This window comes from Elaeis guineensis, chromosome 8, assembly GCF_000442705.2.
Source record: "Elaeis guineensis isolate ETL-2024a chromosome 8, EG11, whole genome shotgun sequence".
Classification (NCBI taxonomy): Eukaryota; Viridiplantae; Streptophyta; class Magnoliopsida; order Arecales; family Arecaceae; genus Elaeis; species Elaeis guineensis.
In genome coordinates, this window is record NC_026000.2 from 18,958,141 (window position 1) to 19,090,867 (window position 132,727).

At 36.6% G+C, this 132,727-nt stretch overlaps 5 protein-coding genes across 9 annotated transcripts; all 5 read left to right on the plus strand.

The window, feature by feature from the left end:
• Positions 1-36,163: 36,163 nt before the first annotated feature.
• LOC105049950 (nucleotide-sugar uncharacterized transporter 2) lies at positions 36,164-39,390 on the plus strand. Its single transcript, XM_010929762.4, has 6 exons — positions 36,164-36,678; positions 36,822-37,030; positions 37,167-37,260; positions 37,474-37,640; positions 37,716-37,886; positions 38,738-39,390. The coding sequence occupies exons 1-6, from the start codon at positions 36,397-36,399 to the stop codon at positions 39,093-39,095; spliced, it is 1,281 nt and encodes a 426-aa protein (XP_010928064.2). The 5' UTR covers positions 36,164-36,396; the 3' UTR covers positions 39,096-39,390.
• Positions 39,391-50,459: 11,069 nt separating this feature from the next.
• LOC105049952 (uncharacterized) lies at positions 50,460-61,873 on the plus strand. The gene is made up of 6 exons (XM_010929763.3): positions 50,460-50,648; positions 50,788-50,828; positions 53,073-53,236; positions 60,301-60,400; positions 60,508-60,677; positions 60,955-61,873. Exons 1-6 carry the CDS (start codon positions 50,596-50,598, stop codon positions 61,465-61,467), a joined length of 1,041 nt encoding a protein of 346 aa, XP_010928065.1. The 5' UTR covers positions 50,460-50,595; the 3' UTR covers positions 61,468-61,873.
• A 9,379-nt stretch (positions 61,874-71,252) lies between these two features.
• Positions 71,253-81,010, plus strand: LOC105049953 (26S rRNA (cytosine-C(5))-methyltransferase NOP2B). Its single transcript, XM_010929764.4, has 17 exons — positions 71,253-71,622; positions 71,724-71,884; positions 71,977-72,040; positions 72,149-72,282; positions 72,376-72,459; positions 72,652-72,726; positions 72,813-72,884; positions 72,991-73,064; positions 74,352-74,404; positions 75,093-75,202; positions 75,766-75,834; positions 75,933-76,010; positions 76,879-76,971; positions 77,061-77,140; positions 77,233-77,332; positions 80,333-80,610; positions 80,788-81,010. The coding sequence occupies exons 1-17, from the start codon at positions 71,346-71,348 to the stop codon at positions 80,858-80,860; spliced, it is 1,875 nt and encodes a 624-aa protein (XP_010928066.1). The 5' UTR covers positions 71,253-71,345; the 3' UTR covers positions 80,861-81,010.
• A 5,001-nt stretch (positions 81,011-86,011) lies between these two features.
• LOC105049954 (pentatricopeptide repeat-containing protein At5g66520) lies at positions 86,012-88,244 on the plus strand. Its single transcript, XM_010929765.4, has one exon. It carries the CDS (start codon positions 86,139-86,141, stop codon positions 88,044-88,046), a length of 1,908 nt encoding a protein of 635 aa, XP_010928067.1. The 5' UTR covers positions 86,012-86,138; the 3' UTR covers positions 88,047-88,244.
• Positions 88,245-112,669: 24,425 nt separating this feature from the next.
• LOC105049955 (serine/threonine-protein kinase D6PKL1) lies at positions 112,670-119,657 on the plus strand. 5 transcript variants are annotated; one of them, XM_019852529.3, is made up of 4 exons: positions 112,670-112,878; positions 113,264-113,383; positions 113,837-115,048; positions 118,564-119,657. In XM_019852529.3, the coding sequence occupies exons 3-4, from the start codon at positions 114,045-114,047 to the stop codon at positions 119,426-119,428; spliced, it is 1,869 nt and encodes a 622-aa protein (XP_019708088.1). In that variant the 5' UTR covers positions 112,670-112,878; positions 113,264-113,383; positions 113,837-114,044; the 3' UTR covers positions 119,429-119,657. The 5 variants fall into 5 exon arrangements, with proteins under 5 accessions (XP_019708088.1, XP_073117876.1, XP_010928069.1 ...); XM_073261775.1 differs by having other exon boundaries at positions 113,919-115,048; XM_010929767.4 differs by lacking the exon at positions 113,264-113,383 and having other exon boundaries at positions 112,677-112,878.
• The last annotated feature ends 13,070 nt before the right edge of the window (positions 119,658-132,727 follow it).

The following is a 132,727-nucleotide window of genomic DNA, read 5'->3' on the forward strand; positions in this document are numbered from 1 at the left end:
GAGTGGCAGCAACGATGAGGAGGAGGGCTAATGCTAGAGGTGAGGGAGAAGGGGTTGGCGATGATGCGGGAAGCGGCACGGCAGTAACTGCACGAGGGGCCAAAAGGGGCGTGGGGAGATTTATAATTGCGGATCACGTTGTTCTTCCCCGTAAAGGAGTCAAGATAGGGACAGTGACTGCAACCACCTCCACGCCTTTAAGCTTCTTTTCTTTTCCATGAAGACCAAAGCGACGAATACCGAACTGACCTAAATCGGATGATGGTTCGGTCCGTATGGAACCGAACCAACATCAGGTTTGGCTGCATGGGTCAGTTTGATCAAATTATCCCTAGATGCTTGTCTCAAAGATTCGACAGTCTTTTCGTGCTCTGCCTTCGCTCGAAGATCTTTCAAAACCTAGCTCTGGCTTTCTCTCTTTCAATGTTGGCTGCCATCGAGGAGGCGGGTTGCTCTCTCTCTCTCTCTCCCCTCCTTCCCATCTACGCCAACTATCGAAATCCTTCAACTGCAATTCTCTATCTCCTTCTCTACTTCCTTCCCTTCCTGCCTCTCACCTCTCTCCGGCAACAATCGACTACCCTCAACTTTCTCTCTCTCTCTTCTCCCTCTCCCCCCTCTCTAGTAGCTGTCGACTCCCTTTGACTGCCCTTCTATATCCCTCCCTCTCCTTGTCCCTCTGCCCCTCACCATGATCGCCTCTTTCCCTCTCCCTCTCTTGGTTCGATATGTATCGGATGGATATGATACAGGCTTATACTGTATTGAACTAGTCGTTGGTGGGTATACACGCCAATATCAAGTTAGCAAACCATGTGAGAAGCCTTTTTTTAAAAAACCCTTGAGATGTTGTAGCTCGACCTACAACTATTTTAGTTATGGATTAAGCTGCAAGCTAATGTACAAATAGGCTATGCCCCAAGCTATGGTTTATATTTCACAAGCTTCCAAACAATGATGTTAGGTTGCATTGTAACTCATTTATATAGTCATTATCATCACCTTCACAATACTATCATCAACACTAGCAATATCTTCACTATCTCTATCATTATTATCATCATTTTTACCACCATCATCATATTTTTTTATAAAATATTTATAATTTTAATTTTTTTTTAAATAATTTTTTTAATAAATAAAAAAGGTAATCTAAATTGCATCTCAACCTATACTCAGGTTATAATAAGTTGTCAAGACACCATAGATTGGACAGATGAAATTGATCAACAAAAGTTAAGCAACTTCAAGAGCCTCTAAGTATAAGATGCACCCAAAAAAAAAAAAACCATTTTATGCAAACAAGACCTCCATAAAAGGATTTGGAGAAAGCACAGAGATTTGGAGAAATTGATCTCTGATTTCGTGGGGATGGAGAGGGAGAGGATTAAAGGATGGTTTTGGGGATCCTCCACCCGATTGAAATGGGAGTGCTGGATTCCATCATTAGTTAGGATGCTCAGAAGTTTATCCAGCACAAGAGCAGCGATGTAGGGAACTTGGATGGGCTCTTCTCTTTGGAGCATATGGAGTTCTTATTTTATAATTTTTTTAGATTTTTTGTCATTTCTTTCATTTTCTTTTTTTATATGATCTTTCATTTTCAATTGAAGCATGGGGCTTATCGGCCTGTCAAACTTGATTTTGTATGTATTTGATTTAGGTGTCATTTCTTATCAATATATTTTTTTTTATTTTTAAGAATAGAAAATAAATTTTTTTTTATTTTTTTAAATTTTCAAAAAATATGAATATATTTAATATAGATAATTATTTTTGAAATAATGGTGATAGCGATAGTGGGAATGGGGATGCAAGCCATATGATGATGGTGATGGTGGAAAAAACTGCCGAATGGTTATGTCGATGATAATGGTAATGATGATATAGCAAAGGTTATGGTAATGGCAATAATATAACATAGGTGGTAGAGATGATGGTCATGACTTTTGTAGTGGTAATGATGATGATGGAGAAGATAGAACTAGGGCGGCAATGATAGTGGTAGAGATAGAGCAATGGTAAGATGATGCCATTGGTGGTAAAAGGCATGGATTTCTTATTTTTGAAAATAGTAATTTTTTTTATTTTTATAAAATAATAAAAATAGTATTTTAAAAATAATAAGTAAAAGCAATAATGCTAAATATGTTTTAGACTTTTATGATTTTAAAATAAATAATAGGCTTATTTATGTAAAAAATCTTGAATTTTTGGAGGATTTTTAATTTCATCTCAAACTTTTATTTAGTATAATCAGATCATCAAACTTTTAAATTTTTTAATTTTAATCTTGGCTTTAATTTCAATCTATCTATCATGACTAAGTTGTCACTTGATATTATATGACCCACTTATGTGGACTCTTTTTACTAATGTGAGAAAAGATTTCAAAAGTCCTCTACCTTTTCTATTATCTTTTTTTATTCAAGGTTTCTATTAATGGAAAGACTAAAAAAATCTTCACTCCTAGATCTCTATCCTCTCTCCTTTCCACTTTCTTGGAATAAAAAAAAAGAGATTCTATTTTTGGATTGATAGACATCAAAACTAATGCAATTTTATCTCCTCCAACCTCCTTTCATCCGAACTTCACCATTCTACTCATCTCTCATCAACAGGAGGAACCTTCTCTTTCACTCATCCAAGATCCTCTTCCTCCCTTTTGGTCAGCAACCCCACGCTTCTTAAAGGTGGTTTTTTAGGCCACCTCCCCATGGCTAAAATGGGAAGGTCACCTCCTCCTTTCATTTTGTTTATTTTTTGTGTTTAATTTAGTTTTTGGTTATTCTCTATTAGTGTATCATCCATAGCCCATCTCATCATTTATGTTATTGTCATGTTTATTTGGTAGAGGAGGGCAATGATGGTATTAATTTGGGATTTTTCAAGTGGATTGAGAGCTTGCAAGGGTGACCAAGTTTGTAGGCTTTTCACTTTTTTTTTTTTATTGATGTAAGGCTTGTTGAAAAATTCATTATCGGACCTGATTAATCCTTTTTGTTGTTCAAAATGAAAGGTTTCATTTTTGTAATTTTTTAATAGTTCCAAAGTGTCACAAGTAGTATTAATTAAATTTTTTTTTCTCGTTCTATCTCAGAGTATCCATTCATTCGATACTCATGTGCTTCTATTTCTACTTATCATAAGTGAGTCCTCACTTTTTTGAGCCGCTCGATTGCCCCTGTACGTAATTCTTTCAAATTTTGAATAGTACTCAAAATCCTCTGTTTTTTATTATATAATAAATCATTTAATAAAAATAGATTATTTTATCATTAATTTCACAACTTCCATAATCTCTTTTTGAACCCACGATTAGTTACAAAAGTTTTTTGACAAGCACTTGTGGCAATCGATCGTGTGAACCAAAATCCTATTAACAAATAGGAACACATTCCCACTAGTTCCCAAAGAATATCTTGTCACATAAGCAACTTGATGCCATATAAGCAAGCCACATGATAACTTCGTTACAGTAGAATAATGATAATTAGAGCCTGGGTCTAAATCAAAATAGTCTAAAAATTTGATGATTTAATTGTATTAAATAAAAATTTAGAATAAAATTAAAAATCTCCAAAAAGCTTAGGATTTTTCATATAATTAAGTCCAAATAATAAAAGCAACACCAAACAAACCCTTTGTATATGGGCTTTTATTTTCTTTTTCATTTTCTTTTTCTTAATAAAAATCACCGAAGGTTTGAAATTTTTTGTGGTTTTAGCGAGTGTTCTCTAAGTTAGATCTTATCAGTAAGGTTACATGCCACGTTGGGTTTTTGTTAATTTCTATAGAGAAGGTATGCTTTTCATGTTAAACGTAGATCAAAACATGAGTTTTAGTAGCTCAGTTTGTGTTTGTTATTAAAACGATTTTAGATGTCATATAGTTATTGAGGACTTTACCTACCCATTTCTTGTTAAGTCTTCTAGTACCTTACATTCTGTTACGGTCAATCCTCTGTTGCACCAGTCACTGGAGAAGAGCACCTGCAAAAGAAGTCCTCACTGATTGAAATTATGTCCAACGGAGACTCTCCGATACTTAAGTCAGTGGAGAGTGGTGAACAGTAGATAAAAATTTTTAATAGCAGAGTCTCAGTCTAGAAGTATCTTATCAATGCTATTCATTTATCTCCCTTTTATAGATGATTTAGATGTAACTATCGAGCACGTGATCCCATTTTTTATGACACTAAATTATCCGACTATAATTATGGAGTTAATAGATTGTTTATGTCCATTAATGACCATGATACGTAGTTGATAACTATTTATAATGGTTAGATATGTAGGTTCTGCATATTCCGACCTTATGTGATCATGGAAAGATAAGCCGACTATATGTCGGTAGTTGTGAAGATCCGAATGAGCATTGATCAGTAACTTTAATATGTCGATGGTCATCAGTCGGATATTAACTGAGTCATCGTGGCTGTCCATTGATGGTTGAGAACAGCCAACTATCGATCGGTCAACTGATTGTGAGTCAATGTACTGTATTTATGAAGTTGATCTATAATCAGAATCGGAGGTTGGTTGAATTGTCCTAACAGTTGCCCTTCACTTTCAAGTCCAAGGTGGCCTGACGTGCACATTGTCACATGGCCTGTCACATTGGACAAAGAGAGTTGTTACATCACGTGCTGCTTTGAGCTCCGATTTGATTGTTGGCATTAATGATTTTTTGAAATGCGAGGGGTCTTCAGCTATTTTATTATTTCGATAATTATGAGATCATCATTGGACTATCATTTTGGAAAGATAATTCGACGTCTAAAAAATTTGAATGATTTAATTTTGACTAATAGATCTTGGCCATGTGTCTAAATACCATTGGCCTTGAGCTATTCACGTGGATAATACTGAGATGGCGTGATCTGTGAATAGGTGCATTGAATCGTCCGATCAATAGTCGGTCTCGATGTCGTCACATGTCAACATCTGAAGAGATCTTAATTTCATCTGGACCATTAGAGAATCTTATATATATAAAGTCGCTTTCATCCAGGCTTTACTTTTGCATTTGTCGCCTTTCTACCATAGAAGGTTCTGCTGCCCCAGTACTGGGAGCTTTTCGGGTTGTCCTGTACTTTTACATCATCTTTGGCTCCAAGTTGAGTTCTCCTTCCCTCTTTTAGGATTTTTTTTCTTTTAGGATTTCATTTTTCCTTCATTAGTTCTCCATTTTAAATGACAAGTAAGAAGGCTTTATCTTCTCGGGGCAGTCGGTCAAGGAATCCGACCGACGAATCCCCCTCAGGTCCGAAAACAGAAGCTTCTTCCTTATTCGGGCTCAATGTTGAACGGTTCCAAAAATAATATTGTATTCTAGAGCAGTATCAGCTTTTCACTCCCGGTGCGGATGGTTGGGTGAACTCCTCTCCTCCAAGTCAAGTTGCATTTTATGTCGACGACCTTCAGATCGGTCTTCAATTTTCGATTTCGAAGTTCGTCCGAAATCTTCTTGATTACTATAGTCTCTGTCCTGCTCAACTGGCTCCGAACTCCATCCGATTGATCATTAGTTTTGCTTTATTGTGTTGGCTTATCCCGACTGATCCTTCTCCCTCTTTGTTTTGGACTTTCTTTGTTCTGTGTCCTCATCCTAAGGCCAAGGATTGGTAGTTTTTCAACCTGAAGAAAGGTCTTTCTTTTATTTTTGATCTTTTTTTCTTAGTGCGCCAACCTGTTGCGGCCAATCCCCTATTGCGTCCATCGTCGGAGAAGAGCACCTGCAAAAGAAGTCCTCATTGACTGAAATTGTGTCCGATGGAGACCATCTGATGCTTAAGTCAGTGAGGAGTGGTAAACAGTAGATAAGAATTTTTAATAGCAGAGTCTCAATCCAGAAGTATCTTGCCAATGCTATTCATTTACCTTCCTTTTATAAATGATTCAGATGTAACCATCGAGCACGTGGTCTCGCTTTTTATGACACTAAATTATCGGACCATAATCATAGAGTTAATGGATTGTTTATGCCTACTAATGATCATGACACGTAGTTGATAACCGTTTATAATGGTTAGATATGTAGGTTCCGTATATTCCGATCTTATGTGATCGTGGGAAGATAAGCTGACTATATATTGGTAGTTGTGAAGATTCGAATGAGCATCGATCGGTAACTCTGATATACCGATTATCATCAGTCGGATATTAATCGAGTCATCGTAGTTGTCCATTAATGATTGAGAACAACCGACTGTCGGTCGGTCAACTAATTGTGAGTCGGTGTACTGTATTTGTGAAGATGATCTATAGTCAGAATAGGAGGTCGATTGAATTGCACAGACGACCCATCATCGATCGAAGTCACCGGTGCCTTTCCTCAATCTTCAGTCGATAGTTGCGCACTTGAAACTACCAAAAAATCAGTACTTGACTGCGTCCGAGATCGTTCCACTGGAGGAACAGCCGGCGTCACCGCAGACTGCTGATGTTTGACCATGACCGCTCCTACCCGAACTTCTACAGATGAAGCCGTCGATGGTTCTGCCGCAGCTCGTTCATCTCTCGCCATCCCAGCTTCTGCAGATGGTGTCTCGATCGGAAGAAGCGTTGTCGAGGCCGACAACACAAGGACCAGCTTAGGAATTATCTCCGACAGAATGTCAGATTCCCTCATCGATATCGATGGAGTAGTGATCCGACTCTTCTTCGACGATTAGGAAGGTCCAGCTTCAGTTGCTGCCTTCTTCTTGGCAGTATGTGTGCAGATGTCGGTGGCTAATACTCGCGCCCTTGTCCGCATAGCTGCAATCAAAATAAAAAGATCAATACAAAACTCAAAAATAAATAAAAAAAAAGTAAACTGACCAACTATGTTATACGTAAAAAAGTTATCGAACTAAGTCCGACATCGTAGAGAGCTTATTCGGTCATCAGCTCTCACCGCGGTGGAACTTCCATATCCTTTAATCGAAAGAAGTTTTCTCGATCAGCAGGCTCCACCTGACTATTCTCATTGGAGCCAGTTCTTGGATCGTCCCAACAAGAAGGAAAGTCCCACGGAGTAGAAAAAGAAGTAAAGAAAAATTGGTTCTTCCATCGTCCATTCACGGATGGAAGAATCAACTTTTTTTTGCTTCTTCTTCTACTCCTTGGGGTTTTCTTCATGTTGGGGTGATCCAAGAACTGGCCCCAATGAGAATAGTCGGGTAGAGCTTGTTGATTGAGAAGATTTCTTTCGATTAAAGGATATGAAAGTTCCACCGCAGCGAGAGCTGCTGACCGAACAAGCTCTCTACGATGTCGGACTTAGTTCGATAATTTTCTTAGGTATAACATAGTCGGTCATTTCACTTTTTCTTTTTGTTTAATTCTGAGTTTTATACTGATCTTTTTATTTTGATTGCAGCTATGCGGACAAGGATGCGAGTATCAGCCACCGACATCCGCATACATGCTATCAAGAAGAAGGCAATAGCTGAAGCCGGACCTTTCCAACCGTCGAAGAAGAGTCGGGTCGCTACTCTATCGGTACTGGCGAGAAAATCCGACATTCCATCAGAAACAGTTTTCGAGCCAATCCTTGCATTGTCGGCCCCAATAATGCTTCTTCCGACTGAGGCACTGTCTACAGAAGCTGGGATGGTGAGAGATAAAGGAGCTACAGCAGAACCATCGACAGCTCCATCTATAGAGGTTTGGGCTGGAGCGGTCACGGCTGAACCTCAGCAATCCATGACTGTGCCAGCTGTTCCTCCAACGGAACAGTCTCAGGCACAATCAAGTACTGATTTTTTTATGGTTTCAAGCACGCGACCATCGACTAGAGATCGAGGGAAGACGTCGGCGACTTCGATCGATGATGGATCATCTGCGGGCCTCCCCACACTCTTTGACATCCGGATCTCCAAAGGTGAGTCAGCCTTGGCCAATTCGGCATTGGCCAAGCAGCTCATTGAAGTTTCTCTTCTCCCAACTGATAGGGAGAATAGGAAGAGTAGGACAGTGGCTGAGATATTTTCTTCCTTCTATCCGATGATACTTGGGGTAATCTTCTAACATTCTTCTTTTTTTTATCTGACTTGACTTGACTTCTATTTTTAGTGGGTGCATGATATGCACGCTCTAGAGAGTGGGTATCGAAAGATCGCCGATTTTCATCGATCTTGGATGGACAAAGTGTCGGCTACCAATGCTGAGAAGACTACTGCCCTCGAACAACTTTAGGCAGCAACCGAACGGAAGGCAAAGCTTAAGGAAGAAGTCTCCCGTCTGACAGCCGACCTTCAGTCCTCCAAAGCCGAACTTGAGTCGGCTCGTCAAAACATCACATCTCTAGAATCCCGAATCAAGAGTAAGAAGCATTCCATCCATCAGCTCTGGAAAGAAAGGGATGGATGCATTGATGAGCTTGAAGCAAAGCGCGAAAGGCATCGGGCTACCTTAGAAAGGCTGGCACTGGCCGATGCTGAGTTGGCCTCCGCACAAGTTGAAGCAGAGTCAGTGAAGGACGTCTTGAGTCTGGCCGTCGAGAACTTCAAAAATTCGAAGGAATTCAAGGAAGAAATTCTTGAAGGTGGATTTGCTTCCTACTGCGTCGGATACAAGAACAGTTGAGATGCGGTCAATAAATTGTATACGGACTTGGACTTAAGCAGCATCATTCCTCCAGACTCAGAAGAAGAAGCTGCTGAAAAGGGTGCCGCACCAACTGAAGATGACGCACCGACTACACCAGGACCTACTCCAGCTATCGAAGCTATGCCGGAGCAAGAGGACGAAGAAAATGACTGGTGATTGGTGTAGTATTTTTACTTTTTTTTTATACTTAGATAAATTTTGTAATCAGATTTTGATCCAATTTTTATAACTTTTTCTTCAATAAATGAAAAGAAAAAATTTTTGAAGTATAAATTCTCTTTCTTTTTGTGTACTTTCAATATCGTAGAATCATAATCGGATAATTGAATATTAATTGGTAAATCAAATATTCAATAATAATTATTGTAGAATTTATTTGTTAGTCGAATGTCGATCGACATACGTCACCTTTTTGGATATTTGAATAGACGGTCATAAGCCGAATATCCTTCAACTGACCGTAGTTAAGTCGGTATGTCTAGTTATTTGATAGACGGTGATAAGCCGAATATTCTTCGACTGATCGTAGTCAAGTCGGTATATTTTTTATTCGATCGAAGTTGAATCGATATAATATTCTGCTTAGTTAAAACTAAGTTGGTATAAGTAGTTACTTGACTAGAGTTAATTTTTATAGTGAAAATCGAAATATAGTCGGCATGTCGATTTTTACGGTGAAAAATTGAAATACGGTCGATAAGAATTGATCGTTCATTTATCAGTCTACTGTCATTTTGTAGTTGGCTGAAGTTTTCGTGATTCTAAAATTCAATATTTCATTCTGAATATTATACATATGAATAACTTTATTGATAATACATCTTCAAATTATCAGCATTCTAGGTCCGAAAAATAACTATTCCATCAAGAGTTTCTAATCGATATGCATCCGATCGAAGTGTCTCGATTATTCTGTAGGGTCCTTCCCAATTTGGAGATAATTTTTTTGGTCTAAAGGTTTTGAGACTTCTGTCTTTCTTAAGATCAGATCTTCTGGATGGAAGACCTTCAGTTTAACTTTTACATTATAATACCAGACTACTCTTTGTCGATATGCTGCCATCTGAACTTGAGCTTGCTGTCAGACTTCTAGAAGTAAGTCTAGATCGACCCTCTGATATTTTAAATTGCTCGGCTCATTGTATTGTTCCATCTTTGTCGATAGTAATCCGATCTCAAGTGGAATCATCGCTTCTGTTCCGTAGGCCAGATTGAATGATGATTCTCCCATTGATATGTGAGGAGTTATTCGATATGCCTATAGGACCAGATACTGTTCTTCCATCTAGAGGTCTTTAGCTTCATTCAGCCTGATTTTGAAACCATGCAGGATTGTTCGGTTGGTTACCTCCACCTCATCATTAGATTATAGATGACCAACTGATGTGTGCTTGTGCGTAATGTAAAATTTCACACAAAATTCTTTGAAGTTTTAATTATCAAATTATCGATCATTATCAGTGATGATGGTGTGTGGTAGACCGAATCTATATATGATCGATTTTTTAATAAAGTTTTTCATCTTACTTTCAGTGATCTGTACTAGAGGTTCAGCTTTCAACTATTTGATGAAGTAATCAATGACAACCACTATGAACTTTCTCCAACCAGATACCGGAGGGAAAGGACCAAGTATGTCAATTCTCCATTATGCGAAGGACCATGGTGTAATAATTGATATTAACTGACTAACCGGTTGATGTTGTATATTTGCATACTTCTAACACAGTTCACATCTTTGAACAAGTTTGTTGCCCAGCTATGCAACCCAAGAGGGGGGGTGAATTGGGTTTCTAAAAATTTTAAGCTTAACTTATGACTTATGAAAAATATTTGACAATAGCTAAATAAATAGGGAGAGTAAAGTTAATTCAAGGCTAATGGCTAAAAGCAAGAATGCAAGAGAATAATGAAGAGTTAAAGAAGAGCAATTAAGCACACCACAAACAAAAAAATTTATAGTGGTTCGGTGCCAACCTTGCACCTACATCCACTCTCCAAGCTCCTCCTTGGAAATTTCAATCCACTAACTTGTATTCAACCCGAATACAAACGTCAGAAACTTTGACTCTAGCTATCCCAAGCTAGTCCACTTATTTTTCAGGTACAAACCAACCTAATACACTCTGATTCAAAGTTCGGATCAACCTTCCCTTGTTTTGGAACCCTTCCAAAATAAAAATAATAACTCAAACAAAATATAACAATGAATAGCACAAGTAAGTACAAAGAAAGCTCCTTTAATGAGCGAATGAGACTTTAAATACACTTTACTCAAAGAAAAAAAGGCTCTTTTTGATTTTCTCAAGGTGGTTGGTGACTTGAATGTGCACTTGAGGAGTTGGTGAGCTTGGATTAAAGGCTTCTTGAATGCTTTGAGTGAGCTCTGCTTAGGGCTGAAAAGTTTGCTTGAAATTCCTTTTTCAAAATCTCTCTTCTTGATTCTACTTGATGATTCCCATATTTTTGTCCCTTTTATAGCTTTAAGAAATGATGGAGAATAATCTGGACTGAAATAGAGCCGTTAGATCACATTAAATGAGCATTAAAAGCACTTAAAACTGGTTAAAAACTAGCCGTTGCGGAACAATCCCGTCACAGGGGTCGACTCATGGGTTGACTCATGCTCATGGGGGTCGACTCATTGGTCGACTCACAGGGTGTGCCAAATTTGTGCCGGCCAAGAATTCAGCGTGTCAATCATCTCATGTGCCATGAGTCGACTCATGGGTCGACTCATATTTTTTAAACATGCATATCTTTCAAAATACAAGTCCAAAAATAATAAAATTTTTATCCATGGATCACAAATCTTTTGTTCTATCACTTAATGCTTTCAAATCAGGATTTGATAAAATTATGATTTTGCCCCTGAAGAGCAATAAGTCTTTTTCAAGTGAAAATCATTAGTACCCCTTCAAATGCTTTGTAATCATCAAAATCAATCCAAAGAGCAACAATCTCTTCCTTTTTGATGATGACAAAATACTTGAACAAAAGCATATATATGAATCAATGAGCATAAATTTCAAAGGAATGAAATGCATTATAGGTAGTTTGAAGATAAATAAAAAATTTACTACCAATTTGAAAATTACTTATAAGTGCATTTGCTTGAAAAGAAGATTGATTCTTTTGGCATGTGATACATGTGCCCATTTGCTTGTGTTGCTCATTTGCATAAACAATTTGCCTATTGCTTAATGATTTAAAAATTTTCTCATTTGATTATGTGATTTTGGTATCGGAGCAAAATTTATTTTTATTATCAGAGCAAAATAGAATTTGCCTAAGAATTTGAAAATTGCTCATTTGAAAATATCTCATTTACTTATTTGCTTGTTTTTCAAATTGCTTAGCATCTTAAAAATTTACTCATTCTAATTTGATTATTTAATTTTGATACCAGAACATGTCTAAGAATTAATTTTAAAGTTTGTTCATTTGCTTTTGCTTAACAATTTACTCATTTTGCTTTTAATTCTTTTATTAATCTTGCTTTTGATTCTTTAATTTCTTCTCCTTTTTGACATCATCAAAAATTGTTTACTCTCCCTTTTTCTTTGAATACATTTTCTCTTTTTATTTCTTTTGATGAAAATAATTTTACTAATGTTACTTCTTGAGCTTCTTGTACTAATCATTAATTTTACTAACATTAATGTTTACTCCCCCTGAATACAGCAATCATAAAAAAATATACCATTGAGTATCATAGATATGAAATAGCAATTCATAGTATTTTAGGCACGCACATAATTGAAAGGAACTCAATTTAAAGGACATACATTAAAAGTTAAAGAGTAGATATATAATCAAAAAGTGACTGATACCATAGTTGTTCCAATACATATACCAAAATATAAAAGTCAATTAATCAACATCATTACATGGCCCAAAAGATAGATCCTAGAAAGAAGCAAAAGTCAAGACTAACTACAAGGATCTAGTAGAGCTCATGACTGGATGGATCAGAATCAGATGTATCGGAGATAGGGTGGGGAGATGAAGGATCACGACCAAGGACTCGTCCTCTACCCTGTCTGCCTCTCCCACGAGTGAAGGTGCTGGCACGAGTAGGTGGGCGAGATGATCCTGATGGCTGAGAAGCAACAGACTGAACTGCAAGAGAGAGCCTGATGGTGTCCAGAAGGTTCAGAGCTCTCGAAACAGACTGAAGCAGTGCAGTGAACTGTGTGGATGCATGCTCACTAGAGCCTCTGATCTCTCTCCTCAAGAAATCAAATTCACTCTCCAATACTTCTCTAAGTCTGGCTGCCTCCATAGATAGGTCTGAGACCTCAGTAGTGCACTCCTATGGCTGTGGATGTGCCAGAGCTAACACTTGCCCCTGCAAGTCAAGTACCCTCCCAGTCAGTCTCAAAATATAACTCTCGAGCTGCTGAATCTGAACTGACTGATCTGAGATCATCTGAAATACAGTGGAGATGTGGGGGATCAAAGTCTGATCAGATGCATCTAAAGATGTGGATCCCGGTGCAAAAGCTGAAGTGCCCCACTGTCGAGAAAGCAAGGAAGCCACACGCTGAGAAATCATCTCAATCTGATCATCAGCCAATCTGATCTCTGAGGGAGGTGCTCTGCTGTCTGGCTGCTGAACTGAAGTGTGCCTCCTGGTGGACTCTGAAGGGCCAGCCTCTGGATCTGAAACAAACTGGATGTCTGAAGATGCTGCTCTGATGTCATGGAGAGGTGATGAAGGACCTTCTTCCTCAGCTCTGTCCTCAACTCTTTCTTCTACACCCTTAATCCAACCACCATCAGTCCTAGTAAATCCCATGTAGTGCAAAGTATGTTGGTTGATGGTGTCAGAGTGAGAAAGCCTAGCTGATGCCTCTCCCTCAAAACTAACTCCAAACCTCCTGAAAACTAATGTGAGGGCCATACCGAAAGGCAGATGTGCCTTGGATCTATTCAGGGTTTCCCTCATGGCTTCTATCATTAATGCAGGAAGATTTAAGGGGGTTTGGGTAATCACATGAAACATGATGTAGATGTCTCGACCTGAAAGGAGGTCATGTCTACCACTTCTTGAAAAGAAAAGCTTTGTCATCAATTGATGTAGAATTCTCATTTCAATGGACAGGATCTTGGCTTCTAGTTTATTTAGACTTTCCGAGTAGGTTCCTCCTAAAATCACATTAATTCTTTCTTCCTTCACTGGGAGTTCCATGTTTGAGTATCCCTCACAGGGCAAATGAAGAATCTCTCCCAAAATAACAGGATCTAAACAGATATCAATACCCTTAACAGTGGATGTTACTGTTCCATTGCCATAGTACAGATTCAGATAAAACTCTCTAACCAAATTCACATATGTAACTTCTTTAAGTGAACAGTAAAATCTCCAACCTTGATTTTTAATTTTTGAACCAATGGAGAACCCCTCTTTTTCAAAAAATCTGAAATCAATATTTTTTCCGGGTTCTACCTTTCTGACAGATAGAGGAATTTTACTAGGGCTTAGAGGAGCAGATGCCGAAGCAGGAATGGAAGCAGAAGAGATCTGAGAAGCTTGTCTTTTCCTGCGCACGCCCTCTTCCAACTCACGGACCGATTTTCTTCTTTGAGGGAGTTTCATTTTTGGAGCCATTCTCACCACCAGAACAAGCAAGGAGACTTGGAAGATCAAATGTGTGAGGAGATAGAGGGTTATTAGGGAATGGAAAGAGATTTTTGGAGGAGAGAAATCCCAATTTGGAGGAGAATGGTGGAAGCTAGGGCACGCTCCAACCGCTCCAATCAAGGAAGAAAAATGGGAATAGCTCCTTTTCCAAGGGGCGATTTGAGGTGGAGAGGTGATGAGAGAAAGATCTTGGGCTTAGACCTTGGATTTGGAGAGGAAGAAGAAGAGGACTATGGGTTTTGGAGGGAGGAAGATGAAGATGGAGAGGGTCGGCTCATGAACGGGGTTTTTAATCAAAAAGAGATGAACCCGTGGGATGTTGGCCGAAAATTACAAGTATGCCATTGGGTCGACCCTAGGGGGTCGACTCATGATTCACAAAATTTCAAAAAAATTATGAATAAATTTTGAAAAAATTTAGAACTCTGGAAGAAGAATTTTTGCTCTATGAAAAGTTGTGAGAATGATAATCTTAAGCTTTTAGGTCCAAGAGAAATGATAAAAATTGAGCTCAAAGAATTTTTGACATTGATTCCTTGAAATTAGAGAGATATTTAAGCAGATGGATCAAGAATTCCTAGTTCTCTCCTAATTTCACAGAATCTGTCTTCACTTAGGGCCTTTGTAAAGATGTCGGCTAATTATTTTTCAGTACAAATATAGTCAAGAATTATATCTTTATTTTGAACATGTTCTTTTATAAAATGATGTCTGATTTCAATATGTTTAGACCTAGAATGCTGAATTGGATTTTTAGTAAGATTTATGGCACTGGTGTTATCACATCTTATGGATGTTTCAATAAGTTTAATACCAAAATCTTCAAGTTGTTGCTTAATCCACAAGATTTGAGCACAATAACTTTCAGCTGTAATGTATTCGGCCTCAGCCGTAGACAGTGCCACCAAATTTTATTTCTTGCTAAACCAGGAGATTAGGTTAACTTTAAGAAATTGGCAAGTTCCACTAGTACTTTTTCTATCTAATCTATATCCAGCAAAATCAGCATCTGAATATCCTATTAAATCAATTAATGAGTCCTTAGAGTACCATAATCCTAGAGTTTGAGTACCATTCAAATATCTAAGGATTCTTTTAACAGCATTCAAGTGAGATTCTTTAGGATTAGATTGAAATCTAGCACACAGACAAATACTTAACATGATATCAGGTCTACTTACAGTTAAATATAATAGAGAGCCAATCATACCTCTATAATATTTTAAGTCTATACTTTTACCTTCTTCATCCTTGTCAAGCTTACATGAAGGGCTCATGGGTGTGTCAATTGCTTTGGAGTTCTCCATTCCAAATCTTTTGAGTAATTTCCTTGTGTACTTGCTTTGGGTGATGGAGATTCTTTCCTTTGTTTGTTTGATTTGGAGTCCGAGGAAGAATGTAAGTTCTCCCATCATGCTCATCTCGAACTCCCCCTGCATGAGCTTAGCAAAGTCTTGACAAAGAGATTCATTAGTAGACCCAAAAATAATGTCACCAACATATATTTGTATAATTAATATCTCATTTTGATTTCTTTTAATAAAAAGGGTTGTGTCTACATTACCTCTTGAAAAATTATTATTTAGTAAAAATTTGCTTACCCTATCATACCAAGCCCTGGGTGCTTGTTTCAAACCATATAGAGCTTTATTTAATTTAAAAACATGATTAGAAAAGGCATGATTTTCAAAACCTGGGGGTTGTTCTACATAGACTTCTTCAGCAATATATCCATTCAAAAATATACTTTTGACATCCATTTGAAATAATTTAAATTTCATAAAGCAAGCATATGCAAATAGAAGTCTAATGGCCTCTAATCTAGCAACAGGTGCAAAGGTCTCATCAAAATCAATTCCTTCTTCTTGATTATAACCTTTAGCAACCAATCTTGCTTTATTTCTTATTACATTTCCATGTTCATCTAATTTGTTCCTAAAGACCCATTTTGTGCCAATTATTGAATAATTTTTAAGTCTTGATACTAAAGTCCATACATTATTTCTTTCAAATTGATTAAGTTCCTCTTGCATTGCATTAATCCAATTATAATCATTTTCAGCTTCTTCAATAGTTTTTGGTTCAAGATGAGAGACAAAAGCACAATGATTAAATACATCTTTAAGTGAAGAACGAGTTCTTACCCCATGCATAGGATCATCAATAATTAGCTCCTTAGGGTGATTGTGAACATACCTCCATTCTTTGGGTAGATCATTTGTACCTTGAGGTTGTTCTTAATGTTCTTCACCTTCCTCATCCTGTTTGTCTTCATGTTCCTCATCATCTTGAATTGTAGAGTCTTTCAGAGTGATCTCCCTCATTCCTTCTATAAGAGGATCTGCATCATCAACACCTTCATTCTTCCTTGAAGGAAGATCATTAGATTCATTAAAGACAACATGTATTGACTCCTCTACTACTAAGGTTCTTTTGTTAAAAACTCTAAAAGCTTTACTAGTGGAGGAGTAACCAAGAAAAATTGCTTCATCTGATTTTGCATCAAATTTTTTAAGTCTTTCTTTACCATTATTTAATACAAAATATCGGCAACCAAAAATATGAAAATAAGCAATATTAGGTTTTCTTCCTTTCCAAAGCTCATAGGGGGTTTTCTTTAAAATTTGTCTAATCAAAGCACGATTTAAGATGTAACATGCTGTGTTAATTACTTCCATCCAAAAATATCTTGGAAGGTTGCTTTCACATAGCATGGTACGGGTCATTTCTTCTAAGGTTCTATTTTTTTTTCTACTACTCCGTTTTGTTGAGGTGTCTCAGGTACAGAAAAATTATGACCTATTCCTTTTTCATCACAAAATTTTTCAAAGTCTTGATTTTCAAATTCAGTTCCATGATCACTTCGAATATTTTGAATTGAAAAACCTTTCTCATTAGTGACTTTTTGGTAAAATTTAGTAAAAACTTGAAAAGTTTCATCCTTGTGTGCCAGAAAGAAAACTCAAGTAAAACAAGAGTAATCATCTATAATTACAAAACCATATCATTTTTCTCCTAGACTAGTGGTTCTAGTAGGTCCAAATAAGTCCATATGCAAAAGCTCTAAAGGTCTAGAGGTTGAAACAATATTTTTGGATTTAAATGAAACTCTTGTTTGTTTACCTAGTTGGCATGCATCACAGATTCTATCCTTTTCAAAATTCAATTTTGGTAAACCAAGAACCAATTCTTTCTTAATTAATTTTGAAAGTGAATGCATGCTAATATGTGCAAGCCTACGATGCCAAAGCCAACAAGTCTCATTAATTTTAGCATTCAAGGATACTAGGCATTGCATGTTTATTTTGGATAGATCATTTAAATCTACCATATAAACATTACCATGTCTATGTCCAATAAATTTAATGCCATCATTAATAGGACTAGTTACAATGCAAACAGAAGATTCAAAAATAACTTTATATCCTTTATCACAAAATTGACTAATGCTTAATAAATTATGCTTTAAACCATCTACTAACAAAATATTTTCAATATATTTGGAGGGAGTGATACCAATGTTATCTATACCGATGATCTTTTCTTTGCCATTGTCTCCAAAGGTGACCATCCCTCCATTCTTAGCATCAAGAGTGATGAATTAAAATTCATCACCAGTCATGTGTCTCGAGCATCCGCTGTCAAGATATCATTTTCTGTTTCCTCTTTGGGATGCTAGACACACCTGCAAGCAAAAGTCAAGTTTTTGTTTTAGGTACCCAAGCTTTCTTGGGTCCTTTTTGGTTAGTCATAATGGTTCCTTTTGGAATCCATATTTTCTTTATATTTGAGTTTGCAGATTTGTTAGAGAAGCAAGTGTATGACTTATGTCCTACTCTACCATATTTGAAGCAAGTAATATTAGAAGACTTGTTACTTAAAGAGTTTACATAGATATTTTTCAGATACTTTTGTTTCTTCAAGGGGTTATAGCCAAGTCCAGCCTTATCATACTCGGCCTTTTGATTTTCACGAATCATATTAAGTTTATTTAAACTCAAGGTGAATTTTTCAACTAATGATTTTAACTTGGCAATTTCATTCTTTAAACTTTGATTTTCTTGAAGCAGGGAGGATTTTTCAATTGAAATGCTTTCATTTTATTTCAATAAAGATTGATTTTTTGATTTTAGATCTTTGTTCTTTTTTCCTAGTTTCTTTAGTTCATCAACTAAATCACAAAAAGCTTCATGCAGTTCTTCAAATGTAAAATCACTAGGAGTTTCGAAAATTACCTCATTTTCATGTGCCATAAGGCACAGGTTGGCTTGTTCAATCGAGTCTTCCTCTTCGGAGCTTGAGTCATCACTCGCACTCCAAGTGGCCATCATGGCCTTCTTCTTGTATTTCTTGAGATCCTTCTTCAGTTATGGGCATTCAGACTTGAAGTGTCCTAGTTTCTTGCACTCATAGCAGATAAGGGGTTGGTCTTTATCCTTTTCTTTGCTCTGTTCCCCTTTTGTGAATGGCCTCTTCCTCATCTCTTATTTTTTTTTCTCAAAAATTTCTTGAATCTTCGGGTAATGAGTGCCATCTCTTCATCCTGCTCTTCATTTTCGGTGTCATCAGTTTCTTCATCTAGTGGAGCTGTGGATTTAATGGCGATTGTTCTCTTCTTTTTGACTTCTTCCTCTTGATGTTGCTTCATGCTCAGCTCATGAGTCATCAATGATCCAAGAAGCTCTTCCAAAGGTAGAATGTTTAAGTCCTTGGCTTCTTGGATGGCGGTCACTTTGGCTTCCCAAGTTCTTGGTAAGGACTTGAGAATCTTTCTTACAAGCTCACTGTTAGTATAGGACTTATCAAGACTCTTTAGATCATTTATAATATTAGTAAAGCGAGTAAACATATCAGTTATGGACTCATCATGCTCCATTTTAAATAATTCATATTTATGCACAAGCATGTTGATTTTGGACTCCTTTACTAGATTGGTTCCTTCATGGGTTACTTCTAACATATCCCATATTTCTTTAGCAGACAAGCAAGTAGAAATGCGATTAAATTCGTTAGCATCAAGAGCACAATATAGAACATTCATAGCTCTAGCATTTAATTGGGCCATTTTCTTATCAACCTCATCTCACTCTTTTTCGGGTTTGGCTGATTCCATACCATCAATAATCTTAGTGGGTGTGTGAGGACCGTTCACTATGATACTCCACATATCATAGTCTAGTGCTTGAATGAATATTTTTATCCGAGCTTTTCAATAGGTGTAATTAGACCCATTGAAAAGTGGAGGTCGGTTAGTGGACTGCCCCTCGGCTAGAGAAGTGTCGACTTGAGTTGCCATAGATCTTTAGCTCTTTGATTGGTTAGATCAAAGTAGGGCTAGAGCACCAGGTTCTGATACCACTTGTTGCCCAGCTATACAACCCAAGAGGGGGGAGTGAATTGGGTTTCTAAAAATTTTAAGCTTAACTTATGACTTATGAAAAATGTTTGACAATAGCTAAATAAATAGGGAGAGTAAAGTTAATTCAAGGCTAATGGCTAAAAGCAAGAATGCAAGAGAATAATGAAGAGTTAAAGAAGAGCAATTAGGCACACCACAAACAAAAAGATTTATAGTGGTTCGGTGCCAACCTTGCACCTACATCCACTCCCCAAGCTCCTACTTGAGAATTTCAATCCACTAACTTGTATTCAACCCGAATACAAACGTCAGAAACTCTGACTCTAGCTATCCCAAGCTAGTCCACTTATTTTTTAGATACAAGCCAACCCAATACACTCTGATTCAAAGTTCGGATCAACCTTCCCTTGTTTTGGAACCCTTCTAAAACAAAAATAATAACTCAAACAAAATATAACAATGAATAGCACAAGTAAGTATAAAGAAAGCTCCTTTAATGAGCGAATGAGACTTTAAATACACTTTACTCAAAGAGAAGAAGGTTCTTTTTGATTTTCTCAAGGTGGTTGGTGACTTGAATGTGCACTTGAGGAGTTGGTGAGCTTGGATTAAAAGCTTCTTGAATGCTTTGAGTGAGCTCTGCTTAGGGCTGAAAAGTTTGCTTGAAATCTCTTTTTCAAAATCTCTCTTTTTGATTCTACTTGATGATTCCCACCTTTTTGTCTCTTTTATAGCTTTAAAAAATGATGGAGAATAATCTGGGATGAAATAGAGCCGTTAGACCACATTAAATGAGCATTAAAAGCACTTAAAACGGGTTAAAAACTAGCCATTGCGGAACAATCCCGTCACAGGGGTCGACTCATGGGTCGACTCATGCTCATGGGGGTCGACTCATGGGTCGACTCACAGGGTGTGCCAAGTTTGTGCCGGCCAAGAATTCAGCATGCCAATCATCTCATGTGCCATTAGTCGACTCATGGGTCGACTCATATTTTTCAAACATGCATATCTTTCAAAATACAAATCCAAAAATAATAAAATTTTCACTCATAGATCACAAATCTTTTGTTCTATCACTTGATGCTTTCAAATCAGGGTTTGGTAAAATTATGATTTTGCCCCTGAAGAGCAATAAGTCTTTTTCAAGCGAAAATCATTAGTACCCCTTCAAATACTTTGTAATCATCAAAATCAATCCAAGGAACAATAAAGTTTAGCTGCATCTTTTTTCATAGTGGGCCAAGAATATCCTTATCGTAAGACTTTATAAGCCAGAGATTTGTCCCTTAACTGATTTTTATAAATCTCTTCATGAACTTCTCTGAGTGCATAGTCAGTATTTGCTGGTCTCAAACACTTCAGTAATAGAAGAGAAAATAATCTTTTATAAAGTTAGCCATTCATCAAAATATATTGCGAGGCTGTCTATCTGAGTCGTTTGGCTTCGAAGGGTCTGTTGGCAGAGTTTCAACAGTCAAGTACTGGATGATCGGGTCCATCTAGCTTGGTTCATCATTGACTTACAGTACTTCTTCGACTTTATCAATACTTGACTGTTCAAGATATTCAATGAATGTCCGACCCAACGAGTTGAATGAAGTGGTTGCAAGTCGGAAAAGTATGTCGGCTCGAGTATTTTCTGTTCTAAAGATGTGAGAGATCTCAAAATATTTTAGAGTTGATATAAGATCTTTCACCCTCTGAAGATACTTTATCATAATGGGGTCTCGAGCTTCAAATCTACCCTTAACCTGTCCGATAATCAACTGTGAGTCGGTGAAGACCTTCAAGCTGTCAATGTCAAGTTTCTTAATAATCTTCAAGCTGGCTAGAAGAGCTTCATACTCGGCTTGATTATTTGAAGCTTTAAAATTGAATCGAATGACATATTCAGTTACCATTCTTTCAAAATTAGTAAGGATGAGACCGGCTCTACTACCCTATGTGTTGGATGCTCCATCAATATGTAACACCCATATTGTTGTTGAGTCAGTCTTGGGAGTTTTGACTGGCTTTATTTTGTCACTTGATTCATCCTCAAGATTATTGTCAGGTATAGTATACTCGATGATGAAGTCGATTAAAATTTGTGCCTTTATCGATGGACATGGATAATATTGGATGTCAAACTCACTGTGTTTTATTGCCCACTTTGCCATTTGACCTAAAATATCAAGTGTTGGGATGCGTAGGTGATTTCATGCATGTATTTCGAAATATTTTTTGAATAAATTATAGTGAAAGATAATTAGATTAATCAAATTAATCTAACATGCATATTATCTAATCATCAAATCAATCTACTCTAGGATCTTGACATAATATGTTGCATATAAAATCTAAAAAATACTGAAGATAAAATCAGCATGCATGCATGTGAGCAGTAGATCACATCTACTTCTAATCTGAGTTCAGAACTTGATACCTAAGCATGAATCAATGATCGCTGCTGTTGAGAATATGATATAGAGGATTCTTACTGGTTGCTCATAGCTGCATATGCATCCAGCCTCAACGAAAAATTCACTTGAAATTTCAATCTGATTGGTCTTTTCGGGAGTACTAGCTTATGTGAAGACCTTCTTCTTAGCTGATCTAAATCCTTTCTTCAAATCTCTGAAATCTTTTTAAAGATCAAAAATGAACTTCTGGAGGAGATGAAGAGGTTGAAGAAAGATGAAGAAGAAAATAATTTTTTTTAATTTATTCTCTTTGCCCAAATCCTTAGAACGAAAAATCTGAAATTCAGATTTTTGTGCACATCACAAGAGAGAGGACCCTCCTCTCTATTTTTCATGTCATGAATCATGTCCCAACTTTTTTCACATGAAGACCTCTCTTCTGGTATCATACATACATAAAAGAAACCACAAAAGCCCCTTTTATTAGTGTGTAAGGAGGTGGGGTGAAGAGTCCTAGTGATCTTGGACTCTTACAGGATTCTGCCTCCCATCACAATTTCACATCCCAAAATATGCCAAAAAAATATGGGACACCTCTTCTCATTTTTTTTCACAATAAATCAGTTTTTCAGCTAATCTCTCATAAAGAATATCCTCAAAATGTCACACATATAAGGAGAAAAAAATTTAATGGTGTGGAGAGGTTAAACTAGATGAGAACAGATTCTCCTGATAAGGAATATTTTGAAATCTAATTTTAGAACCTTCTTTTTGTCAAAACTAAATCATATAGAGACGTGAGATAGAAAAGAGAAAGGACTCTTTGGTGTAAAAAAATCTCATATAAAATAATTTTATACGTAGAGATATATGGTGTGCAAATTGGATTGGTGCAAGGAAGAAGAGTCCTATTCCAATAAGGACTCTTAATTTTCTTATTTGGATCCAAACCAAATCACATCTAGTTTAGCTCAAATAAAATATATGAAATCCAATCTAATTAGGTTCATAAATTTTTAATCAAATCTTAATTAAATTAAAAATTGATGAAATCAAAGTCCTGATCAAATCAGGAATAATTTTTCTTTAGTGATTAGGTCATCTCATAACCTAATCAGATCAAACCTAACTGAATCTAATTCAATTAGATTTTATTTAATCCTCTTTTTTCAATCAAATTAAGCTAATCAATAATCTAATTGCTAATTAATTTTTTATTAATTTACTAACACTTAATAAATTAATTTATTACAACTTTTGTATAAGGTTAATCATCAATCGAATTGATGATTAAGCTCTTGAACGATTCTTAATCGTTGATTAGCCACATGATCAGTCAAAAATTTTTTTTGAGTGTAACCCCATAGGATCAAACCTAAGTCGGTAGCACAGAAATACATTCCTGAACCAATCAATGTAACCATCTAGTAATGATGACCTGACATCCGGATAGGTCAAATGAAGGTGAAGCAACATTCAAAAATCTATTGGCGTATGGTTACCGTATAATTTATCCCTTTGACCCTAATGCTCGAGGACAACCTAGAATTTAACTGTCAGTTTTAGATAAGTCATCCATATTATATTTTAATCTTTTTTAATCCATAACATGGATTACGTGGGCTCAGATTTTGCTAAATTGGAATACACTGATGCATATCTCCTACTAATTTGAAGGGGTCAATCCCATCTTGACTCACGCACTGACTTGTCAAGTACTTGACTGTACTCAAAAATCTTCCATCACTAAATTAAAAACTTAGTTCGTCCAACATTAAAGTATACTGAGTTGCTTGTAAGTCACCGTGGTGATCTCAGATCGGAGGGATACTTATACCCATACCCTTCGCGAGCTACCCTTGATAGCAGAGTGCTCCATAGTTGATCACGTTCAGTGACAATGTATCCCTACATCTCACCTACATGTTATACCAATATCTTCATACCATTTGATTACAAGGACAACCAACGTATATGGCACACAACGATCTACATTTGATATCGCTATTATTCTAGTAATAGCATATCGTTTGGTCGTGAACCAGTTTAAGGACTACGCGATAAATCTTTCTTTATCGATCAAAATAGTCATAAGAACTTCATCACAATATAAAAGTTTGTTAGAAAATGTATCCTCATGATGAAAAATATCAAATAACTTTTATTATTTATCAATTCATATACATTTATAATTAGCACAATCGTCAAATGATTGGCTTTAGGACACAATTCCCAATAACTCTCACTTGGATTAAAGCCAATCAGTATAGTATCATATACCCATCTTCGATTTATCATCTCAGAACTCCTAGATATCGAGATTTTAGTAAATGGATTGGTCATATTTTTCTTTCCATCAATTTTCTAAAGTTCGACGTCACCTTAACAGATTTTTTGAATAAGGTGATAGCGATGCAAAATACTTGGTAAGCTAATGGGACTTCGGCTCTTTGGCATAAGCTATGGCTCCGATGCTGTAAATATAATAGGACCATCATCAGAGGGTGCTACTTCTAGTTTACCAATGAACCTGTACAATCACATAGCTTCCTTGCAAGCATCGAATGCTGCAATACATTCTACCTCGCAATTTGAATTTGGCTATATTTTTTTACTTGAAACTTTTTCAGTAGATTGCTCTGTTATTTAAGATAAAGATGTATTCCGATACGTTCTTGCTATTATTATGTCCAACTAAAAATTGAAGTCATACTCCATAAGTTTTAAGTCAGATTCTCTATAACCGAATCACCGGTCCTTAGTATTTCTCAAATACTTAAGGATGGTCTTCTAGTGATTCTCATCCGGATCTTGCAAGCATCCACTCACCATCCTAGTGAGTATATCATATTCGATCTCATACATAGTGTACATGATAGAATAAATTCTACTCATAAACATCCTATGTATGTTGGACCGAAAAAACTTAAGCAGCCTCTTAGATCTATCTCTATAGATCTTCATCTTTAGAATGAGAGATGCTTTTTTCAAGTGCTTTATGGAAAACTATGATAATAGCGAAACTTTTATTTTCTATTATATAAGGAATGTCATTCTCAATTAAAAAAATTTTATTCATATACAAAATAAGAAATACACTCATAGAATTATTAACCTATTTATATTTGTAGGGTTCTTCTTCATTCTCAACGAAGTCATGCATTTTGATCACTTATCAAAATGCACATTCCAACTCTGAAATATTTAACATTACCATAGGAGAAAATATCTCATTATGATCAATACCATAATGTTGACAATATTCTTAGACAACCAGACGAGCTTTGTAAGTCTCCACTTTCTCATCTGCGCTCTCTGACCCTATTGAAAATCCACTTACACCCTATGGATTTAACCCCTTCAAGTGGATCAATGAGTGTCCATATATCGTTGATCTTCATGGACTTCATTTCAAACTTTATAGCTCCAAGCCATTAATCAGAGTCAAATCTCTGCATGGCATCTATGTAGATGATCAAATCTTTATTGTTCTCATCGAGTTCAACAAAATCACGTCCCAAATCTAGATACCGAAGTATCTATCCGACGGATGTGGTACTCTATCGAATCTCTTTAATGGTGCTTCTATAATGGATTTTGAATTTGATCTGAGCAAATCCGGTTCTATGGGTTTACTAGATTGTGTCGGTTCTTCTACCTATCAAATTTCATAAGTTTTATATTAAAGGCATCAGTACCTTCATCAAAGTACTCTTTTTCTTAAAAGAAATGCCAAACAATTTTTATTCTTTAGCAAGATAAAAATTATATCTCCTAGATTTTTTGAAATTATCCTGTAGAATAATATATATAGGACCGAAATTCAAGCTAATCCATCTGCAAATGCTTGACATAAAACAAACAATCTCAAATCCCAAGGTAAGAAAGTATCGGCTTATGCCTAGTCCATATCTCATATGAAGTCTTTGCAACTAATTAATTTGAAATCTAATTCAAAACATAATAAGCAGTCTTAAGAGCATAACCCTAAAAGAAGAATGACAGACTTATAAATCTCATCATAGATCGAACTATATCTAACAAAGTCAATTTCAATAAGAGAGAATCTTATTCTCTTCTAGATATGTCAAAAATTTATTGGAAGGACATTCTCCTCTTTGGTCTGGCCAAAAAACTTCAATGCTCTTCCAATTCATTTCTCTACCTTATTATGAAATTATTTGAATATTTTAAATAATCTAAATTTATGACAAATATGTTCGTAGATCCAATATATCAGTATGTATCAGATTCAAAACATCATTGGTTTGTTCACCTTTTCCAGCAAAAGTGACTTGATCATTTTACTAAGGAGATAGGATTGATAGGTTGACAATGATTCACTATCATTGACCTCAAGAATTATCATCTGTTGATCCTATTCTTATTTATATGATTGAGCCTAAATTATCAAAGGTAGGCTTTCATGATATTATCTACTTTAGAAAGTTTGTTTGATTGTGTACAATACACTAACAGACTGTAACTATTTATAAATATCATTTCTCAATTATCCACATAATTTTGATATCATTCATAATGATATCACAAAATCATTAGATAATAGTGATAATCACTAAAATGACATTCTTAGAATTAAAAATAGGCTCGACGATTCCTAAAATTAGGATTGAAACATAATTTCTATCTCCAATGTTCAGAAATCTCTGGCTGTTTCTAATCTTTTTACTAACCTAAAGTCATTGCAACAATTTATATAAACTTCTAATATTCAATACCCAGATAGTAGTGTCATAGATAGAGAAATCACAAGGTGTTATCATATAAGTACCTTGTTCAGCAACCCTTTATTGATTTTTTAGCTTGTTCGGATCAAGAGACTCTGCCAGACTAGATTAATCTTAGACTCTTTTGTCAGTTCAGACTCATTAGCCCAAGCACGACTCTTTACACCTTCTTTTTCTTTTTCTTTCTCAAAGAATTATTGTCACACTGAAGAAACATCTTCAAAGGTATGAAAGAACTCCTTCAATATTTGAAAAATTTTCTCCCATTGAGTATCATCAAATTTACAACTAAATTCGTATTCTTTGCTACTCTCAATAACACCACACGGTGATATGATCATGTGGCCACTTCTGATAAGTATCTTTGATCGCATCACATGGGTTGGATGTGGGAACTTCAGGTGCTGGATCCATAATTATATGTAGAATCCATTCATGCTTTAGAATTTTTCATAATTTTTGATATCAATTATCGAAGTTGGATCCTATAAATCAGTCACTGTCAAACAGTGAATGGAACAACGTACATCTAGCCATAACTAAAAAAAATACAAGACCTCTATGTTTATGAATTGATTAAACCTAAAGACTTGGACTTTAGTCTAAAGATTTTTTCACTATTTTAGTCGAATGGTAGCCTCTCCCTCTAATCTGAGAAATTATCTTAATTTCTTAGCAGGTACTAGAATCCACACAGATTGCATACAAGCTCGAGGATGGCTCAGTCAACCCATATGCATCTATGGGTAGGTTCTCAATCAATTATTTCTCAAAATAGTTTTTAGTAATTAATTTTATCGCAGATTTCATTTCAGTAGGCGATGGACCTCCACTGAAAGTTTTGATTAGGTTAAACCATTAACATGAACCTACTTGATATTTCTAACTAATGAATGATCAAGTCTGAGGATGGCTCGATCAACCCAACCATTATCAGATAGTACAACAGAGTCATCATATGATGAATAATAATTTCATCATTCAGAGATAACACCAGACGGATGGTGCCTACAATGTCAATCAAAAATAATAGACCCATTATCATTCACCTTAATGATAGGCTATGATCTAGTTATCCCCATAACTAACTCATTTTATGGACCTAATAATTTAGAAGATTTAAGAATCAGTTTAGAGAAGAGATGAGAAGAAATCAACCAGTAAACCACAGTCCTCCCACTGACTTTATTAAGTTATTGAATTAGATCAGGATCATACTAGTTAAAATATCACCTAAATCAGTCACACAGATCAACCTTAATGGTATGAGTCAACTCAAATCACTTAGCGATCTAATCAAGACATAATTCACCAAATTGGTCAGGTAAGTGAGATCGGTGGGAGAGTCTTCTAAGCTTGCCTTAGACACCATCAAAATGGTCAAGTAAGCCGCTCCCAACTAAAAACCACCGATCGAAATGTCAAACTTATCTTAGACATTAATTGGTTAATTAGTTTCGATTTGACCAACTTAATAATTCGGATTCAACCACTGAGCCATAATCAAGATCCATTTGGTCTAATCAAAGACATGGATTTGACCATCTACAACTATTATATTAGTTCTAGAGAAATCTTGATTTAATCTAATTAAATATTTGGTTAGATTTAATCAATTTCTCTAGTTAGTCCATTAATTTTTTGATTCTAACCTTAGGTCTAACCCAATTAAAAGGACCTGATTTGTGCTAACTCATGTCTTCATATTTTATGCGAATGACATTAGATTTTTAATTCATAATTCTGAATCTAATCAATTTTACATTTAATTCTCAATTAAGTTCAGCATCAACATGAGTTTAGGTTATAGTTTGAAACAATTTCAACCTTTCATTTTGTAAATAATTTACAATAAATATTATGTAAAAATTTTTTATTCTAAAATTAGGTCGACTCAATCAATATTGAGCCAGCTATACATAAAAACTGGGTTGACTCAGTTCAAAACTGGATCGACTTAGTAATTGTGTGAGCACAATTGAAAGAGTTTCAGATATGAAAATTCTTACATAACACTAAAATAAAATCAATCATAACACTTTTAGATCATATCTAAAATTTTTTATTATTTAAAATTTTATTTTTTTTATGATTAAAATAATTTTAATCACATAGATTAGATGTCTTATATTTCATACAACGTTGTATCACATACAACAAACCTAGAGTTTCAAGATCTAAGATTTTACAGAAAAGTAAGTTCTTCCTTTTGCGTTCTTCTTTATGAGATCTAATCACATGACACCCCTGTACGCCATAAGAGCATCCCATCGAATGAAAAGAGAGGGCCTTTAAATTTTTCTTACTCCTATGATCGGATGGTCTGGTGATCAACCCAATCCAAGTACTTGCTAATCAAATCATCTAATCTAATCGCATATCATATATGCTTGAATTTAGATCTAATCTAAATTATATTACATCTGATTATAATCTTAAATTATATCTAAATCAGAATATAAATATCACATGCATGACATAAAATTAGATTTTATCAAAGATCAGTACAAACTAGGACAACCAGTTCACTGTAAGGGGTAAACCCTACAGCAGGACAACCTTATATCAGTTTGTGCGATCTATCATTAATTAAATTCAGATCTAAATATCACATATCAAATTTAAATAAAATTAAATTTTAGATTTAATATACATATAAATCATGTCACAACGAACCTAAGCTCTGATACCACTGTTAGGATGCGTAGACGATTTCATACATGTATTTCAAAATATTTTTTGAATAAATTATAGTGAAAGATAATTAAATTAATCAAATTAATCTAACACGTATATGAGCTAATCATCAATTCAATCTACTCTAGGATCTATAATATGATATGTTGCATATAAAATCTGAAAAATACTGAAGTTAAAATCAGCATGCATGCATGTGAGCAGTAGATCACATCTACTTCTAATCTGAATTCAGAATTCGATATCTGAGTATGGGTCGATGATCGTCACTATCGAGAATATGATAGAGATGATTCTTGCTGGTTTCTTGCAGCCGCACATGCATCCAGTCTCAACGAAAAATTTACTCGAAGCTCCGATTTGATCGGTCTTCTCGAGAGTGCTTGCTCGCACGAAGACCTTCTTCTTGACTGATCTGAATCTTTTTTTTAAATCTTTAATTTTTTTTCAAAAGTTAAAGATGAACTTCTAGAAGAGATGAAGAGATAGAAGAAAGATAAAGAAGAAAATAATTTTTCTCTAATTTCTTCTCTCCTCCCAAACCCTTAGAACCAAAAATCTAAAATTCAAATTTTTACGCACACCCCAAGAGAGAGGACCCTCCTCTCTATTTTTCACATCATGAACCATGCCCAAACTTCTTTCACATGAAGATCTCTTTTCTAGTATCTTACACACACAAAAGAAACCATGAAAGCCCCTTTTATAGGCATGTAAGGAGGTGGAGTGAAGAGTCATAGTGATCTTGGACTCTTATAGGATTCCACCTCCCATCATAATTTCACATCTCAAAATATATCAAAAAAATATGGGATGCCCCTTCTCATATTTTTTGATAGTAAATAAATTCTCCAACTAATTTTTCACAAAAATTTTCTTTAAAATGTTACACATATAAGGACAAAAAAATTTATTGGCGTGGAGAGGTTGATCTGGATGAGAACAGATTCTTCTGATAAGGAATATTTTGAAATCCAATTTCAGAACCTTTCTTTTATCAAAACTAAATTAGATCTGGATGTGAGATAAAAAAGGGAAATGACTCTTTGGTGTAAAAGAATCTCATACAAAATAATTTTGTGCGTAGAGATATATGGTGTGCAAATTGGGTTAGCGCAAGGGAGAAGAGTCCTATTCCAATAAGGACTCTTAATTTTCTTATTTGGATCCAAATCAAATCACATCTGATTTAGTCCAAATAAAATATATAAAATTTAATCTAATTAGATTTATAAATTTTTAATCAAATTTTAACTAAATTAAAAATTGATTGAATTAAAGTCATGATCAAATCAGAGATAATTCTTCCTTAGCGATTAGGTCATCTCATAACCTAATTGAGTCAAATCTAATTGAATCTAATTTAATTAGATTTTATTTAATCCTCTTTACTCAATCAAATTAAGCTAATCAATAATATGATTACTAATTAATTTTTTATTAATTTATTAATACTTAGAGAATTAATTTATTACAACTTTTACATAAGATTAAGCATCAATCGAATTGATGATTAAGCTCTTGAACAATTCTCAATCGTTGATCAGCCACATGATCAGTTAGAACATCCCATAGGTTTGAATCTAAGCCAGTAGCACAGAAATACCTTCCTAAATCAATCGATGTAACCATCTAGAAATGATGATCTGATGTCCGAATAGGTCGAATGAAGGCGAAGCAACATTCAAGAATCTATTGGCGTATAGTTACCATATAATTCATCTATTTGACCCTAATGCTCGAGGACGATCTAGGATTTAACCTATTGCTCAGTATAAAAACATCTTCAACAGCTGGTCTATCAAGACGATAATGGGATGTGCTTGGAAGTATTGGCAAAGTTGCTGCGATGATATGATTAGAGCATAAACCATCTTTTCTGTCTTTGAATATTTTATTTTAGCATTATGAAGCACCTTGCTGGTATAATAAATAGGTCGTTGAATTCGGTTCTCATTCTCTTGGATGAGTATCGAACTAACTGCTTCAGTTGAAGTCACCAAATAGAGATACAAAGTTTTTTTGATCTTTGATTTTGTAAGTAGCGATGGAGATGCCAAATATCTTTTTAGGTTTTCAAAGAACTGTCAGCACTCATCTGACCATGTGAAGTCCTTTACTTGTCTCAAAGTCTTGAAGAAAGACAAATATCTTTTTGTCGACCTTGAGATGAATTGACTGAGTGCGGCGATCCTTCCATTAAGTTACTATATCTCTTTTTTGAAACTTGGATGCTACATATTGATGATAGCTTTTACTTTCTTGAGATTGGCTTCAATTTCATGACATAAAAAATTCGAAGAATTTTTCAGAAGTTACTCCGAATGCATACTTAGTCGGATTTAACTTCATCTAATGTCATCGAAGTATGCTGAAGACTTCTTTTAGATCCCGAACATGATCAGTAGTTTGAGAATTTTTCACCAGCATATCATCCATGTAAACTTTTATATTCCGTCTGATTTGTGCCTTGAATATTTTGTTGACTAGCTGTTGGTAAGTAGCTCCAATATTTTTTAAACCGAATGGCATTACTTTATAACAGTAGATGTCTTTGTTAGTTATAAAAGTTGTATGCTCCTCATTTTCAGGGGCCATCTGAATTTGATTATACCCTACAAATACATCCATGAAGCTTAAGAGTCGGTGTCCCGAAGTTGCATCAATTAGTTGATCGATCTTCAGCAAAAAAAACTGTCCTTCGAATAGACTTCGTTTAGATTTGTATAGTCGATACTGATTCTTCATTTTCTATTGGCTTTTCTCACCATCACTATATTGGTGAGCTAATCGAGATAATTAGTTTCTCTAAAGAAATTAGCCGCGAGGAGCTTGTCAATTTTTTCGTCGGTGACCTTCTATCTTTCAGGAGTAAAAGATCTTTTCTTTTGTCTCACTGGCTTAACTTTTGGATCAATATTTAGTCGATGGGTTATTACCTCTGGAGGGATGCATGGCATATCAGTAACCGATCAAGCAAAAATATCGGTGTTTGTTCTTAGTAGATTTATTAGTTGTCATCGCTCTGAATCAGACAGCTGCGATTCAATTTGGATTGTTTTTTTAGGATCTTCTTCTTTTAGCGAGATGGAAACCAGTTGTTCGATCGATTCACCCCTTTCTTCATTTTTTCTTTGGTCCAATTTATCAACAGACAAAGAGTCTTCAAATTTATTATTTTTTGTGGAGACCAGGAAGCAACATCGGCGAGTTGTTGGTCTTCACGTATCTCTTCGACTCCATTTTTTGTTGAGAATCAAATCAATAGATGATATGTTAAGACTACTGCTCTCAGAGTATTAAGTCCAGATCATCCGAGGATGGCATTATAAGCCGAGGAAACTCGGACAACCGTGAATGTTAATAGAACAGTGCTTTATTGTAGATCTGTTCCTGCGGTTAATGGGAGAGTGATTTTTTCTTCTACAGTAACTGCATCTCCAGTGAAACTGACTAATGACGTTGAGACTCTTTTAAGTCGATCAGACAATAGTCACATTCGGAAAAAAATCGAGTAAAAAAGAACATCTGTTGAGTTTTCATTATCAACTAGAATTCTTTTTACATCATAATTTGCTATCATTATCGAGATAATGACAACATCATCATGGGGAGTTTATATTTTTCGAATATCATCTTTCGAAAAAGTAATTATATTATCGAGTTATCATTTCTTCACCGACTCTTCTTCCAAAGTTGCCCCTTAGTTCTTTGGTCATCCGGAGATCATGTTGATTACTCCCACCGTTGGTCGATTGTTAATTATCTCCTCAGCTTGCGGCTGAGGTTGTTGGTCGGTGGGAGGTTGAGTCAGACGATCGCATCGAAATTTTTTGAGATAGCCTCATCTAATTAGGGCCTCTATCTCGTCCTTAAGCTGGATGCACTGTTCGGTATTGTGGCCGTAATTATGATGGAACCGACAGTACTTCTTCCCATCATGGCTCCTCGATGGCACTTTCATTGATGGAGGGTGTCGAAGATACTCCTCTCTTTCGATCTTCATCAAAATCTGCACACGAAGAGTAGAAAGAGGAGTATATGAGTCATACCTGCTATAGCTGTTTGGCTTTGGACTCCGTCATCGAGGTGAAGCTCGCTTATTGATAGTCGGCCTACTTAATTCGATCGGAGCTCCACTTTTCTTCGGCTTCTTTTACTGACCTTTTTCATCTATTTGGCATCGGTCAGAAGTAGCTTCATCCTCACGAATATACTTGTACGCGTGCTCTAAAAGTTCAACATAGGTCCGAAGGAGAGTTTTATCTAGAGAATAGGTAAATCTGGATCCCCTTAGACCCCTCTTTATGATCGATATGATCATATCTTTATTGAGATCCCTGATCTCAAGTGTGGCCACATTAAATCGAGCCATAAAATTCCTCAACGTCTCTATCTCACCTTGTTTAATAAAGAAAAGACTGTCTGATGTCCGTGACAGCTTTCAGCTAGTACTGAAGTGGGCCACGAAAGATTGTTTGAGCTGCTCAAAAGAGTTAATGCTCTCCGACTAAAGCTCAGAATATCAGACTCAAGCAGCCTTCCGAATAGTTATTAGGAAGCCGATGCATAAGAGGGCGTCAGTTGCCCCTGAATCATCATGAGAGTTTTATAGCTCTCCAAATGATCGATAAGGTCAGTGGAGATGTCGTATGGCTCTATCTGCGATATCTTAAACTGAGATGGAATTGATTCATCCAGGATGCGCTGAGAGAGAGATAGGGCAGTGTGGAAGTCGTGATCATTGGAGAACTTCTGACCTTCCACCTGAAGTCGAGCAAGTCGGCGGTCGATCTCTTTGAACTTGCATTCATAGTCGTCGAATTGCTGTTGTCAGAAAAAATCAGGGGTAGAACTCCATGAAGAGCTTAAAGATGGAGAAACAGAAGGCGTCCACAGCCTTTTCCCCTTTCCAATACTATGTGCATGAGAAGGAAAGGAAGAACGCCACAAATGATAGGTGGCATAGTGGGAGTGCCAAGAATGTGGTTGTCCATCTCGATGAGAGTGTCGAGACAGTCGCCGCTCTGGAGAAGAGGAGGGTGATCGTCGTGGTGGATGGTGGCTGTGCCTAGATGGCATTGATTGAGCTACCGACTCCTCCACCGACAGCTGCTGCTACTTAGTTTGTTGCTGCTAGAGACTTTGAGCCATCTCCATTAGTACCTTCATCTGCTATATAAGTATAGTAATTTGGACGTCCATAATGACCACAGGATGCGAAGAACTGGGCTCTATCATTGGAGGTGGGGGAGGAACATCTTTCCGGTGGGAAGATTGCCTCGCTGATCCTGTTGAATTTGAGCTCTGATTTTTGGTATAATTGCTTGCATCTTTCTCCTACCTGGCACGTCAATCTGTTGCGGCCAATCTCCTGTTATGCCCATTGCCGGAGAAGAGCACCTACAAAAGAAGTCTTCACTGATCGAAATTGTGTCCGGTGGGAACCCTCCGATGTTTAAGTCAGTGGAGAGTGATGAAAAGCAGATAAGAATTTTTAATAACAGAGTCTCAGCCCAGGAGCATCTTACCAATGCTATTCATTTACCTCTCTTTTGTAGGCGATTAAGATGTAACCATCAAGCACGTGGTCCCGTTTTTTATAACACTAAATTATCAGGCCATAATCATAGAGTTAATAGATTGTTTATGTCCATTAATAACCGTAATACGTAGTTGATAATCGTTTATAATGGTTAAATATGTAGGTTCCGTACATTTCGATCTTATGTAATCGTGGAAAGATAAGCCGACTATATGTCGGTAGTTGTGAAAATCCGAATGAGCATCGGTCGGTAACTCTGATATGCTGATGATCATCAGTCGGATATTAACTAAGTCATCGTGGTTGTCCGTTAATGGTTGAGAACAGCCGACTGTCGGTCGGTCAATTGATTGTGAGTCAGCGTACTGTGTTTATGAAGCCGATCTATAGTCAGAATCGGGGGTCGATTGAGTTGTCCCAACACATTCCAAAGGCCATTTTACTTATTAGAGGAAATGGATACCCGGTTTCCACCATTACTTCGACAGTTTCAATTCCTGCTATTGGTCACCCTTTTCTGCAATATTTATCCATCTATGTTTAATTTATTTATTTGCAATCTTAATATGTCACTTGGACTCACCTACTTTTTCCTCTTGCGAAAATTTTCTTCATGGAGCATTTGGAGTAACCATTATGCTTTGTTGTTAATGTTTACTTTCCATTCAAGTCAATTATTATATAAATTAAATAGAACTGCTGTTTTCTTGTTCTACAGATTGATGCTCTAGTTTCTGTCTTTTTGCTACTTGCTTTACATGCATAGATTTTTCAATTCTTCAACTCTATCTTTCTTCCTATCAGGTTCCATTTTTTATTTCCCTTTAAGCCTTTTCTACAGCCAAATGGACATCTACAGCCAGGTCTGCTGGGTCAGGGATTGATGCTTCTCTTGTCCTACCATGAGCTAGTTTAGTACATGTGGTTTGCTGGGTCAATAATTGATGTGCTGAGTGGAGTTGTGAACTGCGGCATTCTCAAATACCATCAAAAACCATGAGCTAGTAGAGTTTGCTTGTAGACTTAGTCTCCTTTTCTTCAAAAATAAATAAATATTGAAGTTTGAATCTATTAGAAGCCTTATCCTCTCCACTACCATCATCTTTTCGTGCTTTACTCTTCTTTCTTATTCTCATTAAACAATACAAGTATTATATATATATATATATCACTGAGTTTCTTGCTTGTTGCTTGCTGCTCTTTCACAGAGAAAAATAACGAAAAAAGAAATAGTAATTACTTAAGGTTTTCCTGCGTTGCCTCTTTCCTTGCTCTTTGAAACCAGAAGCAGAGAACCATCTTTGCATAACATTCTACGGCTTGTCCTCTTCCCACTATATCTCCGGTATTCCTGTATTTGCATCGAGTTTGCATTTTGAAAAATCCCGGATAAATAGAATGCTTCCTGTTACCAAATTCAAGACTCATCAGTCATATGATGGCAGCAAGGGAAGTAAATTTTTCCATGGAAAGACAAAAATGATTTTGTGTGGTATTCGTGTCTCGCTTTCATGGCTGCCAGCGCCAGGTCGAGTGCTGGAACAACTGCGAAGTTCTTTGCATAGCGACTTCCATACTTTTGAAGGAGCAAAATGCCAGCAGCGGAGATTCTGTGGTCCAGTTGTAGCCATGACCTTTAATTTCACAGTGGCTGTTGGAATAATCATGGCAAACAAAGTGGTTGGTACTGCACATCTTGGTTGCTCTATTTCTTATCACTTCAGTCAGTTCGTAGTATCTTTACACTAACTAGATTTCCTGTTAATTATCTTCTTCTCCTGCAAAAATTGGAATGCTTTCTTACGCAGTTTGTTCTATGATAGGTGATGGGCAAGGTTGGGTTCAATTTCCCAGTTGCGCTGTCACTAATCCACTATGCGACTGCTTGGTGTCTGATGGCCATCTTCAATGCTCTTTCACTGTTACCTGCCGCCCCTCCCTCTAAATCCACACCTTACTCTTCTTTGTTCATCTTGGGTGCTGTCATATCTCTGTCCACTGCTCTGGCTAACATCAGCTTAAAACATAACAGGTAAAATTATGCGTGCAATTGCCGAAACAACTGCAGAAACCATGAATGCTTTTTGATGCTGAACCGCCACTGTAAATTGTTTTAATGCTTCTTAACCCATTCTTCATTTTTCTGAATGTTGGTTTCCTGTATGCAGTGTGGGGTTCTATCAGATGGCTAAGATAGCTGTGACTCCAACCATTGTTTTAGCTGAGTTCATGCTTTTCAGGAAAAAGGTTTCTTTCCGGAAGGTGTGTTCAGATTCTTCGTTCTACTATTATCTCTGTTGTTTTTTGTTATTTGTCCACTAAATTGGAGTTTCCTAATTATGTTTATTCTGATACAAATTTGGGTGAATCATATGACAAAAAATGATGTTCGTTGGTTTTCTGATTTGGAAAAGTTTCATAGAATTCATGAACTTATTTGGCGAAAGAACTGAACTTTTTTCTTGGGAAGTGCAGGTTATCACACTAGCTCTTGTATCACTAGGTGTGGCTGTTGCAACCGTCACTGATCTAGAATTCAATTTTTTTGGTGCTTGCATAGCATTAGCCTGGATTGTGCCTAGTTCTGTAAATAAAATTCTCTGGTCTAATATGCAGCAAAAGGGCAAATGGACTGCTCTTGCGTAAGTTGTGCTACCATATATTTTAAGCTAATTACAGGTTTTAGTATGTCATTTAAATCAATGACTTTGGATCAGGTTGATGTGGAAGACTACCCCAATTACAATCTTCTTCTTCATGGTTCTGATGCCTTTGCTAGACCCACCGGGTATTTTGTCGTTCACTTGGAATTTAAACAACACGACTGCTATCATCATATCAGCCCTATTTGGATTTCTCCTTCAGTGGTCCGGGGCTTTGGCACTTGGGTGAGGTTTTAACTACCTTTAATTTATATATACTAATGCAAGTACTTGCTCTTCTGTGACTTGGTTTGAGAAAATTCCATTTTTGATATTTTGCGCATAAATTTGTTAGTCTCAACACAACATGATAGTTTATCTGTAAAAACTATAGAATTAGTATAAGTAGATGCACTTTATCCTGTGATTTTTGGTAGACAGCTGAGATGAAATCATTGATTGGTGAGATTCAAATAGTTGAAATGCTAGTTCGGAATATAACAATGTTTCAGTGTTTGATTTCTTATCCATAATGTAGCCTAACTGGACTTGTATCTTATCATCTGTGTGTTATTTTAAAATGTTTTTTTTTTTTTTTTGTCATTATTTGTTTAATGACTTTCATAGTCCTTATTATTATTTATTATTATTATTTCAATGAATTATAGAAGAATTGTTAGACTAAGAGGTAGAGTTAAAAGCTAGAAAGCATCCAGCTTGTTCAATAATAGAGAAAAGAAAATTAACCATAAAGTCGAGTAAAATAAACTGAATTTTAAACATAAGTCTCTTTCGACAAGCTGTAGCAGTTCATTCGATTGGCTATTTAAACTTTGGGTGAAATGACTTGTACATTCCTGCCTTTGGTTTTTGGTGCCATCTGCATTTTGTTATAATCAATTTATACATCCATCATAAAAAAATATGAGAACATGAGAAGCTGTAGATCAAATTTCATATTTATGCAAAGCATTCTATATTCTTGAATGACACATAAATAGCTTGTATCAAAAAAGAATGGCATGCAATAAGGCATTTTTGATATGTGATCATGCTATCACATATGCAACTAAGCTTACTGCCTTCATATTGTGCAGTGCCACATCTGCCCTCTCACATGTGGTTCTGGGCCAGTTCAAAACATGTGTAATTATGCTTGCTGGATATCTATTTTTCAATTCTGATCCAGGAGCCATTAGTCTATGCGGCGCTGTCACTGCTCTCTGTGGAATGTCTGTCTACACTTATCTCAACCTGCAAGGCTCCAAGGAGTCAGGAAGAGCGAGCAAGCTGCATCTTTCAAAGCAGAATACATTCGCCCCAAAACCCGAAACAGACTTCGACGGCACTACAAGCAAGCAGCCTCTTTTGAAACAGAGTTCTATTTCTCTGAAACTCAAAACCATCGCAGACAGCAAGACAACTGACGTGAGGATGGCTGTGGATTCTGTTTGAGAGAACAAACCTCTGCATGCGCCGCGTGTGCCAAGTGGCTGTTTCACTAACAATGTTAAATTTTTGTCGCTCTGTTCTTTCCTTTTGCAATTTTTTTTTTTTTTGAATTTTAACTTATTTACAGCAATAATCGGACTTTGGCAATAACCAGATTTACAGTAATTGCCAAATTTTTGTGTCTTTGCGCACGGAGATCTATGCAAAGAAACCTTCTTTGAAGTAATGAAGTGGCCCAGCATTGAGGAGCCTGTCTCAATATTGCAAGTAGATGACAAGCCAAGTTGGATCAACCCACTGGTCCACTATCTCAAAGATGGGATGTTGCCATCGGATCAGAAGGAATCTTAGAAGATACGGCACTATGCATCTCATTATGTCCTCTATGAAGATAAGTTGTACAAAAAGTTATTCTCTCTACTTCTCCTCAAGTGCTTACGTCTGTCCGAAGCTGACTATACCTTATGAGAAGTGCACAAAAGAATATACGAAAACCACTTAGGGACAAATCCTTGGCCTATAAGGTACTGTGGCAAAGGTATTATAGGCCTACTATGTAGTAGGATGTGACCGATCTAGTTAGAAGGTGTGATCGGTTCAACAAAATGTCCACACCCAATATCAATCCGCTACACCACTGACCTCCATATGCGTACCATGGCCTTTCGCGTAGTGAGGGATGTACATCCTTGGGCTGTTCCCTCAAGCGTCAGATTAACGAAAGTTCTTATTGGTCACCATTGACTATTTTACTAAATATATGGAAGCCAAACTACTAGCCTGTATCACTAAAGCCAAGGTGGAGGATTTCGTTTGGAAGTCCATATAGGACGATTTGGCCTACACCGAGTGTTGATCACAGACAACGACGGCCAATTCACTAGAGCCCGATTTGCCGAGTTTTATCGAGGATTAGGCATCTCACACCATGCTACTTCAGTAGGCCATCCCCAAGCTAATGGGGAGTCCAAGGTGACTAACCACTCTTTTACAGTATTTAAAAGTGAGGTTGGATCGTGCCCAAGGGTCTTGGACTGATGAGCTTCATCATGTACTTTGGACATACCGATCAATACAAAGAATCTCCACTGGATAAACTCCCTTCAGCCTCGCCTTCGGGACGGAGGCGGTCATCCCAGTTGAAATTAGAGTCCCCTCACCATGGGTTGAGAACTTTGATAAGCAAAACAACCCAGAATAGCTTCGGGCAAACTTTGATTTGTTTGAAGAAGTTCGAGAAAGGGCCAAGTATGGATGGAGCCTATCAGCGTAAAGTCACATGATACTACAACTCCTGCATTAGAGGCAAAATGTTTAGAATCGATGATTTAGTACTGCACTAAGCCAAAGAATCTCAGTCGGATGAGCAAAGAAAGCTATCCTCAAACTAGGAAGGCTCCTACCAAGTGGATGAGATCATTAGGTCTAGAACGTAGCACTTGAAACAATTTGATGGAACCTCATTGCCACGCCCATCGAACTCTAAAAACTTGTGGATGTACTATCAATAATGTAACGACCATTCCCTTAATGAGAAATAAATTCTCCTTTATGTCAATAGTTTTTGCGAATGGCTAGGAAATTTCATCTGCAGCCACTTTTGGAATGAAGACCTTAGATGATCAAGCAATGAGGGATAATCTAAAAGGACCATCGGATGGTCCCTTTCCGAAGGTAAGCCAAGCTGAAGAAAAATCTTGGCCATTTGAAAAGTAAGGGTTAACCTTAAAGAACCCTCAGAGCCCTCGAGCCACTCCTAGATCGAAGACTTTGGATAATTAAGAAGCAAGGGATAACCTAAAAGGACCCTCAAATGGCCCCTCGTCCGAAGGTGAGCCGAGTTAAAGAAAAATCTTGACTATTCGAGAAGCGAGAGTTAATCTTAAAGGACCCTCAGAATCTTTGAACTACTTCTAGACTAAACATCTTGGATAACTAAGAAGCGAGAGATAACCTAAAAGGACCCTCGGATGGCTTCTTGCCTAAATGCGAGTCGAGCCGAAAAAAATCTTGATTGTTCGAGAAACGAAGGCTAATCTTAAAAGGACCCTTAGAGCCTCCAAACTATGTTAAAGTCGAAGAAAAATTTTGATCGATCGAGAAGTGAAGGCTAGCCTTAAAGGATCCTTGGAGTCCCCGAACCATGTCTGGGCCACAGAACTTGGATGATCAAGAAGCAAGGGATAACCTAAAAGGACCCTCTAATGGCCTCTCATCCGAAGGTGAGCCAAGCTAAAGAAAAATTTTGACTGCTCAAGAAATGAGGGCTAACCTTAAAAGACCTTTAGAGCCCTTGAACCACTTCTAGGCCGAAGATCTTAGACGACCAAGAAGCGAGAGATAATCTAAAAAGACCCTCGGATAGCCCCTCATCCAAAGGTGAGTCGAGTCGAAGAAAAATCTTGGCTGTTTGAGATGCGAGGGCTGACTTTAAAAGGATCCTCAGAGCCCCCAAACTATTCCAAAGTTGAAGAAAAATATTGACTATTCAAGAAGCAAGGGCTAACCTTAAAGGATCCTCGGAGCTTTCGAACCATTTTCAAGCCGAAGATCTCAGACGATCAAGAAGTGAGAGATAACCTAAAAGGACTCTCGATGTCCCCTCATTCAAAGGTGAGTTGAGCTAAAGAAAAACTTTGACCGTTCAAGAAGTGAGGATTTATCTTAAAGGACCCTCGGAGCCTTCGAACTATCCTAAAGCCGAAAGAAAACCTTGGTCGTTCAAAAGACGTGGGATAATCCAGAGGACCCTTGAGGCCCACTGAGCATTAGCGCAGTTGATGCAACCTTAAGGCTAATCCAATGACTACCCTATGGGATAGATGAAACTCCTAATCCTTAGCATCGATGACGATGACCTAAAGCTACTATGATTAGTGGAATGGCATTGAGAGAAGACTTTTGGAGGGTAGAATTGATGAACATAAGCATTAGCAAGATATTTCATTAGTTTCAAAGATCAGAGTAACCGACTTCAATACTTGCTCGATGAACAACAAGCCAAAAAAAAAAGTAGATACAAAATCACTTAAGCTTTAGAAGTATCCTCAACTAGTGTATGCTCGGAGACTTCAACTCCATTGTTCGTCCCTGCTTCATCGCTCCAAAGAAAATGAGAGCCAACCTTGGTCAAGGAATAGAGCTACACGACCATATTTATGCATTCATCATAATCGAGATTGTAAGCCCATAGACAAGCATCAACAAACTCAATCACAAATTGATCCTTCTCGACTATAGCATTTCTTGCACCCGATGCTCTTTTCTTCTTCTTGATCTCTTTCACGACCAAGTCCTCAAACTCTATTGCACAATCCAGAGAGGTCATCAGTTCTATGCAAGCATTAAGCTAGTCCTACTGATTTGATTCCTCGGTCACTTCTTTCTCAGAGAAAACTTGAATGCCAATTGTCCAAACACTACTCTTTGGCAAGGATTCAATTTGGTCATAACTAACTGAGCATCCATAAAATCGGCAAAACTCGACTGTGTCAAAATGAGAGTGAAGTTGCAAAGAAATCAAACAAGAGATTCAAGACAAGAAAGGTAAACTTTTTCATTCAAGAGAGATCATTTTTACAACTCTTTCATGACATTTGACGAGCAAAAAGAAAAGCTAAAGTACAAGGGTCAGGCCTCAATTGAGGCATCGATAATGACCTCGGGTTGGGGGTCGGTTGAGGAATCTATGGGAGCATTGGCTGCAGGCTCAACGGTCTCCTCGATGGCCTCAAGCTCTAGCTAGGGCTGCTTTTTAGTAGCTATGGCCGTGGGCTCTGGTTGAAGTTGGTCTTTGTTGGCGTCATCCTCTTCATCCAAGAAAGATAAGTCTTGCTTGCGGAAGTAGCCATCCACCTTCTGATGACATACTTTTGCTTGATGATAAAGGCTTCCTCTGTGAACCTAATCTTTTCACTAGTAAACTCCTCCAACATGCAAAAGGCCTCCACTGCCTGATGGCCCACCTCGATGATTTGATCCTCAACCTTCTTTTTGGCCTTAGTGACCTTCTCTTGGATTGTCTGACATTTCTTCTTTTCCAAGGCAAACTCTACCTTAGCCTTTTTCTTGTGACGCCTCTGCTTTTTGCAGCACCTCCTTAAGGTGCTTCAATTCAGCCTCGATATTCTTTACCTCAATTAGGGCCTTTGCTGCAGCCACCTCTGCCTCTTCAACCTTTCGCTAAAGTACATCGGGCTGGAAGCGAGCGTCACCAGCTTTCACCCTTGCCGACCTTAGCGAGTTTGTAAATATTGCTATATAATGGTTGAGCTATGAAGAAAGAAAAGATGGGTTAGCTATGACTAACTCATGCAAAGGACATCGAGAAAAAAATTACTTGGATGATGGAGTCTATTGCATCCATTTGTTGGATGTTCAAACTCTAGCTTTCTAACTTTTTGGCATCTTCTAGGAGGAGGACCCCTTGGATCAGTTCGCAAGTAACCCGCCAGTTCTGTAGGATGGAGTTCAGGGGCTAAACTGAGGGAGAACCCAGCCCTTAATCGGTCAGAGTAGGAACCGACATCGGGCTAACCCATTCACTTTCGAAGTAGATTGGAGAGGCCTTCTAGCTTGGGGGTAAGGCGATGGGGTCGAGGGTAGTAATCTGGTCTCCGGCACTCGAACCTAGACCAGAGAAGCAAGAACTATTCTGGTTGGTGCGAATGAGCTTCCTCTAACCGATTGTCCTAACGACTAGCCAGCCCCGCCCACTCGTTGCTTCTTTTGAACCTTCGAGATGATCGAGATCTTCTTCCTCTTCTAGGTGTCCTTCTTCAACATTTTAATTTTTTTGGCCTCATATTTGCATCGATCCAAATTATATTAGTTCAAAAAAAAGAGAGAAAAAAATGCATTAACCCGAACCGATGCTCACCTCGAGGGTTGGATTTACTAAGCCCGACATTGAATACTATTTGCTCTGATAGTAGTTCCTTCAACAGTGGGACTTTGTACCCACTTAAAGTCTTAAAGTACCGAAAATCATCATCTCCAAGTACTGGAACCCGAAGAACATACTTCTTGGTCAACCCCAAAAAGCGAGCCCATAATTTTTGATCGAAAGGTAGAAGATAAAGAGGAAGCGCTCCTTCCAACTGTAGATAGAGGAAGGGCACCTTGGATCAGAGGAGTAAATTCTTTTCGAGGTGAGACATACTACCAGTCATCCACATAAGAATGCCTTTTGATCGTAAAAAAGGCCCTAAAAAGGAAAATAGTTGCTGAACTTAGGCAAAGAAGCGAGCAGCTATGAAGTGGCAGACAAAGTGCTTAAAGTTCGGCACAATCGAACTCAAGGACATGTCAAGGAATTTGAAAATTTGGACAATAAAAGGATGGAAAGAGAGCCTAAGCCCAGTCCGAAATGATTCCTTATACAGTCCGAATCGGCTTAGGAGAGGGTTGCAGATCCGACCACTCGGCCCTGGAATTTTCATCTCAAACTGAGCTTGGATCAGGTTCAAGTCATCCCAACTCAGTGCCGACTGAAGCGCTTGAGCACAAAGGCCTCTTCGACCCCATGCCCGATGATCGACTGATCAAGGTCGTACACCGAGTAAGCACCAGAGGACTAGCTCCCTGTCAAGTTCTCTGATTCACCCATTTCGAGGCTAAAGAAAAAGGACTAAAACAATGGAGGAGAATGAGGAAGCAAGCAAGAGGAGAAGAAAAAAGAAATAGATGCAAGGATAAGGGGAAAAGAAGCTCAAGACTGAAATGGAGGACTTGAAAATTGGAGAGTGCTCGAGGGACCGACCTGTGATCAATTGCTTGACCGAAGTTATCAAAGAAATAGCCGAAAATCATCAGAGGAGCCTTGGACCTCACTAGAAGAACGCCGCCATCACAAAGCTCAAAGGAGGAAGAAGACAAAATGTAAAAATGAAAGAGATGGACCCTATTTATAAATGGCTCGGACGATCCGGATCATGTGTCAGTTCAGTCAGGGTCATTAGATGGCTGCCACGTGGCATTGTTCGACTGGCTGAGTCGATACTTCGGATGGCTCATTTATGTGGATGTGCTAAATAGTGCATGTGATGCTTTGATTCTGATGGATCTATTAATGACCACCACCCAACGATCCCTCGAGAACTGTGATAAGTTTCGGATGTGATGTTTCCAATAGCCCGAAAGACTTAGATATGACATTTCATCTAAGAGACTGGGGACGTGACACATATCCCTGGTAATGCTAAGAGAGCCAACTTGATGTACTCCTTTCATCTGACCTAGCCCTAGTTCGGACTCAAGAGTATGGGACATATGATACGAATGAAGCATTTTATCTTGGTTGAAGTCGAGGTACTTGTCTCTATTGGTACTGAGGTAAGGATAACCTTGATCTTGCCGACGCTAGTTGCAACCGATCCAAGATACCTTCGGGGTCCAAGCCAACACAACAGGAAAGATTGACCAACAACTTCGTGCGGTTTGCTGAATTCCATGATCATCAGCAACACAGCTAACAATAAGCATATAATGCAATGGACAACCACTGAATTCCACGAAATTAAACCGGTGATGTCGGAGCGTTGCGCCTGATATGGTAGAGATGATGCCCCACGGTCCCACCTCCTTATGGCATCCGACCTCTGTCTATAAATACTGACTCATAGGGGATCCCAAGGTACGCACACAATCTTCCTCATGCTCACTCTTTTCTATTTGTTTCAAATTCTTGATTTTAGCATCGAAGAATCTCCATCAAAATTAATTCAGATCTGAGACTTGCTTTGTAGGCACTATCATCACTGTTCTATTGCCGTTGTCCACCTCCAACCAAAACTGATCCGAGCCAGAAAATTTGCAGCAACAATGACCATTTGGTTTTGTATGTAAAAGCCTTGTCTGCTTTGCCGCAAATTTGATGTTTACTTTATCTCGACCATCATGGTATGGTTTACGTTCAGGATATGGTTAAAGGTGGAGATCAATGAACTTGAATTTAATTTGAATTCAACATGTTAATTATGGATAGTACATACTAACCTGCACTGCCCACCGTCTTAACCCATCCAGAATAAATGAGTTCGAGCACAACCTTTTGCTTGTGGGCCAACACAAAATCAAACTAACTATAAATGAGCGAATTTGGATTTAGCCGACCCAATAGGTCATTGTAGATGAACCAGCTAGGAACCAACCGGCTCCCATAACTGACACAGTTTTCATTCTTTTTTCATTTAGTTTGGTCATCTATTTTTTTTTTAAAAAAATAGGTTATAGGAAGCGTTGGATATAACATACAAGTTACATGGCTTTGAGACATGGGGTTGTATTTTAATTCGCTCTATCCTTAATCAAACCATGGCTGCTATACTCCAAATTTTAAATTAATCTTAGTTATGATGATACCTAGGGATAACAATGGTCAGGTCATATTAAATGAGGACAAGATACAGAACCTTAACTTATCCTTGACTTAATTGTAAATCGTGTCATTTAAAAATCCATACCCACTCACGCGCCATTTTGGGGCACCATAGTTGATCTTAACCTAAGTTACTCTGATTCAATCCTTGACAAACAAAACCTAAACTAACAGGCCCATTCTTTTCTATTCTTACTAGTTAACCTCCAAAAAATATTTAAATAACTAGAATTAGTATCAAGGGAGAAAAAAGCCTTAATTACCTAAAAAATTTTATATTTTTTGAAAATTTTCAATTTTAACATAATCTTTTAAATTTTTCAATCAAGTATGTATACTATCTAATTTGTTGCAATATTAGTATGTCATCAATCGATATTGAAGTTTATCGTTAAGATGCATATGTGAAAATGAGATGTCAAATTTGATAAAAATATTCAAAATGAGTTAAAATTGGAGTGGGAAGGAGGATAAAAATGAAAAGATATATAATTAAATAAATCTATTATAAGCTTCAAAAGAAAAATCCATTTTACTGGAGCCGGTCAAAGGTTATAAAGCTCAGTTTTCGTTTAGTCCAGCAATTCACACAGAAATAGGGGGAGAGAGTGGAGAAGCCTTGACGTCTTGGCTCCTTCCATAGCTAACGCTTTGATTCCATCGTTGCCTTCGGTTCAATATTAGAACGACAGAATCCATTCTCCCTTGCCTCTTCAAATCCATCTTCTGTTTTTCTCCTTCTATTCCTTGCTCTCATCTTCATAAGCTTCTTTCATGGCTTCTTCTTCACCATCTCTTTGCCCTCTTCTTTTCTTCGCAGCCGTTATACTGGTGGTCTTCGGCACCACTAACAGTGCCACCTTGGATTGGACTTCCACCACCATTTCTTCGACCATGTGTGCCAGTGGGTGGAGGCCCACGACGGGCTCTCTGATGGTTGGTGGCTTGAGAAGGACTTTATCGAGTACTATGCCATCCTTACCCACCACGACTGCATCTTCCGTGGTCACGTCCTTGTCGACGGCAACGACTCCAATGAAGATCTCGGCTTCACCAATGATAACATCACCCTCAACTCCCTGAGATAGTACAGACTCTTCTCCAGCTAAGTTGTTCAGGTTTAGGGTTTCAAAGGTGGGATATTGGTCTCGACCCTCATCCTCTTTAACCCTTCTCCTCAAATTCTCTTTCTCTATCTCCAACACTTAATCTCCTTTTACCCTAAATTTCTATATCATTCTTTTGTGTTTAACGATGTAGATGATACGTCATCCATATAACATGACACATCAGTTAGCGGATTGACGCCGTGCATGATACGTCAGCATCTTTATGATAAACTTTAACATCAATTGACGGTAGACCAATATTGTAATAAATTAGATAGTACACATATTTAATTGAAAAAATTAAAATATTCTGCTAAAACTAAAATTTTTCTAAAACTAAAAATCTCTAAAAAGTATAGAATCTTTTAAGTAATTAACCCAAAAAGAATTGGTCGGAAATTCTTATCCAAAATCACAATTTGACCCAATGTCAATTATTTTCATTAAATATAACTATACATCAGTATCTGATTAAAGCGTCAACCCATATTCAACCGTAACTAAAAGTCCCTTGATCTAAATCCAACCATAAAGTGTTGGATCAGGTGAAGTTTGGGTCATGTCATTTTTTACGCACCCTCAAGGATACCTTTAAGGAATTAATTTTATTGTTAGTGATATTTGAAATTTGTATGTCGTGTTTGGCTCTATTCTTTTCTAGCCATGTGCATCATTTACAAGTGAAAACGTAAATATACCAGTGGCTACTTTGGGATTATAAAATAAATAGATTAGATATGGGTTTATATTTTTTAATTTCATTATGAATGACTCGAGATGTAAATCTAGATTCTGTTTCTCTTTAAACCCAAAAACCAGCTCAACTAGTTCTTCACCGAAAGCATTGCCATTCTTAATAGTTTTTGAGCAGGCTTGCAGTGAAAAATAGCACATTCAACATTTGACGATGATTATGACGACACTACAATTTCCAGCAATATATCGCCATAAATATATCATTAGCACATATGCTTGTAAATTATTTTATTGGTCTCAGCATCCTTTGATTTCGTGATTCATTGTAGACAAGCCTCGAGATTTTGACTATTGCATGTAATATTTTTAAATATGTTTTTAAATTTAACTCCTACCAATAATGATATAATTAATTTTATCATTACTTTATTATAGTTGATATGTTCTACTACGTGCCGAATAATGCATTACAATACTTTAAATCAAGCTATTCCCATTCATTATAATTTTTTAATTCATTTTGTTTCATAAATTGTTAATTGTTTTTCAACAACAAAGATACATAAAATAAATTTAGTTTACAAGTTATTATTATATACTTGAATAAAATTAAATTGCTATGTTTAAAAGTTATTATTTAGTATATTTTATATTCTTATAATTTTCATGTTCCTTGTACTAGTTAAACTATACAAAATCCTAAAATCCATTCACTTAGCAATGCAAACCACCACGTGGACTGACGTTCCTTGAATTCTCTTGCGAACTAGGCCATGCTACACAATACATGTTGAAGGTTTCTTGATTGTTTGAAAATGGCTTTCGGATAGCTAATACTTTTTTCCCAAAAATCATGCTTTTCTATTATTTGGATGGTGCGAAAATTCATTTAGAAGCAATCTGAACAACCACACACCCTGCATTGATGGTTATTTCATGATCATTTGTATACATGGGCCTTTTTCTTTTCTTTGCTTTTATTTATTTGTTTTTTTGCACATACTAACATAGCTATATATGTAAATTAAATAAAGCATCTCCCAAGGTGGGCATGAAGTAGTGTGATTGATAAAATCATTGGAGATTGGCAATAATTCATGTTTGATCCCATTTCATCTGATTCCGGTTAAATTTTCTCAAAGTGGTATTTTTCCTGGTACAATACATATAAAACCGTTCAACCATCATCCGTGGGGCCTGTTAGCCTTTGTATTTTTTATCCCTATGGCCTCAACCATGATTAAAAGTGGCAATGGGTTGGGTCAGTTTGGACTTGGTTAGATTGAAAGCAAAATTTTTTGTGCACCAACATTGTCCGCAGTGATTGGTTCTCATACAAAGTTCATATATTTTTTTTTTTTTGTATGTTGTATTTTGGTTTCATGCATGAATCAATTATCACGGATAGCATGCGCATTTCTGTACCATTTACGGTGCATAAAAAATTTTTCTAGATTGAAGTAGGTTGTGTCCACAAAAACCTCTTGATCGATATTTGATCCACCCTTTTATAATAATTTTGAAAAATATAAATCCATATCCAAACAGTATATTTCATACAAACTTATACAATTTTTTACTCATTAATCAACCATATGTAACTAAAAATAAATCAAAACATGGCATTCAATGATCAGAAATAATAAATCAAATTTAATTAGAAATATATCATCATAATCGCAGTATACCTAAAAATCTAGAATATAAGCAAAAATTACATAAAATGCAATTTTATATCATAAAATTCAATGGCCCACCTTGTCAATCAACATCGGATCTGTTTTTCTTGAAAGAAACATAAATTGAATCTTGTTGAAAAAAAAAAAAAAAATTAAAGAACTACCAACTTTGTTAGACCATCAAGCGTAAGCTTGATTTACATAGTGTTTCTACTTGGGTCGGACAGCGAGGTTCGTTTCCGCTTGGAGTTGGGCTGAAGTGGATAGAGATTAGTCTCTCATGAAATTTAAAAACTGTTTTTACCCAAAAAAAACAAAATTTAAGAACTGTTAAGTGCGGGAGCCTGTTGGTTCTTCACCAGATGATCCTTGATGGTTCATCCAGATAAGGGCTCAACACGTGCAGATGGGAACCATTCGATCAACACGATCAACCTCAGCAAGATGGAAGCTTCCAGAAGGAAAGTATTCCAAGGAAAATACCACACGTGACCTGATGGTTGCCATAGACGGCCCTAGCTCCTCCTACATTTGGGCGTCCCACTCCAATCCTCTCTCCCAGCCCTCGAAACCCTAGTCCTAATCTTGCTCCCCCACTTTCCAGAAACCGTAGCCTCCGCTCCGGAGATCCGGTGGCCAACATGGGTTCCAAGGACGACGCCAAGGCCAGGGAGCACGACGGAGCGAGCCCCGGGTGCGATCTCTATTCTATTCATTGTTTCTTTTTCCTTGTATTCAAGAAAGATTTCGATTCATCGTTTTATCCCCATTTTGCGGTTCGTTTAAAGGGTTTCCAACGCGTTCCTCCTCTTAATCTTTTCTTTTGGCCGCAGAAAGATCTTTGTTGGAGGGCTTCCCAAGGACACGAGCATTGGTTAGTCTCCTGTGCCGCCCCTAATTCCTCTAGGGTTTCTTCCATATGAATTTTCGATCCTTTTTATTTAACTAAAACGTGGATTCATTGCGATTATTATCATCCGGTTTTCTTGTCTTAATTACTTATTTTTTTCAAGAAAAATGAAATCTTAAAAAGGGTTGTAAGCACGTTGAGCAAGTGGTATGATTCATCGGTTTTTTTCTTAATAAATCGGATTTTTATGCCTGATTTCGGTGTGATGGATGCGTGTTGTTGTGGTCTAAACTCCGAAATGATGTTGATTTCCTTCAGTATGTGTCATTCCTCATTTGGTTGTCCTTCTTCCTTGATTGTACTTTGATATCTTCACTTTATAATTATTCACAGATCTGGCCCTTGTTCAATTCTTGTTTTCTTCTTCTGTTACTCTGGTGATATTGACCATTTTCCAGAAGGTGAAATTGTCCCTTTTCTTGACTTTGGTAATTATTCTCCTGATCAATGCTTTTATTGCCTTCGTGCAACCTTGTTTCAATATTAGTCATTTATGAAGTATTGATGAACCAAATGCAGGTTTTTCTTTTTTTCTTCCCTTCGTATCTCCAGTGCAGTTTTTGGCGGTCTTTGCGGTTGGTTATAACACCATTTAAGTTTCTTTTGCTCTAGCAAGCTACACTAGGCTATTGTGTCTATTGGTTTTCTTTGTTGCAGTTTTAAGGATCCCATCCTCCTTCCGGCCATTTTTGCTGTAATATATCTATAGTCAAGGATATGATAGCCTTAATGTCTTAAAGCATATTTCTGGGCATTGCTTTTGTTTTTATTTCTTGTTGTTTTTTTCATCAGGGGGCTGAAGCATTGGTCTCAAATGCAGTCCTTTGAAATTGTTATTTCCAGTGGTTTTAGTTATATGGTGCTTTTTGTTTGTTGATAGTCCTGCACCTGAATTTTTTTTTTTTTAATTTGATAGAAAAACCTGGTTTCTATTTCAACCCAAGGCATTTTTTTTAGGGCTGAAACCGGATTGGATACGAATCGGATATCAACATATCTATATCCATATTTGTTTTGTCTGATGAATACAAATATGGATATGGATATTATTCGGATGCAAAAATTTATATCTGTATTTGTTTTAAACGGATACGGATACAATTCGAATATTGAAAGTATGGATATAATTATGAATATTACTTAAATAATTAAATTTTATGAATATAGAATCAAAGATATTATTAAATAGATGATAAATCAAGCTAGTAACATGTTTATATGGTTGTATATTTCCCTTAAAAATTCATAAGTGCCATATAAAATTATATAGGGTTACATGTTGATTCGGATATTCAGATACAGATCAGATAGTTGTCTATCCATATGCAGATCCATTTTTTCTTTGACGGATATGGATATAGATATTAGTCGGATCCTCAAATTTCTGTTCATATCTGGATTGATTCGGATACGAAAATGGATTCGAATAGATAATATCTATACCGCTTTCACCCCTACATTTTTCACTTATTGCTGTACAGTCACAATGTATTTTCTCACTTTATCTTTCATGTCACGTGTCTTAACATCCTTGTAATGCACAATTTCTACTCTAATGTGCGCCTTACTGGGAAAGAGATTTTATGCAGGGAGAGTATTGAAGGTCTTGAACTGTAGAATGTCTAATAAACCAAACGTGTATAATGTTTATGACATGCATTAAATCTTAATACGTAAAAGAAAATGCTTGTGGTCTTATATCCCTACCATATCCTATCCCGCCCTTTTTTTTTTAAATTCAATATTTTCATTTCTTGTATGACCATGTTATTTGGAGTCCAGGTATGTGTTTCATAGAAGAATGATCCTGTTATTTGTTGCACTTGGCAAATACAAACACCCCAAAAGAATGTTGTTGCTTAATCGACATTGTAGTTTTTGTTCGAATCGTTCTGTTTTCCTCCTTTTTTTTTGTTGTACTATATATCCTTGATATGTGATCAACCACTTTATGAAAGTCCTTGGACACTGATATGTTAGGGCATAATTTCTCTATTTCTTTTCCCTATAAAGCCTATTTAAAATTTTGGGCTGATTTTATCAATATTATATGCTTTTATTTTTTGTTGGATATCGTAATTTTCTTGTGATATGATGTATTATCTATTATGTTTTGCATGGTTATTGTTGATTATCTATTTCTTGAAGAGTAGTTTTGGACATCTGTATAATATCCTGAAACTGCATTATCTTTATTTCCCATAACAGCTACATTTACAAAGCATTTTGGGAAGTATGGCGAGATTATAGATCATGTGATAATGAAAGATAAATACACATCTCAACCAAGGGGTTTTGGTTTCATCACCTATGCTGATCCTTCCGTTGTTGATAAAGTAATTGATGATACCCACATAATCAATGGAAAACAGGTAAACATCATTTTCAAGTAGAGGAGGCTATATTTAGCTTGATTAAATTATGAACTTATTCTTTGCTGTGCTTTCCAGTTGACAAATTAGTCATATGATGGAAAACATGTTTCCCCTCCTTCAAAATCTCATGTGGATCCATTGTCATTTTATATTCAAAGTTACTTGCATAATTTGAATTCTCAGATGGTTTAATGAGTCTTTATCAATTACTTCCTTCATCTATTGCTAATAGTCTTCTACTATTTGTCATCAGTGTCGTGGACATGAGAATTGGATAGGCCAAGTATCTGAATATTTGACTCAGCAAGAGGAAAAAAAAATTTGATATGGATATATGCAGAAACTATTAATAAATAAATCTTACAAATTTTTTGAATAGAAAAAAAAATAAATGTTGTCTGTTACTTTTTTTTTTAAATCTGTGTAATGTGTATTTTGTTGACAGGCTGGAACTGATTACTATGAATTATACAAGCATGATGCAGTACTTGGTAGTCTTGGAATCTTGGTTTCGACATTCAGCCATTTTTCTTAATCACACAATTACCATGTTGTTGCTTTGTATGTTGAGATGCAGAATGCTAGCTGAGAAACCTTAGAAAGCTGCACAAGATAATTTTGTTCATTTATAGTTGATTACAACCAGAAGAGAATAACATCTAGAACAACTGTAACAAACCAGTCAGATATTATCTTTTCAAAAAAACTAAAATGCTAGTGTTTATATTTTTTTGCCTTTCCAGTGGTATTTTTGTCATAATATATGTCCTTTATATCTCCAAAATTAACCAAAGCTCCACATTTTCATCAACTGAAAACCAAGATTTTCATAAAAAAAGTGCGATTACAAAAACAAAAAGTTGAAAGTTAACTTGTAAAACCTTTAGCCTGATATGAAATTTTTGCATTCTTGTGTACTAGTGCTTCAGTCTTTAATCACATGTTTGACAAAAAAACATCTTCCAATTTGAGAGAACTTGCTCCTCACATTTTGAGAATAAAAGTCCTTTCATCTCTTGCTCCTGTAGATACCAAAAGGGTTCAGAATAAGAAAAAATATAATGGCAATATTGCACCGTCATTCCCTTCACTGTATAAAACAAGAAAATAAGTTAGAATGTGAGACATCGACAACAACAACAACAAAAAAAAAAAAAAAAAGAATACTGTACTCATTCTTATGACTTATTATATTGAACATGAGAACATAAAAAGAATATCTTCTACTATAAATATTGAAATACAAGCACCATTATGATAAAGCCATCAAAGAAGTATACATACTTACATAATAATCTGTTGCCCAAAGATGACAAAATGTTTCATTCTTTGAAGTTAATTGTTCTTTCCCACCTCATGTTGGGTGAGATCCTTATATCCATCAACAGAAAAAAGCCTTTTGGTGTAGTGATAAGTTCACCCAATGAACTATTAGCTATTTCTAAACCTGTGACCTTTTCCAAAAAAACATCATCACCAATAATATCCCAAAATTTACGTGGGCCTTGTGAGTATTCTATTCTTTGTCCTTGAAAGAAGTCTTAGATTGCTATGGATGTCAACATGATCAATTGCTCACTGAGACTTCAACTTCTTGCTCTTTATATTCTCTATAATGGATTTTACCTATTCCAATTCCTTTCACAATATGAAGAAGAGGTAAGTTGACAAAGCAATCTGCATATTAAAATTCTCAAGCTTAAAACACATTCAAATAATCTAAAAGATGAAAATTAAAGCATTTTGGAGTTATTGATAGTTTAATTTTTCAAAATTATTAATTGGTAGCATTGCGTATCAGTTAATTGTGCTAATGTTGGAGCATGAGATCCATCTGTTAGCCCACCATGATTGTGGAGGAGAAGAGTATCTTTCAAGCATCACATCCTATTGTCCAATATAACCTTCGTGTTTTGCAAATTCTCCATATTCATTTTGCACTTGTGTCAAATTTTATTCAGTTGGAAAAGTTGTGCAAAAGCTGTATTTTGATCATCTGAAATCTCCGCATTTTGCTGAGGCAGCATTTGACCACGTCCTTCAAGCAACCATTTTCACCATAATACTAACGGTGCAAACAATGTGCAAGGCAATGAAGTAGATTTGTGCTTTTTGTCCATTTCTTCACTAGAATTTAGAGCTGTCAAGACGGGCCGGCCCGTCCTGACCCACCCCGACCCGCCTCTAAACAGGTTGGGGCGGGCTGGCCCGTTTAACTGAGGGGTTGGAAAAAACCCAATACGATCCGACCCGACCCGCTATAGACCACGGGTTAAATGGGCCAACCCATCAAAATTTAAAAAAAAAAAACTATAAACAGTAATATAAACTAAATTTCATATTCAATTTGAGCTCAAATTAACCTATCAAAGTCTCACATCTCAATTCTTAGAGTCATGAAATGAAATTGTCAAACTTAAACTAAATATTTAATACAACCCAAACTTAAAAGACTTTAAGTTTCAATTTTCAAACTAATTTAGAGGCAAATCAAAGTCCCAAAAAATTATCCTTCATATCATTATTATGGTCTTCATCATTCAATTCTTCATCTTCTTCCTTTTCTTCATCAATTATCTCTTCAATAACATTAGAATCCTCTTTTGAAATATATATATATATATATATATATATATATATATATATGTATGTATGTATGTATGTATGTATAAATAAAAAGAGACGGGTCAGCCTGCCTCGACCTGCCGACCCAAACGGGGCAGGTCATTTGATTCGTTTTTAAACGGGTTGCTAAAATATAAATCCAACCCGCCCCATTTACATGGCGGGGGGGGCCAACCCGACGGGTCCAATCCAAATTGACAGCTCTATTAGAATTTCATAGACCTCATCATGGAAGATAGTTTTATCACTAATTGGATTTTTTCCTCCATGTTTGTATATAGCATCAGGTGCCTCTTCTATCATTGAATCTTATTTTTCTTATATCAAGTGTAATATAGGTTCATCGATGTCAGCTTCTAACAACAAATTAACACTTGGATGAGTGGGTCAGCAATAAAAGCAAATCAACTTCTTCCTACCATTGATCATCAACATGACAACTTTTGATCTTTTGTGCCTTCTCCATGTCATATTCTTTTATGAATTTACCATTACTGTCTACAATCCTTTGAGATGATGCATCCTTCACTTTTCATACTTTTCACCATAATCATAGTAGAGGCAAATCTTGTTTCTGCAATACTCAAAAGTCTCAATGGAGCATACATGTTACAAATTGTCCGGGCTGAACTATGATTTAACAACAAATTCCTAGTTAACTTTGCCCCTGTAGCAACTTCTCTTATCCAATTGTAAAGTGGATATTTTGAAAGCTTGTTCTCTTTTTCTGGTGCACACATATTTTCCAAAGCTAAGTGTATGCACAACACATGAAGTTCAAAATATTGTTGGATATTTATTCTCAACCTTAAATCCTGCTGCGATGCAAACTGAAGCATCATCAGCAATAATGTGAACAACATTTCTAGGTCTTATTCTAGCAACCATTCCCAGAAAGATTTGTGCCATGTTTTCGGCGTTCTTTACCTCTCTGATGCATCAATTGCCTTCAAAAAGAGAGGCCCTGCTGATGATACTGCAATAAAATTTGTGAAAGTTTTTTGTGTTGGATTTATCTAACCATCACTAACATGTGGCACTCCTCTATTAAGCCATGATGCTCTGCATATCTTTGTTTTCTCAATATCAGTATTTTCATCTGCTAACAGAGTTGTTCCTGGTGCGACATAATCTTGTAGAGAATTGTCACATGCATACTCCAATTAAAAATAACCATTGCATAAAAACACCTTGCTATCAAGCTACCTGATGTGTCTCTAGCCATCATGTTAGAACCTTTTGCTAAAGCACCATCATTATTTCCTTTTTCTTCTTTTTCTTGAGCCATATTCTTCAGCGGTAGGAAGCAATATCCTGGTTCTTCTAGATGCCAAAGCAACACATAGATCATTATCATCTTTGAATTTGTGTGGCTTTTCTAACATGCTAGGATCAACAGGCTTACAAACCTGCATGCCGTGGTCTGGAATTTGTAATAAATGAGCTTTCAAATGAGTGTATGATGAAACAAAATTTAGGCCACATAGCTTGTGTTTTACCTTCACATTTTCTCCATCCTTGATGTTTCTGGACCCTTCATGAACCTCCACAAAGTATCCTCCCCATTGTGATCAAGTTTTTCCTTAAAACAGGCATTGCAGCTTTCCCTTCATACATTCGTGGTTGAAATGAAAGAAATAGAGATCATATATTATTCTTATGCTAATTGTTGCATTTTGCAAAAACCAGAAATAAACTATAAGCTTGAATGTGCATAAGTGGATGACAAATCTAAATAAGGATATGGATAGCTGAAAATGCTCAATCCCGTAGTTCTTCTTGAAGATAAATGGCATCCAATTCATGGTTGTGTGCCCTCTTGATTTCTCTAGTGAGGCCCTGGGCGGATAGCTTGGAGAAGGAAAAACAAAAAAGAATTTTTGTACTATCTGTTCTTTACTCCTGTTTCTTTGTATGCACTCTCATGGAAATAGAGTAAAGTTCTACATCAAAAGGAAAATGAGAGGAGAGGAAAGCCTAAAACATCCTTGTTATTGCATTTTGCCTGACGACCTTGATGCCCTTTCAAGAAATTCTGTGATTTGCTGCAGTCCAGATATATTGAGGGCATGATTTAATTTGCAATTGACGAAAAGTTGATTTTGTCTTGGAATAAGCAAGGGGTTTCCTTATTCATTTCCCTTCTTTTTATTTCCATAAGCTGGATAATATTTAATGCTTGTTGTACCCTGTTAGTACTATGTGATGTAAGAAAAGACTCTGGATGTATAGTCAGGGTAGAGTAATGGAGACCCATGGATGATTTATTTAACAATAATTAGAATATGATGCATAACAGTTGATAAACATTATGTCAACCAAGTGATTATGCTAGCTAACATATGTATAACCATATACTTCGGAGTATCTTCGGTATTGAGTGGGAGCAACCCTTGTTGCTTAGCTCCATGTTGTCTATGAAGCTTTCTCCAAAAGAAGAGAATGTCATTCATGTGCTTGTAAGTTATGTAATTATACTTCTTTCTGAAATGATGTTTTTTGTAGTTATGCATATAAGCTGGTAATCTGTATATATGTGATTTCATTTGGATCTATGTTTTTTCATCATTCACTTGTACATTATTTTTTCAAAAGAAATATTTACATGTATTTCAAGCTTATTTTTTAGAAAAATGCTTCTACTTTAAATGTTTGATTCCTACACTATCCTGAACTTGTCTCCCATTTTTATTTCCTCAGTTTGTTTTGATACTTGAACCTTGCCCTCTTGTTCACATCAAATAATATAAGTTAGAAGCTGGTGAAACTCTAGAAAAGGAGCTTTACATGCAATCCAAATTATTTATATAATAGAGAAGACTATAACTAACATGTTGTTGGTGTGTTTTACAAGCAGCTAGTCTCTTTCCTAAGTTGTCAACAAAGAATAGTTCATGTGTGGCAAAACTTCCACAAAAAATATTTACATAGCTGAGGTGGAGCATTTTAATTCCTCTCGTATTTGAAAGAAAGTCCTTTAAAAGCTCCATGTAAGCATAAGCAATACTTTGCGTGAAATTTGTGTGTTACTAGCAAGTCCATGTTTAAAATTGAATTGGAGTTTGACCCAGCCTTACCTAATGCATCGCCCAACTGTCTCCCCTTCTCCACCTTCCTCTTAGAGAAATTATATCATAGGCGTAATCTGTGAACATAGATGTAAACTGGGCCCATAGCCTGTGGCCATGTGGAGCTACCATGCTTAAAAAGAAAAAAAAGCAAAAAAAGGGAATCCTGAGTGATCTTGAGTGTTAGCCCGTGTTTATCTCTTCAGGCATCTCGAGCGGCCCTAAGCAGCTGGTGTCCCCTTCTTCCTTTCTTCTCATTACCTGTGTCTCTATACTTGCACTTTCCAGCAAAAGTGACAAATCCTGTGAAGTTTACTTATTCGTGGACTGTGAAGCTTAGAAACTTTAAAACCATTTTTCAAATGAGCCTGAGAATAAGAAAGAGAACTTTGACCATAAAATGTTTTTTTTTTTTTTTTTATCCATTGGAGGTTTTGCTTGCGAGATGACAGCCTGTCTTGATGAATGTTGGAAGCAAAAACTCTGCACACCTGAACTTTTTTTTTTTTTTTTGAAATAACGACCATTGGGTAATTGCTCTTGAGTAATTTCTTTGATGAAGTGCAGTTGCCTTTATATGCAGTCTTTTTATTTATGCACCAGCTAATCGAGCGTGTGTTGTTCATCCTGTTATTTTGTGGGCTTGTGTTTATTGATTTTTGGCCATGTGCAACTTATCCCCTATGTTTTTGAAATTGTGTTTTGCAGTGATTGCTTTAAGCTGTCTTTGGCCCATTGTTAATTTTGCCAAATGGTTGAATTGTGATTTATTGGTTAGTTCTCAGAAATGTGGTGCTTGTGAATTGTTTGTACAATGTGACTTTATAGGCTTTGTCTGGCCTTCTATGTTAGGAGCTGCACGCCTAAGTGGCAACAGGTCGTTTGGTTCAATTTTCCTTTAAGTAAATGTAGTACGATTGAGTGTTATTAGAAAGAGCTCATGGGTGAAGATTCAGGCTAGGTAACATCTTCAGTACGGGGGACTAGTTGCAGCTGACTAGAATGCCTGCATGTCAATCCTTTCTTCTTCTCCTCCTCTTCCTGTAATACCGTTAGGTGCACCCTTGTAGCCTATGACTTCATGCTTCTTGCACATCTGCAAAACAATAAAAAATATGCTGTACAGCTTGCTGATTGGATGTCGTACTATGTCTTTTCTTTTTCTTTTTAAATTTATTGTTAATATTTTTTCTCATTTTCTTTTTGAGTTTGCTCTAGCTTGATCATTTTCAAGTCTTTTATATGTTATACTGTTTCTTATGCATGTATTTCAGTAGCTAATGCTGGATGTTATTGTGGGAGGTAAAGTAATATTGTGGTGGTTCCAAATATTTAAACACTTGGTACCTCATGAGTTATGACCTGCAGGTTGAAATCAAAAGAACCATCCCAAAAGGCTCCGTGCAATCGAAGGATTTTAAAACAAAAAAGATATTTGTTGGTGGGATCCCATCAATGGTTACAGAAGGTAATTTTGTTCATATATATTATGTTTTTTTGAGCAAATATTGTACACTTCCTGAATGTTTTTATGGCTTGCTGCTTATTCCTTTTGGTGCTTTATGTATTGATTAGATGAATTCAAGGATTTCTTTTCAAAATATGGGAAAGTGGTTGATCACCAGATTATACGCGATCATGCAACCAACCGCCCTCGGGGCTTTGGCTTTATTATTTTTGATTCTGAACAAGTTGTAGATGATTTGTTAGCGACGGGCAATATGATTGATCTGGCTGGTTCTCAGGTGAGTTTTCTGCAATCTTATATGAAGGATATGGCACTGGACCTGATTTTTGTTTGCCCTGTCGTGCACTGTTTTTGTTTCATTTTGGTTTATCTGCAACACAAAAAACACTATAGAGCTATTATGCTTCGTATTATTTTGTGTATATCACTGGTTTTTGTTAAATTTATTATGTTCTTAGGTTAAGGTTGCTGGAGGTTCAAAGATATTCCTAAGACGAGGCTTGCTAGACAGTTTGTGTAACAGGAATTAGGTTAATGTTGTTGCTTTGTTGTAGGTGGAGATCAAGAAGGCTGAACCAAAGAAAGCCTCAAACCCACCACCTCATGCATATGGTAGTGAACCTAGGTCTCGTTCTTTTGGTGATGGCTTTGGTGATTTTGGCAACTCTTATAGCAGTTTTGGTGGTGGAGGATTTGGCCCGGCTTCCTATAGGACCCCTGGAGGTCTTGGTGGTAGGTTTGGTGGTTATGGTGGTTATGGTGCTGGTGGTGGTGAGTTTGGTGGTGGATATGGTGGTTTTGGTGGAGGATTAGGGGGTTACCGAGGAGAATCTTCTCTTGGTTACTCTGGTCGCCTTGGATCATATGGAGGGTTTGGTGGGGGATATGGTGGAGGGGGCCTAGGTGGCTATGGGCGTGGTGATGAGGGCTTTGGTGGTTATGGAAGTTCTGGCTATGGTGGTGGATATGATTCTGGCCCCGGTGCTGGTTATGGCTCTGGTGGGCTGTACGGTAGTAGGGCAGGCTATGGTGGTGGTGCTGGTCGATATCACCCATATGCAAGGTAGGAAAGAGGCCAGCTTCTTCCAGCTAAACTTTGTTATAGACATTTTTCACTACAGGTTTCACTAGTTACTGGGATGCAAGGTGCCAGGTTCGGTAGATGCTAGAAGGGTCTCTCAGACTGTTGAGCTCTGGCTTGCTAATTTGCTGATTAGGGTGCTATCATAGTCATGTAATGTTTAGAAGCCCGAACTAGATGATCTATGGATTGTGTTTTTTTGTTTGGTTATTGGTAGACTTTAGAATTTCATGTAGCTTGGTATGTACTCTGTAGAATGCTGTAGCATCAATCTTTTAGGCCTTTTAGAGTGCCCTTTGTTTCATAAGTTCTGTATGGCGCAGCAGGGCTAGATTTTTCTAGTCTGACGTTTTGACAGGTTGGGATAATACTAATTTCCGTTTCAGCTGGTAGCAACCTGAATCATTGATGCTCAACAGCAGTATTATGTTGACTGTGGCTTCTGTTGTTTCATGCTGGTTCTTTGCAGAAGGTTTTTTCTAATGCTTAAAAATTTCAAGTTTTTACTATTCGGTGCGCGTTCCAAGAAATGGCTATTCGTTGGATGGTGAACCCGCAAGGTGGTTTACTAGAGTAACTGTTTCAGTAAGGCAGTAATTTTAGGCTTTACTGCATCGTGGAAAGAAGAGTTTCCATTGGAGACTTAGAGTCGGATGCCACTCATAGTGGACCTAGAGACTTATTCTTGGCAGATGATGCATCTAAGGCCATACTGAGGTAATACAAAAGTGATCATCTGTGTTGTAGAACTCTTAGCATCCACCAAGAATGGCATCCCCCCCCAGTTAAAACTTCCTGGTTTCACTGCATATCATACCTGAATTGTACCCTTTCCAGTATATATCTGCTAGTTATTTCCATGTTACAAGGGTAGGACTTCTGTAGGTTTTTTTTTTTTTCCTTTAATGAAGTTTTGAATCTTTTTAATCTGTTTTCTTGAAGTTCTTCATCCTATTTATAATCTTTTCCTTTTCTTGCTGGCAACGGATCCCCGCCCGTGTTTGTGCATCTGATGGTTAGAGTGCGAAAATTTTGAACCCTCTGTTTACCGCCGGCACTATGGCATTTAATGATCCCTATTATAGACATCCCATGGATGTCTGCATCTCGTGCTGGTGTAACGACGATTTCCACAGCTCAAATCGTGTTTCAAATTTTTGTTAAAATATTGATCGGGCGCTGGCAAAATGACATGCTTAACATGAATGTGGAAAAGAGGCGTAATCCGAGGTCCTATGGGCTTGTTAGCTAGCAAGAATGGTTGATCTTTATATATCTAAATTGGACATCGTTCAACTTCGCTGATGATTCGTTTTTTGGCTGATGCTTTGGTTGTGATGGATATGGGCGCTGACAGTACCTCGCCATGTGTTTTGAAGGCTGCAAGTTCGATGTTTTGACTTGCCTCTCGCTCTCGTGGCATTGTAATTCACGGGTCCATTGCGTGACTCCATGTTGCTAGCTTTCTCCTCCGTGTGGGTTATTATTTTGATGGATAAATGATAAAGGGTTAACATCCATTCTCATTGTTCATTATTTGAGGTTCGCTTGTTTAGTATATTCCCTTATATATATAAAAACAAATTTATTAACGCTAGGTGCTGGGCCGGTACTTGAAAGAACTTTAGGTTGGGCGCGTCTTTTCGGAGGTGGAATGGGAAAATCAGTTGTCATTTGAAGGAGCTGAGTAAATTTGATTCGATCAAACAACGTTGGTTCGGGAGACCATGGTGGTTGCGCAGGGTGCTATCAGGCCAACAATTTTTCTTTAAAGAGATATGATGCTCCTTATGGCTATTTGTAATCGTGTATCTGTACGCTTATTACCAATATATGCCGGTTATGTGAGTCGATGGGTTGTTTCTTAGGTAATGGGGGATTCGGGGACTGTAAGGTCCGTGTCCTGCTGTTTTCGTGAAAAAAAATAGCAACAACCTAATCTTGCAAATGTGAAAATATTGGGAGTTGTGTGACATCCTGTAAATTTAAACAGGGTGAGTCTTCTACCTCCACTCCACTTCCCGGTTAAGGAGGCTAATTTTAAGTTGTATAAAGATCCATCCAGGTCCGACGTGCGTCCATTTTGCCAAGACCAGATTGGGTCGAAACCTGTTCCCTTTTGGTATGGTAAAAACGGGCCGAAAAGGGGATAACCGATGAAAACGTGCAATCTTCATTGTTTCCAAACTGTTAGCAGGGTTATCTTCTTTAAACAAGTGGAAGGAAGAAAGAGAGGAAAATTGGAAAAAACTTGCCTCCGTGTCGTGCTGTTGATGTGGTGGTTGATGGGCATTAAAACGATGCTTCGAGAACGGCTACCTTTCAAGCAACGTTTATCGACTTCATATGTTATGGCAGATCTTGGTTGAATAGGGATGAGACCGTGGCTGGCATCTTTGAATCGCTGGTTAAATGGCATGTGCGTTATCTAAACTCATGTGAGCACCGTAATGTCAAATTGTAACATTTTCGTTTATGCACAGTGAAGAACACTTGTGCTCATGGAGTACAACTATTTTGCGTCGTGGCAGTCCTTTTGTAATATCGTGATAACACCGTAACGGCACGAAGAAAGAGTTATGGCCTTATGGGCCGACCTCTCTGGTGGCATATGACTGAGTGCATAATTTAATATTAGCAATCTCTGGCTACTATGATTGCAAGTGAATCAGAGATTACCTTCTCCGGTAATTACCTTCTGGTTTGAAGTACATAATTAATCCATTTTGACTTATAATTCCCTAGCATGATTTCATCAGTTTCATTTTTTTGTACCCCCATTTCCAGCAGTCATTATATATTAAGAGTTTCATTGTTAAAATAGGATAAGCACAATTATTCATGTTCATGCTTTCATTTAACATACATCGTATAGAAATAAAATATACAATAAATTAAAGAGATATCGCTTCAATTTTAGTACAATTTCACTTTCATCCTCTCGACTTCAAAAAATATTAAAAAGCCGTTCAAATTTTTGAGACGTTCTAAATGATCCGACTATTTACTTCCAACAAATAGAATTAGCTTATTATTTTAATGGATAAAAATATCTTTTGTACATATAAGAGAGATCGTTGGCAAAAAAAGGACACAGATGAACAAGCCATTGTGGAGGGGGAGGGTGGGATCGTAGTCGCCCAAGTGGAGGGGAAGGATGTTCTTGAAGGCTTGATAGGTGGGATTGGAGGAGGATGAGGAGGGAAAGGAGGTGAGGAGGAAGGGGAGGAGGGGGGAGGAACGGTCGTCAATAAGAAAAGAATGAAGATGGAGAGAGTCGCTGTGGAGAGAGAGGGTTCATAAACGAGCTTGGAGGAGGGTAATGAGAAGGAGAAGGAAGTCAGGTGGAAAGAGGGGGGAAGGATTATCGATGAGAAGGGGTGGAGATAGAGAGAGTCGTCGTGGAGAGAAAGAGCTCATAGGTAGGTTTGGAGGAGAAAAAGAAGAAGGAGAAGTAAATAGGAGGAGGGGAGGATTAGATAGAGGTGGAGGGAGCCGCGTGGAGGGAGAGGGCTCGTGGGTGGGATTGAGAAGGAAGAGGATGAGGAAGAGAAGGAGATGAGGAGGAAGGAGATGAGGGTCATTGGTGAGGAAAAGATAGAGATGGAGGGAGCCGATATGGAGGGGGTGATCATGGATAGGCTTAGAAGAGGATGAGGAGGAGAGTGGATGAGGAGGAAGAGAAGGGGGAATGAGAAATTGTCGATGAAGAATAGATAGAGAGAGGGCTTACGGATGGATTTAAAGGAGGATAATAAGAAGGAGAAGAGGATGAGGAGAAAGGGGAGGAGGGGGAAGGAGAAAGAGAGAGGAGGGAGGAGGTGAGAAAAGGGTAGTTTGATAATTTGAAAAATGATGGTATCATGTGATTGTTATATAATATCATTCCATTAATGGAGATAAATGGTAGGATTATTTTAGAATATTTCAAAAATTTGAAAGAAGTTCGATATTTTTCAAAGTCAGAAAGATATAAGTGAAATTATACTAAAGTTGAGAGGATATTTTTATAATTTAACTTAAAACATATATATTGAAAAAAAAAAAAGACTAATCCACATCCCTCCCTACTCTTTATGTTTGTTATTATTTTGTTTTTTAAAGGACACAGAAAATTAGAAGTGTTTTAAACATAAATACCAAAAAAGGATCAATATAAGGAATATTAAATATATAATTTATTGTCCCAATGAATATACTTTTTCTTTAAGGTCTATTCTTTTGTGGATAAATATTATGAAAAAGTTGATCAACTTTTTCATTGACCAATTTATCCATGTTCTCATACTTTTCAAAATAGATTAGTTATTTTTTCATAGATAGTATTTATCCATCAAATAGAAGAAAATCTTACCCACTTAAGAGGTGGCTAAATCATTTTTTCATTAATAAAAAAAATAATTTTTTTAATTCATTCATAATATACCCTTAATCTTATAATAATAATATATTATAATACAATATATCATAATATAATATATAATGATATTTATATAATATATTATAATATATTATTATAATATAATATACTATATTATATTTTAATATAGTATATTATAATATAATATAGAATATTATATTATAATAAATTATTATAATATAATATATTATATTATTATAATATATTAAACAAAAAATACTATAATAATATAATAATATAACATATTATTATATATAATATATATTATATTAATATAAGATATTAACCTGATATAAAATAATATATTATAATATACTATACTATATCTATAATATAATATAATAATATATAAAAATATACTAATATAATATAATATATTTTATTATATTATTATATATAATAATATTATATAACATATATTATATTATATTATATTAATATAAGATATTAATATAATATAATACATTATATTATTATAGTATATTATAATATATTTAATATAATAATATAATATACTATATTATTATAATGTAATAATATATTAATATTATAATATATTATATTATATTATATTATACTATTATATATAATAAAAGGTATTATAAAAAATATGGATAGATCTTAGCAACTCATTTAGAAAACTAGCAATACAATAGAATATGAGTAACAGATTATCGAGTCATTTTTCAATATATAACAAAATATAAATAAATTATTTTTCTATCTAAATGTTGCTTGAAAAATATAGATTTTTGAATAAATTTTTTATCCTCAAATGAATGGGCTCTTAGGACTAGTTCTTTTGTGGGTAAATATTATAAAAAAATTGATCAATTTTTTTATTAACTAATTTATCCATATTTTTATGCTTTTTAAGATAGATAAGTTATTTTTTTATGAATAGTATTTATCCATCAAATGAAAAAAAATCTTATTTATTTAAAAAATAGTTAAATCAACTTTCTATCAACCAAAAAAATAATTTTTTAATTCATTTCTGATATATCCTTAACCTTATAATAATATAATATAATATTTATATAATATATTATTATAATATAATATATTATATTATAATTTAATATAGTATACTATAATATAAAATAGCATATTATTATAATATGTTATAATAATATAATACTATAATAATAATAATATAATAATATAACATATTATTATGTATAATAATATATATTATATTATATTATATTATATTATGTTAATATAAGATATTAACATAATATAATATATTTTTATATATTATTGTATTATAATATATTATAATATAATACTATATTATATTATAATATTATATATAATAATATTTATATAATACTATAATAACAATATAATTATATAGTATATTTATATATAATAATATATACTATATTATTATATATAATAATATAGTATAATATATATTATATTATATTAATATAAGATACTAATATAATATTATACAGTATTATAATATAATATATTAATATGATATAATATATTAATATATTATAATATATTATAACATAATAATATAATATTTTAATATATTATAATAGTATAATAATATTATAATATAATATATCATATTATATTATTATATATAATAATATTTATATTTTGTAAAGGATATTATGAAAAATATGGATAGATCTTAGCAACTTATCCAGAAAACTAATAATACAAAAAAAAATATGGATAATAGATTTTCGAGCCATTTTTAATATATAAAACATTATGGATAAACTATTTTTTGTCTAAATATTATCTAAAAAATACTTATCCAAAAAAATATAGATTTCTGGATAAATTTTTATTCTCAAAAGAACAAATCCTTAACTTCTAAACCTTTAATAATATTACTAACATGTATCTTATGATGCCCCACAAACCAGGGCAAGCCACAAAGTTGAGCATAAGCCTTCCTGGTATCTGTACAGTAGAAAAATAATTAGACAAGCTGACTCAACTTGGAAGCAACTCTGCCCCTATAGAACCCTTCGAGCCCTCTTAGTTCCCTTCACCAAGTCCTTGACCAGACCCTCAAATGCCAACCTTGCTGAAGCTCCCTCCTCCTCAGCCCTCTACTTTTTTTTCTCCCTCATTTTTCTTCTAGCTGCATTTTTTTCCCATCAAACATCTCGTCTCTGTCCACCTCCTCCGCTCTTACCACTCTTACTATGAAGAAATTATATCTTACACTATATGCATTACGTAACGGTGCACCATGCAATCATAGGCATTTGTTCTTCGAGCTACAAATGCTTATAATTGACCTAGTGCAGGACATAATTTCTCCCCATCACATCATAATCTTATTATATCTATTATTACTTTTGGTAGTTTTTATACTAGTGTTGAAAAGATAAAGGAATAATCCTACATGGAAAGTTACAAGAAAGGAAAGTATTTTATATACATTTGAACCAGTCTTATACTTGAAAAAATATGGTGGAAATCTTGGAGAAAAATTTGAATTTTCTTTCAATAAAATATTTTATATATATAATATTTAAGTAATTAAAGATTTGACAGTTAACTGAAACTTATTTTTAATCTACTATAATATTTTTTTATTGTGACATAATATTTTTTTATTGTGATTGTTGATTGAACAAACATACCTGTTTCCGAAGATATATGACTTTTACATTGAATAAATACGATTATTAAATTAAACAGATATAACTTTTATAGTTAATAGACACGATCTGTCATTATATATAGTGTCTTTTGCAGATGATAAAAATATGAATTAAGTTTCTATTCTTTCGTCATTCTGTTTTTCACCTAATCATACAAATATAGAAAATTGAGAAGTTTTGAAGAGAAATTTTTAGAAGTTGCTATTTGTAGATTTCTGGAGCCTTATTGTATACCAAAAGTGATTTGCCATTAACCTTGCAGCAATTATAGTGGGGATAAATATTACTTTAAGAATAATGATGAGACGTGTCTTCAAATTTTTGTTAAGATCCCCTCAATTCTTAACAAATCTCTCACCCACGTTATAAAGATAATATGTTGTAAGACCCATTATATTTATTTCATATAACATCACAGCGGATGGCCGGACTGCTGTTGCTGCAGTCTTCCCCATTCTTGAATAAGTCACGTGCATAGCACGTGCAATGTTCTCATTGCCCCCACATTTTTTTCCCTCTCTTTCCCTTCCTTTTTATCATTTTCCGTTGGAGGTCATAAAAAAAAAAAAAAAAAAAAAAAAAAAAGGCTATAACTGGGTCCGGTTGACCCCTGACTCAATCAGACCTACTAAAACATGATTGGAACCATTTTAAAAGATCCATCAGGCTGGATCGGATTTTATTGTATCTGTTCTGTATGTCGGATTGGATTTGGTTTATTGAATTCTGATTTAATCCGTTCCATTTAGTTTGTTGGATTGATTTGGATTTTATGTTCACTGGCCCAATCTAATATGACTTAAACTTGGTATAGGATCCAGACAACATATGCTAAAGTTAAATTTACATAATATTTTTTTTTGTTTTTGTCGCTGTATTATAATAGTAACTATGCTGTTGTGACAATAAAAACTGTTAGGCTAAGAAATTATGTCCATAGATTGAATATAGACTTGCATTTACGTTGACACAGGCCGATCAACATGCCTAATTTTCTATTGTTCCAGGTCTCATCATTTGCTCGAGCATGTTGGAAGTTTGAATACGTTGGATGAAGATGACACTGAAGCAAGAGGCAAAGATCCCATGGTAGCCCATGCGAGCCATTCCCACGGGTCATTTTGAGCCCTTGACTTGGATGATGGCTTGAGGTCGCGCTTGGTGTATCATTGGATAAACTTGGAAGGTAACGTGAATTATCTCAAGATAGATTGCTATCAATTAAATTATCAGTAATATTGATTACTATTTAGTACATGCATGTAATATTATAAAAAAATTATGGAGAATCTTAATTAATATATTTCGTATGACAATCAAATTATAGATAATATAAAATTAAATTTTTAAAATATTCTTAAATTACATAATTAAGTTGAACTTTTTTTTTTTTCAAAATTAAAAGCCTTCCATGGGTCACAGATGGAGGAGCTATTGGTGCCCGCCAAGAAGAGAGGGGGGGCACGAGTGCAACGGGGTGGTGTGTGGCACGTGTGGTGGTGGGATGGTGCAAAGAAGTCACGAGCAGTAGGGGCAGGGAAGGGGGTGGTACAGAGAAGCCACGGAAGAGGTGGGGAACCATAGGATCGAGGCATCGGGAATGGAGGGGTGCTGCTGAGAAATCGCTAAGGAGGTGTGGGGGGGAGGGGGTGGGGAACCACAGGACCAAGGGTGGAGGAGTAGTGCTCGAGGGGGGAGAGGGTGTGCCACTGAGAAGCCATCAGAGGGAGGGGGGTGGAGAACCGCGGGACAAAGGGCGAGAACCGATGTTGAGGGGGCGGCACAGCAGGGTGGTATGTGATGAGGAAAAGCCACGAGCGCATCAGGGGGGCAGTGGAGGGGGGTGGCATAGAGAAGTCGTGGGCAGTGGGGGATGATAGTGGTGCAGAGAAGCCACGAGAAATGTGGGAAAGTGTGGGACCAAGGCATCGAAGAGGGGGGGTGCAATAGAGAAACCGCTTGGGGAGGGGGGGGATGGAGTGGGTGGGGAACTACGAGATCGAGGGTGGAGAAGCGGGGGGGGGAGTGGGAAACTGCGGGACCGAGCGCGAGGAGCGGTGGGGGGTGGGGTGGTGCAACAAGGTGATGTGTGATCGGAAGAAGTCACGAGCACCCGGGGGGTGGCGGGGTGGCGTAGAGAAGCTGCGGGCACCGCGGGAGGCGGGGGAGGGGGTGGCACAGAGAGGTCAGAAGAGAAGTAACGAGTTTTGTATGATATTTTTAGAGATAATTTTATTCAAAATTTTTATTACAATATTATCGAAAAAGTGATAATCTGGATAGTCATCCCTCACTAAGGCTATTTAGATTGCCATATAGAAGGCAATGCAAATTACAAAGACAATTTAGATTGCCATAAAAAAAAAATATCAAATGCAGCAATCTAGTAAGTCTACTTTCAATTGCTAGTAATCTAGATAGCTTGCCAGCTACCAAACACAACCTTAGACACTTGAAAGCAAGTTTAGCTTAAATTGTTAGCAATTCATGACCCATCTCGAATTTGAATCGAATATGATTTTTTTGAGTTGGTGAAAATTTATATATATGACCTAATTTGATTTGAACGATTTATTTAGGTCAAATTTTAGATCATAAATTTATTTTGATCTGATTTAATTTTTGATTAAAATTTATTATTAAAATCTGATCTAAAAATTAGATCAGGTCGAAGTCGGTCAAGATCCGATCTCCGGCCCATTTGCACCCCCGGTAATAAACCCTAGGGTTCTTCCTTTCATCCCCGAAACTCCTCGACCGTTTCTCTCTTTTCCGCCCGCTCCTCATTCCCACCAAACGCTGATGGCTGCTCAGAAGCAGCACGTAGCCGCGAAATCCCCGAAGCCAAATTCGAAGAGGAACAAGAAGATGCCGCAGGGAAAGGACGAGGAAGAGAGAGACTTCGTCTCTTCCAAATCTTCCCAAGAGGTCGAATCCCTCGACGGCGATTCCAACCCTGAGGACGAGGAGGAAGAAAATGGCAGCCAAGCGTCTGACCTCGAAGACGAGCAACCTGGATCGGACGTCTCCTCCGATGGGGACCCCTTTACTGATGACTTCCTAGGAGGCAGCGACAGTGGTTTCATCTCTACCTCTCTATCTCTCTTTCATGTCTTCTTTTGGAGGTTTTGGGTTCGGAACTGGGATTTGTTGTGATTATTTTTTGTTGGGTTATCACAGAGGAGGGAGAGGAGTCGGGGTCAGAGTCAGACGAGTCTGATTTAGAGGCGAAGTCGAAAGCGATTGATGAGGCAAGGGCGAGAGCGGAGGCGGAGGCGGAAGAGGAATTGAGGCTCAATATTAAAGAAGAGTCGGATGAGTTCAGATTGCCGACAAAAGAGGTTATCTTTTGTAAATTTGCCACCTCTTTTGCTCATTTTCAGCATAATTTTGGATTTGTTATCTCATGTTCCTCGAAAATTTTATATTTCAGGAGCTCGAAGAAGAAGCTCGTCAACCCCCGAATCTTCCAAATCTTCAACGGAGGATAAAAGAGAGTGCGTAGGATTGATCTCCGATGCTCCGTGCCTTTTATTTCTCGTGATTATGTTTTTTTTTTTTGGATTTTGGTTGATTAAATTCTTCCGGGATTGTTTTCTGTCCAGTTGTTCGTGTTCTCACGAATTTCAAGACTCTGAGGCAGGAGGGTGCCTCTCGGAAGAATTACATCGGTCAGCTCAAGGCGGACATAATGTCTTACTATGGCTACAATGAGTTTCTTACTGATGCTTTTATTGAGGTATGAAGCTCTTCCATCTGTCTTTGTTTGTTATGTAATTCGGGATTTCCCCCCTTTTCCATGTTTTACACTTTGTTATTTCTTTATGTCTAGATGTTCCCGGCTGTCGAGCTTATTGAACTATTGGAGGCTTTTGAAAAGAATCGACCTGAATGCTTGCGTACAAACACTTTAAAGGTACTTGTGATATTTTTCTTTCATTTAATGTGTGATGATCATCGATATGCCATGATCCCCATTTATCTTGCCTTTAAATAGCTATCTTTGACCTAATGATTTCAAAGTAAATTTTAACGCTGTTTTTTAGTTTTGTGGAAATTGCTTATTTAGCTGTGTGTGCTTAATCACTCCATATTTTTTCTGGTGTAGACTCGTAGGCGGGATCTTGCTGGTGTTCTAATAAATAGAGGGGTCAATCTAGATCCAATAGGGAAGTGGTCAAAGGTACAGATGGTTGTCTGGTTGTTTAATTCAGAGATACAAATCAGTTACGTAAAGTTTAGAGAGCTATTCATGATATACAATGACAGGTTGGTCTCGTGGTATATGAGTCACAAGTGCCTACTGGTGCAACTCCTGAATATTTGGCTGGGCATTACATGGTATCTAATGTTCCAACTCTCTAATGATCTCATTGTATTCATCCATTGACATTTCTGGATTTTCTTTAGAGAGATGATTAATATTGTAAGAATAACATTTGTGCAGAAACAAGCTGCAAATTCTTTTTTACCTGTTATGGCGCTTGCTCCTCAAGAAAAGGAACGAATTGTTGATATGGCGTAAGATATTCTGGTCATATGCTTGAAGAAAGTTGTTCATTCTTATATCAAAGAACTTCATCTAGTTAACTGCTATTCATCGCAGACTACAACTCTAATTACAGAATAATTCAAAGCATGGCCACTTTAGGTCTCATCATAATTGAAAAAATAAACTAGGAAGATCACTCAGCCATGTAGGTGAATTAGACTTCACGGCATTGTCAAGGTTCAAATTGCTTTGTTATAAAAATAGCAATTTTTGATGTGTTTCTGACTATAAGAGAAGGTGTGTTAGGAAGGACAAGGCAACACAGGTACATCATTTCCCTATCTGGACCCCAACCTTGATCTAAGCTTGGATAGGTGTGGTGGATTTAACTGTAGTTGGACCCAACACAAACCGATGTCACTGCCAGGTCTTGAAGTTAAACCGCAAATCTATTGTGAGCCAGCATTCTTGGTAGGTGGTGAGACCAAAACTAAATTGTGGTCCCAAAATATAATTGTATACATCTGGGCTGCCTTCGTATCTTGCTGATCCATTTCAGTTCTACCATTGGCAGAAAGGATGGAACTTGTTACAAGATGTAACCTGGAAAAACGGGGATTTTGAATCAAATTGTGGTGGAAGTAGGTGTTGTGTCAATTTAATAGGAAACACATCTGTGTAACAGAAAGATAGTTTATCTAAAACCTTACAGGCTACACTTTGTTTTATTAAGTCAAGGGGGTGGGGCTCTTTCTCCAAATCTTACTGCTTCCAAGCTCCAAGCTCTAGTGCACTCTTATAGACAAAGAATAATCTTAAAAATTTGTATGATAAACAAAAGATGTTTGCAAGTAATAACATAGCGAGGTACTTCTATCCTATAAGCTGTGGAGTTATCAGCTGTAGCTTCCCCAAACTAGTCAGTTGCTATGAAACAAAGAAACTGACCACAGAAACATTGATTTAAGAAAGGAATAGCAACCTTTGAGACACACCCTATTTGGTGATATTCTGAAAGGTTTGTGCTTGCAATAGTATCCATAGTTACAGCTTAGGTTACTCTTATGAGTCTTGGTAGGCATCTTAAAGAGCCCTGAAGTTGTCTTCATCATGCAGTTGTTACAGCGAGAATGGCTTGATAATGGGATGCTGTTAAAGTATTTATGAATCTGGAGTTTGATGATGCAAGTCATTTAGTGTTTATCATCCAGACTGGTTGCTTTATTACCTCTTTTGAAAAATTTCAGTTTGAAAATTTCCATGTTATTTTTGTTCCACGTTTATGTGCTCATTAATATTGTTATGTGCTCCTTCAGGGCTGCACCAGGAGGTAAGACGACATACATTGCAGCTCTTGTGAAGAATACTGGTACATGCAATGTTCCTACTTAAGTGTTTGCTTGTCTAGCTTATATACATCTTCAAATTAGATTCTCCTATCTTGTTTACATTATTTTGGATGGGTTCAGGTGGGCTGGCTGGCCCAGGTCAGAAATTGCCACCCCTAGTTGTAGCTATGCATGCTGTATATGCTTCCATATTAGTATTTAAAACAATTTAATATTAACAATATAGAAGTATCTGTGATCTCCTAATCTGAGTTACCTTTCTACAAAAGGCAAAAAATAGCATGGTGGCCAAAATTTCCTAAACAAATTTCTCTGTCTGAAGAAATGTGTGAGTGGAGCAGGTGCTAACCTTGACAATTTGAAAAAGTATTTGCAATTTGTCAATCACAACTGTGGGGGATCTCATACAAACCTTCCTTATGTGTTCCTTTTCTCATCTTTCCTGTCTGTGATGCATCTGGTACTAGTAATGATCTGCCTGTCTATGCTTTGCATATTAATTGATCAATTGAATAACCAAAAATTTTACACACTAAATGACTGATTAGGTAAGCATGTTATCAAATCAACGTTTCTCTGAGCTGGCATTGGCTTTTTCATTTCTAAGCTGTTAATCTGACTATATTCTGTCATTATATATTACATTATGTATTTATCTGGTTTTTTATTTTTATTTTTATTTTTTTGAAAATTGCCTTAATCTCCCAGGAATAATTTATGCAAATGAGTACAAGGAAGCAAGGGTCAAGTCACTGCTAGCAAATATACATCGTATGGGTGTGACAAACACTGTAGTGTGCAACTATGATGGGAAGGAGGTTTGTATTTAGACAAATTTATCTTCTATTGGTACTGGATATCAGCTGTATGCTGTTATTTCTTGTCATGAATAGTTGACTGGTCTTCTCTGTTTCATGGCTTTTATGCTTTGTGCTTGTTTTCTTGACGTCTAATGAATTGAAATTTTTAATCTCTGATATTTTTAATAATACTGTCTATTGATGATTTTTGTTATAGCCCCTGCTGTGCGGACCATATTCTTATTTTCATATGTGCAGTAGATTTTTTCTTTTCAAGGAAACATCTCTTCTCATTTTTATAAGTATCTTGTGTGTTGTTTTCCTTCGTCAATGAATTTGAATTCTTTGATTTATTGTGTGAGCATACATTCTTCATCAACCTGGTAGCTTTTTGAGTGCTCTGCATTTACATGCGTTCATCTACCTTTAATGATTAAAATGATTTTTGCATACACTTTCTTGTACAGTAGAATAAAATTTTGAAATAATTACTGAGGATTGTTTTTCCTGAATGCAAGAGATAGAGCAGCGGCTCATTAGAAAATTGAAGTTATTGATGATGTGGTATCTTTTGAGTTCAGCTACCAAAGGTTCTCGGATTAAATTCTGTGGATAGAGTATTACTGGATGCTCCCTGCACTGGAATTGGGGTGAGTTTAGCTTTTCACCTTTGCTCACAGCATGGAGTTCTTGTTTCTTGTATGAACTGTTCAACTAATGAGTACCTTGGCCTTTTTGTTCTTTGAAGACTATCTGCCCAGATCAACAATCTATTAAAACATCCAAGTCCACTGAAGATGTACAAAATTGTGCTTTCCTGCAAAAGGTATATTTGCATTTTCTTTAGTACGTGATGTTTCTTTGACATTGATGCAATTATCAGATCATGGCTTCTCCATTTTGAGGAAGGAAGCTTGATTAACATATCTTTTTTCTGCATTCTTAGCAGTGGGATGTCCCTTAAAAAGCAGTGGGATGTCCCTTAAAAAGGCTTGCCATTGGTTTTTGGATTGAGTTTAGGGTATTTTTCTAATTGTATTTGTTTAAATATCGTCTGCATTTAGAAAATCTGGATTCTAGAGAGCCTAGTAGTTCTTTAGGTTCACATTATTAAAATCATGCTTGTGTCATGCATATTGTATTCTGTTTTCTCTTGTAAACTACCACCACATACACACGCACACTGAGAGTTACAAGAGTTGTAAGAGATACAATAATATATGCTAATATTTGCATAAGTGACCGAAGTTCTTCCTCTTCTAGATATTTTAGTGTCATCTCAATTAGTTAAAAGAACAATTGATTTGTCTAACCAAGTAACACATTCTTTATCATCTGTGATGTGCCTGCTGATACTGAAAAACATAAGATGCACACCCTGCTGACAAACAGTCTCCCTTACTAGGTTAAAAATTAACCTCTTTAGTGGCACTGATATTATCTCTCAGGCTACTTCATTCTCTGACAAAAGGTTTCAGCTGTTTATATTTGAGAACACTGTCTCTTGATTCATTTAGCAGGCAAGGGATTTATTTGGGACCTATTACCACCTTGCCAATCAAATCCATTTGCTTGATATCCAATTGTCTATTTATTTTTTAATGTGCATTCTCTGATTTATGTTCTTTGAATAATCAGATTCAGATGGGCCATTATATAATGGCTTCCTGAATATGTATTAATTTTTCTTGCAGCAACTGATTTTAGCAGCGATTGATTTAGTGGATGCTAATTCAAAATCAGGGGGGTACATAGTTTACTCAACTTGCTCTATGATGGTTCCTGAGGTTTGTATAAAACATGAATGCCTGCTTAAGTTAATTAAAATTCAAGATTAATGTGTTATTGTTTTAAGGTGTTCCTTTATATCTTGCAGAATGAAGCAGTTATAGACTATGCACTCAAAAAGAGAGATGTAAAGCTTGTGCCATGTGGTTTGGACTTTGGTCGCCCAGGGTATGTTAATCTATAATGACTAATTGAATTTTAACATCTTGTTGTACCCTTATAATAGCTTGAACTTTACGGCAAGTTTCTCTGCTGTCCAGATTCATTCGCTTTAGGGAGCAGCGGTTTCACCCCTCTTTAGAAAAAACAAGGCGGTTTTATCCTCATGTAAACAACATGGAAGGTTTTTTTGTGGCCAAGGTAAGTGATTTTCTAAAATATATCAAATAAAAGGGTTCATCTCAATTTTTGGTGATTTATACTAAATAGTAACTTATGCTATTTCATGTAGTGATACATACAAAGCTGACTACTTGGCTATGAACTTGAGCTGTGTTTTACCTGCATTCCTTTATCTGCAATAATATTGTTTGGTATTGACATAGACCATCTTAACACTGAGCTAATGTCAAACTTTTTTTCTTAATGTACATGCTAAGAATTACATAGCATACCTTTATAGTGCATAAGTTGTCTGTACACTTATTCCTTGGTGGTACATAGATGTTGTATCAGTATTGGTTAAATATGGTAACTTTTGAGACACATGGATAGTGTACAGCAGTTAAATTATAAAGTACAGAACAAAGGAGTTTCAATTTTTCTTGTGTAAGTAATTGCACAGATATACACCAAGATTGGATGTGATTAAAGTTGCACTCCAGCTATTTTAATTTCTTGTCTCTGCAGACCTGTAGTAAATGAATTATGGCTGCATGGTGCATGTTGTTTGTGAATAATGCTGTCAGTGGAGAAAATAAACATGTAATAGCTAAAACTAATATGATGGAAGGAAGATCAAGGGAGGTTATATATAATAAGTGAAACTGAAATATGAAGTATGTGGAGAGCCACAAAGCATAATCGATGTCAGAAACTCTGCCATAAAATTTTAGTTGTCATCTGGGATCAGTTACACCAAAGACTGCAAGGATAAAGCAGTGCTATGAAATTTTGAAGTCTTACATGAGATCTGCAAGTCACAGGAGTTTGGAAGATCCAAAACAAGAACAAGGTTGATATTATTATTGTCGTTCTAATTTCCCATGATAGGATTAATGCATATGTTTAAGGTGACACATGAAGGTGAAATAACTTATGGTTTTCAAGGATATGGTTTTAATAATTACATTAGAGAGGTGACAGAAACGTGTTGGGTTTTTCAAACATGTTAAGCTAATATCTCAGAAGGCCTTGGTTAGAGATGCATAAATTTGTGTAGTACAGCTGAACAAAAAGACTTGACATAGGACAACTTGGATGGAAATTGCAAGGAACAAGTTGGAAAGGCTTGATCTAACAAAAGGTGTGTGATTGGTAGGAAGGAATGATAGAGCTGTAATTAATATGAAAAACGGGTCTTGGTGATTTATGATATATAATTTGTTTACTGCATTGAATTGTTTGGATTGAAGTTTGAATACGAAAGAAATGGCTGATATGTTAAGGGAAAGGCAGAGCTGATTTGTTGGCTTCTTGGTTAGGAGCAGCTTTCAAATCATTGCAAAATTACTAATAGTGGCCTAGAAATGCCTGATAACTAGGCAATCATCCCTTTCTGGTCCTAGCAAATTTCAGTGGTTTTCTTGCTGTCTTTGGCTTTCTTTATAAATCAGTTTTAATTGAGTTAGGGGGAGCCACACACACACACACACATGCACGCACGCACACACACGCGCGCACACACACACACACAGTAGTCTCAGCTGTTCGTAAAAGTTGTTAATGCCAGATGTAGTAGTTGAAGTCATGCATTTTAAATTAAACTATTAGATTACTTCTTGTAAGCCTGATATGTTTATCCCTTTTCTTTTCTTTTGAACCGCAAGGCCTAGACAAAATGGTTATATTAAGAAACTGCAAGATTTTAGGCAACTCTTCCCAAATAACTGAAAGAATTTAGTCTTGCCTTTCTAGCATATTTGCTGCCTGCACGTTCTGCCTTTTCTTGCCATGCATTGAGCATTCGTATTAGATTATGAGGGAACGTGTGATGAGAGCCTTATCAAGAAGTTTTAGCAGCAGCAGATTTCTTTTGACAAGCTTCCCAGCTCCTTAGTTAACCGATGCTTTGATGCTCAAGCTTCTGTCTCCATTTGGCTAAAAAGCTCTTAAATGCCTGAGTATCTATTTCCAGCTCCCCTGGCTAAACAGTATCATATGAGCATCTCTCCTGCATGCTTTCCAGTTTCCACCTCCTCTAAGGTAATCTTACCCATGATGGGTCCACTGCCACCTGACAAAGAAGCAAAAAAAGCAGTAACTCACACACGAAGGGGGGGAAAAAAAAATCAAGCCTAAAATTTCAGTCCACATTCCCATGTGTCATTCAATATATATGATTTTTTTTTTTTCTACTTTTAACATGTGGGCATGCTTGTTTCCACCCAAAAAAAATGGAACACTTTTAGACTTGTTAATTTTCTTAATTGTAATTAATCCTGATGTTGCCCACCTGAGTATCCTCGTCCTTACTGCATTTGCCCTTTGCATGTTGATACTCTTTCCATTGTATAACTCTTTCTTAACTTTCAATGCGTGTTCTGTCACACATCACTTTGTCAAGCCTGTTTTCTTTCCCCTGATCCCTTTAGAAAAATCTCCATTTATCTTATCATTCTTTTGCGTAATAGATCCTCTTTATCATGGACAGCTTTTCCATGACTCGTGACTGATGCCTTATTTCAATTAATCTTCCGTTAAAGTTGCTTGCTCATCAATATTAAGCTTCCTAAGTAAACTGTGTTTTATATTATTAGCACTTACAAGTTCTTCCATCATTATGTATTTCATAAAATAATATAGAACTTCAACTTCAAAATATTTATCAAAACGAGAAGAAAATGATGAAGTCTTTTTAATGCTTCAATATGAAGCACCGATCTCTTTAAATTTAGATACCTTTCCATATGTCAAAACAACTTTCTTGTTTTATTCCCCATACTTTTGACATGTCTGCAAATCATATGTTGTTGGTTTATATCATTAAACTTAGTTTTTTAGGAGTATACCCTGCTTGCCTGTCTTTGCCCGTGGACTCTAGTTATGTCTAGATAGATTTGCACGTTTGTCTGCATTGCACTTGTCTGCATGGCTTGCATCTCTCTTTTTCTACGTGCAGAACAATTGGTAATATTGCTACCAAGTATTTATTGATGTAGGGTCTAACTTTTGCAATTTTGTTATAATTATTTCCTACAGTTGAAGAAGCTAAGCAATTCCAAACCAGCAGCTTCAGAAGCTCCTAAGACATTAGAAAAAACAGAAGAGGCGGCAGTTATTGATGACAATAAGGATGTACAGAAGGATGTCCCAAATGGAAAACCTGAACAGCTAAAGGTTTCGAAAAAGGATAAAGGAAAGAAAAAGAGTGGTCCTAAAAGGGGAACTCCGAAGGAAGGAAACGTATCACCTTCTTCCAAAGCCAAGCTGAGGAAAAAACGGAAATTTCCTTCTAAAGAGGAAATTTCACAAGCCAGGTAAGGCTTCAGTGGTCTGCATCGTCCTATCTTCCCAGTCATTCATGGGTATTTTGTTAGCTTTTCCATACGGTTCCCCTTTAGATTAGAGATTTTAATTATGAATCCAAGGGCATTTTCCTCTCCGTCCTGGATGGCAATTTTCTTTTTAAAATCTTACATATGAATTACTAACAGAGAGGAGAAAAGGAAAGCCTTGAAGAAGAGAAAGGTTGGAGGAGCAATGGAAGAACAAGGGAGAACAACCTGATGAATTGATGTAGGGAGAAGAGAGAACCTTCTGTTGCTCGGTTGACTGGTTGCTAGCCATCAACCAGATTTAGACCGGGGTAAAAAATTTTGATGTAATATGGATATAGTTTTGGGTCCTATACGCAGGCTTCTAATTTTTCCTAAGCCATTCATGCTATCATTTCATATTTTTACTACCACTCAACCATCGCATTATAAAAATTTAATTGATAATAATGATAATATTTTATATTAAAAATTATAATTATCAATTAATTTTATAATGAGATCAAAAGAATTTTTGAGAGTTCTTTTCAAAAATGGCTTCTCAAATTAGTGAAGGTTACTGTATTTGATAAATGTCCGGCATCTAACATCTTCATATGGTATTTAATAAAATTTTTTAATTTTTTTACTTTGCACAAATTCAAATCAGGCCTGTATAGCTAAAAGCATTTGGTATATCTCATTTTTCAATATCTTTCTTAAATTTTTTTTTTATATCGTCAAATTTTGTTTCCTTGCAGGAGCCTTTTACAACTATCCTATAAATTACAATCTTAGGGGTTGTTCTCTTTCATGCATTAATCTGAATAGCTTTATTATTTTTTGAACTAATCCATCTTTGCAAAGCTCATCAGGTATGATATTTGCATTAAGGATGAGTCTCATCTTCATCTTTTTAAAAATATCATCGATATTTTTTGATAAGATTGCGTACTATGGTGTAGGGTACCACGGAGTCAGGTTTAGATATTGTTTCGTTTGCTTTTGAGCAGTTTCCTCTATCTTTCCATTATGTTGGAATTATCGAGATTTAATTTTTTGAAAAAGATAGATGAAGAACACAAGCTTCGAAGGTGGCATTGGCAGCTAGTAAGGAGGGCAAGGGTTTTAGCTTTTGATAATTGTGGCTCTATCTGATTTTTATTTTCTTCATTTTTTAGAATAAAATTGAGTTATAATAATTTAAAATATTTTTTATTTTTATCATACTATTTATATTTATATTTTTTATTTAAAAAATAAAAAAAATAAAAAAAATAATATTTAATATATGGCATTGTGAGAAATTATCTTATAATCTTATGTGTCAACATGAAATGTCATCCCTGATACTTGTGTATCATTTTATTATTATTATATAAATGGATAGATAATAATTTAAAATATTTTTTATTTTTTATCATACTATTTGTGTTTTTATTTTTTATTTAAAAATAAAAAAATAAAATTTGACATGTGGTATTATCGAAGATTATTTTATCATCTTACGTGTCAACATGAAATGTCACTTCTATCCATGTATCACTTTACTATCATTATATAGATTTAAAATATTTTTTAATTTTTTATCATATTATTTATATTTTTATTTTTTATTTAAAAAAAATAAAAAAAATAAAAAATAAAATTTGATATATGATGTTGTGAGAGATTATCCTATAATTTTACGTGTTAATATGAAATGTTATTCTTAATATTCGTATATTATTTTATTATTATTATATAGATTCGAAGTTGTCTGTAAGGACTGTCATAATATATTATGATTTTTAATATATATTTAATTTTTTAAACTTTTTTCTTGAATATTTATTCGTAGTATGCCATAGGCCATTTTATTTAAATAATATTAAATTAAAAAATTATGAAAATAATGTTCTTTTTAAAATATTTATCAAAATACTGTTCAAAACAAAGTCATCCTATCATAGAGTGATTTTATATGTTGATTCACCATAATTCACATCGTGTGGAAAGTGGAGTCAGTAACTAGTAAGTCATCTTAAAATAGAGCGACTCTATAAGTCACCTCATCGTAGAGCGACTTATAGAGTCATCCTATGATAGAGTGATTTTGTGCTTTTTTCAACTACAAATTTCTGCAATCCAATCATCTCTGTCACCTTCCCTACTTTGCTCCTCCTCTTGTCCTTCTCTCGCCCTCCCTATCTCGATCAAGGAGGCTTCGGCGGCTTCTCTCAATGGTCCGAAGGCATAGGGACTCCTCTATGGGATAAGAAGAAGAGTAGCGTTGATTGTTAACATCAGCAATAATGAAAAGGGAGAAGAGAGAGGAGGATGAAAAAAGATTTCTTCTTTTGCTGCCGCCTTTACAATACAATGAGAAAAGATTTCTATGTTTGGATGGATTTTTTTAACAAAATGAAGAGATATAGTTGACTGAGAGGATTGCAGTTTCATTAGAACTGTTTTCTTGACACTTATAGATAAAAAAAATAATTATTTTAAAAAATTAGATATGAGATATGAGAAAATATTTGATTTAAATAGTAAATATAGAAAGTAATGTTAAGATATAAAATTCTGAAAACGTGATTAGTATATGATCGCATGCAAGGAAGAAAAATCTGTGCTAGTTGGATCATTGGGATTTGTGGTTGAGAAAAGCACAAAATCGCTCTATCATAGGGTAGGATGACTTATAAAGTTGTTCTATTTTAGAATGATTTATTAGTTGCTGACTCCATCTTTCACATGGCATGAATGATGATGAGTTAGCACATAAAGTCATTCAATCATAGGGTGATTTTGTTTTGAATAGTATTTTATTAAATATTTAAAAAAAATATTATTTTTATAATTTTTTAAATTAATATTATTTAGATAAAATTGCTCATGCCATATCATCAGTAACGGGCATGCGAGATGGTTTGACAAGGTGGTGCCTGCCAATCATTTTGTGGATGTGGTGTTGGATGGGGCTGATTTTTTTGGCAGACTGGTCGACTCTGGAAGTTTTTTTCTTCGGCTCACCTAGTGTTTGGGACGTCGATAGTGGAAGATGACCTGTTAATGGGGCTTATGAGCTGTGAAGTCCATTTGAAAGTGCAACGGCTAATTATCAGTAGAAAATTAACTGCTTTGGTACCCTATCATTGTTAGGGATGCAGATGGGTCAGATTGGATCAAATAATGAGTGACTTCGATCCGATCTAATTTTTTGATCGAATTTAGATATTGGACTCAAATCTAATCCAATAAAAGATCGGATCGGATTGGGTATATAATCAAATTTCTTGACTCAATAGGTCATTTGGATCGGATCGGATTCATGTATAACTCGATTTCGATCTATGAAATATGGGTTCGGTTTGGATCTAGATCCGGATCGATTCAGATCGGGATTATAAATAACAACGTCAATAAATAGAAAATCTATAAGCAATCTTGTTTGCACTACTATTGGATTTAACTAAAATTTTGATCTTGATGCATGAGACTATTAGAGCTTTTATGTCCTACGTTCTTCATTGAAGAATCCAAAAAATCTAATCATATTTTCATCCCATCATTGGATAAGGGAGGATAGATCAGTCCTTTATCAAATCATTGGATTCGGGTCGAATCGGGTTGGATCGGATCAAAATTCAGTAAATTCAGATCCGATCTGAAAATAGAATGGATCTAATTTTAGAATTCGATCTGATCCATGGGTTCTTTAAAATAGTTCGGATCGGATCTACACGGATTGAATTAAATCGGATCACAGGTCAACTCAACTTATTTACGGCCTTATTCGTGGTATGTTGTATTTGATGAAATCCAACATTAACCACATATACGGAAACATTATGTTTTGCGCAACTTGGCTAATTCATATATCACAACAAAGATTCTCTCTTCTGTTTATCTATTTTTTTTTCTCTGCTTAGCAAGGCTGGTCTTCGATGGTTAAACCTCATGGCATCTTTATGGTGTAGGTTTTGTTTGGGGTGTGTGTGTGTGTGTGTTTTGTGGGTTGATAATCGAGATTGTTCATGCCTAATCCAAAAGAGTTTGAAAATAAAATATTACAAAATTCAAGAGGAGTACAATTTAAGTTAGACCATAAAATTCCATTAGGATGTGTAATCCAAGAGTTTGAAAATAAAATACCATGAAATACAAGAGGAGTATGATTTAAGTTAGATTGTAAAATTTCATTAGAATGCTTCATAATGAAGAATGCCATTCAATTCACTACATTGGTTTTTCTATAAATATGATTTGCATGAAATGTCACACATTGCCTTGAAATCCTACTGACCATCATTGCCGATTCATCTTCAAGGAAGATATTAAAGGAAGTACTTAGTCGCCTCGAAATCTAGTTGATCGCCGTTGGTGAATCATCTTCAAGGAAGATATCATCGGCTTTGAAAAATAGAACAGCATTTTTGAGTCCTTCCCATGCCCCTCTTACCTTTTCCCTCGGTACTAGGATATAAAAAAAGCCGACAAAAACTACACCTTTTCTTCTGCCATCAAAAGCACTCTCATCAAATTTAATTTTGAGAAAGCAAGGGGATGGGGGCTCCTAGGTTCTGAATACCATACTGATGATGAGTCTCATGTATCCCAAGCTAACCCTGTACCTTCAATGATAGTCAAATGGATTAATTTTGCGGTTTAAATGGTTGTGTGTTCGAGAATGAATCAAGGAGACAAAACAACATTTTTGAAGATTTTGTTATTTCTTGTTAACCAAATATATGATAAACAATTTAGGCCACTTTGATGCACTAGAATCTATTTAAGGATATATTGCCATTGTTCTTCAAATACTTTTGAGAGAACTCAAGTAGAGAAGCTACCATAATAATTTCATGAGGGATGTCTGGTGCAGGATTTCCGTGCCTGCCAATTTGTATCGCGAAGTTTTTTTTTTTTTTTTGGTAAGATTGTATCGTGAAGTTGGTATGTGCAAAAAATGGGAGTGAAAGATGGATTCTTTTGTTTACCGGAAAAAAAAAAAATGATAGATTCTTTCATAACAAATGCAGGGTATAAAGATCAAATGAAAATTGATACATCAAAATACGGTTCGCTGTATTGATATGCACCATCCTAATCAGATGTGTATGCCATATTGGTATCGAATTCAGATTCATCATGGAGAATATATCCAGCCTTGGTACATCGGAACAAGCTCATATCAAACGCATTGATATAATACTAGTAATGTATCGATACAGGTCTTTGTACCAAAGAAAGTCTCTCAAAAAGCAGCCTCATTTTCAGACAAAACACCTGACTCTAGGAAATAATCTGACGGCGTGACTCAACTCAGTGCATGATCGTACACCATACAAATAATAGTTTTTTTTTAATTAAAAAAAAATCTTAGCTTCGACTACGAGAAGGGGATATTTTCTCCCAAGCATCTCACTGAAATCTACGTGGCCTCGTGCAGGTGCGTGCCGCTAACAGCAGTCAAGGGTGCCTTTTGTTGGATCTCGTCTGCTGATCCGCCGAATTCCAGCGCTGGAAGGTTCAGAGCTTCCGAAGCCATGCTGTCGCCGACCGTTTCTTCCCGCCAACTCCCCCCTCTTCAAAACACTACCCCCACCCAGAACACCCCAAAGGGTCCAAACCCGTGTCCTCCCTCCAACCTCCCCATCACCCACTTCTCCTCCCCCTCCCAACTCCAGCAGCTGCACTCCCATCTTATCAAATCGGGCCGGCCCCTCTCCACCCTTCCCCTCTCCTCCGTCGCTGCCGTCTGCGCCCTCTCCTCCCCCTCTGCCTTCTCCTACGCCCGCCAGATCTTCCACCGCGCCGCCCACCAGCCCGAGACCGTCCTGTGGAACTCCCGCCTCAACTCCCTCGCCTCTTCGGCCTCCCCCGCCGACGCCCTCGCCCTCTTCGCGCGCCTTCGCCGCTCCGATATCGCCCTCGACACCTTCACCCTCTCCTTCGTTCTTAAGGCCTGCTCCAAATTGTCCGCCCTGTCCCTCGGCCGAGCCGTTCATGGCCTTGTCGAGAAGCTCGGCTTTCATTCTGATCTCTTCCTCCTCAACACCGTCCTCCATATGTATGCTTCCTGCGGTGAGATGGATATTGCGAGGCTCTTGTTTGATAAAATGCCGATCAGAGATGTTGTCACTTGGAATATCATGATCACCCAATACACGAAGGTCGGAGAGATGGATATTGCTCGCGAGCTCTTTGATTCGATGCCCGAGAGAAGCATCCGCTCCTGGACTGCATTGATTGCTGGGTACGTCCAGTGCAGGAATCCTCGCCAGGCCATTCACCTGTTCCACGAGATGGAGGCGGCCGGGATGAGACCCAATGAGGTGACCGTGGTTGCAGTTCTCGCTGCATGCGCCGATCTGGGGGCTCTCGACTTGGGAAGGCGAGTCCACGAGTACTCAGACCAGTGCGGATTCCAGAAAAACATCCAGGTCTGCAACACGCTTATCGACATGTACATCAAATGCGGGTGTCTGGCAATCGCTCGGAGAGTATTCGATGGAATGGAGGTGCGGAGTGTGGTGTCATGGTCTGCCATGATCGGCGGGCATGCGATGCATGGGCAGGGGGAGGAGGCATTAGAGCTCTTCTCAAGGATGACTCGGGCCGGCTTCCAGCCTAATGCTGTGACCTTCGTCGGCCTCCTGCATGCTTGCAGCCACATGGGCTTGTTGGAGGAGGGGCGGCAGTTCTTTGCGAGCATGAGCAGGGACTATGGCATAACCCCGGAGATCAAGCATTATGGTTGCATGGTCGACCTCCTCAGCCGTGCGGGGCTCCTCGAGGAAGCTCATGAGTTCATAAAGAACATGCCAGTGGAACCCAATAGTGTTGTGTGGGGAGCTCTCCTTGGAGGGGCCAGAGTGCACAAGAGCATCAAGATGGGAGAAGAGGCCATTCGGCATCTTTCTCTCTTGGACCCCCTTAATGATGGATACTACGTCGTGCTATCGAACATCTATGCCAATGCCGGGCATTGGGAGAACGTGGCGCGGATGCGGCGGTTGATGAGGGACCGAGGGGTGAAGAAGACTCCAGGATGGAGCACGGTCGCTTTGGACGGTGTGGTTCATGAATTTGTAGCTGGGGAGAGTGATCACCCTCAGGTGGAGGAGATTTACAGGAGGTGGGAGGAGTTGCTGGAGAAACTGAGACAACGAGGGTACATCCCTGATACCTCGGCAGTGCTGCACGATATGGATGAGGGGGAGAAGGAGCAGGTTCTGTATCGGCATAGTGAGAAGCTGGCGGTTGTCTTTGGGCTGATGAGCACGCCACCTGGGACATCCATCAGGATCATGAAGAACCTTCGGGTCTGTAGCGATTGCCATGCAGCTCTCAAGTTGATATCTGAGATAGCCGATAGAGAGATCATTGTCCGCGATCGGAACCGGTTCCATTGTTTCAAGGGTGGCTCCTGTTCTTGTAGAGATTACTGGTAGGTTCTTATATGTTTGATTGTGGTGGATTGCAATGGTGTAAAGCCTACAGTTATGCCTGCAAGAGTGATAGCGACGTGGGAGACCTCTGCGGTCTGATCCCCTTGTATTTACACTTCCAGACCTAGGAAGCAATTGTTTAATTCCTGACTGTTTCAACTCATTTGTTCAGTAAAATTTGGCATATTTTGTTTGGTTGAAGATTTTGCCTAGGTTTGAAAAGTGAAATATTTCCTGCTCGTGCCTTAATTTTTTTTTTTTTTTGTGTTTATAAAAAATTTTAATGCCATAAAGGAATTTTCAATTGGATCCGCTCATTGTCATCTTTACTCCTCCTTGGTTCAAGGCTACTTTCAAGAGAATTTTAATATTACAAAATACAAATAGAGAGATGACAAGCTGGTTTGTAATGCACAAAGGGCTACAACAAGGGGACTCATTATCACCCTTTTTTTTTTTTCATTTTAGCAGTGGACATTTTGTCCAAGTTGTTGGAGAAAGCGGTTTCAAACAACATCATTAAAAGCATTGGGGGAAAAAAGATACGTTGGAAAAGGTGTTATGTTTACTGTATGCTGATGACACATTAATTTTCTACAAGATAAATTGGGAATATGTGAGGAAGCTTAAATATTTGCTCCATTATTTTGAGATAATAATAGGACTACAAATCAACTACGAGAAGTTATCAATGGTCAGTATTGGGCTCAGTAAGGAAGAAGAGGCGTGGTTCGTAAGACTAATGGTATCTAAGCCTCCCATTGCATTACAAAAGAACGCGAGTATCAGATTAGAACTTTCTAATTGAAAAGATCAAAAAAAATTATGCTCTTAGAAATATAAAATGCTTAATATTGATAGCCGTCTAATCCTAACCAATGTTGTGCTTGGGGCTGTGCCAATCTACTGGATGTCATCAAAAATCATACTAGTATAAGTTACCAAAAAGATAGATTTGAGGAGAAGATGCTTTCTATGGAGAGGTCACAATAAATATACAGGTGGATTTAGTCCAGTAAGTTGGGATGAAGTCTTGTAGACCAAGAAAACAAAGAGATCTTAAGGTGATAAATCTTAGATTGCGTTTAGTACATCATCAGATAATTTTGGAAGATAATCTGCATTGCCTTCAAGATAGATTGCTATCATTAAATTATCAATAATGTTGATTACTGTGTTTGGTACATGTAGATAATATTGCAGTAAAATTACTGAAAATTTTGATTGACATGCTTGGTATGACAATCAGATTATCGATAATATGAAATCAAATTCTTAAAATAACCCTTTAACCTTATAATAATAATAATATAACATAATATATTATTATATATAATATGTCCCAAAAGTCAATCGTCAATCTGTTGACGATTGAGCAACCTTGTATTATAATTGATTTGTTAATAAATTTTTTTGGCATTTTCATCATAAGTTTTCATCTTCTAATGAATTTCATTGTTGTGATGAAATCCTTAGGACTATTTAGGTTCAATAAAGAGAGGATTTATCGATTAGTCCTTAAAACTATTCACGACCAAATGATAGGCTGTTAATAAGGACGACAGCTTCCATCGAGCATAAGTTGCTGTAGGCCATATGGGTTAGTTGTCCTCTTAACCAAAGAGTGTGGAGACACTGATATGGCATACAGGTGAGATGTAAGGGTACATCGTCATAGAACGTGATCAACTCCAGAGCATTCTGCTGTCGAGAATGTCTCTGATGGGATATAGGTATAAGTGTCCCTTAGACCTGAGATCGCCTCAATGACTTGCAAGCAACTTATTGTGCTTTGGTACTGGACTAACTGAATTTCTAATTAAATGACGGAAGGCTTCTAGACACAGTCAAGTACTTGCGAAGTCGGAGTGTGATCAAGATGGGATTGACCACTCCAAGAGTTGGAGAAGAATGAGTCGCTGTATTTCAATTTAGCAAAACCTTGACCAGGATAATCCATCAGGTGGATTTGATATTTTGAAATACAATGTGGACAACCTGATCAGAGTTGATAGTTGAACTCTGAGGTGTCCTATGAGCATTTTGGTCAAGGAGATGAATTATATGGAAACTATATCCGCATGGGTTCTAAGGATGTTGTTCTACACATTCGACCTATCCGACCGTTGGGTACCATTGCTAGATGGTCACTTCGATTGGTACAGAAATTTATTTCTGTGCTACCGACTTAGGTTCGGACCTATGAGGTCACACACATTAGAGTTCACGATCCGATCAGATAGTTGATCAATGATTAAGAATCGTTCTAGGGTTAAATGATCAATACGATTGACATTTAACCTAGTGCAAGTGTTGCAGGAGGATCGATTAGCAATTCGATTGCTAATTGGCTTAATTTGATTAAGCTAATGGGCTGAGATTAAGTCTAATTGAATATGATTTAATTAGATTTGATTTGGGCTTGATTGGATCAAGTCCAATTGGTTTATTGGATAAGCCAAGTATAAGGAAAAACTAATCCTAGTTCAATTAGGACTTGGCTCAACCTAATTTCTAATTCGATTAAAAAATTAAATCAGATTTAAATCAAATTTAATCTGATTAAATTAGGTTCTTAATTGGGTTAAGACCTATTTTAATTGGGTTGATTTAGTTTTGGTTTGATTTGGTTTGAGAAATCAAATTTGAACAAGTCATAGATTGAATCCTAGTAAGACTAGGATTCCACCTTGCGCCACCTTAGCCCCCCATGCCCACTCTCTCTTATTTTGTGCGACAAAACCTTCTCTCCCAGGCCTTCATGCATGCCCAAAGCTTTCCACTCTTTCTCTCTTACATGGAATGTGGTTGTGGACCAAGACAAAGTTGGAAATAGTTTGGATTTCAAATTCTATGAGATAGAATTTTAGGAAACCAAAACTCTTTCCTTATGGCACTAATTTTATCCAGATTTTTTCTGAGATTTTCATGACTTTTATGGCACATATTGTGCGCCCTTTGCTGGTGGTCCATGGTAGAAAAAGAAAGAGGGGGCGTCCATGAGTTGGGCATCACTTGTCTTGCCCTATTTGGATTTTTCTTGACTAGGTATTTGACCTAGACAAAGATTCTTCATATCTCTTTATTTAAGATGAATTTCTTCTTGAGATTTTTGTAGATTACAGAGCATTGAGAGACCTTTGGGGTGTGTGAAAATCAGGGAGAAAGAGTGTTAGGGCATAGAGATATAATAGACATAAAACTAGGTGTCTGGGTTAGAGCAAAGAGAAGAAGAAGAGGATCTTCTTCTAGGGTTGCTGAGTTCACCTCTTTTCTTCCTCCATCTATGAGTTTTCTGAGAATGTCTCACATCTAAAACTCTTTCTCCTACTTCTCATCTTTGGAAGAGTCTAAATCAACAAGAAGGAGGTATCTGATCGACCATCTAAGAAGGATCAGCACAGTACTAGCATACTGTGCTGATTTTCTAGATCAGGACTTCTGATTATGATTTGTGGGCTCGTGTGGATGACTTCTAGAGGCCGGATATGTATGCGGCTCACAATATTATCCTCAAGCCTGGATCAATAAAGTTAGAATGTCTAACTTATAAGGTAATAGATCTGATCTATTATATTTTACATACATTAGATGTAGTATAGAAACATGTTGATATGATCAACATGTAGTTCTTGCTCTTTATATTTTAATTTCTGATTTAATGTCATATAATAATCATATAATAGGATCTTAGATCTAGAAATTTTCTAATTTTATAAGATAAATTTTGATTTATTTTAGTCTTTCACTGCCTGATCTTGAAAAAATTTTAAGATCTAACTCTGAAACCCTAGATCTGGTTCCTTCAATTGGTATCAGAGCCTAGGTTGTTTATTACATGATTATTTATACATGCTTAGATTATTTTTTAGATTAGATCTAATTTATAATCTGATTGTTAAATTTAAAATTAAAATTTTTAGATCAATCACGAACTATAGGTTGTCCTGTTGTAAGGTTTACCTCTTACAGTGCAAAGGTTGTCCTAGTTCGTGTAGGTCTATCTTTAATCATAAATTTGTTAGATGTGATCTAAATTAAATTTATGATTTATTAGATTTAAAAGATATTCAAATCTAAAATAAAATATCTTTGTTAATAATTTTCGTGTAAAGAACCATCATATATTTGTCTGAAAAATTTACGCATTTTAAAGTTGAAATTCTTTCAATTACATGAACTGGTTTAGATTAGATCTAAAGTAGTTTCATGCTTATTTCACCTGTATTTTAATTATGAATCAAACATGTAACTTGGTTGGTAGAATCATGTTATAAAAATATTTTACAAATATAAAAATTATTTTCGAAAAGTCAAACCCCAACTCTCAGCCCAAAAATTAATTGAGAATTAAGAAGTTGTTTGATTAGGTTCTAGGATTATGAATTGAAGAACCTAAGACACAAACCATAATATATTGGGTTAATGGGTTAGTGAAAATTAGGTCCATTAATTGGGTTAGACCTAAGGTTAGATTAAAGATGGACTTAATTAGAGAATTGACTAAATCTAATCAATTATTATTTTAGATTAGGTCAAAGATTCTCTAGATCAATTACAATAGTTGTAGTTGGTCAAGTCCATGTCTTTAACGAGAACCAAATGGACTTGATTCTTGGCTAAGCGGTCTAGCACGAACTGTTAGGTTGATCTAATCAAAATTAATTAAACCAGTTGATGTTTAAGATAAACCAAAACGGTGGTTTTTAATTGGCAGCCCGCTTACCTGACCATTTCTGATGGTGTCTAAGGCAAGCTTTGGCAGACCCTCCCACCGATCGAACTTACCTGGTCTCTTGGTAAAATTATATTTTGATCGGATCACTTGACTATTCGACCTGACCCATGTCAGCTAGATAAATCAGTGTGACTGATTTAGGTGCTCCTAGACTAGCCCTTTTAATGGTCTTCCTTAAGCTGACTTGGTGAAGCCAGTAGGAGGATCATGATAAGCTGGTTTATCTGACCTCCTCCTCTGAATCAATTAAATCTTCTAAAATTATTAGATCCTTAAAATGAAATAGTTATGGTGATAACTAGATCATAGCCTCCCATTAAGTAGATGATAATAGGTCTATCAATTGGATAATCATTGGAGGCCCAAAGGCCTGGTACTTATCAGCTGATGGAATTATCATTCATAATATAATTTTTTGACTGTATCTTTCTAAATAGTGGTTAAATTAGCCAACCAAAATTGGGCCTAATCATTCATTAGCTAGATAGGCTAAGTATGGTTATATTAATGGTTGGACCTAGCCAGACCTTTTCAGTGGAGGTCAAAGCCTACTGATTAGGGACTGGGGTAAAATTAAAATTACTAAAAATTATTTAGAGAAATAATTGGTTATGAACCTACCCTTAGATGTACATGGGTTGGCCAATCAAAGTTGAGCTTGTGTGCAGTCTAAGTGGATTCTAGTGCCCACTAAGGAATTAGGATAATTCTTCGAATTGGAGGTAGAGGCTACCAATTCGAATAAAATAGTGAAAAAAATCTTTTGATTAAAGTCCAAATCTTTAGATTTAATGAATGAATTACTAATTAGGTTATAATTTTTTTTTGTGCAGAAATGGCCACTTCCTTATCGCTCCGATCATTGTTGGATAATGAAATTTTGGTGGGACCCAACTTCGGTAGCTGGTATCGAAAGTTGAAGATAGTCCTGGAGCATAAATGGATCCTATATGTGATAACGGATCCTGCACCTGTGGAGCCAGCTGTCAATGCACGTGGAACAGTCAGAGATACTTACCAGAAGTGGCTCAATGATCAGACCACGATGCACTGCATCATGCTGGCTGCCATGAGCAACGAGTTCAGTCACAGATTTGAGACGGCTCAACCAAAGAATATGCTTCAAGTGTTGGAGGATGCCTTTGGCACACCCGATGATGTGGAGAGGCACAAAACTAATTGTGCCATCTTCAACGCCAAAATGTGGGATGGTGCCTCTATCATTGATCATGTATTGTACATGATCGAGCTGATGGAGCGTTTGAGCATGCTCGGCTTTTCCTTGCATGAGCAGTTTGGAAAAGATGCAATACTGAACTCGCGGTCCAGGTCTTATCTCCCATTTCTCACTCATTATAGAATGACAAAATCTGAAATAAACTACCACGGGTTACTGGGGTTGCTTCAAAACTTTGAGAAGGATCACCAACTCCACAAGGAGTTGGTGAACTTAGTGGGAGGTTCGTCTTCTGGTTCTCGATCCTTTGAGAAAGAAAAGAAGAATAAGAAGAAGAAAGTGAAGAAGGTGCAAGTTCAGGCTGGGACATCAGTGCAGGGTCAGACCAGAAAGATCAAGCCCGAAAAGAGTCAAGCTGAATGCTTCTTTTGCAAGAAACGGGGGCACTTGAAGAGGAACTGTCCTCAGTACATTGCCTTCCTAGATCCGGATAGGTAGAGAAAGAAGCAAGTTATTGCTGGGCAAAGTATTTATATGATAACTCCTTACAATTTCTCTATTTGTGATATAATTGACTAGGTATTGGATACCGGTAGCCCTTATCATATTTGCAATTCGTTGCAGGGGTTGCAGGTCAGTAGAAGATTCGAACAAGGCGAGAGGTTCCTGAACATTGGAGATGGAAGGCCAGTTCTAGCATTAGGAATCTTGAAACTTGTATTTGAGTCCCATACCGTTGTTCTTAATGATTGTCATTTCTGTCTCAGTTTTTTTTTAAATGTTATTTCTGTAGGTTTTCTGACCAAAATTGATTATGAAATTTCAATAAAGAAATAAATTTTTAATATCATTATGAATGGTGTTACTATTTTTTGTGGATATTTGAATAATGGTATGTATATATTATCACAACCTGTTAACGTAGTCTATTCTACTGGCAAGCACCCTAGATTAGATAGTGTATCAGATATCTACTTATGGCACTGTAGGCTAGGTCATATAAACAAGAACAGGATAAATATGTTGACTCAAGAGGGAATCCTCGAAGTCAGTGATTGTGAATCACTTCCAACCTGTGAGTCTTGTCTTCTTGGTAAAATGACCAAGTTATCTTTTACTAAAAAAGGTGAGAGAGCTACTGAGCTCTTAGGCCTAGTACATACTGATGTATGCGGGCCCATGAGCATAAGTGCTAGAGATGGATATTTCTACTTCATCACTTTCACAGATGATCTATCCAGATATGGATATGTTTATCTGATGAAACATAAGTCAGATTCATTTGAAATGTTCAAATGATTTCGAAGTGAAGTAGAAAAATAAACTGGAAAGAGTATTAAAACTCTTCGGTCTGACCGAGGAGGAGAATACCTTTTTGATGAGTTTCTCACATATCTAGGAGAGAATGGGATTCTCTCCTAATGGACTCCTCCAGAAATACCACAGCATAATGGTGTGTCTGAAAGGAGAAATCAGACTCTGTTAGACATGGTCCGATCCATGATGGATTTTGCCAGCTTGTCAATATCCTTCTGGAGATATGCACTCGAATTGACCTGTTATCTATTAAATAGGGTTCCAAGTAAGTTTGTAATTAAGACTTCATATGAGATATGGACAGGGCGTAAGCAAGCACTTTCATACCTTAGGGTCTGGGGGTACCCAGCCTATGTCAAACGGTTAGTTACAGATAAATTTGGACTTAGGTCTGACAAATGCACATTCATAGGGTACCCCAAAGAGATCAAAGGATATTTTTTCTACCATACTGATGAATAAAAGGTGTTCGTCAGCCTTAAGATAACCTTTTTAGAAAAGGAGTTCCTTGGTGAAGGAACCGTTGTCTCTAAGGTTGAACTTAATGAAGTTCAACAGGTAGAAAGACTGACACCAATAGTTAAACCTGAGTCAGATTTGATTAGATCAGATCTGGAGCCCAACGTACCTGCACCATTAAGACGATCCGGTAGAGTACTGCGTCAGCCGGACAGATACTACGATTTCTTGATCCAGGACAGTGATCCCATCGAACTCGATGAGAACGATGAGGATCCGATCACCTATATAGATGCAATACAGAGATCTGATTTCGAAAAATGGCTTGAAGCCATGAAATTCGAAATGGAGTCTATGAAGGTCGACGATGTATGGACATTGGTTGACCCACCTGAAGGGTTAAACCCATTGGGTGTAAATGGGTCTTCAAAAGGAAGAAGGGCGCAGACGGAAAGATGGAGACCTATAAAGCCCGTCTGGTTGTCAAGAGGTATCGTCAACATTATGGTATTGATTATAACGAGATGTTCTCCCCTATGGCAATACTCAAATCTATTCAGATAATGCTTGCAATAGCTGCCCATCTGGATTATGAGATTTGGCAAATAAATGTAAAGATAGCTTTCTTGAATGGAGAGCTGACCGAAGAGGTGTATATGATACAACCTGAGGGGTTTATATCCACAGATGAGTCCAAGGTGTGCAAGTTTCAGAGATCCATTTATGGATTGAAGCAAGCTTCTCGGAGTTGGAACATGCATTTTGATAAGGTGATCAAAATGTATGGCTTTGTTAAGAACGGAGAAGAGCCCTACATCTATAAATGGGCAAATGGTTCAGTTGTGGTATTCTTTGTCTTGTACATGGATGACATTCTTTTAATCGAAAATGACATCCTCGCACTACAGGGAATAAAAGTTTGGTTGTCATCGCAGTTCTCCATGAAGGACTTGGGTAAAGCATCCTACATCCTAGGGATGAAGATCTATAGGGATAGATCTAAAAAGATGCTTGGGTTATCCCAGTCCACGTACATAGACACTGTGCTGAAGAGATTCAGCATGAAAAATTTCAAGAAGGGCTATCTACTGATACCAATTTGATCCTGGAGAAAATCATTAGAAAGTGGTTAAAGCCATCCTTAAGTATTTGAGAAATATTAAGGACCAATGGTTGATATTTGAAAAATCTTATCACCGACTCCAGCTTTTAATCTGACCATAATGACAGCAGAAGCGTGTTGGGTTATATCTTTACTCTGAATTGTGGAGCCATCTGCTGGAAGAGTTTCAAGCAGCATACTGTGGCAGACTCTGTTTGTGAGGTGGAGTACATCACAGCATCGGATGCCGCGAAGGAAGCTGTGTGGCTGAGAAAATTTATCACCGAGTTCGGAGTAGCACCCTCCCTCGATGGTTCGATCCTGCTCTACTATGACAATATTGGTGCCATAGCTCAGGCAAAGGAATCCAAAGCACACCAGCGGACGAAGTACATTTTGCACCGCTTCCACCTGGTCTGGGAGATCGTGGATCGAGGTGACGTCGATCTTCAGAAGATTGACGGAAAGGAGAACCTGATCAACCCCTTCACTAAAGCCCTGGCGATAAAAGAGTTCGACAACCACAAGTCAAAGATGGGTATTAGATACTGTGCCGAGTGGCTTTAGGACAAGTAGGAGTTGTTGGAAAATATGTCCCAAAAGTCAATCATCAATCTGTTGACGGTTGAGCAACTTTGTATTGTAATTGATTTATTAATAAATTTTTGATATTTTCATCATAAGTTTTCATCTTCTAATAAACTCCGTTGTTGTGATCAAATCTTTAGGACTATTTAGGTTCGATAAAGAGAAAATTTATTGATTAGTCCTTAAAACTGTTCACGACCAAATGATAGGCTGTTAATAAGGACGACAGTTTCTATCAAGCATAGGTCGCTGTAGGCCATATGGGTTGGTTGTTCTCTTAACCAAGGAGTGTGGAGACACTGGTATGGCATACAGATGAGATGTAAGGGTACATCATCATTGAACGTGACCAACTCTAGAGCATTCTGCTGTCAAGAATATCTCTGATGGGATATAGGTATAAGTGTCCCTTAGATTTGAGATCGCCTCAGTGACTTGCAAGCAACTCACTATGCTTTGATACTGGACTAACTGAATTTCTAATTCAGTGGTGGAAGGCTTCTGGGCACAGTCAAGTATTTGCGAAGTCGGAGTGTGATCAAGATGGGATTGACCACTCCAAGAGTTGGAGAAGAATGAGTCCCTGTATTTCAATTTAGCAAAACCTTGGTCAGGGTAATCCATCAGATGGATTTGATATTTTGAAATACAATGTGGACAACCTGATCAGAGTTGACAGTTGAACTCTGAGGTGTCCTATGAGCATTTTGGTCAAGAGGATGAATTATATGAAAACTATATCCGCATGGGTTCTAAGGATGTTGTTCTACACATTCGACCTATTCGGTCATTGGGTACCATTACTAAATGGTCACTTCGATTGATACAGAAATTTATTCCTGTGCTACCGACTTAGGTTCGGACCTATGAGGTCACACACATTAGAGTTCACGATCCGATCGGATGGTTGATCAACGATTAAGAATCGTTCTAGGGTTAAATGATCAATACGATTGACATTTAACCTAATGCAAGTGTTGTAGGAGGATCGATTAGCAATTGGATTGCTAATTGGCTTAATTTGATTAAGTCAATGGGTTAAGATTAAGTCTAATTGAATATGATTTAATTAGATTTGGTTTGGGTTAAGATTAAGTCAATGGGTTAAGATCAAGTCCAATTGGTTTATTGGATAAGCCAAGTGTAAGGAAAAACTAGTCCTAATTCAATTAGGACTTGGGTCAACCTAATTTCTAATTCAATTAAAAAATTAAATCAGATTTAAATTTAATTTAATCTATTTAAATTAGATTCTTAATTGGGTTAAGACTTATTTTAATTGGATTGATTTGATTTTGGTTTGATTTGATTTGAGAAATCAAATTTGAACAAGTCATAGATTGAATTCTAGTAAGACTAGGATTCCACCTTGCGCCACTTTAGCCCCCCACGCCCACTCTTTCTTATTTTATGCGACAAAACCTTCTCTCCCAGGCCTTCACGCATGCCCAAAGCTTTTCACTCATTCTCTCTTACATGGAATGTGGTTGTGGACCAAGTCAAAGTAGGAATTAGTTTGGATTTCAAATTCTATGAGATAGAATTTTAGGAAATCAAAACTCTTTCCTTATGGCACTGATTTTACCTAGATTTTTTTCTGAGATTTTCATGGCTTTTATGGCACATATTGTGTGTCCTTTGCTGGTGGTCCATGGCAGAAAAAGAAAGAGGAGGCATCCATGAGTTGGGCACCACTTGTCTTGCCTCGTTTGGATTTTTTTTAACTAGGTATTTGACCTAGATAAGGATTCTTCATATCTCTTTATTTAAGATGAATTTTTTCTTGAGATTTTCATAGATTACAAAGCATTGAGAGACCTTTGGGGTGTGTGAAAATCAGAGAGAAAGAGTGTTGGGGCGTGGAGATATAATAGACATAAAACTAGATGTCTGGGTTAGAGCAAAGAGAAGAAGAAGAGGGTCTTCTTCTAGGATTGCTGAGTTCACCTCTTTTCTTCCTCTATCTGTGAGTTTTCTGAGAATGTCTTACATCTAAAACTCCTTCTCTTACTTCTCATTTTTGGAAGAGTCTAAATCAAGAAGAAGGAGGCATCTGATCGACCATCGAAGAAGGATCAGCACAGTACTAGCATACTGTGCTGATTTTCTGGACCAGAATTTCTGATCGTGATTCGTGGGCTCGTGTGGATGACTCCTAGAGGCCGGATGCATGTACGGCTCGCAACATCATCCTCAAGTCCGGATCAGTAAAATTAGAACGTCTAACTTGCAAGATAATAGATCTGATCTATTATATTTTACATACATTAGATGTAGTATAGAAACATGTTGATATGATCAACTGTAGTTTTTGTTCTTTATATTTTAATTTTTGATTTAATATCATGTAATAATCATGTAATAGGATCTTAGATCTAGGAATTCTCTGATTTTATAAGATAAATTTTGATTTATTTTACTCTTCCACTGCCTGATCTTGAAAAAGTTTCAAGATCTAACCCTGAAATCCTAGATCTGGTTCCTTCAGACTTAGTCTAGTAAGTTGGGATGAAGTCTTGTAGATCAAGAAAATAAAGAGGTCTTGAGGTGATAAATCTTAGATTGCATTTAGTGCATCGTCAGACAATTTTGGAAGGTAATCTGCATTGCCTTCAAGATAGATTGCTATCATTAAATTATTAATAATGTTGATTACTGTATTTGATACATATAGGTAATGTTGCAATAAAATTACTGAAAATTTTGATTGACATGTTTGATATGACAATCAGATTATCGATAATATGAAATCAAATTCTTAAAATAACTCCTTAACTTTATAATAATAATAATAATAATAATATATTATTATATATAATGATATTTATATATTATTATAATATAATATAATATATTTTAATATAATATATTATAATATTACATTATGATATTATGATAAACTATTATAATATAATATATTATTTTATTTTAATAATATAATAATATAATATACTATACTATATTATTATATATAATAATATTATATTATATATTATGTTATATTAATAAAAGATATTTTTATAATATATTATAATATTAACATATTAATATATTACAATATATTATAATTTAATAGTATAACAATATAGTTAATATATTGTTATATAGAATAATATTTATATAATATACATTACAATATATATCAATATATAATATTATATGATAATATAATAATGCATTAATAAAATATAATATACTATATTATTATATATAATAATATTATATCATATGCTATATTATATTAATATAAGATATTAATATAATATAATATATATTATTATAATATATAATAATAATAATATAATATATAGTAATATAATATTAATGATATTTATATAATTAATATAATATATTTTAATATAGTATATTGTAATATTATATTATAATATTGTAATAAACTATTATAATATAATATATTATATTATTTTAATATAATATATTATACTATGATATTATATATAATAATATTATATTATATATTATGTTATATTAATAAAAGATAGAATATTATATATTATGTTATATTAATAAAAGATATTATTATAATATATTATAATATTTATTTATTAATATATTACAATAAATTATAATATAAGAATGTAACAATATAATTAATATATTGTTATATAGAATAACATTTATATAATATATATTACAATATATTAATATAATATATAATAATATATGATTATATAATAATAAATAATTATAATATTATATAATATACTATATTATTATTATATATAATAATATTATATTATATACTATATTATATTAATATGAGATATTAGTATAATATTATATATATTATTATAATATATTATAATTATAATCAAATAATATATAGTAACATAATATTGTACTAATATAATAATATAATAATGATGTAATATAATATAATATAACAATATAATATAATACAATATAATTTATTGTTATATATAATAGGATTCATATAATATATATTATAATATATTATCATATACTACATTATTGTAATACAATATAGTTACTATAAAAATATAATAATAATATAATAATAGTATATTATATTATAATATATTATATCATATTATTATATATAATAAGGGGAGGGTGAGAGCCGTCGGAGAAGGGGGTGGAGGGATGGGTTTTGTATGATTTTTTTTTTGAAGAATAATTTTGTCCGAAATTTTTTTACAACGTTGCAAATAAGTGGTAATCTGAATAGCCACTTCTCCCTAAGGCAATCTAGATTACCTCCTGAGAGATAATCTGGATTGCAAAGATAATCTAGATTGTCATCCAAAAGCATATCAAACATAGTAATCTGATGGGTCTATTTTAAATTACCAGCAATCTGGATAAATTGCCAGCTACCAAACGTAATCTTAGTCATTTCAATAAGTGCTTGATATTGAAATAGTGGTGGAGGTACTTCACTGAAAAGCAGGGATTGCGGAGGAAAATCATACACAATTTATATTACAAATCAAAACCCTCCAGCATTTCTTCTACTTCCACAATCATTTAAGCCTCCGTACCTTGGTGAGATGTTATGAAAAACCAAAAGTGGTTTTTTTTCAGAGTGTGAGGTTTAGGCTAGGAAATGGAGAGCAGTAGCATTTTGGCACGATCTTTGGCATAGGTACAGCCCACTAAGCTCGTCTTTCCCCCTGGATTTTATCCTGACCAATAAACTAAATGCTTTGGTAAAAGAAGTACTGGAGCGCCTAGATAGAATCGTTGGACGGTTGACCAACAGTCTTCAATTCATCAGCGAAATCCAACTAAATGGATATGAGGACGAAGTTGTTTAGAACTGGTCTAAAGACAAGATCTTCACGACCAAAAATGATTACTTCTTTTTCTGTAACGGAGGTATCAACTCTTAGTTCGTTAAGATTAACCAGAGATTGCCACTGTCAGAAAAACTAAAGATTTTGAACTAGTTAGTTTATCAAAACAACATTTTAACGGCCGATAATCTGATCAAAAGAAAACGGGAAGCAAATTCAGATTGCATAATGTGCGGGTGTTTGGAAGAAATTGCAATACATATCTTTATAGAATATATTTTCTCTTGGATGGTGTGGAGATACTTCACAGACACATTGGCACTCTCGACAACAGCGGGCACCATTGAAGATCTCTGGTTGCGTTGCAGATATTGGATGCAAATACTAGAGTGAAGAATAGCCTGATTTTGCTTAGCTTCTGTAGTGATGCGGTGCCATGGGCGGATCGCAATGAATCCGTACTCAAAGTAAAAGGACTGTCATTAATATATTTGTCACAACTTAGTTTATTAATTATCTCTAGTCTATTTTGTTTTAAAAAAATACATCTTAGCTTGCATTTATGATATGATATTGTCCAATGTGATATATATGTTATAGCAATTTTTATGTAATGTAGGAACGCTATTTCGTAAAAGTTGAAACATATATGGCTTGAATCCAGTCCTCGGCACCTAAGGCGGGGACATTCAGGCTAAACGAAACCAAGTTGCAGCGGGATCACTCCGTCCGCTACCTCGTTCGCTTGCTCATCAATCATTGCTTCTCTCCACGTATCTTTCAGACCGCTCCTCTTCGGCGGTCGCAGCTCCGCGAGCAGCGACGGCCCTGAAACCCTTCTAAACCTTAAAATCCACCGCCCATGATAACGTGGACCTCAGCCATGACCGCCGATGAGTACACCGTCCCTCTTCTCCACCCCTCTGTCTCCTCCATCCCCCTCCACCTCCTCCGGCGACGCTTCTCTTCTCCCTCCTCCTCTTCGCCGCCGCCGCCGTCCCGGAACCCCTAACCTTAGAAACCTCAACATCGCATTCACATCTCTTCGCCCAGCTTTGCTCCATCCTCTCCTGCTGGCACTGGCGCCGGAGCCTCTCGCTAAAGGATTGGCCCCCTCCCTCACCACTCCACGTCACCGAGCTCCTCCGGACCCGCCCCCTCGACCCCCAGACCGCCCTCGCCTTCTTCCAGTGGGTTGGTCAGTGGCCTGGCTACAGCCACAGCGTAGAATCCCCTGCCTACCTCCTTGGTAACCTCCTCCGCTCCAAATTCCCCGTCGGCGCATAGGAGATCATTGTCACGCCTCTAATCCTAGATTATGAATCGAGGATCATAACAACCATCGCATATTCATACAATCGCATATTTATACAAGATATCTTATCACCATATCAATACTTCATAGTAAAATAATTAATCAATAATTTAAATCAAAAATATAACAATTCAAATTTCAATTTTAATATCTCAATAAAACCAACAAAATTTTATAGATTTTACATTAAATTTAATAAAACTTTTAATCGAAAATAAAAATATGAAAGTTCTGCTTCTAATCATTCTTCCATTTCTATCTTGTATCATCTTAATTTTTCAACACCTGTAAAAATAGTAAAATAAGAGATAATGAGCTAAACAACCCAGTAAGCAATGATTACTTTCAACAGATTTCATCAGATATTTAAGTAAATAATTATTTATAAAAAATAAGCATATAGAATCCATCAATTCGAAATCAATTTTGATTATACAACATAGTTCATGTCAAATTCATTTCTTTTCAAAAATTCAAATTTTTTTTCGAGATTTCAATTTTTTTCATTCTTAAATTTTTTTCATCAATCATGAATTATGACCATATTTTTCCTGTGGCGAGGTCATAACATCGCGTATCTTCTTGCGGTGAGCTGCGAATTATCTGGCAGCAAAATTCTTCGGAACCGCTGGTCTCTTTGACGGTTTGTCGCTGTTCTCTCTGGCGACATATCGCTGGTCTCACTGGCGACATAAATCCTCAGGACAAATCAATTACTAATGTATATATCCTCATTGGTAGGATCTTTTATATAGTCAGGTTATCAATTTATATTGTTCTTTATATCAAAATTCTTCATAAGTCATATCCCTTTTTCTAATTCGATAAAAAAATATATAATCATACGGTATCGAAATCAATCAATATAATGCATAACGAAAGCAATATATTTAATCATGCTTCATCAAAACATATCAAAATAAAATATTTTTCATAACAAAATATCATTCATCCAATTCATACATCATTCCACAAATCATGTCAGAAAAATATATTATAATTTATCGATAAATCTAGAAAAAATAAAACATTACTTATCTCGAATGCATTCCAATAATTCACATAATTCTATAAATTTTTTTCCAACATCCTTTGTTCATAGATCATATCGCGATATCCCATGATCAAACATCCACAATCCTATACATGATCAATTTCAATAATTAGAAAGGACGTGAATAATTAAGAAAAATAGAATTGATGGACACCCGTATCCTATCATCCAGATTGGTTCGATCATCTAATTTTATCTGATCAAAATCTAATTAGGACATAAACGATCCAAAGTTAAACTATCAGATCAAATCGAATTCGAAGTGATAAGACCGAGGTTCCTTCATTGGGTTCATAAATCAAGTGGAGAGAGAAAATCAGAGGAGAGAAAATTTATGAGGTACAATCCAAATTGATCAGGTGCCATAGTCCAACATCTTGATTGGTGCGATCAAAATGATCTAATCAAGTCATGGCTAAATCGAAATCATAGATAATCAAATTGAGAAATATTGAGTCTGATTAAGATGAGTGCCAACACGCTGTCCGACAATCATGGATCAAAATTTTTCATCAGATCAAAAATATTAAAAGAATTTTTTCATTGACATAACTTTTTAGAAAAAGAAATTGATCAAGAGAGAGAAATAATTTTAGAAAGAAAAAATTATAGAGAGAAAAAAATTTAGAGAGAGAAAATTCATCTTGGACTCTTCAGACGATATGATTCAACAAATCGGATCGATCAGATCAAATCAGGTTGAAATTATCATGTGGTTAATTCAATAAAATCATGAAAAATAGAATCTTAAAAAATATTAGGTCTGATCAAGATGGATGCCGGTATACCGTCCGACGATCACAGATCAAAATTCATTATTAAGATCAATTTTAATTCATCATCATTCTTCTCAAAATTCTAGAAATCTTAAGAGAAAAAAATAATCTAGAAAGAGAATTTTAGAGAGAGAAAGTAAAGAGACTAGAGAGAGAAAGAGAGATTAGAGAGAGAAGAAAAGAGGGGGAGAGAGAGAGGAGAGAGTCTCTTTATTATTTTTCTATTTTTTTTTCTTTTTCTTCTATTTCTTTTTTTTTCTTCCTTCTTCTTCTTCTCACGATTTTTTTTGGGCAAAAATAGGGGACGTGTGGTCCCTCCCTAGTTCGACGGATTAGAGGCTGCAGTCGATGCGGCGTGGCCGGCAACAGGAGGGCTACGATACCGCAGCCTGAAGGAAGTCAAACCGGCAGTCGGTGGTGACCATCGGCGTCAAAAAATCAAAGAAAAAGGTGGCGGAAACAGTTTGAAACAGGTGAGTTTTTCCCCAATAAAATCTGGCGAACTCGATCACCGGCGGTCGTGTACACAGGAAAGGAAAGGAAAGGAGAGAAGGGAGGAAGAGAAGCCGGGGCTTACCTCAAACTCCGATGATCGCTGTGGTGAGGAATTGAGGCGAGCACGGAAAAGGCATGCACGGCTTTCACGAGCAATCTTCGGTGATGAATGGTGATTGGAGCAGTGGGGGTTCCAAAAGAAAGGTCATTCTTCTTATAGAGTGCCGGGGGAGAAGTCCGAGTCCTCCCCGGCTTCCGATCTTCATCGGGAGACCACATGGAAGGGACTCCCATTAGGAGTCCTGTTTCTTTCCAACTAGCGCGTCCACAGCTCGTGCTAATTTTTTTTTTTTTTTTTGATTGGACTTTAATATCCATGCTGGATATTACAATCATCATCTCTATGGTCCCGTCATGCAGTTCTGCCAGAGAGATGCATTCCATCATAAATTCCATCGGAGCCATTCCTCGAGCAGGTGGCAGTGCCCGCTTCAGTCTCCCTCCCTGATGCTACAACATGCTATTGAGGTCCCTCGTTAGGTTCCCAGTGACTGGTGACATGAAGGATTCATACTAGCAGATTATAAAAGATTGGATTTTTCCTGATATCATTGCATGCAATACGATTATTAAAGCCTACTATAAGGAAGGAAATTTTTCTGGAGCAAAGCAGTACCTAAGCTACTTCTTGGAAGCAGGATGGGAAGCCGACACCTTTACCTACCATTCTTTGATCCTAGGCCACTGCATGTTGGGTATCTGTGATGATGCCGCAGTTGGGCTGCCAGGGAAATGCATTCTCATACACCATTCGTGTCCATGGGCTTTGAGAGTCCCGTCAGATTGACAAAGATTTTTGAAGATGGGACAATGGTGGGTGCTGCCTGAATGTCCATACTTAAGGGGCGTTTGATTCATAACCGAAATCAGAATGAAAATCGAAATCGGAATGGCTTGGAATCAGAATAGAAATAGCCAAATCCTCTGAAGCATTTGATTCACGACCAGAATCGGAATCGGAATGAAAAATTGAATCCATAAAGGAGAGTAAGGATTGACTTTTATATAGATTGAGCTATTCCTATTCCACTCCGGAATCAGAATTGAAATAGGACTCCTCCTAATCAAATGATTGGAATAGGAGTCACCCGTTCTAATTCCGATTCCAGACTCCCACTCTCTCCAACTAAACACCCCCTTGGTGATGATCAACGGTATTGAGGATGCTGAAGCATTGCTGAATGAGGTTTGTAGCCAAGATCTGGTTCCTAGCACTGTGACTTACAATGCGTTAGTTGATGGGTTCTCGGAAAGATAGAGGCTGATTTGGTGATTATGAAGCTGATGGGATCGAAGGGTTGTAAGCCTGATGCTTGGGCATACTCCATGATGATTTGTAACCTTTGTCAGGAGAATAGCCTTGAGGATGCTGAAGCCATATGTTGAATGAGGCTATTCAATGGATCATTTCCTAATGCCTTTACTGACATTGAATGCATCGATGGGTATTGCAAGCAGGGAATGTTTGGTGATGCTTGTACGGTCGTGACACTGATGGCGCCGAATGGGTGCAAATTAGATGCTTGGACTTATGCAAAGATGATCGATAGACTAAGGATAATAGGCTACATGATGTGAAAACCATGCTGAACGAGATGCTTGATAAATAAATAAGATGCTTGTGACCATTTGCTGTACGTTTATACTTACATATCTTCACCCCCTCCCAATTTTCAGCTGGAGGCTTGTTCTGGTGTCCGAAGCTTTTCGCATACAAAGGCTGCACAAGGGATCGGCTTGTGAACTATTGGAATCTCAGATACAGCGATACTAAAACAATTCAACTAGGGGTATAAAAAATTTCGATTAAACATTCTAAGCCATCCAATCCGACCCAAATCGAATCAAATATAATGGTTTGACAGTTGAACTGACTCGATTCAGTTGAATAAAATAAAAAAATCAATATTACAGTTTGATTATTGATTTATTAATTTATATCATCTGTTGGAATCGAATCGAACTGACAAATCGAAATTAAAATATCATCATTTTATATATTTATATATACACTTATATTATATATTTCACATATTTATATATACACTTATATTACATGTATATTTAAAATTAGACTATGTATTTTATATGAATTAAGAATTTAAAATATTAATTTGATCCTATTGCAATCCAACTTAAGATCAAATTTGATTTGATTATGAATCATAATAAATAAAAACCAAATCAACCAATTTACTTAAATCGAAAAGCCGTTCAAACTGTTCAAATACTTGGGAAGGCTATATGAACAAACCGAAACGATATAAAATCGAATCGAAGAAACCAATTATATTTAGTCAAATATTTAGTTTTAGAAACTTCTTAAATCGAAATGTTGGTTCGATTTTAAAAAATCACTTAAAATCAAACCAATCAAATCATTTTCAGCCCTAAATCCAACAGTAAATCTGCTTTTGCTGGAGTTGCTTCAACGAAGGACCCTCAGATACTTAAGTTAGCCAGAGCTTGAGAATAGTAGAGGAAAGAGAGTGGGAAGGAGAATGCAAGAGCATATTCGGAGTTCTCTGAAGTAAAGCTTACTTTTGGGCCCCCTTCATTATCTCTTTATGTAGAGGTGGAGCTGAACATTATTACACGAGAACTGGATATCCATTTGGTCTCTAGCCCCCTAGGTTGTCAGATAACTATATAGCAGGCCATTAGGATTAGGGGTGTAAACAAGTCGAGGTGTTCGCGAGTTACTCGAGCTTGACTTGACTCGGTCATTATCGAGCTCGAGTCGAGCTCGAGCAGCAGGATATTCGGCTCGACGGCTCGTGAGCCTACTCAGATTTATATATATATTTAATAATATTATTTATATTTATAATATATAAATTAATATATATATTATTAGTAGGTCAAAGTTTGATTTCAAACTTGAACTCGAGCTCGAGTATGGTTTGGTTGATATTCGAGTCGGGTAAAATCGATTTCAAATTTTGTGGATTTTTTATCGAGTCGAATTCGAATTTGGGATATTAAGACTTGGTCGATCTTGAGCCAACTTTCGAGCTCGAACATTTTGAGTCGAGTTGAGTTTGAGCTTCCAGCTACTTAACTCAATTTGGTTTGATTGCATCTCTAGTTAGGATAGAGAGATCCGCTCACTAGCCCATAGATGAAGTTGTTAGTCGTGAGTATCAGAGATAGATAGTGCCCACATTTCATTGGGAGACTTCAAGGATCTTTTATACGAGCAGATAGTCTGATGTCTTGAGATTGGTGCCTGAGCAGGTTGCTGGACTGTGCTTATCTTTATCGGCCGGATCCTGACCTTAGGGTCGGCAAACGTCTGATCAGGTGGTTGCACAAAAGTCCGTGACGTAGAGTTGGGCTGCCTTGGTTTCTTTGGTCCTCGAGGTTGCCCTGTTGGCAGGTAACTTCCACATCAGTGCGTATCTTTTTCATTCAGATACATGCATCTCATTAACTTACACAATCTGCTGGATGTTTACCTTGGGAGGTTCAGGTTTTGAAATGGCAATGTTAGCATGCGGTCTCCAAACTTCCACAGCGAGCTTTCATTCGTCGAGGATAAGAAGCAACTGCTAGCTGTCTCGCTGAGTCTGTTCCTTAGGGACCTTATTATGGTCCTCACGGACAAAATATTGCAATTACAAAGTAATTCTGGATGAATAAATAATAACATGAAGTCCCTATAGAAAATTACAAATTCTGGATCAGTAAATAATAACATGAAGTCCCTACAGAAAATCAAATACAACAGTCATCTTATTGGTTTTTAATGTCACTTCGAGGGTGTTTGGTCGACAAGCCCGGTAGGCTTCTGATCTTGATCTAACGATCATTATGGATTTTATTTCAGCACTACCTTGGAAGATGTAGGCAGTCAACCGCACTAATCTCCAAATATATTTGTTTAAGCTTATTTAATTTGCACCATGATCCCTCTGTTTGTAATTTATTCTAGAGCAAGTGTGCCTGAATCCAACTACATGTCTTCCCTGCAGGTCTTCTGTCAAAAGCTGCATTGTCATTTGGGCATCTTCCACAAACAATTACCGTAGATTTTCCTGCATTTCTTTAGCAGTATTCAAACTTTGAACCATGTGTGTCCCTATCCTAACGTTTAATCATTGCAATTTGATCAATGTCTGATATCCTAGTGTGCTTGATACGCACTTCTGATAAGATCACCAGTGCAATGCAATTCTTGCATGTGGCCTGTATTAGCGTTACTTGCGACCATTATCGATTGTAAGCCCATGCAGCATCATTAGCAGTCTATGAGCTTACAAATGTCAGCTACTCAGTCTCAATCTGATGCCTATAATTTGATTATCCACCACTTTATTCACTGCTTCTTAATGAGTTAAAAAGCTCACCATCTTATACCTGCAAACCATTCTCAAAAGTCCCATGCCTAGTGTATCATATAACTTGGGTCTTACATTAACGATCATCCATTTTCGGAACGCTTCCTATCTGTCATGTGCAATGAGCAAGCACCCTCCAGGTAGAACAAAGGAAAGGAGATTAATTAATGGCACAGGCTTTGGAGCTTTACGCTGATGAAGAGGTTCGGGAGATGCCTACCAAGGAGAGCTCCATGTGCTTTAGCTCATGGCACGATGCACAGGCTTCAGTGGGTTTTGCTTTGTTAATCTTAAAGAAAGGATTAGATTAATGGTGGTCCTGCCCTCATCGGATAGGGTTTGTCTTGTATCTTTCCTGTGAAAGAATGATTCCCCTCCTTTTGTGACGTCAACTATTAGATCGCACAATATCCGCTTTGAGATGTGCGCAGCTAGCTGGAAGAAAGCTATTGGACGACTTTGATATTTGTGTAAGATACAATCCAACAGTTGCTGTCGTGAAAGAAGATTGATCATTCTTTTGTGCAAGAGATACAACCCGGAACCCATTGGACAATGCTGCATTGGCTTTCTAGAAGACCTTGTTGGAGGCATCATGGGCTAATATAGCCCTTTTATTATCTCTATATTCTACTTTGAAGGATGGGGTGTCACACTTAAGCATGCTTAACTGCCTAACATTGACTTAATCCCTAAAAGATACCTTTCAGAAACCCCATGACCTTGACCTGTGAGTTAGGACCACTTTAAAGCAATGAACATGGAGGGGAAAAAGGAAAAAGAAAGAAGAGGAGTGGAGAATATAGCAGATGGGAAGTCATGGGTTGAATGCGACTGCTTTGCCATGAGGAAAACACTTGGACTGACAGAATAGACCTGAAAAATAATAGATGTTTTGTCGCAGCTAATAGTGATAATTGGTATCTAGAAGGTACTCATAATACCAAAAAGTCAAGCAAATACATGTTAGATAAATTGGAAACGTACCTCAAATGTTGATGTTTTTGTTTGCATTAGTGGAAGAAGCAATCAGGATTTCTAATGAGCTAACAAACAACATAATTAGTAGGAAGTCATATTATTGATTTCAGAGAAATATGCTAGCATACTATAGGCATATCTTTTTTTTTTTTTTTCTCTCTGTTTTCCTATTTCCACAACATCCCCCAAGCCTTACGCAAATGCTGGAATTCAAAGGCTGTGAATCCACTGTGGAATTGATGAATGGGCACCATCATTAATCAGGATCTCGTCAGTTTGGGACCATCCATGAATCTTACTGCAACATAACTACAAAAAATCCCACATGCTCCCAAGGGGGAGACTTCTGCAGAAAAAGAGGGCCCCGTTACCAAGCAAAGCACAGCAAATCTCACTCTCAAGCCCCTGTCCATGTTTGAACTTCTCCTTCCCTCTCTACTATCTGGTCCCTCCCCCACTCTCTTTTTAATGGCAATTAAGAAGCTCTAGCCAATGTGCACCAGAGCCATAGATGCTGCTGGCGGAGGTGATTTGGCTGCAGATTGTGCAGCACCAAAGTGCAGGTTTGTCGTGGTCCCACAACCATTATGTTGCATTACCATTCCTTCTAAGCATGACAATAATTTCCAAACCTTCATGCCCTGAGAAGCAATTGAAACAAATCGTCACAGTGCCTTATTAAAACATCCCAAGTCATCCCCAGACACCACCATGACTGCGAAATGAGACCATGACAAGCTCTACAGAGCTGCACCATTTAATCAAATTCAGTAGTTGTCCGGTGCTTGGGCGCCACCTCTGACAGGCTTCACGCAATGATCGGGCAGCCCGACTTAGCCTTTTGGTTTTGCCATATGATTATTATTAGCCTCTCAGCCACTTTGATTTCTTATACAAAATATAGAATGAATGGGGCCATGATGACTGAGAAGTGTCCATTTGACTAGTAGACTTTTATCCAAGAACCAAAATGCATTGGGTTGGTGGGTTGGTGGGAAGGGGAACAAGGAGGGATTGAAGAGAGTAAGGATGTTTTTATCATTTCCAAAGATCACAAATTGGCTTTTAGCGAGGGAATGAGGACATTGGGGGTTGGGGGTGGGCATGTATGCTATTTAGAAAAGTTTCTTTTTGGGGTTGAGGGGCTATGGGGAACTGAACCTAGATATTGGGGATTGGAGGGTAAGTTTGAAAGGCATCGAGACAAGTGAGGATGGAATCTTGGGAAGGAAAGGGGGACGCCCCCTTCTTGCTGTGACTTATTTTACGGCGAGAAATTATTGATTAGAACAGTTCTACCGTATACGTCTTTGGATCATCCAATAACAAATTAGCTGTGGATACAAGAGAAAAATAATAGAATAATTGCTGGGAAAATATTTAGTTTTAGCTTTGACTGCCTTATTCTTTACGCTCTGTCTGGGCGCTCCACATACAAATAACCAAATCCAACGCCCGGACACACTGCCCCAAGCCCCCAACACCTTTCTAAAACTTCTCCCTTTATTTCTTATATCCCCTCTCTCTTTATCTCTTCTTCTTTCCCCCCTTTCCCCCTCTCTTCTTTGTGGATGCTGGTAGGGGGAAGGCCTAAAGCCGGAATCACCTCCCGTCTGTCAAACTGGAGCTCTAAAGTTGTGATCTTTGGGGAGAAGGTATGCTTTTGTCCTCCCTTTATCTCACTTCTGTTTTGATTCCCCCCTCACCCCCTAGCAATCCTTTCATACTATTTTATGACTTTTTTGTTTCCCTGTTGGAGAGTTGGATCTGTGTTAGGCTTTGGATTTGCCTTCTAGATCTGTCTTGATGTTTTGGAGGTAGGTGTTGGAGATTTCAGGGGAATAACATTCCGTTGGGATCTGCATGACCCTTTCTATTTGGGTTTGCTGAAAGGTCCTTTCTTAGGTGTTCTTTTGGTTTTTTGTTGCCTTTCAGTGGAAAAGAATGCATTTTGATGTTGCTGGCATGATCCCTGGACGCCGAATCATAGTTTCACAATTTTCTAATCTTTTTCGTTGCTGGGTTTTTTGGGTTTTCCAGGAACAAAGCATTATATAAAGGTGTGGATATACTAATCCCGGCTGCATCTAGCTGTTTGTTGGAGAAGTTCTTTATTTTAAGTGCGTCATGGTCCACCTTCCTCTCTGTTGTGGAAAGATGGTATCTTGATATTGCTTTCATGTGATCTTACTTCATTTAAGCCCTTTTATTTAGTTGATTTAGGTAGATGCCTTGTGGTCTTCCTCTCAACTATTTTTGATCTGGGTACTGGTGCATTGTTGGACGTACCTTTGTTTCTTTTGTTCCCAATATCTTATATTACTAAGTGGGTACGAATTGTGTAGCACCTCTTGTTACATAAATACTTCATTCTTGTGGACGAGAGTGAAGTTATTGAGTGAATCCGTCTGCTCTGTATTTTGAATCTTAATGGATGGATCAACATGGTTTTTCCCTCTAGGAGTTAGGTTTGTTACCGGAATGAGAGTGGGCATGTTTGAACATGTAGCTTCTGCTTTCTTGATCTATTGGGAGATTTTTCAAGCCGCATTCTTCTTATGTTTGTTTTTTCCCTTTCTTTGCTACTTATATGTTGTTAATTATCATGGATAGGAAGGTTGCAAGGTCTGTCTTCTTTCTTGCACAATTCATAGTATTATGAACTTTATCTGATGGTGGAGCACCCCATACATAGATCTCTCAAAGATGGAGAACGAGCCATGTGATTCTTCAGCAGAATGCTGCATGCGTATCCTGAAATCATGGAGCGGTTCATGGGTTGGTTTAACCTGCTAAATGTCCAAATTCATCTTTTAGATCAATGGCTTCAAAAACTGTTCCTCAAACTTGCCCTGAACAACAGCTCAAAACACCTGCTAACCAGATAATAGAGCCAAATTCTTGTAAGCCTTCTCCTTTGCAGATTCCTAAGCCTAGCCAATTAGAGCCTAGCACACCCGAAAGAATGCCAAAATTTGTAAATCAGAGCATCCTAAAACAAACTGCAACAGAGGTATCCGACCAAAGACCAAATTACCCTCGAAAGGGGTCTGTTGATCCTTTACCAGATAAGGTTCCTCTGGAGACTGTTTTTTCTCCAGAATCTAAAGATATGCGTGCCTCCTCTGGTTGTCTGAAACAACCAGTACAACAAGAACATCCAGTGGGGTCGCCACAATTGAATGGGACCAAGAGCTTGGAAGGTAATGTAGATCAAGACAAGAAAATCTCAGAGCGGAGCAGTGCAAATGATAGCTTTGTTTCTGCTAAAGTCAGTGATGGGACCAGCAGTGTCACAAAGACCAGTGGAAGTGCTAAGATCAGTGACCGAGCTGACTTTGTGGAGAGTGGAAAGAGTAGTATGTGCGGGGCCAGTACTAGCAGTGATATCAGTGATGAGAGCTCATGTAGCAGCATGAGTGGTAGTGTCACAAAGCCACATAAAGCAAATGATTCAAGATGGGAAGCAATTCAAATGGTGCGGGCTAGAGATGGTGTTCTCGGTTTGAGCTATTTCAGACTACTAAAGAGGTTAGGCTGTGGTGATATTGGTAGTGTGTATCTATCAGAGTTAAGTGAAACAAAGACTTATTTTGCAATGAAGGTCATGGACAAGGCATCTCTAGCGAGTCGTAAGAAGCTGCTTAGGGCTCAGACTGAGAGGGAGATATTGCAATGTCTTGATCATCCATTTCTTCCAACATTATACACCCATTTTGAGACTGATAAATTCTCATGTCTGGTAATGGAGTTCTGCCCAGGAGGAGACTTGCACACCCTTCGACAAAGGCAGCCTGGGAAATATTTTCCAGAACAAGCTGTGAAGTATGTCCTACTACTTCTACTTTATAACAAAATCAAAATTCTGCTTTTTGAAAATTATTATGGGGTCTGATAAGTTCGCTGATTGTTTATGTTGAATACATATTTTCATATATATGTAGATATGTTTCTTGATATTTGCTTGTGCTAAAATAGATAGCACTGAAATCTTCATTTGTGTTGTGAGAAATGCTGCACAGAATTTGAATTGATTATTTTCGACATCTTGGTTTAACCATGAAAGCTTTCTTGTTTCTTTTACTTTTATCCATGTACACTTTGAGAATCATTTCATGTTTTTGGCTGCAAATGCATCTCCAGTGGTTCAGTTTGTAGCTAAACTGCTGGAGGTTTGGAGAAAGCATCATGAAGTTGGATAATCACTGAGTATTAAAACTGAAGAATAAGCTGTGACAGAGTGGACAAGCATTTTATAATCATCATGTAATCCTTCTATTGCACATGGCATCTCCTCCCTGCTTGGTATGTTTGATTATGACCAGTACATTTTGATAGTAGAGATGCTTTACTCACAATCAAGATGTTTTGCTCCCAATCTGTAGAGAGTTCGCATCAGTAGGACTTCAGAGAGTCAAAGAGCTGTTGATAAGTCTCATTAATTCGATGTCAAAGTAATGTTAAGCCATGTAATTGCCATCTGATCTTGTACATATCAAGTGTCAGAAATCACAGCCATGGTAAAATATGTAATCATCACCTACTATGACCATAATTAATTCTTTTTTATGTTCTCTTGGTGGGTTCAGAAAGAATTCATGGGTGAGAATGCATGCTATACAATTGGGTTATCAAACATAAGCTCTACAAGTCCTCCATAAAGTAAAAGTTATGTTGAAGTTACCTTTACAACATACTGAAGATTGACTGTGTTCCTGTTTGACTCAATGGCTGAAAATTTGTGCCTAAGAGATCAACAGAGTTCTCTTTATTGAACATTTGTCATCTTTCCCTTTATCAAGTTTCTTTCCATGCCTAAGGAAATTTTAGAGTTTTGCCTTCCGATAGGTTTTAAATGAAACCAATAAGGTAGATTGCCTTGCGGTTAATTGTCATTGCAAGCCATCTCTTGCTTAAAGTGTCCTTTAAAAGGAAAGGGAACCCAGCTGTAAAATCTGCTCAATCATTCTCAAATTATAAGCTTAACGGTTGACCCCATTTCAATGGTAAAGGTCCTAGATGACTATGCTGATGATTTTACTACTTTTAGAAGAAACTCTTGGATGAGCTGAGTTAGCATGTTTACTTGACACTTTCACTTTCTTATAATGTCCCCAGCAATATTACGCGGTGGTGCACTTTTGAATGGAGAGTCATGGATTACATAAAAAGAAATAGAGAGTGAAAAGAAAAGGCTTGTATATCACATGTCTTCACACTAGGAAAAAATTATATGAAACCAAAATTTTGATCCATCAACTTCACACTTCATCTTGTAGAGTTATTATACAATTGATTTTATGTCCCTGTACGGCATCTCCTCGAAGAAGCTAAGCTTATTAGTTGCAAGAACCTCCTTTTAAATGTTTCCTCTATCCGAACAGCTGCATTACCATCTTTCAGACCTTCTTCTTCACAACCTATTAAGGGTTAAGTCTTCAACCTATAACATTAAATGTTTTAACTCCTTTCATCCATGTCTTACTAGTTTCACCCATTTTCTTACAAATTTACTTCAAGTCCGAGATTCTCTACTCATCAATGCTTCCTTCACTCTTTGCTGCATATGACCATGCCATATTAAGTGGTTCTTCATTGTTTTATCTTATATTACAGCAGTTTTTATGACTTTATAGCTTTCCTAATAATTTGTTCTCTTAAATTCCTGACAAGGCCTTACCATTACATCTTCATTGAATGCTCATGTGCATCAGCAAAGGGGTTCAACTTTGGTTGGGATGAACTGTAAATGACCTTAAAAATAAAACTGGCTGTTTGCTGATGTCAATCTATTGATAACTATTACATCTAGCAATAACATTTTCCCCATTCACCTATAACTCTCTGATATGTTTCTAGTGTGCAAAAGTGCCCATTTTCTGCTACATCATCATTTTAATTAGTTCAAGCTCTTTTATTCTATAAATTGACATGTCCAACTGTTAATATTTTTCCATCCTGCATATATTTTACTGATGAATGTGGATGTTGGAACTTGTTCTATTTTCTTGTTGGTGCATGCTTAGATGTCCACTTCCATCACCTAACACAACAGACCTACATGCTGAGATGTGCTACATGTCTACATCAGATAGAGATGACCGACTGTCTACATCACTGCATTTTTACTTTCAAAATTTTGCTTGTAACCAAGTTTATGTATTTTAACCTAATTATGATAATTGATCTGAGAGATAAATATTTCTTCAAATATCTTAAGCTTGTTTATTTGACATAGAAATGTGCAGTGTTGAATGTAAATACCTTTAAAGTATTCAAAGTGCTCAAAGTTACCATCTTGGTTTGTTTTTCATCCAGTAGATCTTAAGTAGTTCTTTCAGCTATTGTGAAATTACAGAACAATGTTTGCATTTTGGTGAGAACTTTAAAGTCTAAATTAAATGTTCTGGTTTCAGCTACAACTGATATGAAAATTTTGGCATGTCAGACATGATAAGTATTCGGACCATATTAAATGTATATAAATTTAACTATTTATTCTTATCTTTTGTTTTCCTCCTTGTTTGTTGAAATATTGAATAATATTCCCCTATAAAGCTTAGATTTTATAAGTCTTGAGAAATTTTGGAAGTACTGGAACATGATTATATTGACATTAGTTTACCTGTGATAGTAAACTCTTATAGGTATTCAATTTGTCTTATGTTAGAATGTCACCAGAAAGCAATGTGATGCATTAAAATCTAAGGTATGAACGTGATCTTTTTTTTTTCCCCTCTTTTTTCTTTCTTTCTAATTTTGATTTGTTTAGCAAGAAAACCAACTAAATGCTACATCCAGAAGTTCCCAAACAACATAATGAATTTAATAAGATGTCTAATTCTTTTTCCCCGTGCTACTAATTGTTACTTTTGATTTATTTTTAATAATTTTCACCCAAAACCGTCAAAACTAGAACCAAAACCACCAAAATTGACCAAGCTACTGAAACTGAAACTCATTTTGTCCAAGCAAGACCAAAACCAAGGATACAAAGTTAAAGCCTTGATCCAAAATTATGGTGCCATGAGGATTGTTGGTTTATTCAATATGAAACTTATTATGTATGTGCATAAGTATTATCTGGGTATTCAGATATAACAAGCAATTATCTTCATCAGCAATTGTGTTAAACTCAAATGACATGAACCAAAATTTAAGGTGATTAAGAACTTCCAGATATCAGTTCGAGATGAGATAATTTACCAAAATAAAATTTTATTTCACCTGTTATGTTGTCAAACTCTTTTTGTTTCTTTTCAACTTTATAATATTAAATCTTTAGAGAAAACATTAAGTAGTTGCATGCACATTACTCATTATTACTTCTTAAACTGCAGATTCTATGTAGCAGAGGTCCTCCTTGCACTGGAATATTTACACATGCTTGGCATCATATACCGTGATCTCAAGCCGGAGAATGTCCTTGTTCGGGAAGATGGCCACATCATGCTCTCCGACTTTGACCTCTCCCTGCGATGTACAGTAAGCCCCACCCTGATCAAGTCCTCCAATGCAGACTCTGAATCCTTCCGAAGAAACAACCCAGTCTACTGTGCCCAGCCTGCTTGCATTGAGCCATCCTGCATACAGCCTTCGTGCACGGCCCCCACAACGTGCTTTGGGCCCCGCCTTTTCTCCAAGTCCAAGGAGCGGAAACCAAAACCTGAGATTGGAAACCAGGTCAGCCCATTGCCCGAGCTCATGGCAGAGCCCACCGATGCTCGGTCCATGTCATTTGTTGGCACACACGAGTACTTGGCCCCAGAAATCATCAAAGGTGAGGGCCATGGGAGTGCTGTGGACTGGTGGACATTTGGCATCTTCTTGTATGAGCTTTTGTTTGGTAAAACTCCATTTAAAGGGTCAGGTAACAGGGCCACGCTCTTCAATGTTGTTGGGCAACCGTTGCGGTTCCCAGAGTCTCCAATTGTGAGCTTCTCTGTGAGAGACCTGATAAGGGGATTGCTTGTCAAAGAGCCACAGCATAGGCTTGCATACAAGCGTGGGGCTACCGAGATCAAACAGCACCCATTCTTTGAGGGTGTGAATTGGGCCTTGATACGGTGTGCCACCCCTCCGGAGATCCCAAAGCTAGTCGAGCCTGAACGGGCCCCACGGCCGCCAGCATCAACAAGTGAAAAGGTTGCCCCTGCCACTAATGAGCAAGGGTCTGATAACTATCTAGAATTTGATTTCTTTTAAGCATTTTTTCCTGAGCTGGAGAGATTGGCTGTACCAAGTGAGGGTGTAGAGTTTTCTCATATCTCAGATGGCAGGTGATTTCAACTATAGATTGTTAGATTTGTGTCATGCTGTTTCTGCCGTTTCCAAGCGACAATCCAAGTTCCAAATCTGTATGCCTCAACGAATGATGAAATATATATACCTTAACGAATGCTGATATATATATTTCTTTTTTACATTGCTGAAAGATCTTACTCTCTTCATTGATCTTAGAAAGCTTCCAATGTTAAACATCTCTTTTTCTATCCTGTCATTAGTTTATTTGAATTTGGGGGTGTTCTGGGTCATATAGTCATTATATTCCTGTTGGTTCTTAAGCTCGGTATGGAATATCTAGTATATGGTGTAATTTAGAGTGTTGAGACCAATGCGGATTATTTTGGAAGCACTTGCAATTGCATCTGAAGCAGGTAAAACTTCCCGTAGCCTTTGTTCATAATATATCTATATTCATGTATGTTTAAATAATTCTTGCAGACCAAGCTATTTAGGTCATCCTTCACAACAAATTCCTTCTTTATTTAGGTGATAACAAGCTGATGTTATAAATTAATCTGCAACACCATTTGGAACATTTTTCCATATGCATGAGCATTGCCTTGATTTATCTCTCTTCATAATGTTATGATATTTCACTGGCCATTTTGCAGGTCTTGAGAGGATCAATTTCGACTCCAAATAGCTACCTGGGGATGTTGACTCTTCTAATGTTATTGGTGGCGTGAACAATTCTGCTTTCCTTTTCTTTTGGCTTTCTGCACAAGAGGCTGCATGGTACAAGAAAACGTAAGAAACAGTGCAAACAATCACTAATGCTTTGCAACTCCCTAGAGATTTCCACCTTCACATACCACTTTTGCCAGATGAAATGAATATTGGATTGATCCCTTCACTCAAATACAAATTAGTTTATGCATTAATGAGTTATTTGAGATGACATATTGTGGTAAAGTCATAAATTTAAAATATCTAGCCACTTTCTGAAGGTGATTTTGGAGGATATTTTCTTAGATATATATTCCTTCCAGAGGAGCAACCTATTTGAAAAGGAAAGGGTGGATTTATTTATTTATTTTTGGTGGAAATTAAAGGTCTGCCATCTATATACTTGATCCAATCACCTCTATCCCTTGTACAGCATCATTTTTGCAATGCATGCGGCCAACGTAAAAGGGAGCTTTTCTGTATTTGTTGGGGAGCTGTAATCTTGTTTAGCGATGAAAGCTGTGAGGCAAGACAAAAGAAAGCAAGTACAAGACCCTGCTAATTCAAAGGAAGTGTCAAAAGTATGGCCTATGAGAGTAACGGAGACAGACGAATAGAGGGCCCTTGGGAATTCTGGTTATATATGAATTATAAGGTGTACATTTTAACAAGAATAAGATTTTCCTGAGAGGATGTAAGGAACTATATCTTCATTTTCTTATCGCTTTCTAACTATGTATTCAGCCATTGTAAATTTTTTCATCTACCGTGTATTTTTTTTTGTTTTTTTCACACACAGAAGGTCTAATCACTCCCATTAAATGAATGAAAGAATGAAACTAGTAAGGAAAATATGGGAACTGAATACTGAAAGAAGTATGTAACAAAAAAAAATACTGAAAGAAGTAACAGAAGAATCATAAAAAGAGAGAAAATCCAAAGGCAAATCAAGAACAATGGGAGGAGAGTCCAAGGCAAATTAATGCCGAACCATTCTTTATATATGTATGTATGTATGTATGTATGTATGTGTATGTATGTATGTATGTATGTTAAAGAAGTGTCAAGCAGGGCTTCCAAACCTGGCTTAGTAAAGAAGTGTCAAGCCTGCTTTGGCACATGTAATTTGTGAATCATGAGTGTAGGGTACATGGATTTTCCTGGAAAGCAATTACAAAGTCCTGAACCCTTGCTTCTGTGATCATCTCTGGTTTTGCCATTAGCAGTAGCAGAAGATGGCTAGTTTGATGTTGTCGGAAAAGGAGGTTGAACTTCTTTCCCATCACACATGATCTTGACTTCGTAGCAATCAGGTCCAATTTTTGTATTTGTTCTGCTCTGATGCTTCTCCTTCAGCTTCTGAGTACATCAAGATTGGTGGTTTCCTACTTTGGTAAATTAATCCAATTTTCAGAAGATGAACTGCTACGGATTTAAAATTTATTATATAGTAGGGGACTGGTAATAGTATCATCTTAAATCTTAAGACCTGGAAGATTGAATTTCCAATGGCCACCGGGCATCTCAACAATTTTCCAGAATCCAGCCACAAGGCTGCCATTTTTATGATGTTATATTGTTATTACGTCATAGGCCGTGGACAAAATGACAACATTATTCGTGCTATGAACGAACCTAAATGAACTCCAGTGTGTTAATCTAGACCATACCTAATTCATTACTTCCTACTTTCATTATAAGGTGGTTTAGATGTGTAGAGAAAATGCACTAAAATGCTAAAGCAACTTGCACTTGTATGTCCAATGAGAGGAAGATATCTATCAAGCCAACTTGGAAGCAGACCATGATTTCCTGAGAGACTTTCTTTAACCATATTCTCGGAGTGACACTCATATACATCTCTCCTAGAAGTAGAAGGTATATTTTCGATCCAAGGATTAGACCTTGGACTATTCTCCGAAGACATGGTTACAATTGATGATGAATTAGGCCTTAGCTAGGGTAAGTTTTGGTTACCAAAAGGATCATTTCCATTTAGAATCCAATACGACTTTTAAAATAAAATACTTACTCAGTAATTTGAGTTGGTTAGGTCTTCTATGTTATTGAATGCTTCTAGTTTGGTGTTCCCAGAACAATGTGGCTTTGGGCACTCTACATCCTTGTTATCAAAGGACTGTTCATATAGCTGCTCTACATTAAATGAGCTTATGATTGTTTAGCACATACTTCAAAACTCAACAATGTAGCATACTTATACTTTATACATTTTTTCTTATTATGACAAAGTTATCTTTCAAAAATTATTAATTATTATCAACATGACCCAATTATGGTGTCCAATTAATCCTTCACTTGATTGAGTTAATTTTAGTGTTGGATCTCATGATAAAGATGCTAACACATTGAGGATAGGACTCAAGCAATCAAAGAAGAGAATAGTGGCTGACTAAAGATAAAGAGGAGTGTGAGGGGATGGATGGAGGTGAGACAGAAAGGAGAGAAATCTACTACGAATCCTTATCATCAAAATGGCAGGTATTCCTAGGAGACAAATCTAACCTCTCCCTTCCCCTTCTCTATTATTCCTTATCCCCTCACCCCCATCAGCCCCTTTGTTTCCTCACCCTACTCGCCTGCAAACTAGAGTGGGCAAGTCTAATGGGTTGGAATCTAGTGGGACATATTCTCTATGAATTACTCAATAAAAAAATTGTAAATTTCTGAATCACGTGGAAATATATATATAAAATGTTTTATACATTTTATTTACATATAAAATAAGATGGGTACAAGAAGAGTGACATGAAATTATGAATTCATAATAAAATAATATATGTATAATACCAAACATCAATATCATTGTCAAGGCACAAGTTCGGAATAAGCCAATAGTGTTTGAGTACTAGATCGAGTTCAATAGACATGCATATAGACATACAAATACATGTGTGTCTATATGTATATATAGATGCATGTGTCTACTAAACTCCAGTACTTTACTGCTCTATTGACTAGCACTTTCTATTAGTAAATTTTTTATTTTATTATTTTATTTTAGATCTAATTCGACTTGAATTATGGTATCATATTTTTGTTGAATATCGAATGGTTAATGATGGAGGGGGAAACAAAATCAAATAAAAAAATGGAAAAGGTGCTATCTTGTTAAATTGATTCAAAAATGGGAGAACAACTAAAGTGATTGATTATTTTGGTAAACTTCGAAAAATTATCTTGTTCATCTTAAGGCCGGATGGAAAGTCCTGGTGATAATAAAGTTACAGTATTGTCTCTCTATGTATGAGAACAAGACTACAAATATCTTATCCCCTTTAAATCCCATAGTGGTAGAAACCCTATATAAATCTGTAGTTATATTTGAATTTTATTTGATTATAAATTTAAAAAGATAAAAGCACTGTAGCAAAGCTTATATCAATATTGCCATCACAAACCAATATAAAAATTTTGATCTGAATTAAAGATTTAGATCTTCTAATGGCTGCTAACATATATAGAGACTATGCTAAAATTTTATGCAGGAGGCCGATAATGGAGAGACTATTAAAAGAGGGCACAATAGAGAACTTACAAAAGTCTAAGGGTGTATTTGGTTCACAATCGGAGTTGGAATCAAAATATATTGGAATGGCTATATTCCTCAATATACATGTTTGGTTCATAGCTAGAATCGGAATTAGAATTGGAATATTTCTAAACAAATTTTTGAAAAATCAATTAAATATAGAGATAGTTTTGGAAAATTAGTTTTTTAAAATAAACCTAGAGGAATAAAATTTGAATATTGAGGGAAGACTCGAGATTGGGATGGAAGTAATTAGATAGATCAAGGTATTCCCATTCCCTCTTGGAATAGAAATATGGAATACCCCCCTCCCCCAACCAAATAGTTGGAATGGGAGTCTCATTCAATAGCCCAACTCTTTCCAACCAAACATGTCCTAGGAGTTTTCAAATCTAAAGGTCGTTGGCCCTTACACTAGGCACAAGCACCCCTTAAATCCATGATGATTAAGACTACTAATTTGGAGGACAAGAATTGCCTTTACTTTATATGGTTGTATTTTTGCTTTACATGGTTGTTTTGCAAAGATGAGTAATATCTATTCTTTAATAAATTTAAAAGAAATTATGAAGATATGCAAATTTCTACATCCAAGTTTTCTCGTTGCGGCATTCATTAACTATAGTTGTCAGGTTTAGAAATAAGGTGGGCTCGCACACTTGAGCTGTGAGACCATTATGTTGGAGATAGTGGAAGCAAATAAACTTCTAAGTCATTCTAATTTGACGTGGAGGTAGAGAATGCAAGAGGATGCACACAAATATATTCTTCAATTACTTCTTGTTTACACAACGACATGTTACAATACATTATACATGATATACACAGTGGCCCTCCATATATCCCTTAACACAGCGACATGTTACAATACATTACACAGATACATAGCAGCCCTTCATGTATCCCTTAAATGCATAACTATAATCCAAAAGGCCTATCTTATGAATACTATAGCATAAAATAGTAAACAAATTCTAGGGAACAAAATGGAAGAGACATGAAATTTTTTTTACGGGATTCATTCACTTACCATGATATCACTTAGGGGGTGTTTGGTTGGGGGGAGTAGGGGTCTGGAATCACAATTGAAATGAGTGACTCCCATTCCAACCGTTTGGTTGGGAGGAGTCCCATTCCAATTCTGGGATGGAATGGGAATGGATCAATCTATATAGAACTCAATCCCTGCTCTCCTCTATGGTTTCAATTTTCATTCTAATTCCGATTTCGATTTCGATTCCGATCACGAACCAAACGCTTCGAAAAATTTGGCCATTCCGATTCTAATTTCAAGCCATTCCCATTTCCATTCCTATTTTAATTCCAGTTACGAATCAAATACTCTCTTAGATTATTGACCTATTGACTCTTTGACCAGACCTATAGGATGTGCCCATGAAGGCCATCGGAGTTTATTCAAATGAGATCACTGCTAAACTAGCATAGTGGCTAGACGACGCTCGAGCCTATTGGTTTTGTGTAGTATGTGAGATCTGAATTTTTTTTATTACTTTACGATTTGTGCGAAGAGATCAGAACTTCGAAAATAACTTTTTTTTTTATCTTTGCTGCCTCATGTGCATAGCGCGTGATCTATTTTTTTTTTTTCTGTTGCTTTGTGCGAAGAGGTTGGAGCTTCAAAAAAAAAAAAAAAAATATATATATATATATATATATATTTTTTTTTCAATTACTTTATGATTCGTGAGTGAAAAATCAACGGAACCATATGATGAAAAATCAATGCTCTGCCTTCGCCACACTCGTGCTTGCGACTGTATTCTCTACACCCATCCCACATCCGCTCTGATGCCGCCAACATCTGGATGCACTCCTTCGAACCCAGCCTGACCGTGAAGCATAGGGCCATCCAACCGTCTGCATCCTCCACATCGGGATCCCGTTTGATGGCCTAGTCAGCAAGGAGGGTCCATAGGGCAACGGTGTCGGTCTTCCGAGTGGCAGTCCACCAAGAGTCCACCCGCCCCATATAAAAATATTTTTTTTCTTTTTTCTTGTACTCCTTGCTGCCTCACATGCACAGTGTGTGTGGTCTAATTTTTTTTTTTGTTGCTTTGTGCTTGGTGCGAAGAGGCCAGAACTTCAATTTTTTTTTTACTTTATGATTCGTGCGTGAAAAATCAATGGAACCATACGATGGAAAATCAATGTTCTACCTCTGTCACACCCACACCTGTGATCGTACCCTCTTCGCCCTCTCCACATCTACTCCAGTGCCACTAAGATCAAATGCACTCCTCCGAACCCAATCCGACAGTGAATTGTGCCATTTGCATCTTTCGTGTTGAGGTCCCGTTCAACGGACTCGTCGGCAAGGAGGATCCATAAGGCAACGACATCATCTTCCAGGTGCCAGTCCACCAGGGGTCCGCTTGCCCAACATTCACTCTGGCTGCTTGAAGCCTCCCAACTGATTGGGACTTGTGAGAATGAAAAAACAGAAGAAAAATGGAGAAATTAAAGAAAGGAATGTAGTGACTCGAGAGTGGTTCCAAGAAAGAAAAGAGAAAATAATACACTACGAGAATAAAAAAAAACAAACATCATAGGGGCTTCCAAACTTGACATGTGGCGTGTTGGGAGATTATTCTATAATCTTATGTGTCAACACAAAATGTCATCCTCAATATCCGTTTATCATTTTACTATTATTATATAGATAGATAGATAATAATTTAAAATATTTTTTATTTTTTTATAAATTTATATTTATATTTATATTTTTTTATTTTTATTTAAAAAATATAAAAAATAAAACTAGATATGTGGTGTTGTAGATGATTATACTATAATCTTACGGCGTATGGAATGTCATCCCTGATACTTGTATATTATTTTATTATTATTATATAGATTTGTTGATAGGGAAACAAACTCAGCTTGTTGGCATCTTTATAGCATGCCAATGAACTCCGCCAACCCCTTGCCAGAGCTCCCATCCTCAGCCACAGCCTTCATGGCCTCCTCCCTCAATCTCGCTGCGGAAGCCTGCAGGCCCTCATCCTCCATCAGCTGCCTCACTCGCTCACCAATCTCCTCCCCCATCACCACCTCCTCTTCACCCACCCAGCTCCACTCCTTCGCCCAAATCCCAAGCCCGCTCCTAGCCACCACCTCGCATTCACAGTCTGGTCCCCTCCTATCGGCCACCCCAGGACTGGAACACCATGTAACGCCGCATCGCTCACCGAGTTCCACCCATAATGGCTAAGAAAGCCAACAATACCTCTGTGCCTCAGAATCTCCTCTTGATCCACCCAACCCTTCACAACCAACCCCCTATCCTTCACTCTTTCTAAATACTCTTCACCCAACAACTCCTCCAACTCCACTTCTCCATCATCTCTATCGACTATCTTACTCTTCAATTCAAATTCAAACATGGAATCCCAGCTCTACTTTCCAACAGTCACAACAGACAAAAATTCAGAACTAAAACATCTCACCAACGGAGACCTACAGGACCTAGAACCTATGAAAAGAAATCCGGAAATCAAGGAAAAGAACTATTCCATTGCAAATCACACCATCTCAGTCAAATAGGTATTTGAAAGAATCCTAAAAGAAATGGTACGCACCGATCCTCAACTTCATGTCAGGGGGCCACCTGTTTCTCATCCTTCCCCACATCAGCTGGCACACATCGGCAGCAACACAGGCTTATCCGGTAAACGCAGTGCCAGGTTGAGATTCAAGAAGATCAAATCTCTGGGGCTCGTTGAAGACTCCCTGGCTGAGGCGGACATCTTGTTCATCAACTCGTTGACAGCTACTCAAATCACCGAAATGGGAAAGCAATGCAGGCTACTATTCGAAACCAATGAAAAACTCAATCCAGTTGCAAAGCTGAAGGCAATGGAAGTTCAGCGTTGTGGAATAACAGCCAGTCGAATTCAAAAGACAGCGATCATATGACCTCCTTTAGCATGATCCTGGTTGGTAGCCTGAAGTTTACCAGTAAAAGTCACATGGTTTTTGTTTTGATTTTGGTTGTCCTCAATCCACCCCCTGCATTACATCTAAGTTCCCACCTCAGTAATAGTGAAAGCCTAGAAGTGCTCCCTTTTTGGATGTTCCAAATCAACTCAGGATCTATATATGTATCTATGTTGCTTGCACAATTGGAATATATCTATTATCTTCTTCTCCACCCAAGTGCTGGAGAAATGTATCCATCAAAGTAACATATGATACTTAGTTGGAATATTAGAAGAACCGCCGATTCTAAGAAGAAACGAGCTATCAGAGAGACCATTAAGAGGTCCAAATGCAACATAGTATGCCTTCAAGAAACAAGACAGAACCACATGGATAATAGAAGGCAAAAAGCAATATGTGGAGCTCATCTAGAAGGGTGGGAATCTTTAGCTGCTAAAGGCTCAGCCGGGGGTTTACTCTCATGCTGGGACGAAAAAATCTTTGAAGGAAGCTTACTTTAGGAACCTACTCCTTAACTATTAAACTGTTATCGAAAAAAAAAAAAAAAAAAAAAAAAAAAAAAAAATATATATATATATATATATATATATATATTAAAAATTATTTTTCATGATGTGTGTAAAATAATATATATTGATGTAACAAACAATAAAATAAAATACAAAATTTGGCTTGGGAGGCGGTTAAACCACTACCCTAAAGGAGACTTCGGCTCCTTCTCGTGCGAAAATTTGGACCGCACACCCTCCTTCAAAGTACAATCCGGAAATTAAGTACTCCAACGTCCATTGATGGTATGATCTCAATCAGACATCGATCAAACTCATCTTCAGCTCAAATGATCAAATGAAAAAAAAATGATAAATAAATGAGAGAGAGTGTGTGTGTTAGAGCTTTTTTTTTTTTTTTTTAAGAGGAGAAGAAAAACTCTCGATATTTTTTTTCGAAAGGCTTAGAAAGGGCCTGTTTAAAGCCATAAAATAGCCGCGGAATGTCCGTGTAAGAGAACGGCTCACGGAATGGCCGCTCACACGCAGAGCGCTCATGGAGCACTCGCAAAACAGCCGTCGTGAAACATCCTCGCAGAACGGCCTTGTGCGGAATCGCCTCATGGAATGGCCTCACGCGGAATGGCCTCACAGAATGGCCTCACATGGAACATCCGCATGAGTGTGGAGAGGAGTTTTTGAAACTCTCAAAAAGTTAACAATCTCCCACTAGTTTCAAAAACTCATGAAAAAAAAATTTAAATTCAGCAAATATTTTAAAATTTTTCTTGGGCTTTTACTATGCTTAGTACAAGTATCTTCTAAATTTAAAATTACATTTAGTATAAAAATACACACAGTATGAGGACGAACTGATCATAATGCAGGATAGCGCTATTTAGGTCATGCACTTGCCTTGATTTTCATGAGAGTTACTAGGGATTCGTCCTAATCCTATAGTCGTGGCCTCACGACTACTCTCACTAAGGTAGATCCTCCAAGGATACATGTAACAGAATCTTACCTCGCTGAACTTTCAGCCTTGGATTTATTAAGAGCTATGCTCATTCTAATCGTTATACATAGAGCACTACACTATAAGGATGGATTGGAGACAAAGTCTGAGAAACAGTGCTCCCAGATGTCACCTCAGAGGTTGTTTCCCTTTGAACCTTGACCCTAGGATTTTCAATCGCAAAGGTAGGGGTCCACTCTGGTGATTAATATATGGGCTTAAGTCCCATCACCCTCAATGTCTTAAATACCGAAGCTTTTGAAAGACCTTTGGTCAGAAAATCAAATATATTATTTTTTGATCTTATAAATTGAAGTAACATCACATCTTTTATTTTATTTTTCATAGTTTTGTATCTGATCAGAATATGATTGTTCATCTTTTTGTTTGATATCCATTGATTTAACAGATCTATTAGAGCTCTACAATCACAATTTATTGGTATTACAGATATTTTCAATAGAAGAATTTTAATATAATTAATTAAGTCTTTTAGCCACTGTGCTTCAATGCAAGTGATGCCAAGAGCAGTTAATTCAGATTCTAACGTACTTCTTGTTATTATTATTTGTTTACATGATCTCTAAAATACTGCACCTCCTTCAAACATGAAGAGATATCCGATAGTGGACTTAACATCTAAATTATCTGTCATCTAATTAACATCACTATATCCTTCTAGTACTTTTAAATAATCAAAGAATAAAAGAGAATAATCTAGAGTTCTCTTCAGATATCTAAAGACTCTTTTAAGAGCTTGTCAATATTCTTCACTAGGATTGCTAGTATATTGACTTAGTCTGTCTACTGCATAAGTTATATTAGGATGAATTCTATTCGCTACATATAACAGCGATCCTATCCTTTGAGAATACTCTAATTGTCTTATAGGTTCTCCTAAATTCTTAGTTAATAGAGAACTATGATCATATGAAGTAGAGATAGGATTTAGATCAAAATATTTAAATTTTTTAAGTATTTTTCTATTGAATTTGTTAGATTTATTGCTATTTCATTATTTATTCTTTTAAATTTCATTCCTAAGATTATATCAGCTTTTTCTAAGTCTTTCATATCAAAATTACTTGACAAATAATCTTTAATTTCTTATATTATTTTTATTGATGTTTCAAATAATAGAATATTATCTACATACAGACATAAAATGATAAAATCTGAGTTATTCCTTTTATAATACACACATTTATCATGTTCGTTAATCCTAAAGTTATCACCTAGGATAATTTTATCAAATTTAATATGCCATTGTCTAGGAGCTTATTTTAATCCATAAAGTAATTTAATTAGTTTACATACCTTATGTTCTTGTCCTTTGACCATAAAATCTTGAGGTTAGTTTATATAGATTTTTTCTTCTAATTCTCTATTTAAGAATACAGTTTTTATATCTATTTGATGAATCATTAATTTATGAATTGATGATAATGCTACTAAAGTTTTTAAGATGGTTATCCTAGCTACAGGAGCATAGGTATCAAAATAATCTGTCTTTGCTTTGACTGTATCTCTTAGCTACTAACCTAGCTTTATATCTTTCTACAATTCCATTTGGTCTAAATTTTTTTTTGAAAATCTATTTAGTTTCTATTGCTTTATTTTCTGAAGGTAAATTTGATAAAATTTAAATTTTATTCTCTAGGATTGATTGAATTTTATTATATACGGCTTCCTTCCAATATGATGAATCTGATGATGATATAGCTTCATCATATGTGCAAGGATCACTCTGTACAAGGTATGTAAAGAATTCTTCTCCAAATTTTTTTTCAATTCTATTCCTCTTATTTCTTCTTAATTCAATTTTAGTTTGAAGTTCTAGTTCTATAGATCTAGAAGAAGATGGTTCACATACTAAGAATCTAGAAAATCTAGTCTTAAAAGAAAATATATCATCAAAGAAAGAAGCATCTTTAGCTATAAGGATTGAATTATAACTTATAGCACTAATATCTGATTTAATCACTAAGAATCTATAGACATTACTGTTTTAGGCATAGCCTATAAGATAGCATCTATAGTCTTTAATCCTACCTTTCTCTTTTTAGATTCAGAAATATTCACCTTAGCTAGACACCCCCACACTTTGAAAAAATTCAAGTTAGGAGCTTTGCCTTTCTAAAATTCATAAGAGATCTTATCACTATTCTTAACAGCGATCCTGTTTAGGATGAAGCAAGAAGACAGAAGAGTTTTTTCTTATAAGTTTTTAAGTAGGCATGAGCTAATCAACATAGCATTCACCATATCCAAGAGGGTATGATTTTTACGCTCAGCCATACCATTGGACTGTGGAGAGTAAGGAGCAGTTACTTCATAAATTATTCTATGTTTTTGATAGAATGGAGAAAAATCATTTGAGGTATACTCTCCTCCTCTATCAGTCTTAAAAATCTTAATTTTTTTTCTTATTGATTCTTTATTTCACTCTTATAAATTTTTAATTTATTGAAGGTTTCATCCTTAGATTTAATTAGGTAATAATAATAGTATCTGAAAAAATCATCTATAAAGGTTACTATGTACCTATTGCCACCATGGGTTACAGTTTTGGTAGAGTCACATACATTACTATGTATCAACTCCAAGATTGAAGTATTTCTTTTAATTGATTTAAATCATTTTCTTGATTGTTTAGATTCAGCACGTATTTTACATTTAGATGTATCTAAGATTGATTTAGAAATTAGCTTTAACTCCATCATATGTTTGATTTTTCTTAAGTGTACATGATCCAATCTATCATGCCATAAATTTTGATTAGATTTATTCACAAAATAAACTTGATTCTCAGCTTTATTAATAAAATAATTTATTACATTCAATTTGAATAAGCCTTCGCTTACATATCCTCTTCCTATGAAAGTATTATTCTTAGTGTTGGTGCAAAAATCCGCTTGCGCCGGAGAAGCTGGAGTCGAGGGAGTCGCGGTCACCGCCGGGACCTGCAAAAGAAGTCTAAACCGGAGGTGGGGTTGCTCCGGCAAGACCCTCTGACGCTCAAGTCAGTTCTCTGCCTCAACAAGAATGGAGTGCTCGAACGAAAATTTTAGCAGAATTTTGAGGTAAAAATGAGAGCTTATAGAATAACGTATCTGGGGTTTCCCTTTTATAGATGGAGGGGGCAACAAATTGATAGCGACGCCTGTAACCGTCTGATAGTGGGCCACCCAGAGTTAGGAAGAATTTATTACGGAGGGTAGTGGAGCGGGATCGTGGCTATCGCCGTGGCTCGCTACGTGGAATCAGTTACGGAGAATCGAGCGACGTCCGCTGTCGTGACTCGTCAGGGAGTGGTGGACTCGCACAGAACCCACCGCAGGGAGTGGAGCAGAGTCGTGGCCGTTAATACGGCCTGTCAGGGAGTAATGGGGCTACGCAGGGTCCGCCGCAAGGAGTGGAGCAGTGGTGTCCGTTACTGTGGCTTGTCAGGGGATCCAGACTTGTTGGCCGAAGTTCGGTTGGAGTTGGTAGTGAGGTCCGGCATCTGTAGGAGTTTGGATGAGGTCTTCCCACAGCTG

What these genes read in the sequence shown, in the direction of transcription:
- LOC105049955 (XM_019852529.3), top strand. Translation starts at nt 114,045, where the DNA reads ATGGCTTCAAAAACTGTTCCTCAAACTTGCCCTGAACAACAGCTCAAA. An exon ending in TTTCCAGAACAAGCTGTGAA is followed by an intron (nt 115,049 to 118,563) that starts GTATGTCCTACT and finishes CTTAAACTGCAG; the next exon opens with ATTCTATGTAGCAGAGGTCC.
- LOC105049953 (XM_010929764.4), top strand. Translation starts at nt 71,346, where the DNA reads ATGGCTGCTCAGAAGCAGCACGTAGCCGCGAAATCCCCGAAGCCAAAT. An exon ending in TTACTGATGCTTTTATTGAG is followed by an intron (nt 72,283 to 72,375) that starts GTATGAAGCTCT and finishes CTTTATGTCTAG; the next exon opens with ATGTTCCCGGCTGTCGAGCT. An exon ending in TTGGACTTTGGTCGCCCAGG is followed by an intron (nt 77,141 to 77,232) that starts GTATGTTAATCT and finishes TCTGCTGTCCAG; the next exon opens with ATTCATTCGCTTTAGGGAGC.
- LOC105049952 (XM_010929763.3), top strand. Translation starts at nt 50,596, where the DNA reads ATGGGTTCCAAGGACGACGCCAAGGCCAGGGAGCACGACGGAGCGAGC. An exon ending in TCCCAAGGACACGAGCATTG is followed by an intron (nt 50,829 to 53,072) that starts GTTAGTCTCCTG and finishes TTCCCATAACAG; the next exon opens with CTACATTTACAAAGCATTTT. An exon ending in TTGATCTGGCTGGTTCTCAG is followed by an intron (nt 60,678 to 60,954) that starts GTGAGTTTTCTG and finishes GCTTTGTTGTAG; the next exon opens with GTGGAGATCAAGAAGGCTGA.
- LOC105049954 (XM_010929765.4), top strand. Translation starts at nt 86,139, where the DNA reads ATGCTGTCGCCGACCGTTTCTTCCCGCCAACTCCCCCCTCTTCAAAAC.
- LOC105049950 (XM_010929762.4), top strand. Translation starts at nt 36,397, where the DNA reads ATGCTTCCTGTTACCAAATTCAAGACTCATCAGTCATATGATGGCAGC. An exon ending in TAATCATGGCAAACAAAGTG is followed by an intron (nt 36,679 to 36,821) that starts GTTGGTACTGCA and finishes GTTCTATGATAG; the next exon opens with GTGATGGGCAAGGTTGGGTT. An exon ending in GGCAAATGGACTGCTCTTGC is followed by an intron (nt 37,641 to 37,715) that starts GTAAGTTGTGCT and finishes ACTTTGGATCAG; the next exon opens with GTTGATGTGGAAGACTACCC.